The sequence below is a fragment of the Lepisosteus platostomus genome, chromosome 2 (genome assembly GCF_059453375.1).
Source record: "Lepisosteus platostomus isolate fLepPlt1 chromosome 2, fLepPlt1.hap1, whole genome shotgun sequence".
Lineage (NCBI taxonomy): Eukaryota > Metazoa > Chordata > Actinopteri > Semionotiformes > Lepisosteidae > Lepisosteus > Lepisosteus platostomus.
The window spans coordinates 60,246,060-60,390,238 of NC_142612.1; the positions used below are offsets into that span (position 1 = coordinate 60,246,060).

At 37.9% G+C, this 144,179-nt stretch overlaps 1 protein-coding gene and 1 long non-coding RNA gene across 3 annotated transcripts; both read left to right on the forward strand.

Moving 5' to 3' along the window:
* Positions 1-1,101: 1,101 nt before the first annotated feature.
* On the forward strand, positions 1,102-54,679 carry nyap2a (neuronal tyrosine-phosphorylated phosphoinositide-3-kinase adaptor 2a). Of its 2 annotated transcripts, none has more exons than XM_088610851.1 (7): positions 1,102-2,265; positions 3,857-4,089; positions 22,630-22,931; positions 31,934-33,028; positions 42,510-42,713; positions 43,238-43,341; positions 51,404-54,679. In XM_088610851.1, the coding sequence occupies exons 2-7, from the start codon at positions 3,887-3,889 to the stop codon at positions 51,629-51,631; spliced, it is 2,136 nt and encodes a 711-aa protein (XP_088466977.1). In that variant the 5' UTR covers positions 1,102-2,265; positions 3,857-3,886; the 3' UTR covers positions 51,632-54,679. The 2 variants fall into 2 exon arrangements, with proteins under 2 accessions (XP_088466977.1, XP_088466984.1); XM_088610858.1 differs by having other exon boundaries at positions 1,102-1,469.
* A 25,391-nt stretch (positions 54,680-80,070) lies between these two features.
* LOC148676665 (uncharacterized) lies at positions 80,071-92,362 on the forward strand. The gene is made up of 4 exons (XR_015940915.1): positions 80,071-80,206; positions 82,341-82,405; positions 83,947-84,071; positions 92,093-92,362. It is a non-coding gene; the product is annotated as an uncharacterized LOC148676665 (long non-coding RNA).
* Positions 92,363-144,179: the final 51,817 nt, after the last annotated feature.

The window sequence follows — 144,179 nt, forward strand, 5'->3', positions numbered from 1 at the left end:
ACTCAATTAAGCCGACATGTGAAGCAGCAGATACCGGGGATGGACCCTCCAAAAGTTTTTAGCGTCCATAATCCCTGAACTGTTTCCAACAAGTCCACTGTCATTTTCCATATATTCCTGGCTTTCAATTCCCTGTGTGTTGCATGAGAGCCCTTGCTTTGGGTAATGGGATTTGTCTTCCTTATAAGCTGTGATAAAGAGGAACAGGGACAGTAATTGAAGAGAGCATGAGGCCTACTGCTAGATCATCCTGCTGCTCATAAACCAGGTCAGTTATCTGTGGTGTCAGTCTTGGTACTGTCAATTAGAAGAAATCAGAGAACACAGACAGGTGTGTAGAATGAGCCTAATATAGTATTTAGTGTACTGCTGTTGCATCTGCATAGTAACGACATCGATATATTTTACTTTTATTACTTTCTCTACTGTTTCCATTTTGCTATTTCTTGCTGGGCTTGATAGTGTTTTTAGCTTTTTAAGAGTTTTGTGTGGCACGTGGTGAAGCTGTTGCCTTCAATGTCACAAAGTGTTAAGATGCAGTCTCAAAGGCTTTGGCTGTAGAACACAAAAGCCTCTTCTTCGAAAGTCCATTTACAGGGCCTCCATTCAGAGGCATTCATTTCAAGCACCCTTTTTAGCAGAGACTGAGTATGCTGGGCTCCCAGGGACTGGGATAAAATCAGGGTGGAGAGAATCGTGCACAGCATGCATCAGGGTGCACTTCAAAGGTACTCCATCATTCTGCATGCACTCAGTATGATTAGGCAACAAGCTCTTGCATCTGGCCCCCCATTTTAGCAACTCAACAAAACAGCTCTTGTGGCTGAGAGGTGTCAGTGACCTGAAAACAGGTGGCAGGGCCAGGTTGATTTGATAAGGTCAAAGAAAAGAGCTCCTCCTTCAACTCAGTAACAACTGCCTAACTTGCTCCAGCAACAATTGAAGAATGCCACACTGTTTGGGCGCACATTAGTGAGGGATGTCACACGCACAAGAATTGCTCAGTTGAGGCTTTAAGAGATATTTTCTGTATATACATCAATATTTTATTTATTTGCAATCGGGGTGGTGGTGGCTCATACACATCAGCGACTTGCTAGATCCACACTGCTGTAAAAATGACACGCACACGGCAAGCAATCTGTGCTCCCTGCCGTCTTGTTTGCTAGTCAGAATTTTTTGGCTGTACAGATAAAGGCAGGAGAAGGGCTGTTGCCAAGGCAGGAGGCTGTAACGCTGTCCTCCACCCCTGGGAGCTGGAAACTGAAGTGGAATGAGATTGCCTTCCTCCTGCTTGTGTGGTGGTTGCGGCTTCATTTGCTTTCCTCCCTCTCTCCCCCATATCACAGACTGGCCTAGTCGGGAGCTGTCCGTGGTCCTGGAATGCTGTCTGAGTGGGCTGGTAAATGCTGACAGCTTGCAACACGGAGAAAGGGAGAGTAAAAAGGATGAGATTTGCTTCGTTGAAGGTAGGCTTGCTCTTTGTCTCGCGATTTACAATTCAGAATCCCTGATTAATCTGCTGCTGCAGCTCTGACAGACTGAGGCAGCTGAAGATCGCAAGCCTGTCTGTAGTGGTCACGGGGGAGGGATGATACCACAAAACAGACGGCTCCCAACCTTCTGCACCTAAGGGGGAATGCTTTAAGGAGGTCTACGTTAAAAACAAACACGAAAACAGAAGCAGCAGAGGAAGAAGGTGAAAAGCAAGATGTGTGGCAAGAATGCACATTTGTTTTGCAAAGGCGATGGTTTGTGCTTTTAAAAAGACCATGTGCAAATGACGCTTGAAAGTGAGCCTGCATTTGATCATGTTGTTCTCTGCTGTGTGGTAAAGTGGAAAGGAAGCATCCAGCTGCCTATTCACTGGACATCCAGGCTGGGCACAGTTTGCAGCTGCTCCATGGTTTCTGCAACGGCAGATTAAAGAAACCCAGTTTTTGCAGCGTTACATTGTTGAGATCAGCAGCCCATTGGGTTGGAATTACATTGCGGACTCAAAGACATGAAGGTGGCGATCATCCAGTTTACACCAACATGGGATTCAAAGGAGCGCCTCAAAGCTTTCTGTGCCCGAAAACATGCACTTTCAAGTGAAGTATTTTAATTATTAACACAATAGCCAAGGATTGGCCAGTTTCTTATGGTGCTGAAACATTTCTTTTCTACCTGTGCTATCGTAAAACTGCAGCAAGGGCTTTGCCAAGAAGAAATTAACCAATTTTCAATTGCACTTCAAGGGTCTCCATAGAGTCATCTAATTTGGTAAGTACGCCTGTTTAATCCTGCACTTACTGATGTTTGTAAGTAACTTCACAATAATGAAATCACTGCTTCCAAGGATACCCAGCAGTGGGGCTTTCTAAAGCTTGTTGAGATGCCCAGAAAATTAAGCTCACACTTCTTGTGGCATCCTGTATTTCAGGGACTGTTGCCTAGATACTGTGGCTTACCTGTTATTAATTACATCTTTCAATTCAACAAATATAAATATAACCGCTATCAGAAATATCTGGGATAGACGTGGAGGTGTTTAAATTGCAGAAAAGCTCAGAGGGACTGAAGTGTTTGGGTGGAACTCTGCTCGAAAACAAGATAAACAAAATTATTTCCACTCCAGAAAGCACCAGCAGACTACTAGGGGAAATGCCTCCAGGCCAGGCACAAACAAGGGGATGGGTTTAGGGATTAAAAGGAGAATTTCTGATTTTCTTAAGTCGTTTGACATCAACAAGAATAAATCCTTTTCTCAGACCAAGAACATCTTGAGAATGAAACAACATCTCTGTGGAGATAATGTCGACACATAGTCACAGATGTCATGCAGCACCAGGAAGTACTTGATTGTGCATGGAGCTGGGTTAAAAACAATTCTGTAGCACAGACAGACAAGCGCAGAGAACACTGTTTGTAGCAGACAATAGGCTGTTCTTGAACAAGCCCCTTGTATCGAAGTTTGGCACTGCTCCAAACACCGTGCCAATATCTACAAAAGAAAAAGCTGCAAATAGTATACAAATGCATAAACCAGTTCATGCATAGAAAAATCTACTTTTTAGCATTAAAACTAAGACACTGGCTTGGTCAGATACAGAAATGCATGTGATAGCCCGTATCAACTTAGGGTTTGACCTGAATTGAAAAGAAGTAATGAAAAATGTCAGCATTCTTAACTATAACTATAGATTAGCACATTTTTTATTGAACCTAAAAACTTAAAAGTTGTTTAAACAGATTATTTCAAATGACTCTAAACAGACAACAGTGATTTTATAAATATATTTAGCATATGTATATACTGTATAGTGTATGTACTAAACTATTTTTTTTAATTTAATTATATATATATTTAATTTCTTAGTTTAAACCCAAATTATATTTAGCATTAATATGTAATTTACTGGAACAACAAAGGAGATCCGATCTGCTCTTAGCATGATGAAATGTTCTCTGGCATGATGCAACTATTACACTCAGAGAGATTCTTCATTTGAAACAAGCACACTTCAGACAACAGGATAAATAAATCCTCTCTTAACACAGTATGTCTTTTCAAACATGTTTCCACATTCCAAAACGCTGCAATGTTTTTGAATATGAATGAGACTCACTATGTAGTTTTTCTATGATTGTGTTACTTGGCATGGAATGCAACAGGAGGAAACTCAAGTAATACAATGCATGAAAAACAGGCCATAATGCATGCACACCAAGGTAAATTTTTTATCTATAATCTTTGTCTTTAAATGTGTTTCCTAACAGATGTGCTGTTAACAATTTGTTTTATGTGATTAATTATACTGTTGGTGTTGCTACTGTCATCATCTTGTTCATCATTATTCCTCTTTGCTTCCAGGAAGATCTGTTTGCCTGCCTTTGAAGAACGATGAATTCAAAAGAAGAGGAAGCCACTTTCACAAGGTTTTTCCAATATGTTGAAGACAGTGGGCTGAAAGCCTACGATGGTTTGGTCATACAGAACGCCTCTGACATTGCCAGGGAGAATGACCGTGTGCGAAACGAAACAAACTTGGCTTATCTGCAGGAGAAAAGTGAGAAAAAGCGAAGACAGGAAGAAGCAATAAAAAGGTAACAATAATCTGTAATTCACAGGAACTCCAGATTAAGGAAGCAAGTAATTGACTCATCAGATTGTTCTTCTAGATTAATAATAATATAGTAACTGTTCTCACAAATGCAGAGTTCATTCTCTCAATGGGTTGGGTCGAACATGTTTGAATTCAAAATGAGTTCACAAAACGAGAGATTCCTATGATGGTCTTCAGTAAGGTTACTGAAGTTTCATTTTTTTTCAGAATAAAAAGAAATAATGCTTTTCAGACTGAAGCTCTCAAATATGTTTGCCAAGAAATTATTTCATTCTTATATTACTTACTAGCTGATGATGATCATGATCATGATCATGATCATGATCATGATCATGATGATGATGAGGATGATGATGATGATTATTTGGAACAGCTCAGGACAAGTACACTGAAATAGATTATTGTTTTTGTCAACATCCCTTCCTGCGTCATATATTAAGGTGACAGGCCTTTACTTTCAAAATTAAATGTAAATTAAAATGTGTGGTGTAGAACATAAATTGGTTTCATTTGTCATCCAGCACAAGGGCACATTTTGACATTGAGAACTTAAGTATTCACAGAGCATTTACAGTATGTATGGATTTACGCATCATTAATTTTGTGTTTTCGGTTGAATTCTGATGGTCTACTTGCTGGTACAGAGAGATGTTAGTGCTGTTAGTGCTGAATTTCGCTCAGCAGAAATCTGTAGCAGTTGCTTACCAATGTCTTTATCAGCACTTTTCAGGGCCCACTTACTTCCATGCAGAATGTAATAGCTTTTAATGTCCAGCATCGAATAGCATCTCCAGATTATCACTGAACAAAAGGAAAGGAAGCCCAACTCTAAGGGCTGCACACTAGGCAGAAGGTATTGCAATTTGTAAACAAAAAACATCCTTTTCTGCAAAGAGCAACTTCAGACCTATTTATTGTCAACCTGTTAAGAAATCATACTGTATATATTCATTCAAGATTTCATTGCATGGTTATAATAGAAAGCTGTATTTCTTTTATAGTGAAATATATAATATTTTGAAATGAGCTGTGAATATTATGTTCACAGAACACATTAGACTTAAGCCACTGGTTTATGCTCATTCGAAATATTCCTCAGAATATGCAGCTATAATGAACACTGCACTGATTGCATATTTTCTGTCATCTTGGTTTACTTTCATGACATTCCTTTCTTCTCTCCTGCTAATGCTGTTTGAACAGGAGCAAAGGAATTCTGAGTACCAGTTCAAACTAAAAATTCAAAGAATGCCTTCAGCTGTTTCAAACATTAAATATTAAAGCATACATTTAGAGAAGCCAAATAAGTGAGGGGGAAAAAAGCTAGATTTTTCATGAAGATCATAAGTAGGTCAATGGGATGACCTATTTTTTTTTTACAGTAACTGATGAAAAAATTGTTACAAAGCTGAGATTAAGTGCGAAAGCCTTGGATGCTGAATAAAATGATACGGCTAGCAGGCAGTGTCGGTTTTCTGCCTAGTGACAGATGAACTGGCTAGGAGCAAATGAAATCCTACTTCTGCCTCGAAAAGAGGAGGGCTTTTACAGCAAAGCACCATCCCAAAGGAAAGGAAGTTTAATTGTGTCAAACACAAATGAATGAATAATTTTAATTCTTATTCCACTGTCGGTAGTGACACATTTACGGAAGAGAAAGGGTTGTAAAAGAGAGGAAATTTCTACCTCATTTGCTCATTTGTCAAGGGATCTGCGATAATTTGCTTTTTGGCATAAATTAGCATTTGTTTTGTTTTTGCTTCTGAGAGTAGAGAGGCCTGCAATTCATTGAGAGAGACTGAAATTCACACATTTATAAAAGGATCTTTCTGTGCTGGGGATTGTTCTCTTTGTTTGGATTCTGTTTACAATAGAATATCATCCACCTTTGTTCATCTGCAGTTATAGAGCAGAGGATTCGCTTTGCTATTCCACAGCTTATAGGATCTCTGTGAAAGTGGCAGGGAATCACAAGACGGTCCCTGCAGGCACAGCCTGTTTCTGGTTCACCATGTCAAGGCTAATAAGACCGCAGCAAATCCCGTACACATGACTTCCATTCCATCATGTTTTTCCAGTGGTTTGCTGAGACCTCAACACATGGAAAAATTTTGCCAGTGAGCTTCATGCTTATTTATTGATTCGTCTAATACAAAAGCTCCATTAAGATTATGATCTTTTACATTAAGTTATATGCACAGGCCAGGCTGCTCATTGCAAATACAATCAGTTACAATCAGTAGATTCCATCAGACTAACTGTATCCCAAAGTGGATGTTGAGCCTAAATACACTTATTGATTTATTACCATGTGTGAGAAACCATGTCGTTATTAAACTGAATGGAGCCTTAGCTAAGATGAGTGAGCAATTGTCTGCTTCTTCTTAGTGGTCTTCTCCCCATTTCTGGTTTTTAGAATGGCGAAACGTTTTCACACACCCTCTCAATTTGCCAGCCACCAATTTGTAATCAACTTACTGTATTTCTTCTCAACATCCTTTCCATCCTCCTTCCTCTCCCTGGATGTGTACCATCTGACTTTCTGCATAAGAAGCTGAGCAGAAGATGGATGGAGTTTTCAGTGATGATAATGCACACCATGAGACCATACGGGTCTGCCACTGAACACAAGCCAAGGAAGTCCTAGTAGTGTGTGACCAGTTGTTGTCGCCCTTTTTGGAAACAGTACCACAGCTGGCAAATAACACAAATTCAGATTCGAGCCAATAAACCCAGAACTATAGAGCTCAATATGCACTCGACCACTTTAGAGGCTGTTTTGTTCTTTCTACCTCTTTCCACTACTGTGTCCTTTATCAGAGCACACAACATGTTGTGGTGATTTATTTATTTATTTATTTTTAAATGAAGCCCAATGGCTTTATAAGATGGTTTCCTGGCAGTGGTACCCTTTGGGACTTTGGTACCCACTTAGGTGACAAAGAGACATGAAATGTCTCTTAGTAAAGATATAATATAATAGTATGTCCTCCACTGTGCTGCACTCACTTGCAGATCTATTTGTTATTTGACTGGATCCTCCATGGTATCTGACAGGAGAGTTATTATTGAGTAGAAGATGAGTGTGTCTCTCACTGATGTCATCACCACAAGCCTGCAGGTCCCCAGTGTCACGCCCTCTGCAGCCAGAGGGTGCTCCTACTCTGTCCTGTCCCTAGTTTCCTGTGCTTTCCTGTCCTTCCGGTGGGGCTATATATTTCCGGGTCACTCATTCACCTTCGCTCAGCATTGATGTTCGGATGTCCTGAGACCCGCCTCGTACCAGGTCACCCCACGTCCGCTGCCTGAGGGCATAGGCTTCTATATGACTCCTGAACTGCTGATCCCGGGCTAATCCCCTGTTCCGCCACTACGCATATGGGTCTTTTCTGCTCTCCTGCCTCTCCACGGTTTGTCCCTTCCGACATCCGTGACAAAATGCTGAGCCTTCTACTGACCCCGCGAGCGGCGCTTTTTTGTTTTTCCGCAGTTTGTTTTCTCTGGGTTTTTTTCTTTCTCTCAGCTCTCCTATTCTAATCTCGGGATGCTTTTTCTGACTCCTGTGCCTGTGAGCGGGCTGCGGCCTGGCTTTCCCTGGGTTGTCATTCCGGCGTCCGTGATTGAATGTTGAGCTGGCCCTTCTATCCTCATTGCTGGATATCACTCTGGTCATCCGTGCCTGTGAGAGGGCCGTATGCCTGGTCTTTCTCGGGTTGTCCACTCCGATATTAGTGATAAGGTGGTGAGTTGTTTTTCCTCTCCCATTCTAATTGCTGGATATCACTCCAGACATCCGTGCCTGTGAGCGGGCTATGGTCTGGCTTTCCTCGGGTTGTCCACTCTGATATCAGTGATAGAATGTGAACGTGCCTATTGCCCAGTCTGTGGTATTTTTCCCTGTTTTTTTGTGTTCTTATTCTTGTTTTTTGCTTTATGTTTTGATTTTTTACTTCCTGGGTTCCCCTTTTCTCTGGTCCCCCTGTCCTGTGTGGTTTGTTTCCCTGGTCTCCCAGGTTTATCTTTGTTGTGGTTTGTGCTTGTGTACTTGTCTTTTTTGTTTTAAGTCTCCGGAGCTCTACCTGACCCTCCCTTCCTCTACCCAATAAAGGTTTATACCCTGGAGAAGGAGGTAGCTCTCAGCTGTGGACTCATCGAGGTTTCCTTTCAGTTAAATTAGGTTTTTCTTCCCCCCAGTGCTGTGCAGCTCACTTATTTGTATGGGCGTCAGGAGCCACCAATGAAGTGGGGGGGGGGGGGGTACTGTCATGCCCTCTGCAGCCAGAGGGCGCTCCTACTCTATCCCGTCCCTAGTTTCCTGTGCTTTCCTGTCCTTCCGGTGTCTCTCTCTCTGGGGCAATATATTTCCAGTTCACTCATTCACCATTGACGTTTGGATGTCCTGAGACACATCTAGCATCCAGGTCGCCCCACGTCCGCTGCCTGAGGGCATTAGTTTCATTTATATGACTCCTGAACTGCTGATCCCGGGCTAACCCCTGTTCTGCCGCTACGCATATGGGTTTTTTTCCGCTCTCCTGCCTCTCCACGGTTCGTCCCTTCCGACATCCGTGACACCCAGAAAGTCACAGGGTCTATGGAAAGTCAGGAGAGTCCTTGCAGAGTAATCTCATTTACACCAATTCTCTGTCACGTATACACCATGCTTTGGAGAATCCTGGCCGCTGTCATCTAGTGACAAGACTCATGCTTGCACTAACATCTGGATTATACAGCTTAGTCTTAGATCTAAGGAGTGCCTTTTACTTCTTCCGTCATTCAGGAGCACCATTGACTGTCTGTTGGATGTGGTATTGATGTTTTTATATCAGTATGGGTACAGTCCCAGTCATACTGTATACAATAGCTAAGAACTCTCGAGAATGATCTCTCACACCATTTCTGGAATATTTTCTGTCACTGTGGCAGGTTTCAGGGGAGACTGTTAAGGTGACAACAGAGGTTTGAACTGGGACCTGACCACAACGCTGGGTGTGTCAGTAGGTGAATATCTGGATTCACTACAAGATGAATATACCAGTCTCTTATACTGTATCTATTTTCTTATCTCTTTGCAGTCCAACCATATTATTGTACATTGATTGCATTATTTAACATGTAATGTTTGTACATGTGCGGACATGCTTTCATTGATTTCAGTGAACTATAGTATTTTTGTTTTATCTAAGCCTTACTGTGTAAGTGCTCAGTTTCGAAATTGGGCATTGGGAAATTTTCTGCTCCTTTTTTTACAGTTGGCAGTCATTTAATTTGTAGTGTTTGTCATAGCTGCAGTTTTGCATTTGCATGGTTTATGACTGAATCACACAATTCATAGTAATAAAAATAATATATTAAAAACCATTGCATTGCCTTTGATCCAGATGGTTTAAATTAGAGATGGTTTAAAGTTGCTGTGGGATGATTTGGCCTAAGTGATTTAGGAACATGTAAAAAGAAGTATGCAAGAAACCCTTGACTTGTGATGCACTGTTCACTTCTCTTCCTTTTTCACCTTTTTTAATCAATAAAAAGGTGAGTGGTCTGCTTAATTCCCATTTTCTGCAAATTGATTTACCTATGTCATTCTGGCAGTTTTAATCTTCTTGCTGATATAATGTATTGATTTCCTTCACACAAAACCTGGAAATATGAGACTTTGAGTTCTATCTAGCCCTCTATATCTTTTTCCATTGAAGCAACATAAACCAAGCAGTTATCACAGCTGCCATGCTAATATTCTCTGAAAATGACTTGCTTTTTCAAGTAGATCTGATGCTGTATTACCGAACACAAAATACCGGCAATACAATAAATTACTTTGGCAGCAGTGGACTTTTATTTGCATATAACCATACAGACTTATGCATTATGCAATGGGATAAACAGTTCAAATTCATTTTAAACGGAAAAAAAAAACAATCTGCTTAAAAAATTAACTGTTTAACACAAAGTTTTTTTTTTCTTTTGTGTATGTTCTGCGAATGTGGCAAACTTATGGTAACATTTGGAATTGCCAATAGGTGCTATTTTATACCCACTCAATGGGGAGTCACCTGCTACTGCTTCCTCTTTACCACACAGGGAGGTAGAAGAGCATGTAAGGGCATTGCTCTGACATGGCCACCAGGACCATTCGTGTTCTGACAGGTAGCAGGCTCCACAGTGCCTCTCAGGAGAGTTAGTGCTAATCACAGGAGTGGCGTGTCTCTTGCTGATGTCACTGCGAGCTCAAGCACTCAACAAGTCCAGTTTTCATTCTTTTTAGCTAGGAGCAAGAAGACTGCCACCCAGTCAGTCTGTAAAGGTGTTTGTAATTTTCAACTGGAAGGTGAGTGGAATGTGATTTAATTCCAGACACAGAGAAGTGCTGTAATTTACCAAAAATCCCAGGGGATGGGTTGTTTTGCTGACAAGCGATGGTTAATTCCAGCGGTATGGTTGTACTTGTCACTAAGAAGCTTATCAGGACTGAACCTGTGTTTTCAAAGTCTGTCAAAGGCTATTTCAAAGGTTCCTTTCCCACAATTCAGTTATGTCACTAGGCTAGGGCATTGAGATGGCCAGTCTTGAGGCTCAAACAATGAAACACTTATGCCTTCACTTTTGATTCCACATTAGAAGTATACCAATGTCTTGTGATAGTTTCTGAATTTGCATTAGTATTCTTCTTCCTGTGCCGTTCTTCTTGAACACTTGTGAAACCAAGCTCCAGAGGTGTCGCTGGTAGACACTGAAGTCCAAAGAGAATGCTGCATTGATCATTGCTATGTCAAGTTCGATTTCTTCTGCTTTTTGTCCAGAATCAGAGTAGGATGTACAACTCATACTCCAGAGGCCTGACAAAGTAATACAATTTTGCTTCAGATTGCTTTATATGGAAAGGATGTGGCATCACAAAAAAAGAAGCTTTGCTTATACTGCGTGTTTCTAGGAAATCATTTCAAATGAAAGGTTATAACAATACCCTTTAAAACATACAGAATACACAGAAAAATATTTTAAAAACCTGTTTTTCCTGTCTGTGGATGGTTTCCCTTCTGTTGAAGGTCATTTGACCTTCATTATGAAATAGGCAGGATGGAGAAATTGTGACTGGTTGGTATTGCTCTAGTCATAAGCCTTGATGAATCTGAATTAAGGTGTGTACCAAAGTCCCATATTTACTGTATCTGAAAAACTTTTTTGTTTTTTGTTAGGATTAGGATGTCCACCACACTATATAGTGCTCCACTCTGCATGTTGTATGGTTCTCAAAGTATGTGTGAAATATTGTGGGATACAGATTTTTCATTAGTCTTCAAAGAAAACCAAACAACATAATACAACAATGACAATATAATGAAAAAGAGGGATGGTACAATGGTTAGCATTGATGCTTTGCAGCATTCCTGGGGTGCTCTGTGCATGGAGTTTGCATGTTCTCCCTGTGTTCCATGGGTTTCTTCTGGCTACTGTGGTGTATGTCAGAGACATACTGGTAGAATAATTGGGTTCTGTAAAAATTGACCATGTTGTGTGTGTGCATGGCTGTGCTTATGTCTGTCTACGTGCTGCAATGAATTAGGTGCGTCTTGTCTTGTGCCCAGTGATTCTTAGGATAAACTCTGGGCCACTGTGACCTTGAATTGGACGAACAGTTAGTGAAAGTGGAGGAAGAACAGAAAAGACACACCTGTGTGCAAAACATTATTGTTCGAAAAAAAACAATAGGAGGACAATTATTCAAATGTGCTTAAGGACTTCCTAAGTCAATATATACCCGTTAACATGCCTCAGTAACAATTTTGGATGAGGTCAGGAACTTTCATTTGCATTTTTCAACCAGAGTACTTGCTGAGAGTCATTGCTGTCAAGAAGAATAAAGGTTCAGTGTGTTTTGAACACTTTCATTCGCCTGTACTCCAATTTCTGAATTCCTCAGGATTTCATTTGTAATATACTGTATGAATACTTCAGCCTGAAAGTTCGTTTTTAGTGACACTAAAGTTATATGAAACAGGATAAATTTATGACAAAACAAATTAATGGGACAAGCACTGTTTGTGAACAGAAAGAACTGGCTACAGTCTAAGTATCCCTTTAGTGAAAAAGAGAACAACTGCCAGTTTTGATGCCAGCATAATTAATGAATTATGATAGGATGACAGTTACAAGGAAATGTAAGAAATCTTAAGCAAATGACAAGTTGTCAGAAGTTCAGTTTTTAGTGGAGGATCTGACAGGCTGTGTAAATGTCAGATTCACGGACTAAACCAAGTACCAGATCAGAGAGAAGAAAGCAATACTCTTATGAGAATGTGATGTGGTCTGTGATTGGATTATGGCTTCTAAGGCATATTGGATTAAAGCTGGTGTTCTGTACAAATACTCAAGCTAATGCACATAAAATCACTATGCGTCAGAGGCATACTGAAACAGCTTATTTGACTTTGATGGAGAATCTCTGCTTCGGATAATGATTATGATAAGAGGGTTCTTCTCAAGTGAATAATTTCTGCATTACTGGTGACACCCAGAAAATAATGAGTGAAGTTCTTAAAGCCTTAAGAAGAATTTCATGTATTAACATGCTCCATCCTTAACCTGTCATTTTTTACTCAAAAGTTTTTATTACCAAAGTCTGCATGATGTATCCTTAATGTATATGTGCTATATCCTGACACATCCAATACATCCTTCAGCATCAGCTGCAGAGAAGTTAAAAACATCAAGAAGTGTAACCTGAAACAACAGTATGGTGAAAATAAGAAAGACAAGAAGACAAGTCATTTAACGCTAGTCACATTTAACAGTTTAACAATTTAACACTTAACTACTGAGTAAGTCCAGCTAATGTAGGCAAATGTTGCTGTAGTCTTAAGGGTAAACTAGTAAAGTGTGAATTATGGCATTGAAGACTGTATTATATTACATTTTGATATAATTTGGAGTTTTTAATTCCTTGGGAGGAATGATGGTGACTGAGTTCCTTAGTGTTTCTCTCTGCTACTCTAACTTATTATCCTCCACAATGTCAATTCTTGAACAGCTAGAAGTCCCCCAGTACGTCCTGTATCTCTCTTTTTCTCGGATGAGTATTTTTGCAGCTGCCCCTTAGTTAACTCCTCACGCTGCACAGGAGTCTGGTTCTATGTCAGCCAAGCAATTTGAATCAGAGCTTCTTAAGCTTGTATTCTCTGTAAAAACAAAATCCTAAATGCACCTTCATATTGGGTGTTTTTGCTCCTTGTAAAGTGGTTTTAAGATTTGTCCTTCACATAATGTATTTTCTGATGGGAACAATAAGAGCAGCTGCCAGATTTCACTTTAAATTTCAACACATACCAGTATGTTTGGGATGTTGATTTGCATAGCTTCAGGTCTGTCTTATAAGTCCGAAGACCTGACATTTATTCTTATGTTGTCAGTGAAGTCTTCAGTGTTCTTTGGATCCGGCTAAGAAAAAAACGATGGGGATTGAAGTCTTGGTTTATCTTAATCACTTTCTCCCGATATGTTGTGTGTGTACTAACCTTCTGCCTGTGGCTTATTAACTCCCCCACGCCAAACAGCAGAGTCAGTTTTAATTTCAGAATTGCTATTTCTTCATGACTCCCATCAACCACCTGCAGTGTGGAGGCTTTAGTGCAGAAGATTAACATTTGTGGGCTCTATGGGCAAATTCCTACTACATCATGATGTAACAGTAGGAGGTAACCACATGGGCAGATAATAATTTGAATTTGAGTAACATTCATAGGAATGTATTGTCACTTACAAGGGGGTCCCTTAATGTCTGACAAAAGCTCATCCCACTGAAATATTTTTAGAACCGTAACTATGGAAATGGGAGAGTGCAAAATAATATCCCCCAAAATCAACACTGAATGTGTTGCTAAAAGTGCAAACAAAACTAAACAAAACTAGATTGCCGAAACATAATGTAGTCAAGATTTGAAACAGCAGTCGTAGTAAATTAACAGTTATGCTTTGAATAAACAATTAATTAAAGTCTTCTTGCATGTCTATAAATGTTCCTTTTATGCAGACACAATGCCATTATGGTCAGTGTTATCATATGCTTTTGTGAGGTAGATGCTTTCAGTATGATGAACTTTTGCCGTAATGCAGGAGAAATGTTTTATGGCTCCTCTGTCAGCTTGTATGATTATTGCACTGAGCTGAGTCAGCCCAATATTGATCAAGTCTTGAGAGAGAAGTCATATTATACACCATGGAAGGGGGATGTTTTAACATAAACACGTTTTTACAACCACAGTTAAAATCTCTTTTCTTTAGTTATTTGCATTTAGAATCAATTTAATTGCTCTGCACTTAGTAAATCATTTTTATTATTAACCATTTCCCTTTAATAAAGCACAAATCCACCTAATACAAAATCCCCAGGGAAAGATTACATCCCAAACACATTTCAATACAATTACTTTCCCCTATGCATGGATGCTGCACAGGCAGGTCATTATCTCTAAGTAGTCTCTAAATTTAGATTGTTAAAAAGCCCACATGCAAAGGAGGCTCCTTATGTTCTGGATGCACTCTCTTCCCAGTGGTGAAGCTACCAGAATGTATCCCTTTCATCGTTAGAAAAATCTGAAAATACTGTATATTTCTATTTTTGCTACTCTTCCTCAACACCGTTGAGCATTTCACTGGCATTTATTTAAAAATATCTAAGATTTACTGAAAAAAATTAAAGACTTAGATGAATTGTACTGCTTATATTTGCTCATTTAAATTAACATTTCATTTAAATAAATGAGCCTTTGAATGACACATGTAACATCATTTTTGCATCTTTTTTTTCAAAGCCAGGATCTTTTTCTGCTGTGAAAACTAGTTGTATGGGACAAGATGATTGCTAGAAAGAAATGACAGAAACAGGTCTTTCTATACCAGGCTAAATTATGTGATATTTTTACTTTGCGATGTATGTTAAAATATCCACTAGAGTCTCAGAATGAAATGGATTGACAAGTGTATCATCTACTGCGATGTTGTAAATAATCTTTAATAGTAATCAGCTACAGAGCTTAATGGGCCTGTGATAATAGGTAACTGAGCAACTTTCTGCAAATCCTTGTCAAATACAGGGAACTGCCCCAGACTTCTCTTCTCATGGGTAATGAAAAACTCAAATGCAACAATATATAGTGTTTAGACAGTCCTCCCTCCATCAAAGTGAATCCTCAAGTAAGATTCCTTGGAAAATTGTGCAAAACCTTTATATAAGAAAACTTCACAATATATGAGAAAGGAAATAGGTAAGGGAAGGAATATGAAAAAGGACAATGTTTACTTTATGGTCATAATAAAACATTGGAACAGGTAATGAAGTGCAGATTTGGTAATGATCATTTACACTGATCTTAAAGACAAACATTGCAAAAAACCTGCACTTTAACTGATGACTGCGAATACCCTTCTTAATGTTACTCAGCTACTCTGGTATATAAATCACCATTGCATTAATATTTTTTCTTGTCCATGAAAGCCCTACAAAAGCCTCCTATATTTGAAAAATCCAATTTTATAGTGCCCTGGTGTGCTGAGTAAATACAGTCTGCCATACAGAACATCAGTATGGGCTTATCATAATAGTTAATAAATAAAGATATTTAATCTTTGAAAGGGTTCTTATATACCTATCCATATTCTCAGAAATTGTAAGTGCATGTTTACTTTTAGAAATCATGCAGAATTGGACTCTAGAATTAAAATGTTTGGAAATAAATAAAAATACCTTAAATTGTTTCGGGATCATGACATCTAAGTAAATTAAAACATGCAGGATTTCTAATTAGCAGTGTCAGTGACAGATTAGTAGTGTCAAGTAGCAAGAAAAGCAGAACTGTGTTTTTTTAGTTTGGCCATTGTGTCTGATATACAGAAGGTCATGTTGCTAGGCAGAATTAAGCTCCTAACCAATGATTTGTTCCTGTGATTCTCATGTTGAGAGGGAAGCTAGGATACTTCAAAGCAATTTATCAGAATTCTCTTATAAACTAGCAGACCTCTTGTTAATGCAAGGACAGCAGAGAAAATGCATGCCCTTTGTTTGTATACATTGTCCTTGTTATGATGCAGTGGCTGCAGCACGTTTGCCTTTGTAAAAATAAAGGTAAAGACAAGTCATGTGACTGTAAAGTAATTGACCTGCATATTGAGAGGAAAGTCTGTGCGATAGCAACGGAGCGCTTCTTGAGTGAATTGTAGATGTGTTCATACTACAATACGTTAAATGACATAGAACAAAAAAAACTTCAGTTTTTTATTACAGTACATGAAGGAAGTATGAAATATCATTACTTCGGTTTGCAAAGCACTTTAGAAGGAAACTTTAACCACACATTGCTTTTCTTAAATTGCTTACAAAATACTCTCTCTTTAATCTTGTTCTGTTTTAATATGTTCCATGTATACTGAATCTTCTAGCTTCTAATATTATTTTATTTAAAAAAGTACTATTTTATTCACTGTTATCTGTGAAAATACAGACTCATATTGTTCCTTACATACACTGTGCTTCATTGAGAGTGACAGTGAGAAGGGAGAGTAATATATTTTAATTTCTTTACAACAAATGGTTTAGTTAATGCTTACACTAGGAGATTTGACAATTGTTCAGTAAATAACTCTGCTTGCAATATAACACACCCATAAACAACCATAAAATGCAATAGAAACACAACCTGCCATCAGTCTTCCTGCCAGAATAAACTTTTGTTTCTGAAAGTTTTTAATGAGAGAATCAGTCTACCACCTGCATACAGCCTGAGAGGGCCACAGCTGGGGTCTCCTCTGACCCTGGTAGACAAACAACATGAATAGCCAGTGATGATTCACTTGCTTGCTGAGTTGACATTTGATGTCAGTAGGTATTAGATGAAATTCAAAGCTGTTTGTTAGACTGCTGATTGCAAAGTCCAGACTTCCGACACTCAAAAAATGTGATGGAATATAATCAAGTCATTTTATTGTCAGCCATTATTTTTATTTTTTTTACTGTGATTATACTGTATTCATAAACAGAAAATACATACATTTATTTATTTTCTAACCTCTTTATCCAATAGATGGTGATGGGGGAGCCAGAGTCTATCCTAGCAAGCAACAGGCACAAGACAGAATGCCAGTCTATTGCTGGGCACACGCAGACAGGCACACACCAGTGCCAAGTTTCCCGGAAACCAATTAATCTAATGTAGTTATCTAGAAGCAGAATGGAGGTCCTTGCCTTCCTACCACCCTTCTACATATAGTTCCACTCTTGAGGGAGTCCCTTTGCCGAGCAAACACTGGCCATTCCAAGGGCACTAAAAAGGACAAAATGAGTGGGGTGGCACGATGCAAGAGGGCACACCCCTCTTGCATCACGCAAGCATGACTTTCCAGGTTTGGTGTTTATCTCTGAAATGAAGGGTGGCAACTATGCCCTCTTTCCGCAGGGGGACTCTGTCCTGGCCAGTGGTTCTGGAGCTGGAGAGACAATTACTGCTACTCCCTCTTCAGCTGTCTAAATGGCCTGGTGCTGCCTCAGGGTTACCAGTGGCAGCCATGCTGTTCTCCCTGGACAAGGGGCTTCAGAGTCATCCCTCCTGTTGATTGATGGGAATAGAGACAGTGGTCCTTCTTTTCTCCCTGTTTCAGAGGTGGCTTCTCTTTTCCCTTCCTCTTATTCTGTGCTGGGGACCTCTGGCAACTCTGCATTTTTATGCTCTTCTGATAACCAGACTTCCAAAGCAATGATGGGTGGTCTACCCCATGACTTTACCTTCAGCCTCACACCATGGTATCGCCAGTCTACCCACTCCTTCTCGCGATCTTGGGGCCTGGGTGACAGGCACTTGTCATCAAGCCTCTTCACAGGGGACTCTTGGGATACAGATAGGTCCTTCTACATCTCTGGGAAATCAGGCAGCCCCTCCCTTACCTCTGGCAATGTTATGTATGCCAACCCCTCCTTCTCTGAGGAGGTCACCGGGGATGTTAGATACTCCCTCTCTGACATCACCAGTCATGTGATGGGAATGGCTGCTCATTCCAGTCTGTTAGTCTATTGGAATGTTAGCTCTTGTCCACACTTGTGGCAGAAAGGCCTATCTTCTTCTGCTTTTCATGCTGTAGACTGGAGAGGCGATTTGTTCTTTCAGTAAATCTGTGGACGGTCTGCCTCAGTGACACAGTGACTCCTGCGGTGCTTCCAGGATTGCTGTTAGTGAGGGATGCGCCTCTCCTCCAGTTGGTGTTGTACCTCTGGTATGGGGTTGTTGTCTGTGACATGTTAACATATTTGTGGCTTGAGAGTACAGTAGGAGGGTAAGAGGAGTCTACCTACACTTCTTCATTCTCCTTTCTGTGCAGTCGCTGCAATTAGAGCTGAGAGCTGACATGTGAAGAACACACAATTGGCAGTAGCAAATTGGCAGGGTATCAGAAATAGTTTCCATTCCACCTAACAAAAATACACTTAGAGAGATTTAGAATAAAATGAAAACAATGTGGTAAGGACTTAGGCATTGTCAGGCACGTCTATGTTGTGGAAAAGAAAAGAGCACACCCATCTTCAGCAAAGTATACATCTGACCACAAGGATCATGTAAGGTCAATTTTTCAGTTTTAGTTGCAGTTTTTTCACCATTATTGTTATTGTTTTTGTCCATTCCATTAGAAACCGAGATGGATGGAATGCACTGGTTCAAAAATTTGGGGTGCATATGCTTTTGAAGTGTCAGGATTTATACAGTGTGAGTGCACATTAAAATAATTTTGAGCAAAATAAAAAAGTATTTTCTTATGCTTTTTTTAAGTGAACTGATATTCTCTTTTAGGTTGAAGTGGCTTATTACCCTAACTTAACCTCTGTCATTTTCAGAGAGTAGCCAAATCCAGAAATTGACTGGAACCATAAAGGCTGTTCCAGAACAGTCCAGAACAAAGGAATGTGATTGATTCTCAGTACCAACCATGAAACGCAAGCCTGGGAATATTTCCAATTTAATTGTTGTTTTGACATCAGAGATGCAGAGTTGCAGATGCTGTGCTTGTGGAGCAATAGACAGCTACAGATTTTCAGATGGTGTCACTGCTGAGAAGGTCTTTAATGAGGTTACTGCAGCAAAGCAATACAGTGCCTACTTTTCTTAATGACTGCCATAATGTTTGCTGTCTTAAGACTGGCAACAGTGACTGAAAACCAAATAACCTCGACACTGGTTATTGTGCAACACTGTGCTTCAGGATTTTCATACGATTTTTTCAGCTTTCTAAGATAGTAGGGTATTTGTATCATTATTGTACCATGATTGCATATTTTACATTGGAATTAATACATAAAAGTAAGGTAAAGTCTATACCTGATCCACAGAGCTCATTCTCAAGCCAAAGCTTACTATGACTAAGCTCTCAATAAACATTTTCACTACCTTTAATTCTTATGTCTGCATGCATGTGAGTGTGCAAGACCCCTGCTGTGACATTAATGTGTTTATTAATGTCCTCTATCCATTTTTTTCCAAATACATTCACTGTTTAAAATTTTAATGTGGATAAATGTACAGACATCATCCCCGATATTGCTATGGACTAATTCTTCCTGACAAGTTAAAAAGATGGTGGGCAGGCAGGGGGGGGGGGGGGGGGGGTTGTGGGGGTGCACTGTCATTTCAACAACTTGAAATTATTTTATTTCATGATGCTATAGATTATTTGACACACTCATGTTAGGTAATGTTTCGGGATGGATTTGGCCATCCATTCATTTGCTTTTCTAACTGCTTTTTCCAATACATGGGCACAAACACAGACACACACAAACCAATTTGCCTAAAGGCAATTAACCCACCAGTATATCTTTTTTACTGTGACAGGACACTGGAGCCCCTGGTGGAAACCCTTGCGAACTCAGGGAGAACATACAAACTCCATACCACCACCACTTCAGAAGTTTAAACAGAGCCTCAAGTGATGCAAGGCAGCAATGTTAACCTCTGCTCCATCATTCTGCCCAGCATGCATATATCATAGATATGTTATATATACAGATTTTTGCATCCCAGTAGTCTGAATAATATGTTTAAGAATCAGAGCAACATTTCAGAGATGTTGCCCTTTTATTTTGGTGGCTGACATTTGAGTGTCAAGGACTCTGTAGGTCAGTGACGCAATAGATGTGAAATACTCTTTAGAAAAGAAGACTAACTGCTGCACTTGAGTTTTGGAGTGACTGTGTATTTCTGAAAGGACAGAAATGTGACTCATGTGCATTTTTAAAACCATGATAAAAATGGATAAATAAATGAGTTGCTCCAAGAATTTCTTTTGACTGAACAATAGTAAGGGCTCGCTGACTGTTATCTGATACTGTTTGTTTTAGTACCATTACTGCCTGCATGGACTTTGCTGAATTAAGCTAGCACAGAATGATACATTGGAAACAAAATTGCCACACTGGGATAGAAACAAGAATATAAATTATGATTGCATGTGGGGATGATTCAGAAAAATGTATTTTATTAGAGGGAGTTCTATTTTTACTGCCATCATCTCCCATCAAACACAGACAGCATTAAGGACAAACAAACAATGCGGCCCACTTAATTAAGGTTTCCAATTATGGTGAACAGTTCGGAGCAGAAAAGAGCTTTTCTTTCGATTTTCAATTCAGGCCATTATTATTTCAATGCTATGTCTTAAGCTATCGCTTACAAAATCTTTATTTATGGCCACATCTTGGTACTGAAATGATGACAAATTATGCTTGGGCAGCTGCTCTCAGAAGCACTTGCATGAGTTGTTCCTCAGTCTTTTCTTTCTTCAGTACATGTCATCATAGAGGCAACCCTGCTCTGTTTATAGTAAGATATCTTTTTGTCTTTCCTTTTCCATGATGAACAGTGAAGAAAAAATACATAATATGGTATATTTGTATCTGCAAAAATAGCAAAACAAACTGGCATTTAAAATTTTGAGAAAATATCCATTGGGAAAATACTATTTTTTCTTTTTCTTTTTTTTTAATTTAAACCAAATTTTTGACTCAGCAGCCATAAATAAGTTTGCTTTCACAGCGTAGAGCATTTTGTGAAATCAATATCTTTTTAATTTCTAGACCTTTGTAAATATTTTTTATCATATAAGAAATATTCTATAGGCCATAAAAAGTAAACAATGAAACACAATTAAATTACATCCTTCAGTGTGTAGATTTCAACTGAACTATTTAGCCTTTTTTTTTTTAATTGTACTTAGTACTGTATATGACCTGTAATTTTCTCCTGCTTTATATTCCTTCATCTATTTAATTATTTTAAGATCAAATATACTATTGTTGATGTTGAATAATTAAATTGGAGAAAAAAACAGCTACACCTCAGTAAACACCACATATCGTAGAATAATTCAAAATGGCAAGAAAGAGCATCCCTTACAGATGTTCTGCTTTTTTGAAATCCTTAAGGCATTTCTGAAGCACACCTTCAAAATATTGTGAAAATGAGCTGTGACATTTTGTGCTCTACCTTGGTGTTGCTGGAAGGGCAACAGTAACACCCCAATGTCCCTGTTGAAAACAAGGAACAGTCTAACATGATGATGTTCCTCTGTGCTGGTCCAGTCTTTTGTGTATAGGAAAACAAGGTGTAAAGTGTTATCCTCAGTAGCATACTCACTGGAGAAAGTATTTAGTCAAATGAAAAGACTTTCTCAGTGGCAAACAGTGCATGAGACAAACGTCATATTCCTTGTCCAGAACAATGCACGGAGGTTATTCCTTTTGAAAATCAGAGAGAATGATGGACACAAAGATCAGTTCTGAACATCATTACCCTTCATCACAACTTCGAGTGCAGGTGATAGAGGTATAAGAATGGGATGGGTCTGATATGGACTACAGATATTGGCAAACCTTGTGAAACATGTCTCATCATGGTCAATATGCTCTAGCTACTTGTTTCCTATAATGCACTCGCTGTAGATTATGAGGCTATGTTCTTCACATTGCTTCTAAAATCTCAAGAGCCAAAAATAGCTCAACCTTAGGGGTCATGTCTTCAGTAAATACAGTGTGATCAGTTCTCCAGGGAGATATGTTCAATATCCGGGACTGCGTGTTTCTGGGTCTGGAACATTTGATTGCAGTCTACTGATATGCTTAAAATCAGTAAAAAATCTTACAATGATAGAACAGGCACCGCATCTGAATCTCTGAAAGTAACATTTAATTATTTTTGGGAAAATTGTTGAGTGTGAACACGTTTGTCTTTTAAAAAAAACATTAAAACACCAAAATAATTAAAAATGTTGCATCATGAGATAGGACAGGAGAGAATTCAAACAAAAATTCATTTTCACTTTATTGAAAATGAATTGTGTCTGAATTGGCTATATTAAGGGGACTGTAATTTTCCTGGATTAGTCCCCACACTGTTGTAAAAATGTCTTAAATAGTGGACCCCTGGGTCATTACAGCTGTCTGCTGGATGCTTAAGAAGTATCTAAACATTCGCCTTTGCTCCATTTACAGGATCGGTGAGGATGTCGCAAGAGCAACGGACAGTGGCTACGTGGGAAAGCATTTCCGTATGGGATTCATGACCATGCCAGTCCCTCAGGATCGCCTGCCCCATCCCTGCGGGGCTGGGTTTTCTGTGAGGTCGCAATCATTGCACTCGGTCGGGGGTGGGGATGAAGACAGCAATGTCAACTCACGCAAGCAGCCCCCTCCCAAACCGAAACGGGACCCCAGCACAAAGCTGAGCACCTCCTCCGAAACTGTTAATACAGGGACAACATGCAAAGCAGGGAAAGACCTGGACAGAAGTGATGGTAAGCAAGTGACCCATTTTTCAGGTGGAAGGTGCTTCTGGACTCCATGTTTGCATTGCTTTAAGTCTGTTCCTGAGCTGAATACTTTTATACACTTGTCTACATGTCTTAGACTGTGTGCACAAGTGGCACGCACTCATCTGTTGGTGACCCGGTTATTGACAGAATACCTCTGGGAAAGGAATGAAAGGCTGATTAGGAACATATGGGTTCCACAAACCGAGTGTTTTGAGGCTATCAGCTTCATTATACTGCAGGAACACAGTTATCTCGTGAGCAACAAAAGAAGGCTTTAATTAGCATAACATCTTGAATGCTGTTCAACTTCCACAGGTTTTGTTTTCAGAAAGGATCATACAACAGTCTAAATTAAAATGACAATGTGAAGTTTTTTGTGTAATACTGAAGTATGAAGACATTGGCAGAGGCAGGAGTTAAAACATGGTACTGTATATGATGATTTTGATTGAAGGATTTTAATGCCTGCACTGATCTTCCCTTTACCTCCCTCAATTTAACACTAATAATGATTATAATAGTTCCTTTCAGCCTTCACCCGAAGGATTCCAAGGTGCTTTACTATTCACAGCAGGGAACCCATTTCATCCACCACTGAAGTGTAGCCCCCACGTGGGAGACACGCAGGAGCCATTATATATCAGCTGCTCCATTGTCCAAGATCAGGTGAACAAGTGAGAAATGACTTTACTAATTGAATGAAAGGGGAAATTTAGGAAGGCCAGATTGTGGAAGCCCAAAGTGGAATTTAATATGGATGCTGAGATTTACTGAGGGACATGTCATGGGATCATCAATGCTTAAATAGTCAGGAACATGATTTATCCTCATCTGAATGACAACACCTCCTACAGCACCGTCTTCCCTGTTAGTAAACTGAGGCTTTGGCTATGCATTCTTGTACAGCCAAAGCAGAGTATCACCTACTTATAGCAGACAAGGTTTCACCTGGAGGTCTTCCATCCCAGTAACTACAAGGTTCTGCTTTGCGTAGCTTCCGTGATCTGTGATCTGTTGCGATTGGGCTACAAGATGGTAAAGGTCCCATCAGGTGATTATAGGGCTATAAAGTGGTAATCCTGACTCATTATAAATATCCCAACTTAATGAGACAGCATACTTATAATATACTGTGCATGCATCTCCCATTTTGCAGAAAAAAACATCTAGCAACAGTGTCTTCTGTTATTTTAAATGATAAAATTCAATATGCACATAGTGTTAATGCAGATTAAGTGCATGTGGTTAAACCCCAGGTTCAGACTGTCACTACTGATGTACCTCCAGGTGTCCAAGCAGCAGAACACAAACATGTGCTATACCTGCTGTGTTGAAAGAGCAGTGCCCTGGTATGATGGATTGAAATACTCTTAACAAAGAAGGGGAATGATGCCAAAAGCCTTGCTTTGCTCTATGAGCCCTGTTGCACTGATCCCCTCTTAATTCCACAGGGACCATTGTGTTCTGCAGGCTGTTAAGCACTTATGTAGATCATGCCGTCAAACACTGGATATGAACTAACATGACAGGCATACTTCTGAGCACTAAATAACAATCCAGCAATCAGTCTCCTGGAAAGGGAAATCTGAACACTCTCTACAACAAAGGGGAGTGGTGTCGCCCACCAGGCTCATTGGACACCATGATGTTTCGAACTAGTGCTAGCTTTAATTGCTGGGTCGTGTCAGTATGGCGTGTTGGGAGAAACAAGTAGTCCCAGATCTCTCTAGTGGCCTCTCTTGTTGATTGAAGGTTTGGAGATCACCCTGAAGCTTTCCCATTGATTGTCTGGTCTCTGGCAGGGTGGTGGGCTGTGGGGTCCTGATTTCAAAAGGAGAGGCTATGTATGGAGAGCATGACCTCTATCATATTATACAAAAATATGATTGGTTTCCCTTTTGTTTTTGTTGTGGGTAGGGACACCAATATATCCTTGGAGGACCAATGTCACCTCAGAGGAATCCTGGTTCCCCCAGTCCTACTACAAGCACCAGGCATGATGAGGCCTGTTGCCGGGGTTAGAATTATAAAGTAACGCTGAACATCTTTTCCTATAAGAATGACATCAAGGTTAATGAGACACACTAGCATCATCGTCTGTCTTGACACCTTAGTCAAAGTTTTAAAGATTCTTTTGGCTTGAATGTCCTTTGGTGCTTTTGTTCTGGTGCTTATTTGAATTTCAAGTTAGTTCATTATCATGTTAACTGATTCAGTTTCACCCTTGTAGCATCAAGGTGAATTTTATGGAAACTAATATTAATAAGCATTTAATTTTACATGAACATACTTTACTGCACTAATGTACTGTATTGTTTTGGAAAAACATATCAACTTGTCAATTCTTAAAGTATAGAATTCTGTGCATCCCTTTTTAGAATTTGAAGTACAGGCTTTGGTAGAAAATGGGAATGAAAATCCATCTTAAATATTCAGCCAGTATTTGCTCATATCTGTTCACAGATCCACTTTTGTGATGCTGGGAAAACTATATCATTTTAGAGGCACAGATGACATTTGAGTAAAGCACTGAGACTGAAAAAAACACATACTGGTAATGTCTCCCATTCCCAGCTTCAAGAGATTCAACCATTTAAATTATTTTGAGTTAATAGAACAATAGTGCCAATATGTGCTATTGTATGTCCATTTCTGTTTAAAACACAGATATCTATATTAATAAGATATATAGTACTCATATAGTCTAAACTGCATTACAGATAGAAGTCAATGATACTTGGGTTGAACCTTATCATCCACCATTTTAGTAGCTTAACAGTGTTTTTCTGCTTCAGGCTCCTGCTGATTTAAAATATACATATATAATATACATCAATACTGCACATATACATATAAAGTAATCTCATTATTGCTGTAATTGTGTTTTTAGCAATAAAGAATGATTCTACAAACTTACATTTATCATCATGGTTTTGGCAAGCTCGTGGCTAAGCGCTGATATGTAAGAAGTACAAATCATATCTTTTATAGACAAGTGGCTCTTAATGTGCAGATTTCAAATGGCAGACTTTTGAGCATACCAATGTTTTGTGTTATCAAAAATAAGAAATATGTCTTATTTATAAGTAAAACCTGTAACATTTCATGGTATATGAAGCCATGAAGCCATAATTGGTAACGTAGAGTATGGATTTGGACCAGAAAGCTCACCTGACACTTAGTCACAGCAGCTTAAAAGAAGCTGCCTTCCCATATTTTCTTTGATTTATTGGATGGCTGCTGCTTTTAATTTATGTCACAGTTATCACCAAGGGTCAGTGCACATTGCCTTTAAGTGAAACTGACATATATTATTTTGTTCTAAATCCTTCAAGTGAAGGGTAATGCAGGACTGTATGGCTTCCATGGCTGGATGAAGACCTCATGCATCCTTCTCACTCTTGTTTATTTTTGCTGTTGCCTCGTCATTATTAACCTTGTAATGGAAATTTCAAACAGACGTAAATTAAGGTTTTGTATTGTATGTTTTCATCATGACAATAACATCACAAAGACAGTTAACAATTTAACTTGGAAAATATTTTTTATATTTTATGAAATATGGATCTTTGTAGTTACCAAGTTAAAGATTTTAGATACTGTGAAAACATTTCAAAATTACCAACTGACTCGTAAGCAAAGAGACAGGATTACCCCCACATGCTTGCTGACTCGTCTTCCCCAGTCTTGTTAAAGTACAGCATCAGAATAGAACATTAAGTGACACATTTTAAAGAGAAGGACTTAGAATGTAACTTGAAGAGGATAATCACATGAGGTTCAATGTTGAACATTCCACTTAACCCTAACATTAATCCCAACCCACCTAATTGAGCAGATGTTTGTAAGGGTAAAATTCATTTGTCCTAAAACCTTCAGAGTCTGGACCAACACATACTGTAGAATTGCCTGGGTTTGACATAAAATGCATTGTTTTATGACATGTTTTCAAATGTTGAAAAAGAGTTTGACCGCAGTATTGTTATATACAGTAGTTTCTTTCCCATCTTTTATCATGAAGGGACAAAGTCATGTTCTGTGTGCAAAGATTATGCTTTGCTTTTACACATTTTGTTGTTCTGTAAGTATTACGTCTGATCTTTGGTACTATATATATTTGAATGTTTTGGAGAGGTGAAGCATTTGGCTTTGATATAAAAAAGTTCCAAGCCATTTTTCTTTTACTATGATGACTTAAAATAGTGTGCACTAAAGACACTAAAGCTGTGATGGGAATTAGTTCATTTTGCTAGAAGTCAGATCGTATGACACTTTCTCTGTCAGATACATATATTAATCCTATGACATTTTAATTATTATGTTCATTTTAATGCAATGCTTGGAGGCAGTCTTAGCTCTCATCTATTCATCTCTCAGAGTAATGGTGCTTAACTTCAGGAACAAAATTACTGAGACAGTGGTCAACAATGCTTTTATAACAAGTGTGCTGAGGAGTATTGTTCCAGCTTTCCAAATTCTACTGAAGATTCAGTCTTCTTTATATGAACCTTGAGTGCATTCTATAGGACTTGGTGTTGCTTGAAAGGGTTTATTGTTTGTATCTGCTTATTAAACATGGAAAAACATTGAATCTAAACATGTGAATACTTTTGTGTATCTGTTTTTGAATTTACTAAATGATGCATTTTACTTGATAATGATTTTACTCCATAATCTTTACTTTAAATTGTTTATGTGGGAGGGTGAGTACTTCTATCCTTGCATGCAAACTCCAGCATTTCAGATTTTATGTTTCAATCCTCAGATTAAACCACACCGTACAATTTTCTTACAGCTATGTATAGTAGTTTGTACATTGTGAACACTGACTCTTATTTATCTACCCCACAAAAAAATCAGTCTTTTTCACTTGAGCTCAGTGACAAAAGATGTCAGTTTGACACACACACTATGAAATGAGACTAAAAACTGCAAAGAATTTCACCTGCAGTGGAAGTGTCCTCAAATAGTCCAGTTTCTGCATTTGCACAGTCTGATTATCTCAAACTTAACTGCCTAACTGTCTATTTCTGAGGTGTACGCCAAGTATGAGGCAGAACTATGCCTTTTGCTCGAAAAATGAGTTCAAATTCTTTACAATTCACTTCATGGAAATCCAGAACTTACGTATTGTCAATTTCTGAAGTGCCACCATGTGAATGGGGAGCTAAAACATTTCTCCAGTAGCAAGGGGGACTTAGCCTTTTGGCAAGAAATTTCAAGAACAGGAGAGGTGACTTCACCCATTCAAGGTTTCCAGATGTCTCAATGCTTTTATTTAATGAGCTATTTGCATCTGTTGAATAATTCAAATTAGGCTACAGCCACTTTAATGCCACCATAGTTTAAGGCTAATAGATATGGGAGAAAGTGAGCCATCTGAATTTGGAAAAGGTCATGAAAAGTGCTTAGTTTTTAAAACAACAATAAGGCATATGACATTTTTGCTACAGAAATCATAATAGAATATGTCTTGCATGTTGATAGATATATTCGTATATTTTATAAATTACTTATACAATTTTACTTATCATATGTAATAGTTAAGTAGTGCAAGCATTTATCAGGGATTAAATACAATTGAACAGACACATTTCTTATTCAAAAAAAACATCTACTGTATATTCAATACTTAATTAGAAAACAGTATCTGATAGTTCCCAAAGCTGTGCTATCATTAACTCTAGTCACTATCATAGACAGCAAAAGTTTACAGTCTATGTAAAGTTATCAGATGTGGTAAAAGTAACATATTTGAAACAGTGTAAAACAAGAAAAATCACAGTGGAAAATTTCATCAAAGTAGTAAAAATACATCTGAGAGAAGCATAAAAAAATCTGCATTGATGAGCACATTTCAAACCACAATAAGTGTAAAATATACACAGTAACTTGTAAAACCACCAATTTACCTGACAAAACAGACTAAATTTCCAGATATGTGTGGTGCCATGTTCTATGATTCAGAACAAGGCAACAAAACTTCTGGTGATGTGAAGCAACCCTATTACATTGTAAAAAAAGCAGGCTTGTGAATACTGTACATCTCTTTTAATTCAATAAAATATATTGCTCTTGAGTTCAAGACAGTTTTGCCGATTAAAGAACTTAAAGATCACATTGGAAACTTTCTGCTGTAAAATATCTTGCAAAACCTGTGCTCAATTCACGTCGCATTAAATTAGTCATTACAGTGACTAATGAGCGGGAAGGGCAGCATCACATCACAATTCGTGGGAACTCTTGCTCTCGCCCTTGGTGAGACCAGGGGTTTGAGATGAAAGGAAACTTCCAGTACTTTCACAAACATTCGCGATATTGTGCTTAATTCGTAATTTGTCATTTTTTTCTATTCCGTCAATGAATTTAGTTTGTTTCCGAAATTTAATAACTGCCCTGTAAAATTGGGACTGCAGTTTCCCTTTAATGCTCCAACCATTCTAAACAAACTTAAGCAGCTAAAATAGCAATACAGTGGGTACCGTTAGTGTTTACTCTAGGGCACAGTTCTTGGTTCTCTTTTCTAATAATTTTGTGTTTTCGTCTCTATCACTGTCTGTCCTCTGTCCTCACCTTGACTGCTTCTGACGTAATTTGATTGCCAGCAGGACCAAACCCTGCTAAAACACAGTCAAACTGGCTGTTTTCCTGCAGTTGGGATATGTGGTGTGTAATTAGCTTTAAATCTGCTTTTAAAAAAGATTCATAAAGAGGGTTGATGTGAATTGTATAGATTGTATAGGAGAATACTTTGGGGTTTTAGCATCAGATGAGTCATTTTGGTTTTCTGTGTGCAAAAGCTACCAAATTTCACCCACTATAGCCTGACTGTCACAAATGAAAAACACTCTTGCACAATAAATTAACCAGCCACATACAGAATCATTGCTTTGAAATTTGAGATATAAATGTGTCATCCCGCATTAGAACTGACACCTCTGTACAGGAGGGTTAGAAAACATGTCCAGAAAGGAAAACAGCATAAATATGGAGTACAAGGTTCATTTTAAATGCAAAATTGATGTTCTGTTTGTAGTAAATCCGGTGTGGGAGTTGAAACCAATCACTGCAAGAACAACATTTTTTTGTGTTATGTACAGTATGTCTGTGCATAATGTTTTTTAAGGTTTATTAATGAATTGTTCCCCGGACATTTCCTTGCAGTGTCAGTATTTTCTGCGAGAACGAGAAGCTAAAGCAGGCTGTTGCACCAGATATTTTCACCCCTGACTGAGCAGCAACTCCCATCTGGACAGACGGGATGACAGAAAACTAAAGCTTAATGAAAACATTTGCCTTTCGTGCTCTTGCAGTGGAAAAATGAAGAAGTAATCCTATGACCATGAGTTGCTGCATTAAAGATACTTTTGCTGTTTGAACAAAAGCAGAGTTTGTAGACTTGAGGTGCAACCTAGCTTTAAATGATTTTATTAAAAACACAAGTATTAGGATACCCAGTGCCATCATGTTAGAAACTAAGAAAAAAAAAGAGTTTGATCTGTTTTCAAGACTGTAAAAGGATCAAATACAAAATCACCTTTAATTCTTGGATTACATTTGTGGTAATTGTTTAGTATAGCAAAATATTACTTATTGCAGCCAAAATTTAAATGTACCATCTCAGCAACTCTGAATCTCTTGAGATGGAAGCTTCAACAGCCCGACCAATCAGATGTGAAATAGTGCAAAAAATGTTTGTTGCTTTGCTCTTCATTGAGAGGATGTAGCATATATTCATGTGGCAAATGTGTGCTAAAAATTTTATTCAATCACAGCTTTTCTGAGCACAGAGGCTCGATTAGTCAAAGCAAATTCATTCATAAGTGAGAGTGACCTAGTTTCCAGTCCCCTCAAGAAACAGTGTGTAGGCATGCCTACAACACATTTAATCACAGTGAAATCGATCCTGAGAAATAGATAGATATGCCATGTGGCATTTTTAACTATCCCCATGCTAACAGTGTTGTGGTTCTCCACTGTATTGTGAAAGAGGACTTGTCCTTGAGATGTATATTTGAAGTGTTTTGGGTAAACAATTGCGACAGTTTTATCAGCAATTTTTTGTGTCATGCTTTTCTGAGAAGTGGAAAGCTTCTGCAGCAACAAAGATTATAGCACTAAGTGTGAAAAGAGGGAAAATGGAAAAGAGGCCCCAGTGAGTCATGCCAGATATTTTGGAATTTAAACAGACAGCAGGTGAAAAGTGGTGTTATGAAGCAAGCAGTATGAAGTGGGATTTCCATACGGGTGCAAAACTGCTTAAGAGGAAAAGTAGTAAGTTGCATGGGTGATGGTATAAAAGGGCAGGGGGTAACATATTTAAAGCAGCAAAATATTTTGATTAATAGCTTCAGATTTAACATTTGTATATGACTGGGACTCAATTACATTTTATCCATCCTGTCTATGATTACCTTATTTGGTTGTTCCCTTGCTTCCACTGATTAAATTTGTTTAGAATGTAATTGGTTTAACTGAAGAAATGGATTCAGAGAAGAGCACTTTCACAATGTCCCTTTGGTATCTGTTCAGTTCCTATAGTCATCCCACAAGCCAGCCAAGGAGTCACTGGATGCCATCACTGGTCCTGGAGAGCCCTTACCTTTTTCGGTTTCATAGGTGTCTTCAGCAGGCTGAAGGTCAAATGAAGTTTGACTAAATAAACTAGCCATTATTTTAATTACATAATTCAGAATATGGTTAGAATGACAACACGAAAACTCTTTGACTCTATAGAAATGAAGAGGAAAATTGCTACCCTATGCAGTTTAATGCCAAACAACAGACACATAAAGACTAGGATGAGGATATTTATAAGCATTTATTTGATTTGTTTTCTACTTCATTGAGTAATAACTGTGTAAATAGATCATTTATACCATTATCAGTTAGAAAATATTTTCTTTAATTCAAAATTAAGCTTTCATAAACCAATAAAAACTCAGTCTTACTTTATTTTCATCTTTCTTCTCTTCATTCTGCAGTGTCATCAAAACCAAGGCCATACAGTGAGGAATACAAAAAAATACCACCTCCCAAACCTAAACGGAACCCGAACACTCAGTTAAGCACGTCTTTCGACGAGTCCTACATCAGGAATCATGGTACCAGAAAGTCGGCGAAGAAGGAAACCTCTTCCTCCCAGACACACAGCCCAGCCAGAGACACGGATGAGGATGAGCCTGTTTACATCGAAATGGTGGGAAATATATTACGGGACTTCAGGAGAGATGACGAGGACCAAAGCGAAGCAGTCTACGAGGAAATGAAGTATCCGATATTTGACGATCTTGGCCAGGACTCCAAGTGGTCCAGTATTTATAACTCTGATCACATTAGCTGCTCTTCTCAGTGTGCTACTCCCACAGTGCCTGACTTGGAACTCGCCAAGCCCCCCGTGCCATCCACTCCAAAGGGCACGCTGTGCGATATCCCAGCTCCGTTTCCGAATCTTCTCTCGCACAGGCCACCACTCCTGGTGTTTCCGCCTGCCCCGGCGCAGTGCTCCCCCAATTCCGATGAGTCGCCCCTCACCCCCCTCGAAGTCACCAAACTGCCCGTTTTAGAAAACGTGTCATACATCAAGCAGTCAGGAGCTTCTCCGTCTGCTGCCTCTTCTCAGACCTCCATACACCAGAAAATAGAGAAAGAGCTGCCTCCTACGCAAACTATTACAGCCTCTGGGCGGTCTTCAGCCCCCCCACTTCCCTCCACATTGTACAAGTCGTCGGCCTCTGCCCACGGATACCCCAGGAGCCACTCTGCCTGCCCTTCGCCGGTCAGCATGGGGAGGTCTCTGACTCCCTTAAGCCTCAAGAGACCTCCACCCTATGACTCGTTAATTTCAGGGAGTATCCCAAGAAGCTCATCTTCAGTGCCTCACTCACTAATCAAGAACAATTCTCAAGAAGGGGCTAAGCTGGCAAATTCCTCCTCCAGTACCCATGGCTCCATGCAAAATGTCTCCCGTTCACGGACGCCCACAAGCCCCTTAGATGAACTAACAAGCCTTTTTACCTCAGGACGGAGTCTCCTGAGGAAATCTTCCAGTGGCAGGAAATCCAAGGAGCCAGCAGAAAGTGAGTTTCCAGTATGCAGTGTGATCACAATTGTCTGGTATTTTAAACTAAATACCCAGTGACATTAATGCTGCTTTCCACAACAGCAAGGAGAGTTTGCCTTTGAAATTGACCTTCACTCCTAAGTAGATTTCATTGGCAAAGCAGGTAGTAAAGCCATTGAAATGCACTGTAGTGTTTTATAGGACTCATAACTTTTTCAATTCTGTGTCTCTGCAAGGACCCTTTAGTATATGCTGTTGGCAGTCTTCAGGTACCATTCATCAAACACACTACAAATAAATTCACCTGTAAAAGCTGGATGATATATACAACACATAAAAACCTAAAAATTAATTTGATCCTATAGCTTGCCTATAATTATTAATAATCATTTCAGGTACAACCTGAAATTTATTAATAAATATTAATAGGATGTTTGTTTAATCCTTGAATGTTGTGATAGTTCAAGACTATTTTGCTAGTCCAATCAAGCCTATTACCTCTATAGGAAAGTAATGGGGCTGAAAAATGACACTTGATTATTGATGGAAATTTTACTTAAATATAATGTACAAACACAGGTGGCACAGTGGTCAGAACTGCTGTCTTTTGAGTTTGTGTGTTCTTCATGTGTTCCCGTGGGTATCTTTTGAGTGCTTCAGGTTCCTCCAAAAGTCCAAAAACATACTGGAAGTTTAATAGGCTTCTGGGAAAATTGACTGGAGTTCCATCCAGGGTGTATCCTGCTTTGTGCCCATTACTTGCTGGAATAAACGTTGACTCCCTTGCGAACCAGTATTGGATAAAGTGGTTAGAAAATGGTTGGATGGATAAAGTCGAAACACATTCAAGTGTGTATGGGTCTGGCAGAGTTAAACCTAAGATTTATCCATTTATCTGAAGTGAACTAGATTCATAGAGTAAAAAGGAGATAAAGCAGTGCTTACAGAGCAAGCAAGTGCTGTTTAAAATGGCATGTGTAACAAGAAGGTTCTTTCCATATTCCTGTTGGAAATCAGCCTTTTATGAATTAATTCACAATACAGATCTTCTCTAACACATTGGCTTTCAGGAATAAATCATTCCAAAGTATATTATCCAATTAAATATGCCTGTGGAGAAAGCAATTTTGAAATACGTTTTCTTACTGTGATTGTGTTTCATAGTGCATCTGCACTATGATGCAAAGAATATCCGCTTAATGTAATTGCCATATTTAAACAAGGTTTAGAATGAAAGCTCAAAGACATGAATACATGCACTCTTCCTTTGCACACCGAATGTGACAAGATCTGCAGTCCCAGAACACTGAGCAAGTGGTTCTATGAGTACTGCTATAATCTCATACAACAGGTTTAATTTTAACTTAATTTGGGGTTTAGATACTTCAGTGGAGGCCTTCACCAAACTGACAGGACTGTAAAAATAGTCCTGTTTGAATAGAAAGCGAACACAGATCGGGATGTGTACAACACTTGAACTGAAAGAAAAATTGCTCATGCACCAGCAGCAATTAAGTAACAGCGGAACAGATCTTTATTTTATGCATGATAGTGAGACACTTAGCACTGCCTTCATTTCTTTAATTTAAGTAGGCTTTAAAATTGCCAGAATGAAAGTGGTGTTTTAATGAAAATGTAGTTGAGGAAAACCCTTTGCTGGCGACATCAGTAGAGAGATCCAGCACTTAACCAGATTACTTGATGAACATGTAAAACAGGCTGACCTTCGCTTCAGGGGAAAATACCTTCAATCTCAATCAAATGGCAGGATTAGCTGATGCTTCATCATCCTACTTATACAGAAACTGCATTGCAAACACTGGCTATGGTATTGTAGTATGTTAATTCTGTATGTCAATGCACTGCATACAGACTGTGTGCAATGGAAATAATGTATTACACAGGACAAATAACAAGAAAATAGTAAAAAAATATAGTATTGCCACCCAGAACACAATAATGTATGAAATCATGAGTGCTGTTACAAATGTGTTAATAGAACTTTTAAAGACCGCAGGATTGAATGATGCCATAACCTTAATGGGTGACTGCCCTAAATGCAATGCATACTATCCTGTGCAGTACACCAAGCACAGTGCCTTGCATTCTTGAAGTGGGCTCTGAAAGAGGTGAAGTACACTGTTTTAAATTGAGACCTGCCACTGATGCATTAGCCTTGCGTTTTGTGGGTCCCTCTTGACATATACTCCCATAAGAAACAATCGACCTTATAATTACACAGCCACACTATGTTGCCCTCAGAATTCATTGAAGATAAAATGCTCCCTTGTTCTCTACTTATCTGCTGTACAATCGTATAATGTACTGTACGTGACCTGTTCTTAAAATGCATTTTCTAGTAGAACAATTAAACTGAAATGTACCTTGTTGTCCTTTCAGCCTGCCCTCTGTACATTATTCAGCTTAACCTCTACTGGTCACACATGACAGCACATAAATTAACTGGGACTGGATGAGAGCTGTGCAGTGTTTATGAGCTGTGTAAAGACCTCCAGGACCATAAGACTAGAGCTAGCCAAGTAAATGGTAATCTGTACCTGCCGGTCTTGCAAACTACCAACCTATATTGTCTGCTTGAAGGATTTTATAAAGGGACATTCACTAATGATAGACTTTACTGCAGCATCCTAGTGTTATGGTACATACTAATGGAATCATTGATCCATCCATTTTCTAACAGTTTTCTTCCAATTCAGGGTGGTGGAGTTGGTGCCTATCCTAGCAGGCAACAGATGCGAGGCAGGGTACACCCTGGATGAGACGCCAGTCCATCACAGAGCAGAGAGGCACAAACACAGACACATATGAACCAGGGTTCTCAGAAGCCAATCAATCTACCATTATAACTTTGCATTGTGGGAGGAAACTGGAGCCCCTGGGAAAAACCCACATGAACACAGAGAGAACATACAGACTCCACACAGATAGCACCTGCAATGCTAACCACTGCACCACCATGCTGCCCCTAAGGGAAACATCTAATCTACTATTTAATTGGACCAAATGAATCAACAATGGTTTGGTTCTCACTGGTTTCAGAGTCAATACTGAATACTGTGACTTAAAGTGGAATGTTTATTTTTAATCCTTCAAAACAAATTCTGACAACAGAGCATAATTTTAGAGCTATTTATGAACAGTGTGGCCTACAAAACACAAATAAATCTCATGGTTGCTGTGCAGATCTTTCTCATTTGCTGTTTGTTCACCATTTACAAGTCCAAAGCACATCAGACATCGCAAGATCCTGTTTTATCTCCCTTTGTTTTTCTTATCTTATATGTTTCTTTGAGCTTTTGGTCATTCTGTCTGAGTCTCAAGACAATTGTGATTAGATTGTCCTGAGTGATGACATCACCCATGTTCCTCTCAGGTATCCTGCCCAACCCACACCCCCATCTGTCAGACTGCATTAACGTACAAACCCATCAGGAAGCAGAATTAATGTGCACTCAAGCTTGCTGTGACAGAATGTCTTCCATGCCTGTTACTCAGAATGATTGCTTTGGTCATGGCAAAATTACATAGAAGCCAGCTGCTTCATGCAAGTAGGCAAAATTGATTCATCTAGCATGTTCCACTTGATTTATGTCCATGATGGCATATCTCACCTTCTATAGATTATGTTTATGTGACAATATAAAACTGTTTAACCACCCAGGGACATCAATATATAAATACCCCAGATCATTGATAATACTGTTCAGGGACAAACTGATCAATATCACATAGAAGATACACCAGCAGGATACTTTATTGCAAGCATAATTGGGTAGACCTATAGTTGTTCTAAAATTTATATCCCCTTTAGAAGAGTGTTCAGATTCTACACATGAATCACTGAGAGAAAGAAGACCCAGAGACAAAAATAAAACAGGTGATATCCTCAAACAAGACAAAGGAAAAAAAAGCTTCTCCTCCAGTTTCTACAGAGGCAAGATATGCAGGATGCTTGGCATATTACACAAACTGCTTTAAATAATTATGGGTTGTATTTGATATGGATCGCAGTTTTAAGTAGCTTTATCAAACACAAAAAAAACCTCAATCTCCCTATAAATGATGTAATGAATAATAAATGTGTTAGTTCTGAGTCCTTAACTGGTTTTGAGAACATATAAATATTACAAAAATAATTATTTGATGAGGTTCTTCAACGGGAAATCAAGTCTATCCTAGGGCTTATCTTTTGTTTCTTGTTATTTACCTGCTGTACATCTTACCTAGTCAACAATTCAACAGTCTTCTTCTGCAACCCTAACCATACACAAATCTCCACAGCAGACACTGATATTAAAACTAAAACATTAGTAACCATCCGCTTGTGACAATGACAAAAAGGGAGGTGGCTTACCTTTTTAAAAAAGCAATGATCTGAATCTGGTAAATAGTGTTTTGTGCTCTTGCAATGTATTTTATAATGTATTGGTGAACTGGCTAATGTTCCTCTGGTACTACTGAATGCCTTTTTACAGCAAAATAGATTTCTGTTTCAGCAGTAGTGTTGTTAGGCGGATTCCTGATCCTGACCAATAAGGTTTTGCTTCTCCTTGGCGTGTCTTTCTGATTGGGTGTTGTCTTGGCTCTTGTACTTCTGGGTATCTTTGGCTGTGCTCTTTGATTGGCCTGGATACAGCACCTTGTGCACACTTTCATCTGCAATAAAAAAGCAAACTGCTTTCACCTACAGATTAAAGAGCATAGGACCCGAGAGATAAGGGTAGTATGCTTGACCTATTTATAATGCACAACCTTAGTGATCGCTGGTCTTGCCACAAAACATTAGAAAATGAAACATAAGACTATACAACACTGCACAGTAAATGCAACACAATCAGCAGTATAAGCATGCAGTGTATCTTCAGGGATGCTAGCAGCTTATTTATAATTTGTCTAGTGCTATTATTCTCCTGATAAATCACTGTCATTTAGAATAGATACAACTGGATTGTGTTCTGTTGTCTTTCATTAATGATATAAAAGCATTTTAATTAAATTGAGAGCAAGGTAAACAGAATTCAAAAGTTTATTTTATTACCCTTAAGATTATAACAAGAGCGTACATTATCAGGGAATCTGTATGTTCAACAAAACAAATACCAATAATGACAATTAAAAATAAAACATGAAAAAAGTATACTCAGCTACACCAAACACAGCTTGTATATGTCATGGTATACCTTGAGGACTTTTACATTTTTAAAGGCTCAGTTTATCTTTTGTGTTAACCACCATTATCAGGTTATCTCATTTGTAACATCTGAAGGAGAACCAGTTTTTTTTATTTTTGAAACATTTCCTTTCTTCAACCGCATGTGGTAAGCCTCTTGTAAGATGCAGAGTAAAATATAATTCCCTGTCCTGACAGTTATATAGATCTGGAATCAATCTTCATTCACTCATTATTTTTAGAACTCAAAGCAAAACTAAATAACCGAAGCTGTGATATTCAAGATGCAAAGGCTGTTTAATTTTAAAAAAAATCTGGCTCTTTTTAAAGAAGCAACCTGCTGACCAAGGGGAAAAAAAGCACAATTCAGCAGAATGCTTTTCCTGCTTGAGACATTTAAAACAAAACTAACCTCGAGATGATATAGGAAGAGTACAATTAGTTGTCTATTTTTAAATGCCAAAGTGCTTAGAATGGATAAGATATTGTCTTTTAAGTGGCAGCACATGGATTCTTCATGAACATGATTGGTTACGCATGAAGCTGAAAGGTTATTATGACTGATATATTTGACTGAAAAAAATAATTGAAAAGCATGTGGTAGTTAGCAAACCAATTGACTTAATGCCTATCAATCCCATAAAGACGTAATGAATACAATATTTAATGTAGCCCAAGTGTTAAATACTAAGAGCAATTTAAAAAAGCCTAGCAACGTAGCAGTCTATGATACATGGGCTCATGCTCAGTGTAATTTGGTCATAATAAACCATGCATAGATACTTTCTATGGAATATACAGTTGAACAGTGTGATATTTAGATATCATAAAGTCATTGATATCTACAGTATACTATAAACTGATAGTGCAGCCATAGAAATGTGAATACTACCAAACATTTAATCTTTATTTCAACTAAATGTGCAAAGGCAAGGTACTGTAAAAGCACCAATTGGAATTCTATCGTGAAAGTCTTCCAACCCAGATAAGCCTCTGCAACATGATTTCTGTGTGTTTCCTGGAGCAATTAGATCTCAACAAGAATGGTAGCAAAAGTGTCTTTTTATTAATAGTTTCTCAATGATTTAAAATCACTTAATTAAGAAAAGTAATTAACCCTCTATTAAGAGGGAACACTACTGAAACGAATGTATAATAAATGAGATGGTTTTTGTGCTTTTTTTCCTCACACTTAAGTGGTGCTAAGAGTTTCCAGTGCATTTATTTATTTTCTTTAGAGTGGAGTACTTTAGTGAAGTACTGGCAGAATTAAATTAATGACAGAATACCTTGCCATCAAGCAAAATGTTTTTTAAACAGTTTAATACAATAAAATGCTGTCAGGTTGTCTTCCCAGCTAGAGATTTAAGGAATACCTTTCCTTTAAGATAAGGTGTTTATTGCCTGTGGCATCTTGCCAAATTTCCATTTCAATGCTCAGTGTCAGCCTGTTTGCTTCATGTTGAGATTGACCTTGATGTTTGCAATTCTAATGGACTCAGACATTCATTGAGACTGAACCAGTTAGATGAAGAAGGGCTTTAAAGTATACTAGAGATGTTAATTTACTTTTTTTAAACCTACAAATAACACAGTATTTCTAATTTATTTCTTTCTACCCCTTAAAGTGGAATTAACCTCTACTTGTTTCTTGGCGGCCTGCACACTGACACAGATCTCCACTTACAACTACACAGTATTGTGTTACATTTTTTTCACTGGGCTTAGCTATTGTGTTGTACTCTTTCCCCATTGGTATGGAAATCTCAAAACTCAGTGTTTACACCAGAACATAAAAAATGTTTCAAAAGAGAATAGAGTATGTTATTTGGTCCATCGTCCTCATTTGGTGGCTGGTAGCTTCTTGATCCCAAGATCCCATTCAGTGTTTCTCGAAGGATCTCAGGATATCGAGATTTCATGATCTCTGGATATTAGCAGCCATATCACCCTGCAACTCACAACTGGCAACCCACTAAAGCTAAGCAAGTGTGAGCCTGCTCAGTACCTGGATGGGAGACCTCCTGGGAAAAACTAAGGTTGCTGCTGGAAGAGGTGTTAGTGGGGCCAGCAGGGGGCGCTCACCCTGCTGTCCATGTGGGTCCTAATGCCCCAGTATAGTGACGGGGACACTATACTGTAAACAGGCGCCGTCCTTCGGATGAGACGTAAAACAGAGGTCCTGACTCTCTGTGGTAATTAAAAATCCCAGGGCGTTTCTCGAAAAGAGTAGGGGTGTAACCCCGGCGTCCTGGCCAAATTTCCCCCTGGCCCTTACCACTCATGGCCTCCTAATAATCCCCCTCTATGAATTGGCTTCATTACTCTGCTCTCCTCCCCACTGATATCTGATGTTGTGAGTTTTCTGGTGCACTATGGCTGCTGTCGCATCATCCAGGTGGGTGCTGCACATTGGTGGTGGTGGAGGAGAGTCCCCATTACTTGTAAAGTGCTTTGAGTGGAGTGTCCAGAAAAGCGCTATATGTAAGCAATTATTATTATCGACAACATTACTGTGCAATTTAATCCTCCCTCCAACAAGATTCTAAGAAAAAAAGGAGCAGAAAAGAGATTTTAGAATAGCCTAGGACACAAAAATATGTTCCAAATACAAGCAGAATTGTTAAAATAATAATAGAAGATAATAAATAGTAAACACGACAACTTCTGAAATCTGAAGTTAAAAGCTTTAGGAATGCAAGGTAATGTGTACTCATGGGTTGAGACTTGCTTAGCAAACAGGAAGTAGTACATTGCATCTTAAGGGACAGCACCTCTGTTAGGACAAGTGGAAGCACTGGCTCACCCTTCTGGGTATGTTTTAGGCCCATTGCTTTTCCTGGTGTGTATCATTGATTCAGGTTCTCATCTAAATTTGCAGGTGATACAAAAATAGACAGAGTGGAAAACATGGAAACAGTAGTAAGGGGATTACAAATGGGAGCTTGGCAATAGAAATCTATTTACACTAACCATGGTGGGTGTCTGCAAGAGGCGTACCAGCCAGGTGGTTCAGATCTCCACTCTCTGGGCTCTGTCTAGTGACAGCAGCACTAAGACGCAGATCAATTTAGCTATTAAACTAATAAACAAACAAGGTGGGCTGACATCCCACTTGCAGCCTTTCTTATGTGCTTTAGTACAAACCTTTATATAAACATGTCCTTCCTTTTTGCAGTCATAAGTGATCTCTCTCTGTGGTCCCATGTTTTAGAAGAAAACAAGTTTATGAAAAGGTGGTTATGAGGATATGCACATTATGCACAAGTCTTCTTTTAAATAAACTTACTGTAAACTTGCCAATATCATTACAGAAAACATAGCGTACTAATATAATGCTAAATACCTTTATTAACAGCTTTATTATTTATTTCACTTGTGCTGGTCCTGAAGTACAGCTCAAGGTGGAATTTATCCCTTTAGGATTTCAGACTCTTGTAAAAATGCCCCTCATAGTCCCTTTGGTTCATACTGTATGCTTTCCTAGCAATAGCAATTGTAGCAATATTAATTTTTTAACATGGTGATCTAGGCTGTATACAGATACAATGTAAATTGTGTAACATTATCCATCCATTATCAGAAAGTTCCTCATCCCACTACTAAGGGCCACTACAACTGGAGTCTGACTGCAGATAGCCTGGATTGGACATCAGTCCATTGCAGGGCACACATGTACACACAGTGACAAGGGAGAAGTATGTACTGGGAAAAATCAGAAAAAAACTAAAGAACCATGTGAAAACCCATATGAATGCTGGGAGAACATGCAAAATCAACACAGAAGTCCAGAACTGAACCTGGGATATCAGAGCTGTGAGTCAGAGGAACACCAACCACGATACCACTCATGTTGAGCTTTAATCTTAAGAAGGACTCTGTTACTTTTTGGGGGTGCAAAACGCCTAACATTCATTTTGAAAAAAAGTAAACTGTAAACTGTTTTGAAAAAAGTAAAAAGTAAACTGTAAGTAATACATCTATCACTCCCACACACATGTCAGTGAGTAAGAGTGTAGAGTGCAATACAGTACAGCCCTGCAAAAGAGCCTGGCAGTGTAGGCTCAAGGGTAGCATCTAGTGGCAATCCTGGGGATTTGCCTTCTCTAATTGTTAATGGTCTCAAATGGTATGTTCTTAACATTTGCATGTTAATAAAAAAGCTATCACGTTGTTTTTTAAGACAAAAATTTGCTTTGGACACGAATCTGTGCAATTAATATAGTATTGTTGTTTTTAATGTGAAATGGTTAGGATTGGAAAAATGAAACAGGAAGGGAACGTGCTAATGTTGTGCTTCTTGCAGGTGAAGCTAAAAGCAGAAGCCACAGCACTGAGCCTCTTCCCAGACATGAGAGCAAGGAAAGAGGGGGTCACCAGCCACCCCCTAAAGAGCAACCGAAGGCTCATGAGTGGGACGGTGTGTCCGGTCAGTCAGCAGCAGCACAGTCCAACAGACTGGGGCGCACATCTGTCAGCCCGACTCTGATGCTGGGGAGTGGCGTCTCAGGTAAGGACCCCTGAGGTCCAAGTAAACACTTAAGTGAAAAACACTTATTGTAATCCACCTTAAAGACATGCCCAGGCAAGTCCATACAATTACCTAGCATCTGTTGCGATGTGACCCAAAATGTCTTCAGCCTTACCAATACTCTGTTACCAACTTGAAGTTTTTAGAAGTCCCAAATGAAATTCATGTGAAACTGAGGAATTTAGTCTGTACTCAACATCCTGTCTCTTTCAAAGGTTGCAGCAGCATGCTGTACAGAGATAACATCCCCCACCTAACTCCACTGTCATTATATCAGAAAAGCTGTAGCGTATTTTGAATTGCTTATAGTAAGTTAGAGGATTTATTAATATTATGCAGCAGATGTCACCAATACTTAAAAGTAAAATAAGTGTTTGTTAAAGTAATTAGAAATTATTTAACGGCTCTTCTTATCATTATTTAAAGTGTCTCAATTTCATGATGATGCTTAAATTGGTGCTGCCGTGATGCTGGTTGCGCTAAACCTGTGCTTCTTCTTACAGAATCGAAAGCAGTATGCAAGCTAGGTCGGTCTGCATCCACGTCAGGGGTACCTCCTGCCTCTGTCAACCCTCTTAGGCAAGGTGGAGAAGTGCAACAGAGCCAGGTACCATCGTTAGACAGTCATGAATGAACTTGTGTGGTGAAACATGCCAGTGTCTTTCACTTGTCTGTCTGCCATCTGTCCCAGTGAGGTCCGCGTACTCTGTTATTTTCTTTGTGTGTCCTGATCTGTAAGTCTGTCTCTGTACGGCAATCCTTTTTTGTTGTTTTTCAATTGCACTTTGCCTGTTTTTTTTCTTTTTTGTCAGTATCTTCCCCATTGTGTAACATTTGACAAACAAAACCTTTTGGGAAAAAAGTAAGGATACAGAGAAAGTTCCCTCTACAAAGGGAACGAAAAGCAGTTGATGACATAACAAAACATCATGGTTATCAAATGTGCCAACAGGAGGCACCACGTCTAAAAACAATGCCGTAACGGACAAGACAGTGTGCTTCACGGAGTCATGCCTTGTCAACAAAACAATAAACATCAGGCACACAAGAAATGCCTATAAATGTATTGTGACCATGGGACTCCTTGTTCACTGGGACACATTGAGATGGGACATGATTGTAAAGATGCCCTTAGATTGGAAGACGTTAATGTGAATTTTTAGCATTACCAGTTTGCTGAGATGAAAATAAGTGCTTAATGCCTGTGTATTATGTAATATTTTACAATGTAAACAAAGCCAAAACACTGTGAAGCTGTTCACTGCTGATCGCCAGCAGGAATAGTTTCACCTATTTCCATCTTGGCAAAGGCACAGAAAATGTATACATTAATAAATCATCATCTTTCAATTTAAGGGACGTCTTTCAATTTAACCCAAAAGCCCTGTGTTCACCATACCCAAATGTACACTTCTTTATCAGATCCTATATTCTCTTTCATCATTTTCAAAGAAAGTTCGATATCCTTCTAAACCTTTCATTTTCTGGGTGGGGGCTTGTGAATATAAAAATGAAAAGATTTAATTTAAATATACATTAAAACATTAATTTGCTCCTTTATCTAATTTATTAGTGAGCAAATCACTTTTTCTCTATTACGTCCTGAAATATTTATGTACCTGCACATTCTTTCCTCTTTTCTTGATGTGTATATATCTTTCAAAGTGTAAACTGTACATTACGTTGTAAACATAGACATTATGCTTATATAATCAGCCCAGTTATTTGAGCCAGTTGGCGCATGGTTGTGCTAAGCTGTGACTTTCTGTATGGTGTCACAAACATGGCCAACATTCTGTAATTTTCACATCTCTAAAGTAGAGAATATTGCATTATTCTTCACCCCATCATACATAGTGAAAGGACACTTTGGCCTTGACTATTAAATAGTCTGAACAAAAAGAAAAACACCTTACAGTATTTTTCACTTAAATGATGCAAATACCATTTCTTTTAAACTGTAACTGTTCACAATAAAAACAGTTTACTTACAAAAGCCGAAAATAAAACTTTGTTCAAACCATGATGTTTTTACCCTTTCCTGGTGATGTCGTTCTTGTCTGTGTCTGGTGTCTGTGTTTTCAGTTCAGTTATGGTATTGTTGTTTAAATGTGTTACAACGGTCTTGTTCTGGGGCCAGCCAACAATTTAACTACAAAGACAAATGAATGTTATTCCTGAACACACCTTGAAACAAAGTTAGTAATCCCCTACTCAATCAGGAAAAACTCAAATGTATTTACTTTTCATTGATCAATATAGAGACTATATGCAGTACATAATTATTCAATGTTCAAAAGGCTACTTGAATTCACCCCACTTAATATCCACCTAGTATCTGCATCCAGTGTACAGCATCTACAGGATATTTCTTTATATCAAACACTTCATACAGATTTGCAAAACAGGAGACTACTGAACAAACATCAATATGATGTTCATTGATAGTAGAAATCATCCATTTTTGGTGCTTTGAACTTTATCACGCACAAACTACAGTACTTTTAGAATTTTCTGTCGCTAAGTAGAACATATTTGATTAACTTTCGAAGAAAGCGAAATCTGAAATTGAGCATTTCAGAAAGAAAGAATGTGTTTCTTTGTTGTTGGCGGTGGCATTTGACAATCTTTTTAAAGGTTTCTTCATTCTACTACAAAGAAATATTGGGCTACAATGGGTTTTAAAGGGGTTTGACATCTGCTCCAATATGTGTCTTTTGAAAAGTACATGGATTCACCACTAGAGGGGAATCTTCTCCCAGCTTTGACAATTTGATTCAAACTTGCTGTGAAAAGAGAATTCATCCAGCAGCTCATTCACATATGCATGACTAGCTTCGTTAACTAGAGCTGGATCTTTATGATCCAAACAAACAAGTGATGGCTAGTAAAGGTTTCTTAAGGGGTCTAATATGACATAAAATATTGATGATGACAACATTCACTTCGGAACCTAAAATGTAAGAGCACCTTCAAGAACATCTTAACAGATCAGTTTTAAAGTCCATATTTACTGGATTTTAATGCATTGTAGAAGCTCCTGTGAACTATTTAATTATAGATGTCTCCAGGTTGAGGTTCTCAGTTATTCTTATAAACTGTATAGTTATAAGCAAACACTAGTTGTGTTTGACAGGAAAGTCAGCTTTACTGAAATAGACAGCACTGTATCAAGCAGATACATTACAAACACAGCAAAGCAAGTTTCTCTTCTGGCTATGATTCTGTTTTTTTTTAGACAGCCAATGGCTTTTCATTTCAGGATTCCTCCTCTTTCAATCCATTTTTTGAGACCTAGCCATAGTCTTCCCTGGTCCAATCACAGTCAATTGTTAGAATCTCTGACATCTCAGTGAGAACATTCATCACGTTATTGGTAAATGTAATCTAATTGTGCTTGGAAGAACTGTACTCACAATGTTCTTTTTTTGTCTGTGCCTATTAATTAGGTTTTATTTTATGAATGCTTGCTAAACAACAATCCTGGCACAATTCCCACTGAAAGTACAAAAGAAGCACAGATTAAAAAGAGATTGTTTCTTAGACAAACAATATGGAACATTGTGTAATAGTGTTTATGAAAATGGAAAAACAAAAAGATTCAAAAATCACTTCTTACAACAACAGATACAACCATAAAAAAACAGAGGAGCCTTATTAGGAAAATTATTATTAGAAAACAATTCCTTACCACATGTGTTTAAAACCTGTTTGATTATTGACAAATGAAAACTAACTGTGCCTCTAAAACACAGCCCAAATTAAATGATAAACTCTGTAACTTCAAACTATACAATTTTAATATACTAAACTATATTCAAAAGTATCTGCATGTCCCAAATTCCCAGATGAGCCAGTTGTTTTCAACTTTTATGGTTATAGAAGATTTCTTGTATTTATCCAAGGGGAATCCGCTGATGACAAAGTAAGTATCATAAGCCTTTAGATACAAACCTTAACCACAACGTTACTTTCAGGACAATATCTTAGCCCCAGCCCTCAGAAACAACCATTTCATTCTGGTGCTGTTCAAAACACATACAGTAAAAATGGAGAACTGAAAAAAATAATAATTATAATAGTTTACTTTTATTATGTATTATTAACATTCTTATTTATTGTCTTTATTAATCTCAAGGCAGAGATCACACTGATTTATCCTGCATTGTGGGAGACAGGTTTGTTTCTGTGCATGGTGTCACAAGACTGGTGTCACTTGGAGACAAGGCATCAGCAAGCTAAGGGCTACACATTCATATTCTTTAACAATCAAATGTGATCTACAGAATGTGGCATGGCAATCAAATGGTAGTAGAGATCAATTAAAAAAGGCAATAGGGTGGATTAAATGGAGTATTAAATAGTATAAACAATTAAAGTTTAATAGTACAGTGCTTCAGGGCTTAATTGAGCAGACAGCTCAAAGTTTATACTTAATCAATTTCTATGTTAAGAAATAGTGTAGCTACTTTCATCTCTTTTTTTTACTTCTTATCTTTTATTAAAATGCCAATATGATTTTCATGACGTTTCCCCCAAATCAAAAACAGCTACTGCAAACTTGTAAAAAGCTTATGTTTCATTTAATGAAAAGGTAAAACAACTTGAAAGTAAAACATCTTGAAAAATACTACTGCTTGGTGAAGCTCATATTCTAATTCCAATAGTGCGTGGATTTTTATCCACCAATGTGTACCCATATTCGAATGTAGGACTTTTAGATGTCTACTGATTTAATATGCTGATGCAGAACATACTGTATTTATGGTTGAAACTGTGGGCTCCAGAAATTCTCAGAAAAGGAAAAACCCCTGCAAAACAAGAGAGGAACCACCAATTTGTTGGTACTATTCGAATGTCTGCTATTCAGGAAATTTAAATCTCCCTAATAAGACTTGTGATTTTGTGGTGTCTTTTTCTCTATTAACCATTTTCCAAGAAAACATTTCTAAGCCATCGCTATGGTATGGAAAACTACTAAGTTAATTTTTCATGGAAAAGTTTTGGTTGGAAAAGAACAATGCCAATAATGTGCATAATACAGTGTATGTGTAAATCTAAAAAAGCATAGAATGCGTTTCACACTTCAAAATGAGCAGCTTTATGTTTTAATGGCCATGTAGTCTTACACTCTTTTACTGGTTCATAAGTCCGTAGTGAACATGACTAACTGTATTTAAAGATGGTATATTACACTGTTCTCTGCAGGACAGTACAACATGAATACAGTATATCCCCTCTGGCACTGAATCATGACTCTCTTTCATATTGAGCCTCTGCAGCTCTTTCTCTGTTATTGTAGCAAAGGATCAAAAAGCTTTTTTTTCACTCTATCTCTTGTGTGTCTGGTCATTTACTATCTCTATCTTTTTTTCTCCCTGCAAATATAACTAACTCTACACAACTCCCTTGTGGGAAAGGAAGGCAACTTCAAGAGTGGTTAAAACTGGCTTCCTGTTCCAATGCACAGGACTGCCTGAGCTTACATGAACCAAATATGTCAAAGCTATCTCTGCCCCCAGTGCTCAGGCGTCATGTTAAAGGTCTATATGTGTTAAGGAGTGAGGTGTGAGGTGACAGGAAACATTTGAGAAGAGTATGGTATTTTATGGGCATTTTAAGCAGATGTTTCCCTAACTGTTGTAGTTGTGGAATGTAGATGATGTGTCCTGTAAGGTCACTGGAGTAAATCCTACACTAAATACAAAAGCTTTTCAGTCCCATATCCGGAGTGTTTCACTTCAGTTCATAATATACTGTACCCTTTGTAGTTATATACAGTATTATACAGTATAATAGATAGGTGGAGCTGACCTATTTAAAGATATAGTATAAAATGGAATTCAGAAAATCTTTATTATACAGAGCTACAAATAATCTTACGTGAAATACTCGTACCATTTTAGCATATTTGATTACCTCTATTTTAACACAGGAAAAAATATTTATGCCAACAAAACAAATTGCCAAACAGAGACCAGAATCAAATAAAAAGGTAGCATGATTCCTAACAATTGTGTGGCAAGTGTACTGTTACAGCTATTACGCAGGTGCAGAATCTACAGTATGTGAAAGTTTTGATGCTTATGGCATAGTTTCTGAAGGGTCTGATTTACAATAGCACTGAAATTACCTTAACGTAAATTAGGTAGTCGGGTAGTAATAGAAATTAAGATCTGTGAAGGTAAAGTACTACTTCATATTTTCTCACAACAGCTTTTAACAATAACGTTATAATACTAATAATATAATTTAAGTTTTTTATCCTCATAACCTACATTTTTAAATCTAAACAATACAACTAAGAAATGGTCTTCAGAAGAAGGGTTTTTAAAGCCTACACAGATGACAGGTTTTTAAGGAAAAGATCAAAATACAGATAAGTCTCATGCATTTCCAGTGACATCTGCAGTAGTTTAATTGATATGATTATCGGTGCAATTCAGTAGAATGAACTTTGACCTCCTTCTGACCAACTCTTGACCTTTATTAAGTACTATCTCTAGTTCCAGCTGATACTTTATCTAGGCTTATATGAGCATCCAACCTTCCGTTTTTAATTCCCCAGGTTACAGTCACATTTTACTTTAGAAAGAAAAGCTAGAAAGAGAAAAAGAGAAAGAGCCTTTTATGTAAAACAAAAAAATAATCATTTGCACTTCTGGAAGCATACAAATCAGTCAATTGTCATTAGTCTTTCTTTGATACAATATCCCCTCTCTTTGAAGTGAATCACTAAAGAAAACTATTGATCTGGTGGGTACCACATGTAACAAATGTTCTTTTTAAGACAGATGGGGTGGTTTTTTAAAGCATTTGATTGACAGTAAACCAGGCTACGCTAGCCAAGGTTCATGTTGTGAAAGGGAGGTTTTATGATGGCAGAAGGCCTTTCTCATTTTATTTTCCTTTTAAAAGGTTTGTACATTTTGAAACCCATTTCAATGTAAAGAGCTCTTGTTTAAACAACTTGTTTAAAGAACATTAAAAGAAATAAATATACACAAACACAAGTACATTCCACATACACATCTAATGTATCCCTTCTTCATATTTAGCAAATAATATATTCCCACACATTGCGCAACACCAAAGTATTACAAGGAAAATTATTGTATTTCCAATACTTCATTCCATTCCCAATTGTTAACAATTTCCCATCTCTGGAATTTAAACATTATGCTGAATGACAATAGGATATAGGCAATGCTGCAAGAGCTGCAGTCAACATAATATAAGATTGTTTAATATAACCACCATCATCTGATACAGAGGAATTGAAGTTGTAAATGTATGTCTACTCCCAGAAGATTTTTGTGATGAGTAACTGCACAAGAAACATTCGGTGCAGTTCAGTTGCTATATGCATTACTAAACAAATATGACACAAAACTAAAATCCTAGCTGTGTGCATTACCATGCAAAATGGAAACAAATAATTCAGCTAATTTAACAAAAAAATAAATTTGGCTAATGTCTAAGGAAGCTAAATTTACCAGTAGGCTGCATCTGAGAAATAAAAACACAAAGCTCTATCTCACAAGATCATTGTACTATAGTTTTCCTCTGTTCTACAGGATTTGTTGACTGCAAACCTCTTGAGTTTAGCCAGCATAAAAATGAGCATTGCCCCGAGGCAAAATAACTTAGCCTGTCTGTGCTTTGATGAACTGCTGAGATATATATATATCTTAAAATGTGTTTCTAAGAACAAATAATGTATTTGGTATAGCCTAATTTAAAAAGTCATTTGCAGTTCATGAAATTGTTTATCACAATAAATAGAATGGGCGCAGGGTTTCTAAATACATTTAATCATAAATACTGTGAATTAGTTCAGGTGGGTAGCTGCATCAGCATGCTCCTGGATACTCGTGTGGCACCCGAAGAAGGCACCACAGTAGAATATTGTGTTTGCTTTCTTCTCTTTTCAGCATGGATTTAAACCTACAGTATTATTTGTTCCAATACTGTGAATTGTTTTGTGCCACCTGACTCTTAACATATAACTAACTTATAGATTCTTTCTAACTTTCTAACTTATAGATTCTGAATATAATAATAAATTCAATTAGTCGTTTGTTTCTCATAGATCACTACTTTTCTCAGCACAGCCTTTTTAGAGTGATCCATGTTTCCATTCTGCTCAAGATATCAAATAAAATGCTCCAGTCATTTTACAAAATGTACAGATAACTTATATTCTTTGTGGAATTTGGTGAATTGACTGTATGAAGTATTTTAGTTTAACCAAGGTAAAAATTGTTACCAGCGAACCATTCTTCCAGTCTTCCAGATGTCTATGATATTATGATGTAAGCCTTTCCAAATGTAACGGGCTGAGTGACCCTGACCATATTAAAGAAGCGATTGCAGCCTCTTGAATCTTAGATTTTGTCGAAGTCTCAAACGCAGCAGAGTCCGCTACTGTCTGGGCAGTGGAGCTACAGTATGGGGCTCTGAGCCTGTGATCCATTCTCAATAGGCACAGAGCAAAGCTGCATCAGTCACACAAAGAGCCCTGACTTCACACTCCTGTTCACACCCAGAATTTGAATACAAATTGTAGGTTAGTGTGGACTGCTGAAGCAGCGTGACTCTTTGTGGTCATTCACAGTCTACAGCATTTTTTTGTGCTTTGGTGATTCTACAAACTTTTTCCCTACTAGGTAACACAAATGCAATGGGTTTATGGCGACAACACCATGATGGACATGATTGAGAAGAAGCGTTGTCTCTGCAAGGAGATTAAAGCCAGACAGAAAACAGATAAGGGGCTGTGCAAGCAGGACAGCATGCCCATTCTGCCAAGCTGGAGGAAGAACAACGGGACAAAGAAAGACAGCCCTCCTCCTTACTCCACACAAACCACTGTGTTCTGGGACACGGCCATTTGACAAGGCCCCAGAGAGGAACAGTCCCCTCCTTTTGACATGGCTTAGCCTGCGCAGTGATGTGAACAGGGTGACAGAGTCATAACCAAGATTAACCAACTACTCCTGGATTGTCTGCTGAGGCCACATGGAAGACAGCTGGACTTGTCCAAATGTAGCAAATGCATATCTGAGGGTTCAGATTATCATCTTTTCTTATTACTGTTTATATTGCTTATTTTTCTATCTAAATAATATCTTAATATTAAATCAGCTTAGTCTTAATTAGATATTTTCTAAACAAAGATTAAAACCAACAAAAAACAATGTAGATGTAGAGTGGCCCAATGGTTTTGTTTATCAGCCTTGTTTTAGCTGTATTTATGTTGTAAGATGCCCATATGTATCAATACGGTCATGAACATTTTATTAATACTCTGAGCCACTTAAGTGAGCACTTCATTTTGTCTTTTGTACAAGAATCTCAAAATTAATTTTCCTACAATGATGTTTAAAAATAATAATAATATTTTAAATGGAATATATTTTGGCATCTTGGATGAAGATGTTATTTTAACATTTTAAATCTGTGAGACAGCTTGTATTTTACGGAGACAAATCAACTGATGGAGTTACAAGGTGATGTTTTAGTATGCAAGTGAAAACTCTTCGCTGTCTGGTTCCATTGTTCCAAGTTCTTTTGTGGCTTGCAAGGAAGTGTGTGGAATATGGGATAAAAGTTCACTTGATTCACTACCTGTTATAGATAGCAGGTAGTTTTATTATCCTTGTTGTCCTATACAAATGAAAAGCATAAATATTATTGCTTTCCAATGGCCTTGCTTCTATTACAACGTTTAAGAGATGTGCACATGTTAAATGCTGAAGAGTTAAAGCACTGTATTGCTGGGTAAAATTACATTTACAGGGTTAAGGTTAAACAAAAACAAGTTTCAGGTGGCTTATGAACATCATTCAAACATCATAGAAATGGAACACTTTACACATACTGTATATATATATGCAGAAGCAATGCAGTGTAACACTGTATTGGTTCCATTGTTAACACTGCTTTCATGTAAAAGCCAACTGAATCTCGTTTCACCAGTTTCCTTCTTTGAATTATATACAATTTTCCATGATTCTCAAAACTGTGGCTACCACAAGGAACAGCCAAGGTAGAGTTCATGCTCTTTGCTTTGTGTACTGTATAAACCCAATGATGAGGAACTCTTGTCACATGGTAGAAACAAAACATGGTTTTGCTTGGGCTAGGTTAAATTTAAGTTACAGCGTTACTAAGAACGTGGATAAGGCAAAGGGAAAATATTTAACAATTCCATCGGTCAAACTCTGTATTCAAAAATCAGTGGAAAACTGTATACACTAAAGTGTATGTTGTAGTGAACTGGTTTGATGGCAGTATAAACACAGTTGAATCTTCCCTGTTTTTGAATGTTCCATAAATGAGAGAGGACAAAAGCAAATGACTGCAGAAAGTGGAGAAATGTTATGATCCTAGCCTTTAAGTTATTAGAGATAAACCTAAGCAAAACAAGACATTATCTAGAGCGTAAGTGCATTCATCAGAAATTTGCGAACTAACTTAAATTTTAGGTGTATTTTGCATGACAAAACAAATATTATTACACTTCATGCTCCGTCAATTTGTTTAAATCGTTACTCCAAACAAAACATTAATGTTCTCCATATTAATATCTTTCATTATTTGTTATACTTTGGCTTTTCTAATTTCTTTCTTAATGATAACCAAGTAAACTGTTTGGGTTTCTTTAAGCTGTAACATTTAATCACTGAAAATGTCTAATGTCTAAAAAAGTTGTCTAGAAAAGAGATTTTAAGGCAGACATTTGGTGTTATGACATATTTTATCCTTAATAAGGACATTAGCTGTTTACTGCTGAAGCCTAGATATACATTGGATAGGTAAACCTCAAAGGAGATTCCATCTGTTGTTTCTCAAATTCATGTGAAAAATAGTTATCACATTACCCCCTCTGCAAAGATACACAGCTCTTATACTTTCAGTACTTTCAGTTCAAAGAACTGAAATCCTAATCCATGTCTAGGCTACAGACTTTAATTGAAAGTCCGATCTTTCAGCTTTCAGCTACAAAAATAAATGTGAAATACATGTAAAAAACAGCTATTCATAAGAATTTGTGCAAAAGAAGTACAAATAGAGTTTGTTGTCTAAAGAATCAAATAAGTCCTTTTGACTTTGTTATGCACATTAAGAGTAAGCAGGTTGTAGCAAGCAAATTAATATATACAAGCTATGGTTTGTTTCTTACTTGTGATTTTTTACTAATGTTTCTGTGAGGAATAAAGTAAAACAACTATGGTTGTGCAATTATCAGGATTTGGGATTTGGAAAGCATTTTGTCCCATTTAACCTCTTCCTTTTCATCCTGAAATACATAAACCATTCCATGTATCATTAGATCTTGCATTGCATGTATGACTCCCAGCTGTCAGAGGTCAAAGGGGAGTGTGAGAAAGGAAAGCTGATTATGTAATTGGTGCATTTGAAAATCTGGGGATTACAAATGCACATGTATCACATTCAATGGTGTCACATTGGTCCACCAGTGGGCACAGTTTCACTGAGCAAGAAGCCAAATTAATGAGGACAGGAACGCACTTGTGCATCTTACCCATAACGATTCAAAACTCTTGGTTAGAAATTGAAAAGCCTTAAAAGCCCCAGCTGGAGACAGGTTCAGTCTCTTATAATTTTTTCAGGAAGCTTCAGCTCTCTCTTCTTCAAGAGAATGGGTTACCTTTTTTTATCCTTCTGAACTTTCAATGTAGGAACTTACTGGAGGTGCCTTCAGTATCGGTACCCTTACAGTTGCTGGTGCACGCTAAATATATGCAATTAAGTCCCCGTCTCGACAGTGAAAGCATTAATAAATAGAGGTTGTGCCCTCCTTAATGGGGTGACATTTTATTTATTGAAAAGAATAACTACACTAAAAGAGAATCATAGTTTTAAGCAATACCCTAATTACACAAAGGACATTTTAATGAACTAAACACAAATGGCAATTAGATATGCAAACTGACAAGAAATAAAAGGACAAATATTCTCAGAAGCACTTCACTGAGAGGAGAGAACATGCAGTAGGTGTAACTAACAAGCTGGTAGGAAAACAGCTTGAAAACCATGCGTATCTCCTCTGCCTGTGCATTCTATTACATTCTAAATAGTAGGACAATGCTCACACAGATTTGATAAAGAATAGGTTACACTGAATACCGTTACTAGAAATATCTAGTTGCCTTGTGGAGACCATGGTTCACTGTGACTAAAACTTGTGGGTCACTTTGGGGTTAAAAGACAAAATAACATTGAGGCTGGCTGCCTAGAAATCATTCTATGGTTATATTTATTATTAGGGATACAAGTGAAAAATAACAGCTGTGCTGTTGAAATTGCAGTTGTCTATAGTTTGTTGTTAAATCATGTTGAGCTTGTAAAAAGAAAAATGAAAAAAAAAATGCTTGTAAAATCAGAAATAACAGCCAAGTCACGCTGTTATTGGGGTACCAAAAATCTGTTTAATGAAGCTCAAATTCAATAGTAAATATACAATAAAACTGTGCAATCAACACAGGAAAACTGTTAAAATGCAGATTAAGTTATCAATTATTACTACCTAATGTGTGTCTTGAGCTATGATACAGTATCTGCAGATTAATTTATAAAATGATTGTTTAGCATTCATTTTTCTGCTTCTTGGAGTGCAGATTATAAATATTATAGTGTACAATATATTTTGTGTAAGGTGCACTGTGATCTATAAGGAAAGCACAGTAATGTCACGGTTTTTGTCTTTATTGCACTAAAAGTGTTATTTTTTATTTTTTAAATATGTTGAAAAGTATGCTTACTGTACCACTGTTTTCTTTTAAGAATTTACAGATTATAAGAGAAAATAAATATGTTTTTTTGCATTTCATTGACAAGAAATGCAGAATTATCCAAAAGGCCCATGCGTCTGATTTCACAGCAGTGAAAGGAGCAGGTACTGTAATTGTTTTCTATTATCACAATATCATCACTTAATAGGGTTTCACAACTGGATTCTCCTAGTGTCCATTGTAACCATTCCCCATATAAACTCCTGTCTGTATCACAAACAATCAGCTTTAGTGGGTTTTCTTCCTTGATCTCTTCACTGTGCATATTACTGTAGCAGATAGCGATTTTTACATTACTAATATTAATTTCTTAATGTAAATTTACATTATTTTACCCACTTTTTGCTTTGTTTCTTTGTTTCCATAATTGCTTTCAACACTGTATATCACAACAAGGCCAAGAAGTATAAAAAAAATCTAAGAAAACTGTTCAATGTCAGCAAAGGTCCTTGGTTGTTAATGGCAGCAGCTTTGAGAATTACACTTTCTGTATCATTTCACATTTCACTTTCAAATTACAATGCCAAAATCTCAAATGTGATAAATATGGAAAATAGTTACAAAATGTTATAATAAGATTAAATCATAAGGAAAGTGAGGGCAAAGCTGAAAAAACCCTCTTCTCTTCTTCTATTCCTCTTTTCTTCTGTCTTCTCTCACATCTCTTAATGAGGATTGCTGCAAGGCCGAAGGATGGAGAAAGGGGTGGGAGACCGAAGGGAAAAGGCAATTCAATTTCACATGGTACATCTTACGAGTACGGAAGACGGTGGACAAAAACCTGCTGTGAAACATGTCTTTCCTGTGGAGGAATTTAACTTTTTAAAAAGTTTCACCATGAGGCTAATCTCTAACCAAATGGACTGATCTGATCTAACCATGTGACTTGATACCTTCTGTATAGTGAAAATTAGCTGAAACCAGCTGTTTTATATTTCTCTTACATCCTTGTGTGAATGCCTGTGCTGATTCTCTTGCTACAGTTTCCCAAAGTTGTCCTTTAACAGCTTAAACCAACATGGACATCTCTGAGAGACAACTATGTTACAGTTTGCCCCACCCAGCTGAATACCCAGGATGCAGCTACAGCCACAGCAAGGCAATAAGGCAAGGTGACCTAGACAGCAGCACTACTATACTGAGACCCTGCTTGGTGTTTGACTGTAGACTGGAGCAGCTGCTCATCCAGAAACCATATAGTTGCTCAAACATACATTTCTTTATTTAACTTCATCCAGGTCAGAGGGGAATGATCTGTAATTAAATGAACTCACAACTAAGTAAGTAATATTTTAGGGCCTTCAGAGTCCTTTGGAATGATAAGCTCTCTCTCTCTTTCAACCATGGGGTAGATATCCTCTTGTTATTCGTTAATTACAGTAAGTTTAGGCTCACAAATGGCACTGCTTTTTCTTCTGCTTAACACAGACACCTGTCTTGGATAAATTCACGTACAACAGGAACCATTTGGAAAAATCTGACACTTTTGATTTGGAGTCTTGACACAGCATGTCAAACCAACAAAATCCACCTCACCCTCTAGGTTTCACTGTACTACATTATGTGTAGTATTTGAATGAGCCTGATTTTTAATATCAAAGTACCATATATCCCAGATATTTGATATTTGATATATGCTATGCAATTGAGCCTGTTGCCCACAACTCTGTCCAATAAAGCCAGGCAGTGTTGCATCTGTGTTTCCCAGTCTTCACTAAAGATTTGACATCATACAGGTAAGCGGAGGCACAAGCGTCTCAGAATTTTATCTGTAAGTCTCTGGAACTAAGCAGGTGCTCCATGCAAACTGAAAGGGAAGCCTGTGTAATGATAGAGCCCTGTGGGAATTATAAACATTGTTTTCTCCTTTGATTAATTTGTTAATGGAATTCACCAATACTCCTCAGTCCTGAGAGGTTAGATATAACATATTTGGGGCTGAGTGTCACGCCGTCTACAGCTAGAGGATAATCCTACTCTGTCCTGTTCTTAGTTTCCCTGTGCTTTGCTTGTCCTTCTGGTGTGTCTTTGTGTGGGGCTATATATTTCTGGGTCACCCTTTCCTTCTCGTTCAGCATTGAGGGATCGGATGTCTTGTCCCGCCTAGCACCAGGTTGTCTCCTCCGCGGCCTCCTGAGGGCATTGGTTTGTACCCACGGGCTCACATCATCTGACCTCCTGAGCCCGTGCTAACCCTCGTTTTGCTGCTACGCATAGGGTCTTTTTTGCTCTTCTGGCCATTCCACGGCACGCCCTTCCCGACATCTGTGACAGAATGCTAAGCCATACTTTGAACCCGCGAGCGGCGCTTTTTGTTTTCCCGCATCAATTTGGGCCTTTTTTTTTCAGTTCTCCTATTCTAATCACGGGATGCTACCTCCGACATCTGTGCCTGTGAGCGGGTCATTCAGCGGTATGCCTTCCTGACATCCGCATACAAATACCTGGCTTTCCATGGGAAGTCACTCCTGGCATCCGTGACGGAATGTTAAACTTATTTTTTGCCCTGTGTGCGGTGTTTTTCTAATTTTTTGTTGTTACTTTTTTTTACTCTTGGTGTTTGGTTTTCCCACTACCTGGTTTCCGTGTTCCCTGGTCTCCCTGAACCCTGTTTCCCTGGACTCTTGGTGCCTATCTGTTTTATTTTTTGTTCTGTATGCTTTTTTTACGTATTTTGTCTGTTTTTTTTGTCTCGCCTTGCCCGTCCCCCCATTCCTCTACTCAATAAAGGTTTTTACCCTGGAGAAGGGGGTAGCTCTCAGTGTGGACTCCAGGAGGTTTCCTTTCAGTTAAATGAGGTTTTTCCTCCCCCTAGTTCTGTGCAGCTCATTTGTTTTTTGGGCGTCAGCAGCCGCCCGTGAAGGGGGGTAGGGGGGGTGTTCTGTCAAGCTCTCTACAGCTAGAGGGCGCTCCTACTCTGTCCTTTCCTAGTTTCTCTGTGCCTTGCTTGACCTTCCGATGTGTCTTTGTATGGGGCTATATATTTCCGGGTCACCCTTTCCTCCTCGCTCAGCATTGAGGGTTCGGATGTCTTGAAACTCACCTAGCACCAGGTCATCTCCTCCGCAGCCTGAGGGCATTGGTTTCTACCCGACAACGTCTGACCTCCTGAGCCCGGGCAAACCCCCATTTTGCCGCTACGCATAGGCTCTTTTTTGCTCTCCTGGCCATTCCACGGCATGCCCTTCCCAACATCATTGATACAGAGGGTATTAAGTTGGCCCAGAATTCAGTTTTCATTTTAATTTTTTTTTGGTTTGTGTACTTTTTTTTGTTTTGTTTTTTGTGTTTTGCACTTCTGACTGTGTTTGTCACGGACGACCAAAGGGAACAGCCGTGGGGAGCAGGAGAGCGGAAAAAGACCCATATGCGTAGCGGCGGGACGGGAAAAAGGCCCGGGCTCATTAGTGCAAAGAGTTCAGGAATGCCGTATAGAAACCTATGCCCTCAGGGAGCAGACGTGGGGCGCCCTGGTGCTAGGCGGGTCTCAGGACATCCGAACGTCAATGCTGAGCGAGGACAGAGTGCAAGACCCGGAAATATATAGCTCAAGGGAAAGAGAGGGACAGGAAGGACAGCAGACTGGAAACTAGGGACAGGACAGAGAAGGAGCGCCCTCTGGCTGCAGAGGGCGTGACAGTGTTGGGTATGCATCAAACTTGAAAATGTTGTTTAGTTTTCTAAAATAATTGCAAAGCCCTCACGTCCCATTCAGCTTTTGTATCAACACAAATTAGACTAGATCAGGGACTTTTATAATTTACAGTGTGTGTAACCTTCTTGTCCACAGCTCTCTTAACCACCTACAGCTACAATCCAGGACACATCTTTTCCTGTAGAGGAGATTGCATTACCCGCACATACAGTACAGTATATATTTAGCATCTTGCACACATGGACCCTTAGTCCATTTTAAAATCACCCAGAGAACATTATCCAGATTATGCTTCCAGTAATCTCATTCACTGCTTTTTCTCTGTCACTTACATTGGTGAAACAGGAAGACCGTTTCAGGGAAAAGATCCGTGTGGTAAGGATCAAAAGCCTCTCCAAGCCAGTAGTTCCCTATTTTACCTCTGCTGGTCATGATTTCACTTACCTTTCTGTCTACTGCCTTTCACAGGGATTTCAAAACTTCTACTCCAAAAAAATATCAGAATCTAAGAATATCCTAAAACTTGGATCACACCTACCCCTTCTCTAAATGACAGTCTTATTTATATTTATATTCCCTCTCTTCAGCTAATGATTTTAACTATTCGTATCTCTTCCTATGACCCCCCACTACCAGCGGACACTCTTTCTCTCCCGTATGCCCAGTCTCACCTAAATTGAAATTGAAATTCAAACAGCTTCATTGGCATGATTGGTAAATAACAGTGTTGACAAAACAGACATAGTCAATACAACCCCTACAGACATTATAATATAAACACATCACAGGACATTTATTATACAAGTAATAGGTTTATTCCATGCTGAAAAACCTGAAGAAGGCTCCACAGCCGAAACGTTGTGTTCTCTTTCTTCTTTTTTTCAGCATGGAATAAACCTATTACTTGTTCCTTTGCAGCCTACGCATGCTGACGCAGCTACCCACCATTTATTATACATACAACATAGAATACATAGAGCATTATTGAGAGACAGGTTCACTGTTCCTCAGGCTGTGACAGGAGATCACCCACTGTGCTGCCAGATTAGTTAAATTCCCTCCCCCCTCTCCCAGTAGGATTGGGACCTACTCTATCCTTTTTCCTCCTGAGCTTTATATTCCCACCTCCTTAGTCTCTCTCACCCTCAGCAGGAAAAGCTCAAAAGCAGAAATATTATTTTTCTTCATTCTACTTTTCAGTGTGGAATTTAACTTTGCTTCTTCTTCTTCTATAACTCCCAGCTGGTGGTGTTGTCTTGTCTCCTGGCAGGAGACCATTTTCTGAAGGTATTCTGAGTAATTTTCCACCCTCAGGAGAGTCGAGGCATTCAGAGAGGAACTTCTTCTACTGAACTACCCAATGACCTACCTTATGTCTTTCAACCCCCCTTTTGCCTGTGTTTTGGTCTATTTAACCCATCAGCTAGGAGATACAATAAGTTAAGCAGAATAAAGGTGTACTGTTTTAATCTCTTTCTATATAATTTCTTCTCCATGGTGTCAGAAAATCTCCCCCTATGACCAGGAAGTGAGGCAGCATGGGCACCACTGCTGCTTGTACATCCAGTCCATGACGGTGAATGTGTACAGGTAAATATACTGTAGGTATGTTTTTCTATAATACAGTGTAGATGTATAGGCTATACCTAATTTTGGGATAGGTTTTATCAGTGCTTTGTTTACCAATGTGGATATGAGCAAAGTCACTGCACTGCTAAAATCTACAAGGGCTTGGACTATTTTGCCATTTGCTATGGCTTTCACCTTAAATAACCTTGTACTCTGCCCTGGGTACTCTGTGTTTAGGAGGTCTGTCAGAAACACTCGGGACTGACTGACACTGCAGTGCATAGGTTCTGTTGTGGCAACACACTGTGGACACCTTTTGGAAACATGCCCGTACTCTCCATACATATAACGCAGGTATTCCTAGTTGTTTCCTTGTGCCCTAATAAACCCTGCAGAGCAAGTGACCTGGGTAACCTTATTCCTGTTACAGAATGTAAAACTGTCTCCCTTTTTAAAACTCTTTTCCCTGTTTCCCACTCAAAGAGAGACTCTACCTTAATTATTTGTATATGGCTAAACTGAAGTCTTGGACTAGCTCTTTTGTGGCTATGTTGACTCTCTACAAGGGTCCTAAAATCTTTAAGTGTGTGGGGGGGTCACCTTGTTGAACAGCTGGAAGGTACACACCTGAGGTACCTGTCTAATACTAACAACTGAACCACCTTTGGTAATGAAATTAAGCAATTTCCTGTCACAATGGATCAATTTGTGACCCCCCAACAAAACATTTCAGATGTCCTCTTTGCTTGTCTAACTGCCAGACTATATACCTTCTCCTATTGTCACACCCTCTGCAGCCAGAGGGCGCTCCTACTCTGTCCTGTCTCTTGTTTCCGGTGCTTTGCTGTCCTTCCGGTGTCTCTCTCTCTCTGGGGAGCTTTTTGCTGTTCCTCCATTCTTTTCACTGGATATCTCTCCAGACATCCGTGCCTATGAGCGGACTACGGTCTGGCTTTCCTCGGGTTGTCCACTCCGATATCAGTGTTAGAATGTGAACGTGCCGATTGCCCAGTCTACGGTATTTTTCCCCGGATTTTTTATTTTTTGATTCTTGTTTTTGCCTGGTGTTTTGATTTTTCACTTCCTGCTTCCTCCTATTTGGTCCCCCCTTCTCCCTGTGTCTGGGAACTTTTAGTTCCTACCTGTTTTTTTGTTTGTCACCCTGGTCTCCCAGGTTTATATTTGTTGTGGTTTCTGCTTGTGTACTTGTCTTTTTTGTCTCCGGAGCTCTACTCGACCCCCCCTTCCTCTACCCAATAAAGGTTTATACCCTGGAGAAGGAGGCAGCTCTCAGCTGTGGACTCCCGGAGGCAACCTTTCAGTTAGATTAGGTTTTTCCTCCCCCCAGTGCTGTGCAGCTCATTTATTTGTTTGGGCGTCAGGAACCGCCCGTTAAGGGGGGGGTACTGTCATGCCCTCTGCAGCCAGAGGGTGCTCCTACTCTGTCCTGTCTCTTGTTTCCGGTGCTTTGCTGTCCTTCCGGTGTCTCTCTCTCTCTGGGGCTATACATGTCCAGGTCTTTCATTTGCCTTCGCTCAGCATTGACGTTCGGATGTCCTGAAACCCGCCTAGCACTAGGTTGCCCCATGTCCACTACCTGAGGGCATAGGTTTCTATATGGCATTTCCTGAACAGCTGAGCTCAGGCTAACCCCTGTCTCGCCGCTACGCATAGGGTCTTTTTCGCTCTCCTGCCATTCCACGGTTCGTCCCTTCCGAGATCCGTGACACCTATGTTCTTTACCTATTTATAGAAAAAAAAACAAATAGAAAACATCTGCCTTAGATTTATCTTGTACAAGCCTGTGTGAATGCCTGCATTCTCTCTCTAAAGTGTCCTAAGGGGTATTGACAGGTTTAACTCAGATTTCACATTCAGTAGTGAAACAAGGATATGGGGTCACCACTGAAAACCAATAAGGAATTCGTTTAGGATGGAGAATAAGAAACCATTTTTTCTCAAAGAAATGTGGAACAGGGTATTCAGCTAGTTGGTTGAGACACAAACTGAGGTCCCTTTTTAGAAACAACTGGATGAAGTCTTAATCTCCTTTAGCTCCTAAACTACTAAAAGAACAAACCTGGGAAATGGCCTTCTCTTATCTGCATACTTTATTAAATTCTTATGAATCTTCTTTCTTCACCCATCCTCTGAATAAAATAATTTGTGCAGGTGGAAAGATGCTCTTTTATTTCTGTTGTAATAACAGAATCATTATGAAAGTTTTCTTTGCTACAGCCAACTATTTCTTTATCTTGGAAATCATTGGCAGCACAATGATCTTGGATTAAAAATATGTCCTTGTTTTCATTACGCATTTCTTTGTAAAAAAATCTTTTAATGACACTTTTCTTTCAAACTTTAATGATGTACATAGTCTGAATATTTATCCATGATAGTAGATTTTGGTAGTGAAACTGTGGATAAAATATGAACAAAATAATATTTCTAATGTATCACTTTATACAAGCTCTAATCTAAAAACACAATTCACCTTATTTTGTGTGACTTGTGACTTCACTGAAAAATCGTTTAATTAATATAAACCTGCTGAAGGGCACCTCTTCCTGACAAAACATTTACTTAGGTGATGGGGGAAGGGTGGAAGGTTAATACACAAAATAAATATTGCTGATTTTTTCTATTTGAGGAAACACGGAGTAGACACTGCTTGTGTTGTTTGTAACTGTGAAATGTTCCTAAGCACTGTTACCCTTTGCAACAGTTTTAGAAATAATCACGTACACAGTTGCAATTAATCCACAATCAGTGTGACTAAATGAAATAATTTTTTCCTATTAATTCAGGACATTGCTCATGCCCTAATAAACAAACAGATAATAATGACACATAGAAATTCCAGTGGAAACTCAAGGAAACTCACATTTGCATGGTCATGTAAACTCAAGGACAGTTTTAGGTGTATAAGTCATGAACATCTAATCATGTTTCTGTACTCTGGGTGTGGTGACAGTCATCTGTCAGGGTTAAAAATGGATCTGTACAGCTGAATTTAGAGCTTGAGGAGAGCCTGTGCTTAATACTTCATTGTCTTGCATAGAGACATCCATCATCTGTTGGGTATGTTGGGTTTGGGCAGAGTGGAATTTGGAAGTGATTCTAAAGTGAAACAGACTATTCAATGGCATTGGTAGATTGGTGGGTCCAAACAATCTTGTTCCAATGCAGCAGTGTGTGTTGAGATGAAGGTATTATGCAGTATTATGCACTGCTGTTGGTGAAGGATGCGCATCTCCTCCAAACGGTGCTGAACCTCCAGAGCAGGGCTGTGGTGCCCGTGACGTGTTGGACATGTGTGGGTCTGTCCATTCCTCTTTGTCCACCCCTGCGTGTGATCACGAGTTCATAGCTGCATGTCAAGATGCAGGAAACACACAATTGAACCTTCCAAATACTTTGCTTATATAACACAAGTAAAAGATTTGACAATTCTATATTTAAAGAAATGTCCATTTTATGATCTTAATTCATCTTTTACTTTTGTTTTGCCATTCAAGAACTGAAAAGAAACTATTTTAGCCATCACTGAATATTCTTTGCTAGGTCACCCCTGTGCCCAATCCTTTACTACCCATTCAATTTACCGTACTCCATTTCTCTAATTTTTAGAAAGTGCTTTCTTTCTCCTTATATTTTTCTCTCAGTATTTTAAACCATTTTTGCTACAGTTTTCTAGCCTTTGATTAAATTAATGTTGTGATAATATTATACAGTAGTTTTCCAGCAGAGTATTTTTAAATGGTTGCCATTCATTTTCTACTTCATACCTATATTATCCCATTTTGTTTTTTTTTGCATTTGCAGACGTTTGTTTTGGACATTTGCTTTCACAGTTTTGCTTTGGTTATCTTCAAGTTTTAAAAAGTATGCCTTGTTGTTGAATATAATACAAAGACATTCCTTGGATAATAACCAGATTCTTATTCACTGCTCACAACTGAGTAATTGCTCAACTCCTGACTCCTGATGATGGTCAGATTTTCTCTGCTGATTTTCTGATTATCATATGGTAAAAAAGGAAGCCACCTTCAACTGGAATATCAGCAGATTCTTACATAAAACCCAATTCTACAATGTGTAAACAGAATAAACAAAATTATATAAAAGTACAATTGTAATATTGTTATTGTTATTTATTATATGAAAAATAAATTTCATTACACAGAAAAAAAACATATTTTGCTAATGCTGGAGGACATATCAATGTAAACAAATTTGACATCATATAATGAAAATGAACAGTTTTGGCCTAGAATTAAGATTGTTTTCAAATTAACTTCTTTTAAACATTTCTGTTCTATAGAAAAAATATGAATTATATATGGGAGACTTTGTACTGAGTTATTAAAAAGAACCTTTTAAAATTATAACTGGAATATAAATATTGCAATTACAGTGATGTAACATTCTATAGTCACAAAACAATTATGTCATAATTGCAAATTCCTTCATTAGAATACTCTTTTTTCACAATAATAACAGTCCTAGAATATCCAATTAAAGTACAGAATTTGTTAGCATATTCCCTGGCTAGGAAGATGCATTGATTTTTCACAAATGGTTTGCAATACTCACATTTCAAAATAGATAAGATCAGAACGTTCTCTTTTACTCCCCTATGTACTCTCTGGGTTATTACACATAACATTGGCTTGATGATATCAAATGCTGCTGCTACACCTGAGCAATTTTGCAAAAATACAAAAAAATCAACAGTGCGAAGAAACAGCTATAAAGACAGTCTCAAAAGTTTAAAACCAGTCCTAACAGAAAGAGAAGTCTTTCAAAATCCTTCTGACAAGTAACAGCCTCATTTTTTTGTGGTCCGGCATTAAATAACTACAAAATGAAACAGATTCCTTTAATCCTCCATTTAAGGATTGTGGGCACCTTCCCCAGGAGCAGAAAGAGCAACAGGAGTGAGACCATTTTCTCTATTTACAGATTGTTTGAAAGAAGGAATCATGTGGATAAAAAGAAATTGATAAGCTAATAAAAGCTATTAAACAATACACATATTAACAACAACTGCGAACCAGAGGAACTCCAGAAAGAATGCGTCAAGCAACCTCAATATATGTGGTTGGAGTTGACACATATGTTCCTTATGGTAAGGAAGGTATGCAGACATTTTCTGGAATCACTTTATCCTTAGAGGGGGTCACAATAAAACAGAGCTTTATCTGGGTGGCACATTGTCGCAGGGTGGACTACAGATTGGACACACACACACTTACACTGATAAAGGGGTAGTTTAGACAGTGGCATTGATATTAGTTCATGCCCCCATCACGTCTAGATTAGTTTGTTGTAGTGTTCAGTTTATTTAACCTTCCAATAGTCAATAGTCCATAGAATAGAATATTCCAGTGTGTTAAGAATACTGCTACTTGTACTTTAGCAAGAACTAACTCTAACTGATCAAATATATACATTTTCTGTTTCTATGTTTCCCTCTGAACAATTATTCATATACCTCAATCTGTCAGTTCAACATCTGCATTATATACTGTATATCTACTCATTGAAGATTTTTACTACCCTGCTGTTTTACTGCCCAGTACTGATGAGCAAAACGCAAGATATTCTCCCTTATTTGGCATGAACACATTTTATTCTCAAGGAATAATAAAAAGGGAAACAAATAAAGCAGTATCCGATCTAATACTGCTACCACAAACTTTAATTACAGTGTTGATTCATGCATTCTTCTTAGCAAAGTCAGGTATCATAAACCATATGAATCAAAACTCCTCACATAATGTGATTAACCTCCAAAGACATAACATAAGCACATAATGGCATTGGTTTTTTTTGTATTGAAAAGAGACAAAGAAAGACATTTGACAGACAAAAATACAATTAGCCTTACAAGTAATCATTTACTATACACAACTATGTATTTGAAGCATAAACATGACAAGGTGCAACTGTAAAAGGTTTGGCTCTAACATAACCTTTTTGTACAGTAGATATAATTCATAGCTAAGGTGATACTTTTTTGCATAGGGGTGGCACAGTGGCACAGTGGTTTGCATTGCTGCCTCATGGCACTGGAACTCTGGGTTCAATTCCTGACCTGGGCTGGAGTTTGTACTGTGTGTTGTCCTTGTGTTTGCATGGGCTTCCTCCAGGTGTTCTGGTTTCCTCCCACTCCCTCTCCAAAGCTTACTGGAAGGTTAATTGTCTTCTGGGAACATTGTCCCTGGTGTGAGTGTGAAGGCTGTGTGTGCCCTGTGATGGACTGGTATCCTGTCCAGGGTGTATTCTTCCTTTGTGCTTGTTGCGTGCCAGAGCAGGCTCCATCTCCCCCGTGACCCTGAATTAGATAAAGTGGTTAGAAAACAGATTAATGGATGGTTAATGATTGCCTCTTAATCCATCATGTAAGTGTACGAACTAGGGAAAATGTTTCTCATTGACTTAATCTTTTCAAACAACCAGGTTATAATTAAATGAATAGATGGGATGGAACCACTGGGAAACTGAGACCATATTATGGTATCTTTTCATGTGTACTTCTTTCAAATCTCTAAACCTTCTTGACTCTAAAATTAGGGTTTATAATTTTAGAAAAGCAAATGATGAAGGAATGAGGCAGATCTTACAGACAATGAACTGGGAAGAGACAGATACAGTCAATGGAGTAATGTGTTTAAACTTCAAAAGATTATATTCAATTATAATTTAAAGAGTAAATTAAATCAGTTGTCCACGATGACTTAATGGAGAAATTAAGAAAAAAAATCAAAAGGAAGAGAGCTCTTTAAAACTGCATAAAATGTCCTTAGACTCAAAGAGAGAAAAAGAGTATCAAGTATAAGGGTATAAATTGCATCTTAAAAAAGACATTAGAATTGTCCACAGGGAGAAAGTGTAACACAACAGCAGCAAAAAATAATGTAAAACATTCCTGTGCACTACAACAACAATGTAACAGTGGAAGTAAATAGTTAATGAGATAATGTGGGATTATTAAAAAAGGCAATGAAAATAAAATGCAAATAAAAATCCAAAATGAATATTTCACACAAGATTTGCCAATAGAATAAATCACTAATATGTCCCATGTTATAGAACACACTCCAGTGTTATTTGGTGTATTTAATACACCATGGGAGGCGCTGTGGTGCAGTGATTAGCATTACTGCCACACGACATTGAGGTTTATGGGTTCAATAGGGTGCTATCTGCATGGAATTTATATGTTCTTCCTGCATTCCCTGGGTGGGTTTCCTCTGGGTGCTCTGGTTTCCCCCCACAGTCCAAAGACGTACTGGTAGATTAATTGGCTTCTGGGAAAATTGACCGTGGTGTGAGTGTGTACATGGCTGTGTCTGTGTGTGTTCCGTGATAGACCCCACAGGATGATTAGGCTCAAGGCCCACAGAGAGCGCTGAGTTAACCAAGGGCTAACAGGTGGAGATGAGGTCGAGGAGGGATTCATGAGGCGAGTGTGAAAAGAGGTTTATTTTCATAATCTTTTTAAAAGATTAGAAGGAGCTGGGTTGTATTTACTTGTCGTTACAGCTCACAAACTTCAGTTAATTACTTCCACTTAAAAGGGACGGTCTTGTTGAGCTAAGAGAGTGCTGGAATTCTTAAGGAGACTTGTAAACTCTAGAGCAGGAGTCTCCGATCCTGGTCCTAGAGAGTTCCAATCCAGAGGTAATCTCTTTCTCAAGACTGGCAAAACATGTGAATTAGTGATGAAGCAAGCCTGAAGCCTGAAGCCTGATTCTTGAAGCCTGAAGAATATTTATATTTTACACATAAAGGTTTTCTTTTATGAATTTCTTTTACTAAATGGGGATAATAATATTAAAACTACTACAAATACTAATAAACTAATTTATCTGATATACCTCCTTTAAATGTGGCTTCTCAAATTGCTTTACAGAATGACAACAAAACCATACATACAATGTATACAGTATGTATACAATACATACAGTATATACAGAATATATATACAATGTATAAAGAATGACAATATATACACAATGAAGATACTCATTGAGAGGAGATATCAGATGGGGGTACAGAATATGGTAGGAGCAAAGGGGTACATAACAAACCGGTTAAGTAAAGGCCCTTCTAAACAAGAAGGTTTTGAGTCTGGCTTTGAAAAAGTTAAGGAAAGGTGAATCTCTGATATCCAGACAGATAGAGTTCCAGAGATTTGGGGCATAACAGGAGAAGGCCCTGTCACCCACAGAGTGTAGATGGACTTGGGAGACCGATAGGAGACCAGAATTAGAAGAGCAAAGGTTGTGAGGTGGGGAGTAGGACTATAGTAGTTCAGACAGTTACTGAGGTGCCAAGCCATCTAGAGCCTTTTAGGCTAGCATCAGGATTTTGAAGTCAACACGAAACCTGACAGGAAGCCAGTGCAAGGACTCACGTATAGGGGTAATGTGATCATTTGCGTTAGACCTGGCCAGGATTCTGCCAGTCAAATTTTGGACATACTGGAGTTGTGACCTACTGGGTTGTTCCATATTGGTGATTTAATGGCCTTAAAAATGACCTAAAAAACTGTTGGTGTAGGGATGTCCAAGTGCATGTTATACTGAAAGTAACTGGAGGATGACAAATAGTGGCAAGGTCATTACAAAAAGACTCAGACACAATCATAGAATGGGTAGACATATAGACAATGAGATTTAACATTCAAAAACGTAAAGTGATCCACAGTTAAAGGGAACATATAGTAGACATATAACATGTGATTGAGCTGCATTGATGTTTGATTTTGAGCTGCAGGAAACAAAAGGAAACCAAATGCTTTGTTATGTAGTAAAGGGTGTTAAAATATATTTCTAGGGAAGTTATAATTAAGATTTACAGTGCAATAGGACGACATCACTTAAAATATGGTGCTCAGTTTTGTTCACATATAGTTGAATAGATATAATGAAGAGCTCAAAGAATATTCCTGGCCTTAAGAATTGTTATAGAGAAAGCAGGGGGAGGGCTATCTGTCTTTTGTCTAGAGCAAATAAGGTTGAGAGAGGATTTGATATAAATATTTAAAACCCTTGGGGTATAGATAAGTACAACTTGTTCAGATTCACAGAAGCAAGGACACAGGGTCACAATTGCAAGCTAAAAGGCAATTAATTTAGACCAGAAACTGAGAAACCTTTACACAAGGAATGTGACAATACCAGCAAGTCCCTTATTTATACGGTATTTTAAGTGTTATGTCTTGGTCTTTAAGACTCTCTCTGAGATCCTAGATCTACCACGTTGGTCATCTCTTAGGGAAGTCTGCATGATCAATGTCTTGCTCCGGTTGCTTTTCACTTAGTTCCACTGACAACTCACAATGAACTCCAGCTTTTGTATATGTTCAGTTACAGTTTCGTATAGCTACACTTTAATAAGAGCCAGGTACTAAAGCACTTACTCTTCATCACATCATCACAGCTTGTTCATTGAATCGAGTTCTCCAAGGCCTGCTGAGAAATAGTTGACAGTTAATAGTTAATCAGTCTTTACACCAGTGGTTCGCAGTTCTGGTCCTGGTGACCCACACACTCGTTGGCTTTTTTTCCAGCCAAGCCCTCAGTTACACAATCAAACCCTTCATTGCCTTCATCATAAGATTAATCTCAAATGGTTGTTCCCACCTCTTAAACATGTTGATACTTTAACCATTGTATTTTGTAAGTGCAATAAAACCCCAAACTTGTGACTAGAAACAAAAATGCAAATATTAAATTGAAGCAACTCCTTAGTTCGAGTAAGGCTTCCAATGATCTAATTACTGTAAGTGGGATGGAATAAAAAAACATCAGGTTTGTGCATCATCAGGACCAGGATTGGGCAACACTGATTTACTGGAGCATTGAAATTGACTTAATCCTTAACAACCAGTTCCCCATCATCATATTAATACTACAATAGCTTCTTACCCTTCATCAAGCACCAGATCTCTGCTAGCACTCATGAACTTTTCTGGTTGATCCTGTCTGGCCAGAGATTATTTTTAATGGAGCCCTGGTTGAGCAGCAGCCAGTTTGTTATTTTCTCTCATCACATAATTCCGGACTATTGACCTATCTACAGATGTTAAAACATGGGAAGTGTTCAATATTCATCCTGTCTCTTCCACACTCCTCTCACACATAGTTGTAAAGTACTTCCTGGTCTCTGTCTCATCTTACAGCCTGGAATCTAAACACAGAGCAACGACTTTTTTACTTCCAGCCAGTCTTAAAACCCTCTTAATTACCAAAGAGGAATGGTTCATTCCATGCAGATTCTATCTTGAGAGCTAATTTCACTCACATTTAAAGCTGCTGTGTCGCATTTTGCAGGTTCTATCAATTAACAGTCACCGATTCGGACGAAGACCGTAGGCAAAGACTAGTGGGTATCTGGACCAGACTCCCTACATGTAACGAACAGTTCTTTCCGGACCCTATGCGGACGACACAATCTGAAGGAGTGGGGAAACACTGGGGAAACGTCATGCAGGAATACGGGGCTGAAGACAGGGGGGCGTGTCCAAGGTGCGCTGGTGAACGGGGGAGGTGTGGCCAAGGCGAACAATCCAAAAGAGTAGTCCTTAGGGAATATCCAAAACACAAGGGTAAGTCCAAAACCAGGAGATCCATCAGAACAAGGAATTAAAAACACGAAGGCCGGGTCGGAACCGGCAGACAGGGAACAGGAATGGGAACCGAGATTAAAACCTTAACGGGACCAGGCGCTTCCAGGTCCCGGACTCGCACGGTACGGAAACCAGATGCAGAGCCCGGATGAGCGTCAGCGCCTGGCTTTTAAGGTGGGCTGGGAATAGGGAGCAGGTGCACAGAATAAAGTCTCAAGTGAAAGGGCTGGAGCACCCTTAAGGAGGGGGGACTATAATCGTGACACTACACAGGTTCTTGAGACTCTGAACTTCAAACAGCTGGATGTAAAATAACCAAATGGCATCCTCGCATGTGCTGGCCTTCTTATCTTCTTATACTGTTACATTCCAGACATAAATGGTCTGAGCTTGAGCTGGATGACTATGACTGGGGTGAGCTACAGTAGGACAGTAGGACTTTATTACACAGGTTCCTTATTTTGCGTCATGTACGCAGGAAGACACCTATCGTTTGTCATTGAAGCTAGATGTCTCCTTCTTGTATTTATAGTGGGCTAGCTCAGAACATGACTCAGAACTGTGATTATCATATGAAAATCATGTAACCTCAACATGATTTGGTGGTTTCAGCAAGACCTTGCTATATTCTGATTCTTGTTTTCTTCTAATACCTTTCCATAAGATGTGCAGACTTACACTAGGATGTGAGAATGACATGCTGATATGCATAAAAGTAGAAAACTTTGATCCTGCTTCAAATTCTGTTTTAGCTGAAAGGTACAAGTTGTCTTGGTGAAATAACCCAGCCATTGTTAGTAAGAAACAGAAAGAAACAACAAGCACCTGTTCATACTTTTATTTGACAGCAAAACAACCTCAGAAAACCTCACTTACTTCAGGTGTTATGAGGATAATACATTTGCTAGTATTGTATTTTTATTTTCATATATTAAGAGGTATTTTAATTTCTTTTCTATTAGAGGTTTTTTATAATGTAATGTATAATGTTTCTTTATTAGCCCTATACAATTTCTTGCATTAGGAATTTGTCTTTTTGCATACCCCAGACAGGGAGAAGCTTGGGGTCAGAGCGCAGGGTCTGCCATTGTACGGCACCCCTGGAGCAGTTGGGGTTAAGGGCCTTGCTCAGGGGCCCAATGGAGTAGGATTCCTCTGCCGGCTGCGGGATTTGAACCAGCAACCTTCCAGTCACAGGTGCAGATCCTTAGCCACAGAGCCACCGCTCCGCCCCATTTTGTCTGACTGTTTAAAGAAAAAAAATGGATCTGAAAGGAAACAAATGTCATTAGTCATGATAAGACATGTCTACCTTACATTTATGACTAGGACTATAAATAAGTGCAATTGGCATTTAACATTTTTATTTAAATTTTGTTTTAATCTCAAACTAAATACATACAGTAGATTTGGCCTTTGGCCAGTAATTTGGTTCACATTCTCAATTCATACACCCGAAACCTTACTCTAATCCTAAATTTACAAGTAATACATAACATCCCATTCTTACCTTAATCTTTAACCCCAATCCTAATGTTTACAGTAACACATGATCTCGCCTGTAACTCTTACCTTAATCTTATCTTAATCTCATTCCTGCACCTAACACTACCTGTAATTCTAAAACCCTGACCTTAGTTTTATAATACACTTGATGCATACAGATTGATTGTATTATTCATGTTCATGTACAACCGGAGGATTTCTTGAAGAAGGCACAATGGAAAAGATACTTGGCACCTTTTGCAGAAAAAAAATCATTTTCCATTGTTTTCACATTCCATCTTAATTCCACCAGGTGGCAGTCTTTCAGAGCCATGACTAGGTGGCATTAAAACGTAAGAAAAGTGATTTAAGTGGAAATACAATATACTATACAATAATTCTGAGCAATATATTTAATTTTAGGAGATGGCATTTTCATCGTGTATTCCATGGATATTGTGGGTGGAGTTTTATAAGCTCCTTTCTCACTTTGATTGTTTTATTTTAAAATTTGAGTTAATGCTCAGTTTAAAACAAGGCAGATTTGAGAATGTACAGTATACATTATGTTGAAAACATGTTCTTAACACAATTTGAAGAAAATATCTATTAATTCTAATGGGAGTTTCAATTTTAACACAAGGTACATAGAAGGAAACACACGTACAATACACTGTATTGTGAAAGGTTATATGTTCTCCACTTACAATAACAAAACAATAACTTGGGGTGATATCTCCTTTCTTTTGTTTAAAAGTATTTAAGACACTTCAGTCTAGCCTGCTTTGAACCTATTATGAAAATCCTTTCTGTTGGATTCTGTCCAAAAGCAGTTCAGGCCATGATCTGTCTTAATCTTGTTACATGTAAACAGTAATTACCCACCTCATTTTACCTTCGACAGTAGCATCTTTGCCAATAAATTGTTACTGCTGATGGCATGGATGGTTAATGACTGCGTAAGAAACTGGCTGTTAATGTATCAGACATAATCTACAACTTCTTCATTTGGCAAATGCTCAGGACCAGATATTTTTAACTGCAACTTCTTCTTTTTTTCAAGGTGTGACCAGCTACTCCAAATCTCTGCTGTTCAAGGATGATACTCAATATTATGTTATTAATCATACAGTTTCCAACCTTTGAAGCTGCAGTCAACATTTTTTATCTATTTGTCTTTTGTTGACACCCTAGAGAGTCGGGATATTTCAAAGAGCAAATTTGGCAGGATCAAAGCTTAAATACCTTACACAAGTAACTTGGAACTGTAATGCATTACCTTTCAGGCTTAACATCCCCAGCACTGTATGCAGGCCAGGCTGTGAGTAATCTGCTCTGTTTGTTCTCTGTGCTGTGCAGCATGTTCTATTCAAACTGTTCCGGTTCTCTGTGTTCTCAATTTGTTAAAGGCTTGTTCTGAAGATGGGAGATTCGTCTTTAATTTGGGGAATTGTGGACTAGGTAGGGATGCAACTATCACCCAGAGATGGATGATATAGGACCAGATACAAGGGGACAAGAAAAAGGAAGGGAGCTGGAGAGGAAAGATCTCAGACTAGGGGACAAATGCAAGGAAAGGACCTGGAAAATAATGGTGGCAGCAGCAAGATACAGATGGTGGTGGTGTAGAGATAGGAGCAGATAGAGGCTTGGTAGCTCTTTGACCAGATTGAATTTTTCAATGACCTGCAACAGTCATTAAGAGAGTACAACTCACCACTGGTATTGGCAATGCTTTTTTGGTCTCTGATCAAGAAAAAGACACAAAGTGATGAGCCCTTCTCTGGTCTGGCCTGCAGATGACTTTGGGAAGGAATTGGGAAGCTGGCACCAGTAGGCTTGCCAGTGTCTCAGCCTGTGGAAACACAAACTGAAGTGGTAGGTGACCTGGAGCACTTTTTCAAAGTGACCTGACCTATGGAGTGGTATGAGCCCAAGGCTGCAGAAGAACAGATTGCTTTTCCAGTGGCTTGGCCTTTCTGAAATAGATAGAGTTGACTACTCTAAATAAAAAGTCTACTGTTCCTTTGTTTAAAAAACGCCCATTTGTATATAGATCATCATGAACGGACACTGAAATCAGCGTGGAATCTGTAGGGAATTTTAAACTAAGGTCAGGAGACACCTCTTTAAACAAAGAGTTGTTGTAACACTGTGGGAGTCTGAAACAAGCTTCACAGTCATGTTGTTAAAGCTGATAACATTGCTGTTTTTCAAGAAATGGATGGACAAGATCTTTGGATAAATTATCTGCTAAAACAAGCTACTAAAAACAGGCCAGTCTTTCATTTGTAAACATGTGTTACATCCCTGTAAATTATGGTTATTCTGCAGAGTTAAAGTGTTAGAGATCACTTACACATAGATGCCGTAATTTCTGAAGAATGCTCCACAACCACAATGTAGTGTTTATTCTTCTGATTTTTTTTAGAGTGGAATTAACTTTTACTTGGGAACAAGTAATAGGTTTATTCCAGGTTTATTCCATGCTGAAAACAAGAAAGAAAACACAATGTTTCGGCCATGGAGCATTCTTCAGGTGTGAGACCTACGAGTCCATTTCTTTCTTCTTTTCTGGATGGAATAAACCTATTACTTGTTCTTTTGCAGCCTACGCATGTTTACGCTGCTACCCACCTTAACTTTTACTTGTTGCTTTTCAGCCAACACACTCTGATGCATCTTCCCAATCGAGCCCCTGCATATACTGTACAGTACATGTCTCCTCAGTGTTGCGAAAGGGCAAGAGCTAATTAATATTAGTTCCTATAATATTCATATTCCCATGGCAACTGCATGGCAAACTCAATTGAATGTAACATTGACAGAGGGTCATAGGCCTCAGATACACAGATGTTCATAAAGCAAGTGACCTATTAGCAGGTATCATCATTCAGAGTTCACTTCACTTCTGACCTACAAGTCCATTTACAGTCATTTAAAATTATATAGGCAAAAGGTAAAATATCTTATTTTGTCAGACCCCCAAAATGTAAGCTGGGTGATTAACCTTGCAGAGAAACCAAAAGATAAAAACACATTTTTTATCCTGTTCAAGCATGGTGAGGTTATTTTTCTAGTCTCGGAAAGGCAAATTTGTCATGCAGTGTCATGGCAGGAACAGAGTAACAACTTTATAATTCCCTGTCAAAAAAAAGCTTTTCTTCTTTCTGCTTTGTTTCTTCAGTTTCCTTGTGCAGGGGAGTTTGATCTAGATATGAGTTGGGACTTTGAGAGGGACAGCGTGTTCCCTTTTTGATCAAAAGAGGATGAACTTAGTACTTTAATTACAGTATATTTATAGACTTTTCTTTATACTCAAGTAAGGAACTCTGCAAACGTTACAGCATATGTGCTTTATTTCCTACCCCCAATCAAATGTGCTGTATATATGACTCAATTTGTCAATAAGACTGCAAGGCCCCTGAAGGTGCAGGGGTAGCTCATGAATATACAGCAGAATAATTAACCTCAGTGTTATGAAAGCACCATCTATCATTAAAGCAAGTGACTTCAAATCTGTCATTCATTTTGTGGGCTTATGGTTAGATCTTTATGCCTTTAGGTCATGGTCTAACCATGTCTTTTTTGGTTTAAAAGTATTTTAATCAGAGATGCTAATGGAAACAAGAGAATGTTTCACAATCTTGTGTTCTAGGAAATTCCCAGAATCCCCAGGTGAAGTAGTTTTAAGACCTTCCATATCTGTTTATTGTTTTCTGCACATCTCTTCTTAACTCAAGGTTACCTGGCATTTATAGTGCCACCTTCCCACCTAAAAATGCACCCTGATACATCTTCAACCACTCTTGCATGTTATTCTTAATTACAGTACATTAATAATTTTGGAACCCCATTGTGGGAAGTGTGGGGATTCTGTTCTAGCAGATTATTAGAATGTTAATACATATCCAATCACCCTTGATTGAAGGATGTTAATTTTATTATATAGAAAGTGTTTAGAACATATTATGGTGTTTCTTAAACTAAAAAAACAATCAATTTGCAACATTTCTCCTGGCAGAAGAGAAGCAAGTGGCAGAAGCTGAAGTTGGTATTCTTGAGATCTTTTAAGAAACTGTTGGACAAGAGTCTTGGAACAGTAAGATAGTAAAAACAAGACAGGCGAACGTGTAGAGTAGCCATTTGTGTTTTACACTGTTTCTTTTGCACAGCTCAGCAGGACTGTACCAGGTCTTGTGCTTATTCTTTATCTTGTTATCACAAAAGAAATAAGAATGACAAACAGGATCAATGTCTGGCAATGTCTTTACTGTGATTCTGATATTCCTATTGTCAGCTAGTTTGATCTTGATAACCTTTTACCTGAAGAATATGAGAATTGTAGACTTCATTTCTCTGCAATAACAAGAACATTCTGCACTTCACTTAATGCTGTGTTGTGTGACTTCTCCATTTTGCTTCTGTACAGTTGTAGTCCTGTTTACTTACATGTATATTAAACACACTGTATGTTTGCAATTCACAATGCATTGGTTAATATTATTTACTAAGATTGCCTCTTTACACACCATGACAGCTAAGACAGAGCACCAGTGAACTACAGTATGTTAACCACATTAATGACAATTTAATTAGCTACTAGCAAAGAAATGAGGAAGATGGACCACATAGTCTTGTTTGCAAGCTTTTTGATGTTCTTTGTAGATAGATAGATACTTTATTGATCCCGTGAGGGAAATTGCAGTGCAACAGCAGCTTAACACACACAACACAGCCACAGTGTAACGAATTATATACTAATAGTACAATACATACAATACAATACAAGAGTTACTCACAGTCCGGACACACAAGAGGAAACTAGAACAGAACAGTACACAGAAAATCGTATCACACGTATGAATATAAATATAGATGTAACCATAGATATAAATATAAATATAAATGTATTGCACAGGTCCCTGGCATATATTGCACAAAAGTGGTTGTAAACGGGAAAAAGAAAAAGAAAAAGAAAGAGAACAGATGTAGCAGTATATGTGTATATGCGTTTAGTCCAGAAACAGGTCACTGTCGCTGTTGCCTCTGCCAAGACGCAAGGTGGATGCGTTGTACAGTCTTATGGCAGACGGCAAGAATGACCTCCTGTAGCGCTCCCTGTCGCACCGTGGGTGAATCAGTCTATTGCTGAACGTGCTCTTCATTCCTGCAAGCCTGTCATAGAGGGGATGGGAGAAGTTGTCCATGATGGCCTCCAGTTTGGACATCATTCTCCTCTCAGCCACTACCTCCAAGGGGTCCAGGTCAGACCCAATGACAGAGCTCGCTCTCCTGATGAGCTTGTTCAGCCTTTTGGAATCTACTGCTCTAATCCCAGAGCCCCAGCACACCACTGCGTAGAAAATGGCACTCGCTACCACCGACTGATAAAACATGTGTAGCATCTTACTACACACATTGAAGGACCTGAGCCTCCTCAAGAAGTAAAGTCGGCTCTGTCCGTTCTTATAGATGGCCTCGATGTTCTTAGACCATTCCAGTCTATCGTCGATGTGCACTCCCAGGTACTTGTACGAGTCCACCATCTCCACGCCACTCCCATGGATGTAGACAGGAGTAGGTTTGACCTTTTTCCTCCTGAAATCTACCACCAGTTCCTTTGTCTTTGTAACATTCAGTTCCAAGTGGTTCACCCCACACCACTCCACAAAGCTGCTGACCAGTCCTCTGTACTCCTCCTCCTGCTCACCCTTGATACATCCCACAATCGCAGAGTCATCTGAGAACTTTTGCAGGTGGCATGACTTTGAGTTGTACTTAAAGTCCGAAGTATAGAGGGTGAAGAGGAATGGAGAAAGAACTGTCCCTTGAGGTGCCCCTGTGTTACTCACTACCAGTTCAGACACGCAGTTCTGAAGTCTCACAGACTGTGGTCTGCCCGTCAGGTAGTCAGGTAGATTTAGAAGGGGAGCATCTTGTACTCATACATACTTAGAGTCTTGCAGTTTTGCAAACCATCACTTATCTCAGTAATTTCTTTAAGAGAATTGCCACTCCACCTCCAAAGCACATTTCTTTATCCAGAGCAACCAGTTTGGGAGCAATAACCTCGTGAATTCATAACAGGATCTGTAACTTCCATGCGCCAGACCTGGCACTCATTAGGGGCAAAGTCGCCTTGTTATACCCTTTTGTATCAGAGCAGACTAAATGCAAGTAGTACCAGAAAATGAAAGACAGTGAACAAACCAGCTGGCTGCCTGGCCTGGTAATTCAGCTGGTTCACCATCTGCTGATCACCCCAGGAGTTAAAAGATCAGAGTTGGGGGAGGGTAAGGGTCTTTATTTTTTGTTTACATTTCCGTCTCACAATAAGGGACCATTATCACTTGTAAACATGCTTTGAAAATTAATCAAAAAGCAAAAAATAAGTATTAGAGTACATTTAAAGTGATTCTAATTAGCTGGAATAGGGGACGTTTCAACTCAGAATTGATATAAAGTGGTATGTTCTGATAAATATGTGCTGTCAAGAATGAAGAAATCAGCACACTCAAAACAGTGATATTTTGTTTAATATATTGCCCAGTCTCATTTTACTTGAATAAAAGCAAATTATTTTTACTATTGTTTGAATGTCCACATTTTACTGCTGGTTCTATGGTTCTGGTTTCAAAAGAATGAAACTCCCTAACTACAGGAGTACTCCCATGAAAAATGCGTTTTTCTCATTTTCTCTTGATTTTTTCTTACTTTCAAAACATCAGTTATCATAGATTTCTCCTTCAATCTCTGCAAATAAAAATTATATGAATTGAAAATGAATATGACGCAAGCAATGTCCTTTACAATATTAAATTCACATTGAAATATTGTGTTTGGGCTGGCACACTGACACCTTCATTTTATCTGCAAAAATAAAAAAGAGAGGCCAACCATTATGACTCTCCTGCTACATCACAGGGTCCTTTGTTTTCCATTTCATGCTAGCTATTGATCAGTAAACTGAAGTAAACCCGATTAGTTAGACTCAGTGAATTTGAGACTGGCTTATGTGAGCTGGATTCCCTAAGCCATAGTGCAAAACTGACAGAGCTCCACTGAGCGCAGGGCTCGAATTAGCTAGCCAGGGCTCTCCCTGCTCTTCAGAAAACAAAGCTTTGTCTGCTTGTTCTCTTACTTCCTGTACAGCACAGGAGCTGCTGCTGTTAGCCGATATATAAAAAAACAATTGCGGCTTCCAAATTGGCGTAAAAAAATGAACTACTGCAGCTGTTAACAAGGATTGATTCTATCTTTAGCCATCGGTGGAAGACTACCAAAATACGACTGTACAGTAAGTGTTCACCTATGCATTTTACAAAAAACATATTTTGGATCAGTTATATGACATAGATGAGTGCAATCTAGTGAAAATAGTTTTTAGGAAACAGACCAGTTTTGCGCAGTTCAACTTCAGAACTCTTCATACCATGTACAGTACGTAGCTGAAACATTGATCCTTACTGTCCTCCAGTCACTGTAATGTAAAGCTTGTAAGCACTTGTACCACTAATTATCACTGCAAACAGCCTTGAAGGGTCACCATTCAGGTGTTTTTACAGTAAAGAGCAACAGCACCCATTGCCCTGCATGACAAAGAGTGTAATAGCGTCCATCTTCTAGATATTTTTTTTCACTTTAACACAGTGCTGTGCCAGAATCATGGAAAAAATATAATTATTTAACACATTTCGTACTCTTCATCTTCTTTTACTTTATTGAAATTACCCATTATATACAAAATATATGACTACTCAGTATTAAAAATCAAATTGCCACTATTGCTTACCAATCAGATCTAAATGGTGAAAATCACTCTGCTTTTCTAAAATACAACTAAGAACCCAAATATTTTTTTTTATTGTGCAAAATGTGAGTCACCACAGATTTACATTTCTTGAGCCACACATGACATAAAAAATTTATTACTCAACACAAATCATTTTTTACCACAAGATTTCAGCAATTTAACCAGAGGGTACTTTTTAAACTTGCCTTAAATAAACACATCTTGGATATTAGTTTCTACGGCATGGGAACATCAACTCCAAAGTCAGCTGTAATGAACAAAATTGAAGAACGTCTTTTAAACATGCAGAAACTTGAAGGGCTAACAGAATAACCCAAAAGAGTGCCAAGAACACCACACCCTAACATAATGCACTTTAAAACACAAAACATTGTTTATAAACTGAAGTAGTTCAGGTGGGTAGCTGCATCAGCATGCGTGGCTGCAAAAGAACGAGTAATAGGTTTATTCCATGCTGAAAAGAAAACACAACGTTTCGGCCATGGAGCCTTCTTCAAATGAAGGCTCCACGGCCGAAACGTTTTCTTTCTTTTCTTTTCAGCATGGAATAAACCTATTACTTGTTTGTAAACTGACCTCTTACACATTTAAAAGTCAGCACATCTTTCGTTAAAATATAACAACAGCTTGAAGCAATATAGGAGGCTGGCCTTCAATTTAAATTATTGATTTTGAGTCTCCTCCAAGGCCTGTCTGAAACTATTGCTGTAGTTTAGAAAATGCAGTGAAAGTAAAAAAAACAGCAACAGACTTTTGTGCTGCTAGCCAGTGTATTGAATTCGTTTCACTCACCTGCAATACTGTAAGCATGGATCCAAACCATTATTGTTTTGGTTCAAATAAAAAAAAAAATGTTTTAAATTATGTATAATATTTTGTAACTCATAAAAGTTCTGGATTAAATCAAATACTTAAAGCACTCAAACTGCAAACCCAGGACTAATGTTAGAAACCATTCCATTTAGTAGAAATGAGGAGGTTGTGATGGACAGAAAACCACCATCATCTAATTTCTATAAGAACATGTGCAATTTTGTAGTCAAATTCCCAGGGCATCAAGGGTGTGCACTTGCATTAATCTTTTTCAAATAAAAAGGCCTCTGTCCTCCATGTACCTGTTGATGCTTGGCAGGCACATCTCTTGGAAAGGGACAGTATACTGACTCTCTTTAATATGAAGCCATGAAGCAGAGGCTGGAATTGAGGAGGTGGAATTCAGTCCTTATCAAGGGTGATCACTTTGGGTTTCTTTAAAAACCTCTTCTTAATTGTTCGTTTGATGAACCTGTTTATTAATTGCTGAATGAGTGAATTATAGCAAGCTGTAAGCAAAAGTTAAATATATCACAAATATATAATGAATTATATATACCCCTGCAGCGGTTCCCTAACTCATTGTGAAAGTGAAGGGGTTTGGTCAAACTTATCCTTACAGTTAGGTTGTTGTTCCCAGAGCTAGGTTAGTTATATCAAATAAACAAGTTATCTCTATCGCATTCTTACTGAATTGTTGGAATACAAGATAGGAATACCAATACCTGTTTTTCAAGGATATGCACATAATCTTCACTTTTGCTTCTTTAGCCTGGCGCTCAGTTTTATTTCAATTGTTTTGCAGGAAAGTTTTTCCCACTCTTAATCCTCCAAGAACTGTCTGGACCAGTAAGACCTAAACATGTCAAGGTTAGCTTCTCTTTTCATTTTTATTTAAAGATTAATAAAGGAAAATGTCAAGAGCCATTTTTTATTTCATGCCCACAGCTGTCCTTGCTTCTTTGTCAAAATTGTGCTGCAAAATGAGAAGTAAGGATAACAACCCACCATAGTCCACCAAGCCTAATGTTACATTATTAAAATAGAGCTTTACTTGTAAAATTTAGAGAGGAAAACAGTACTGTATTTCTGAAGTTATTTTTTGTGAGTCTAGAGCAAAGATGTGGTAATTATAAATGGAGGTTATATGATCTACAGAGGATTAATTAAATTTAATTGGGAAAATATTAAAGAACATATATTGATCTATCACTACATAACATAAACATTTCTCAATTCATTGTCACCAATGGCAACAGAAGAACCAGTGTTTCTAATCACAGTAAACAATGGGAGATGTATTTTTTTATAAACAAAAGGAAGGGACAGGATGTCACTGGGTTTGGAACAACAAATTAATCTTAATTCCTTGTTTTGACAATTTCCAAACTGATGCTTTCTAGTCAAGTTTCTGGAGCCAGTTTTGAAAACTATCTTTAGGAGTTCATAGACATGAGGGCAAGAGAGGGCAAATATAAAGGGATAGTTTGCTTAATTTTCCTCTTTTTTGAATATTAAAGGAATTATTACCTGATTTCATTTAATTTACATATAATAAAGATACACAAAATCCTAAATTAATTTAAAAGGAAAAAGGCATATCAATTAATTCCTAGCTAGTTTATATACTTAATTATCAAAGAAGGAAACATTTCTTTTTAATAAATGTTACAACATAAATGCTTTGGATTAAGATAATATTAGATGATCTTAGTTTGGCGATATCCACATTCAAAATGGAAGGCAAACTAGATTTTCAGATACTTTCAACTAATTCTAAAAATGCTATAGCAAAAGTACCCAGTTTCAAATAAACAAAGTGTATGATATATTCCAGCATTTGATGTAAACTTGCCTGACTAAAGAAATGTCAGCCCTGAACATAAGATCAAGGCTACCTTAGCACCCTTCACCTGTGAGGAATGAACCAGGGAAACAGGTGCCAGTGTGAAGATGGGGTAGAGGGTGGTGTTCTATATGAGGGGTGCTATAAGATGCACATAAAGTCATGCACAACAGGTGATTGAATTTCTACATTCTTTAGGGAGTGGAAGGGAGAGATTACAATCCAACCTTCTCCCAAACTCCAGTTGAACAATACTGTATGTCAGACTACCCTCTGAACTTCAACATAGAGAAGGTTCTTTCGTACTATATACTGAAAAGACATTCCCAAAGTCAATGTAGAAAAATTAGACACACCTACTGGGCCCCACATTAAAAAATTAATGAGAGAACAATTTTGGATTCATCTTCTTAGTGACCTGGTCCAGGATTGCCAGATAAAGGCCAACAAGAACTGATCGAAAAGAATCTTGTCTTGAGGCATTCACTACAGGTGATTTCTTACTGTCCAAACTGTCAGTTTTTCTTTTCCAATCTGCATTTTAATTTTCTCCTTTCTGTTCAAGTCCTTTGACCCTTATAGGTGCAGACAACTAGACTTGAGCTACACGTGACATCTCCACACATGGGACAAGACAATACACGTCAAAATGCTTAATAGGAAAACTGGTGTCGAAGCAAGTCCACACAGGTAAGCAAAATAGATCATTGTGACAAGAGTGAGTAATACATGTGTAATTACGTCTTACCTTTTAATGCCAGGTGTGAGATATAACTCATTCCTTGTGAATTTAAGCAATCACAAAATATTAGCTGTCAGTTAAGAACACCCTTTAAAAACTGCTTAGGAGTTTTATCTGTTCACAGTATTGTCATAAGTACCTTGGAATCTTCACAGTACTGAAAACCTTTGAAGGGGTCAGATTGTTATCTAAGAATTCATGCTTCTTTGAGCAAGCCAGAAGGAATTCTTAGACCTTGTTATGTTGTCAATTATTTTGCTGGGATGTTTCCTTATGAAGACATATATGCAGTATACTGGCGGCTGTGAGATGAACTTCACCCTGAAGAGTGGAAAATTTGAGATTTTCAGTTAAGAGGTGTTGTGTGCTGAAATGCAGCCTTTACTGTAGGATCATTTGGAGAATTCTGTATCAAACCAAAGCTGCCAGAATGAATTACAATAGTCCTGCACTTCTATGAAATTGTGATATCAAGAGGTCTTTAAAATGAAAATTGAAGGGTTACTAATGTTACTCCCAGAAAGAGATTTGTATCCCCTCAGTGACCAATGGAATATTTTTACCTGCAGGGGCTCAGGGGACTGAGTTTCTATATGGACATTGGCAATAGGCCAGTGTGGAGTTTGTTACACTATTTTGCCCCCTCTCCTAAGGACACATAAGACAGACGTGTTTCCTATCCTTCCTTTTTATTTGACAAATTCTATTTAGAACTGAATCTTCATAGAGCTTGGTGGTTACTCTTCTCTTTCAATAAATCAAGGTTACAAGAGTAACTTATAATTTTCTGTAACTTCTATAAGTGCCCTCCGACCATCAGGCATCACGTCTGGAATAAACATAGACTGACTGAGGGGCCACCACATCCAGGAGGTAGAACTTCAAATAAGTATTCTGAGTAGCCCAACTAGCTGGATATCAGACTGAGAAGCACTCTAAGATAACACCCTGACAGGGCTGTGCCTCTGCTGGAGTGTGTTATTATCTCATCTGTATAATAATAATCTGCAGTCTCATAGGCTACAGAAAGTGCATTCACAATCCAGAACAACATTTATGTAAGGAATCCCCAGTGAAGAGGTATGCAGATCCTATGCAGACGCAGGAGCTAGTAGATATCGAGACAGGCATACAATCCAAAACGTCAGGCAAGATCGTGGTCGAAAGGCGAAAGGTAGTTCAAAATCCAGGAAATACTAAGAGAGGCGAACAATCCAATTCAGAAGGCAAGGTACAAGGTCGAGAGGTAAAATTGAAGTTCAGAATCCAGGAGTAGTATAGTAAGCAAGGTTGAAATAACTGTGAGGTAGAGCTCTCTACGAGAAGACTCAATACCGAGCAGCGGGAACCGGGTTTGGATGGTATAAATAGTGCTGCTTGCCGCACGGTAGAGCATGTGCTGATGGATTAACACGTGCGGCAGCACTTGTTATTATTAACCCGCTGCTGGTACTGGTTAGTTCTCTTATGAGCTGATCTCTGCTGGCTGGTGGTCATGACAATTTGATTCAAAAGGGCCTGATCCCAAGCCCTAAACCCCTGATAGACTAGTCCCCATCCAAAGGTGACATGCCACCAACTCCAAGACCTGGTTTGTGTGACAGAAAACCAGACAGATCCTATGACCTGCAGAGGCTCAAATCATCAAGAACATCATCAAGAATTAAAGTGCCAATGATGTGGCTAGGGCAGTGATGTAAGTCACAAATGAGTGGAGCAGCAACTAGAAAAGGTGATGCCTCTGCTGCAGGAATAGGGAGGGTGTACTGCCTTCTAGGATATTTAATCATAGGTGGCCTAAAAGAAGGATCGGGAGATGGGAAGCCTCCTTCAATTCCTGACACTGTCAAAGCATATTGTTCATTACCAGCCACGAAAAGGTGTGGGATTTCTGTTTGTGTCACTCAAAATTGGTGTTGTTCCACTATAACAGTCACAAGTCTTTTTCTGATGGTATCGGCAGAGACTTTGGTCAGCTTCAATAATGGTAAGGTGTAGTCCCATTATTTTTTGGCAAGATGAAGACAACCTGGTGCACATTACACAGCAATCAGCAGGGTGTTGATACAAGGTGACTGCAGATGTCTGTTTTACCATATTTCACTGGACAGATAAAAGGTGTTGATATGCCTCTAGTTTTCTCTGTATTAAATCTTGAAAGAAAACAAGTAGGAAGGAAAATGGCAGCTTAAGCACAGAGAGTAAACAACATTGAAAAAGATCACTGAGAAGAAAGTAGAACAGAAAGGAAAACAAAGCCTCTATTTTATAGATAGGCCAATGGCTCCAGAAACATCTCCTGTTTCTCTTGTTTGACAACAGCAAAGTGAAAGAGCCCTTTCAAACTCACCTAAGAATAATAGACAAATATGAGGGTTTTATATGGGGTTTTTATCTCCCCTTGTGAAAGACATCCAGGAAAGGGAGCAAGAAAGCAAACGGTTCAACACACACTCGAAATATAGAGACATGACAGACCTCAGTCAGTTATCTGAATAAGGAAAAACAATAACCCTATATCCCCACAGGAGAGGGTGTCATGCTCCTGACCAGCCTGGTGGCCATGTTGGTATAAATGTTCCCATTGGCTACTCTTCAAAAAGAAAGAGAAGCGTTTCTCTTTTTTAAAACTTGTTTTTTTTTCTCCTCCAGATCAAAGAGAGTTGTGGAGTTTGGAAGAACTTTGTAGAGCACAGTATGCTTCCTTCTATCAAGAAGAATTATGATCTTGGCATCAGACAGTTTCTGGAGCATTGATAGCAGTCATATCCCTCAGCTAATAGCCTCTGTTCCCCATTTCTGCAGTACACACTGTTCTTAGAAGAACAGGAAAGTACTTTCATTCACTTTTTTATTTATTTTTAAACTGTTTTGCTCCAGCTCACTCAGGTGGATTGGGGACTCCATCTTCTATAGTATGCATGGCTGAAATGCTGCAGTAAATACCCATGGACTGTCTTCTTGGTTAGTGAAGGCAAAGACTTTTAAACTGAAATAAAGAACTGGAGTGGCTCTATTAATTTGTTAAAATGAAATGAAAATATATCTTCCTAAAAGCAGTCATTACAGGTTTAAAATCTTCATATCCTTTAGTTAAAATAGGTCCAGTAAATTATCATTTCTTATACTAGTTCAACCTTAGCTTAATGATTTTTTAAAAATATGTATGCTTATTTTCAAACAATCTTACTTTACTATCTGTGATAAAACAACACTTCTTTCCCTATGAAAGAAGCAGAAACTATGATGTGTCAGAAATAAGCCATAGTTTTATAATGCTTTCCCTTGGATCCTTAAAGAAAATGGATAAGATTCAAACATTAATGAGATACCAGCAAACAAAATAGCAGATTTACAGAGAAAAGAAGATGCCACATATTTTGAAAGCAGCTTCTAGCCTGATCTTACCAAATCTTAAAAGCTAAGTATTGGGATTGCAGACCTCCAAGTAAAATAACATTGCTGCCGTAAGTGGTGATGATGGATCAGTGGGTGATACCTCTCCCTCTTTGGATACATTTTCAAACCTGTGCCACAATAAGACTGTACTTTGGCTGAGATACTAAACAAATGTCCGGACTACATGGTTGTTACAGAATCATTTGCAAGACTTAGGAGTGTTATACCTAGTGTCCTGGCTAAATTACACTTTGAGCTTGCACAGTCTGGGCTCCCTAAAGTGTCCTCTTAATTTGTGTTGTAGGTTCTCACTTCATAACCCTATCTGCTGTGTAGAGGGAATTCTGCTGCATAATGGTGGCCATTCCTAAGGTGTCCCCTTGTTATGTTATGCCAAATATAAAATTGTAAAAAAATGCAATTATTTTATTATTATATGATATGATTTATAAAATTGAAGACTGTAGAATAAAACAGCCACAAAAAATTCATATGATTTTCTTAGGACTGTGTGTGAGAGGAAGTGACCTTTTGTGACTTTGTTTATGATGTAGGTTCAGTCCATGGTGGTACGTGATGCTGCACAGGGACTGCCAAGCACAGTTGGTTTTTTCCTGAGAACATGAATTATTTAGTAAATAAAGAAGAATGTCCCCTGCCATGCGTGAAGTTTGCTGAAGTTAAGTGAAAAGACACATAATGGTTCAGTGACCCGGACAACTGTGCAAAGGAACTCAGGGTATCCTTAGATCATTTTCATGGCCTAAACAACCTCGCAGTGCAAGGGAGAGTCGGCAGAGTGAAAGTACTTAAACATTGCCAAAAAGGCTTGTCCCCAGAGACCCCCTCTGTCCCTAGGTGTATCTCAGGCTTTTAGGCCAACTGGAAGGCAAGGGATCCTTTTTAAATTAAGTGTCTCTAACTCAAGTGTGCAATAGTCTGATTAGTTAGGGAGCTGGGTGAACATCTTTTTTGTGAAGCATAACAACGGATCATTATCAGGGCACTTATAGTCAAACAAGCCAGATGTGATGAACATTTATTTGCTTCTAAGACTGGACAGAAGTAAGATTTCCCCACTAGTTTTCATTGTGCTCCAAAAGGTTGGAATGCTATGGAAGTGCATTGCATCTACGGAAAAAAACAATCTTGAGTTATCTCATAATTATGAGATAGCAACAATCATATCAGTGTATGAACAACCTGTTACACTTGCAATGACAGTACCTACAAGCTATTGATAGGTTTTCTGGCACCATTGGTTTAGTGCAACACAGAAAAAAGTTTTACTACATGGTAATATTGTAGTGTGATAGGCACAGCATAGTAGATGGCTGCATTTGGTGGTCTGTTCATGTCTGAAGCAGTCCAGGTTCAGGACCCTAGCAGTGATCCTTGTACATCGGGAGGAGCTGTTCATGCCTCCTGACCAGCTACAGAGAAGCCAGCGACATAAATGAAACAAAAATGTACAGGCAGATGTAACCGCTTGCTCTTTCCTCCCTCGTTGTAACCTCAAAGAAATGAAATCTGGGTTGTGCCATACCAAGGTCCTCCTTACTTTGGGTTAGGAAACTGTCTCCTGCCTCCTGTTTCTAATATTAAACTCTGCAACGCCCAAATAGAGAGGACAGAAGGAATTATGTTACTGCCTTGTGTACTTCTGCAGTCAGAAGAGGAATAATAATCATCTATATGAGTAGGACTTAAAATATGTAAGGCAGAGGTTTACAGGAGGAAAAAGAACACCAAATCTGTCCTTTTAATCATTGCATTTTTGGGGTGTTTTAATTTGCTACCATTTACGGTACTTCCATCCCTTCTAAAAAGATACCACAGATAATGCTACCTGCTAAAGAACATTGTCTGAATATATACAGTATATATTATATGACCACTGTCCTCTAGCTTACAATATTATTAACCTAATGGTTTATCTACAGTATATATTTCATTTTACATGAGATAAAAAGGTGTTACCCATAATGCTCTGAATGTGCTCTGTTATTATTTTTTTTAAATTTGTTTATTCTTGCTGTTCAACAAAAAAGCTCCATCATTCTATATGAAAAAACCCTCTCGGTGATTTACAGTTTTGTTATTCTTCTTTTAAAACTTTACTTCTTTGAGGCTGAAATGTCAAATTCCAACTGTGAATCATCAGATAAACTAACAAGAAGATTAACATACTTCTGTGATGGTAATGAAACTCAATAGATGGCAAAGCCCACCCTCAGGCAATGAGCTTTTACTGACGGAAATGCTGTAAAACCTTTCTGACTAACATATGGAACATTAGCAGAACTTTAAACAAGGACAGAACAGAACACAGCTTGAAAGACAGAAATAAATAGGCTGCTTGTTACTTAAGAAGTACAAGAGTATGATAATAATGATGACAAGATTGTCAGGGACACTGCTCCAAAATTATGATATGAAAACGCTAATGTTAGATTCAGGTAAGTGTTTCTGAAAGGAATGGTGCTTGTGGAATAAAAAGAAGGTTACTTGTGTGGCATTCCTTCTTTCTTTTAAGTCTAGTAAAGATCTTTTCGCAGAAATAGGTCTGTCTTGTAATTATTGCTTAATACATTTGATTGACGTCACAGCTATGAACAAGATACAACAAGAAGTATTCAAACCTTCAAAAGAGTGGCTAAATACTCCATAATCTGTTGCATTAAGTTCTGTTTAATTGTATGAAAATTGTACACATCAAGATAATGTTGCCATATTTCTTTTTAGGAAACCAAAACAAAGCCGGGAATCAGTAATCAGAATATTATACTTAATGGATTAGTAAATTCCATTCATTGTGATACATACATTTTTTTTTAAGTTTACTCAACACTCTTTGAAAAGATATATCTAAAATAGGCTGTTGAAAGGCATACAACGGAAAATGCTCTACACAAAAAATCCATTCAAATAAAACATCAACCATTGTTGTTATTCTGCTCTTGGCAGAATGTTTATTTTCACAGCCAATTCCAATAATTAAGATAAACCTGTCACTGTCATGGCAGGAATACACTTTTACACCTTCGCACCATTATCATTTTGTTTTTAAATATTTAACAACTACTTATAAAACAATTACATTAAATCAAGGCAGCAGCCCATGCCAGTATAATGCTGACACTGTTTTCTTCCACACTTGACATCTTTAGAAGTCACCTTTGAAATAATTTCAGGCCAAAGGGATTTATTCCCTCATTAGATGTTTGTAAAATGTGGCCCAGACAGTTAGACAAAAGGAATGTATTACACAACTGGTTCATGAAGCTTTGAAAGGCAGAGTATGTATGAAGGGGGACGTTTTTCAGTGGTGTGTATAAAGGAGCTGAATATTGTTGTGTTGTGGTGCTTCCAAACTGCGGCTCCCCCGGTCTTAGAATGTGTTAGAATTGTATTTCCTGAATGAAACACTATAATTTTATAGTCATTTTTTACTGTCATTACTTTAGCAATATTCTCATTCGTATTAATGTTGTAAAATAAATATTATGCCTAGAATACTGCATATACAGTATTTATGGATGTTTTATGTATTATATATTTCAGATATGGATGTCTCATCTGTTTTTTATATATTTCTTGTCTATGTATTTATTTTACAGCCAATTTATTCTTGTTGAGAACATAAACAGTATCCTACTGATGGTACCCTTCCAAACAGTACAATTTTATGTGCCATAGGAATAACCCATCCCGTTCAAAGCAGTGTGATTGGCCAAGCACAAGAAATGTCCCATGATTCCTGATGTCTATAAAGTACAAGTAGACTAGGCCCTTTCTTCTGTGTGCTGTGCATTGTGGGAAAGAAAGCTGACTGTACAAAAAAGCTTGACTGATGGTGCTCATGCCTCCAGTGCATTGTTGATGGCAACAGCAGACCTGGCTATTTTGTCAATTCTGACACCCTCAAGGGTTTACAGGAAGTGGCTAACAGTTGAAAACAGAAAAGCAGAAAGCACAAGTCATGCTGTGAGAAGTCCCTGATCCAAAGGAACAGATAGCACATTTTACAGCTTGTGAGAAGACCACTGTACAGTCTCAGTTTTCTATGGACAGCTGTGATGAGTTCCTGGAAGCAGCCCATCCTAGGATAAAGTGTATTTTGTATTTCAAATTAGCAGTACAAAAGGAGTAAGGCTAAATGTATAATATACTATAGATTGGTTTCTTAAATTTATTGTTTTCCAAACTGTTCCTCTTCATTTCAATAGCTCCTGCTGGACAAAGGGAAGGTGCTATGTTGGACAGAGTTTCTGCTTGAGTGATTGTACAGAGGCAGCAGAGGCGAAATTCAGTCACAAAAGCTTTTGCAGTTTGCTTCTTTTTGCAGACAAACTGGCATCCCGATTTATTTGAGCACTGGGAACAAGGACATGTCCAGACGCAAATGAAAAAAACCATGTGTGTGCAGGTTGTGTCAAGAGCTTTCACACTATTAAACATGACATAAGAGTGCTCTATTAAACTGGCACCACTTCTTGTGCAGTAAATGCTTCCAAAATTCAGAAACGTTAAATTCACAAAAACATCATGTATATTTATATTCTTCCAGATGCTCCAATTTCCTCCCGCAGTCCAAGGACATACTGACAATTGGTCTCGGAGAAAACCGGCCCTGATGTGAGTGTGTGAGTATTTGTGTCTGTGTGTGCCCTGTGATGGACTGCCTGTAGGATGATTTGGCTCAGACCCCACTCAGAGAGAGAGGAGTTAACCAAGGGTTAGCTACAAGGGGTGGAGGAGGGATGTTTGAGGCGAGTGTGAAAAGAAGTTTATTTTCATAATCTTTTTAAAAGATTATGATTAGGAAGAGCTGTCTGAAATTCTGTTATCCCTCACAAACGTCAGTTAATAACTATCACTTAAAAGGGAAGGTCTTGTTAAATTAACAGAGTGCTGGAATTCTTCAAAGAGGCTTGTAAACATTAAAGCAGGTGTCTCCATCTCTCTAGTATGTCCTAGAGAACAAGGACATACTGGTAGTTTTAAATGACTTCTGGGAAAATCGTTCCTGGTGTTTGTGCATTTCTATGTCTTCCCTGCCCCTGTGGACTGGCAGGGTCTAGGGTGTATTCTGCCTTGTGCCTGTTGCTTGCTGGTATTGACTCCGGCTCTTCTGTAACCTTGTTTTGGATAAAGCAGTTTAGAAAATGGCTGGATATAGGGATATAAATAGTTTAGATCAATTATTCTATAACTGAATCCCTTTTACATAATTTTAAGATATAAAATTATGCCTGACCTGCCTGACATTTCACTTGAACAGGTTATATTGCATTTCTCTTTTCTACCTCTAGATGTCTCACCAGGAATATTACTGTTCTGTAAATTGCAGAATGTGCAGTCATTAAATATGAAAGAAAGTACATAGTCAATAATTATGTAAAATATTTACATTATTTTTTAATTCCCAACTGGCATTTTATGTTAATAAATATAATGTGCATAATGTGCATAAAAACAGTGTGATGCTGTTATATCCTGTTATTAGGTATGAAGAACTGTGCACAGGTTTAATTAACACATTCTCAAATTTAATAATCAAACAAACATCTTATATCACAATTATACTGTTCTATCACAGTTCTGATTATAAAACACCTTGAATAAAAAGAAAGCTGGGACTGTTTTCACAGCACACAATTTAAAAATAATAATCCTTTAACACATGACTCAGACAATATAATTTGTGTAAATGTTAAATCAAAATCTATTTTGCCCCCATCTATTAATCACAATATCAAAATTTATAACAAACTATGTGAGATCTTTTTTTCTCACACGATTTCCTTTAAAGAATAATTCAATGAAACAGCAATGTCTTGGTTAGGGCTTGTTAGAGTCAATATTTTCGCTATAATGGGCTTTTATGCTCCTTTGCTGAGGAACCAATGCCTCCTTTAAGTACAACAAAAAAGTTCAAATGTAACTCCTTTTTTTAGAAAAATATGCCTTTAAACACTGCCATAATAGCAGTATTTAGGAGTTATTTCCCCAGTGGATAAATCTTCACAAGATTTTCCTCATGAAAATAAATAAAACATAACACTTCAAAACACCTGTTGGTGTTCAAATAAATATATATACTCCTTGGCTGCAGTATGCAGTGTGCATATTGTAATTAATGTGTGTATTTTCACTTCACAAAGGTATCCATTACATTTAATAAAAAAATATGTTTTTTGTTGGTTCCGAAATTGAAATGATACACGTAAGGAGGCTCATAACTGGAGCAATTTGTGTTTTATACGCTTATTTGTACTGAGGACCACATAAAAACGTCTAAATCCATAAAAAAATATCCTCAGGGTATGGGGAGACCACAACAGACAAAGCCACCATTAAACTGAGTTATAGACAAATACTTAAATAAATACGTTTTCATGAGGTCTGCAAGCTTAAGGCTTCTTCGCTGTAAGAACTATGGATTCTTCACAAAGCTGTGAAAATTCTAGATTCATGTGCTATGGATATGAATTACAAGTGTGCTCAATACATTGCTAGCTGATTGTTAAAAGTCTGTCTTTTGTAACATAACACAACCTAATTGGTAATATGAATACACAGAATATAATTTTGGGGAATACATTTATAACCAAGAGCATAACTTCAAAGAAAAAAAAGTCGCATGCATACATGTTTATGAATGTTCTAAAGATTAAAATCACATAAATATGTTAGATCTATAAAGATAACGTAGCAAAACAAAACTATATAAGAATCTTTGCTTAGAAATTAGATGATCAAGTCTGGATTCTAGACAAAGTTAGCAAACATATTCAGTTTTGGAAAAAATACAATTAATAAAAGGAAATATCTTTTAACACAGTAGGACGAATTGTCTTGCTGGCTAAACGTTAATGACCAATAAGGTGTGAATAAGCTGGCAGAATCTGGGGTTCAGAAACCTGATATCTGAGAAAACAAGCAGTCCATATAGGTAGAAGATCGGCAAGAAAAAGCACTAGTGTAAAATGCAGAATGTCCCAGAATACAGTATATCCTAACCTGATATTAAAAATGATCAGAAGTTTGCAAAGAAATGGAAAACGCCAACAATGAAATGCTGAAAGGCTGCCAAATACGGTGTCAACCCCACCATAGTGTGCATCTTCAGAGAGCACGAACTCTCCACCTTAAAAGAAAATTAAATAACAAGACAGATCTATCACAATTCTTTCGCTGCATTAATATACAAAACCGTTATGGTGTCCAGCCCTCTAGGTTGGAGCTGGAACTGGAGAATGGCCAGAAATCCTGCTGGGTTACCTGACAGGAGCTTTGGCTCAGGGGATTAAAAGGCTTGCCTGGACTACGTGACTCCAGCTGGGAGAGTCTGCAACCTGCAGGAGCAACACACTACGGAATGGAATGATGGATAGGTGCTGTACTCTTAGAATAGATTCACATCTCAGCACAACAACAAAAAACACAAAGCTAGTCAATAGCAGAATTTCTAAACAGAGAAGCTTTAGAAAATGTAGTGTAACTGTCTAATAAGATGAGCCTTTTGGCAATACTGCACTCTAAGGTGGCACGTGCAAGTGTGTTATTTCATCTTCTGTGCAGGTGGAGCACCCAGATGTGCTTAACACACAGCCCTTCAAGCCCTGGGTCCGAATACACACATCAACCTAGATGGGTGGCCACAGTCACTGCACCTGTGCAGGAAACTCACCCTCTAAAAAATGAAGGAAGGTTCATAGGATGGATGTCTGCATATCATCATTATTATTATACTTTATTATACTTAACCTTTGACTTTGCATCTGCTGAAATCACACCTTCTATAAAGTCATTGGAGAAGCCCTGCAGCAACTCTCTGATACCTACAGTACATCTATGTTAAGAACGTTGCAAAACAGTGTAAATCCCATTTTTAGTGATGCCATCTTAAAACATTTATTATGAACCTCAATCCACTGAATTTGTCCTCACTTTTAACTGTTTTTCTTTGAATTAATGTTTTTACCCTCTGTGTAGTATGAGAAGTCATAGCACAGGGCCAGCATATGTCTGGCTTTTTGCAGGCTCTGTTGAAACATGTTTTTTTACAGCGATACAATAGTACCACACCTAAGCCTGTACTTTAGATATATGGATGACATCTTTGGCATTTCTACAAACACTTGAAAACCTGAAGCATTTCAATTAATAGCCAACTTTAACCCAGCTTTACAATATATGTGAAGCATTTCAGAAACAGACATGTATGTCCTTCTCAGACATTCAAGTTCCACAGTTGATATTATTCACTTTTCATTCTCATCAGTACAATTACTCACACCCAAAAGCTAACAGACTCAATTCTTTATTCAAACTTTTGAGATAGACATATTTCCAGTGATTATCATGATTTTCTAAACAAAAGAGGGGAGTTTTTCTTGCTTTTTAAGACAGTTGTGGTTTTCCATTTTTTACACCTAAATCCAGAGTATCTGCTATCTACGGCCCATCTACAGAAACGCACAGGAAATGAAGAATAATTTTAAATGTAAATAGACTGCCCATTCACAGCACCAATTTATAACCACTTATTATGTATACATAGGATGGAACATAAAAGAATACTCAGTCTAAACCGAGATTCCTCATGCTGGGAATTTTTTAAAAGACATCTTTTTTGTGCCGTAGACCAAGATGTACCACCTGCAAAAACAACTATCCCTGCCTAGAAATCAGAGATCCAAAATCAACAGTGTCCATTTATCTAACATTTACAGTTATTTACTGCATCACATATAAAAGATGCACCAAACTGTACACTGGGCATGGCAAAGACAAATATCTGTTTGGACGATATATGAAGAATTGGAATTTAAACTGCATTATTTCCAGTTGTCCCACACAATAGCAATAGTCTCCATCTGTGGAGTAGATCAGTGTTATTGAAGAAGTGCATAATGCAAATGAAAAGCTCACAACAGCATCATTCACAGAGGCTTAGACCAACAGCAATTAGTTCAGTTTCTTCATAAACAGCTGAAGCAGGACTTGTCTCGGACATTCTGAAACACAAGACTTTTTAATCACTTAAACCTTCCGTACAACATAAAGCTGTCCTTTTTCTTTTTTTTCCATCTAATCACCCTGTTTCTTTTCACCCATCACCCATGCTGTGAAGTATGAAGTACCAACTCAAAGAAGCAGCAGAACAGAAAACCTTGAACTACCAAAGAAGCACACTGCCTAGACCCTGTCTCATGTAAACAGGCTACACAGCAAAATGGCTGCAGATGTGGGAGGGGCCAGAACAAAAGCAGGGAAGCCTGCCTCTTCCCTTGGTGAATGGCACCTGAAGGTGTATGCTCAGAAGGGTGTCAGGGTCATGGGAAAGGCCAGTGGCCTGTTTGTACAGCACAAATGAGTTAGCTTGCATGTGTGTTATTGAAGAGAGAAGGAATCCCAAGTGGAAATGAGGGTGAGATACAGATACTGTCAGTGTGAATAATCATTATTCCATACCTGTCTCTGACTGGGCATTGCATTTTATGTGCTGTCATGCAGAGAACCTGGAATAGGGATAAATGAGCAAATAGAGAAACATGCTTTCCCAAAGAGATAATTAAATTTTCCAGATAAATGTAGGTGGATGGATAGCTATATTACATGAAGCGCCTTTCAGGGTTAGCGAGTCTTTAAAGAGTAAACAGTTACTAGGAACTACAGGCTCACTAGGAATAACTACAACCCTGAATTAAGTGTATTGAAAATGTTAATTGAGTGGAGTAACCTGCATGGCTTTCCTTAACCTCCTGGCAGCAGGGTGAGGAGGCTGTGTCCCTCATGCAGAGTGAGGAGTGACAAAGAGGCAGCTGCTCAGGTGGAGACAGGTTGAAGGAGTGATGCAAAAGATGAATGTGAAGAGAGAAGGGGCTAATCTATAGTACGCATAGTTCTTTTGACCTGAAGAAATGACATCTGGAATCCAATTTAGGACTGCTGAGGCCGATTGAACCTGGCTGCTTTGTCCCTCCTGAACTTTGTTGTAATCTTTAAAATGTGAATATTAATTGGTTCTGGTTGTTTCCTAATGCTAGAAAGCAGAAGTGTCTTTAAGACCTGTTTTGCCTGTATTAGGGCTCATCAGAGTGATACAGCCAACTTTGATCAGTAAAACAGTTAAATCAGTCCCCAACAGTTGGTTACAAGCTCGTAGCCTATTTCCACAGACGTTAAGAAAGACTGGCTCTGTTCACTTCTAAAGAAAACAGCTGAATGTGGCCTTGGTGGATCAGGAGGTTATTTTTTTAATTTCAAAACCCATTCTGATGACACGGGGCATTGTACTGTAGGCAGTACTGTGCTTTGGATGGTCCTGGCTTCTTGGTTATTAAAGTTCCCAAGACAGTGTTAATAAGAATATAGGTGATAAACTCGAGTGTACTTGCTGAAAAATGAGATTCAGGGTTTGCACAATCTGACTTAGTTAAGAGTCTCCCCTTATTTCAGCTCATGATGTCTCTCTTCCCTACATGATCTGCTGTGTAGTCAAGCCTCTGACACATAATGGTTGTAGTGTACCATCCAGGTACAGATGCATTTCAGTACAAATGTATAAAATCCTTTTCAGTCTTTGATGAAGTGGGGCCCCTATCATATTAAATAAAGTTACCATTCTGATGAGCATAGTGAGAGTGAAAGACTGATAACTTTGACTTTGGACAAAGAAGAATTAGAAGTGTGTTTAGACTTCTGTTTTGCTTTCTATTGCTGAGAAACACCTCGGGCAAATAGATGGATAGATATTTTTACTATTGAAATTATTTTAATTAAAAGCATAATCAGTCATGGTAAGAAAACATTCTCCAAACATTTTCATTTTTTCAAATTTCAGACTTTTTAAGGTGCATCTTGTTCTTAAAATCATTCAATTTTACATTATTTAATAAGGATCTGATTTAATTGTGAAAGGCACAGATCATCCATAACAACTTCCTGTTTAGAAGGACCGATGCATATATAAAGAATAGATCTGAAAAAATGCAGACAGAAATATACGGCAGCCTGATCACATCCTTCATTATGGGCAGCACTTGGAGAACACAACCACTGAATAAACACACTACATTTTATTAAGGTTTTATATGAACAGAGATTACTTAAGAGTGACATTTCTTCCTTGTTGCTTAAAAAAATCTAGAGGAAGGTATAATTAGTAAAATACTGCCACTTAATGGTACGTTGCACATGCTCTTCTTGCAATATCTAATTACATGCACTGGTGATTTTTATTTCTTAGAGTCGAGTCACCCTTGTGATAGGAAACCCAAAACAGCCTTCAGGAAGATGTTCATTATTAAGCATCTCTCAAGCACCCTTTAATATAATTTTTAGAATTTCTCGGCACATCTGCCGGAAAAGTTTAGCCTTCCCTGTGGTTAATCAGCCTTGAAATTTTACAAAGATCTATAAAATTTCCACATACCGATAATCATGATGCAGATTATTAATTGGCGCTCTTGTAAAGTGAAAAGGTTTCTGATGCAAAACCATGTTAGAAAAATTCCATGTTATGTGTACGATGTGTGCATAGACTGAAGCAAGCAAATATAATCATTACCCCCTTACTCCCTGTATTAAAACCAATTATTCAGTTTACAAGTGCATTCCATAACCTTAACTTCCAACCAGGAGAAATCAAAGTTTAAAACATTCCATATGTTCAAAATAGCAGTATATAGATCTTTCCTACATTAAGCTAATTTTGCCTTAAGAACAAAAAGAATATCCTGCTGCTTCTTATTTAGTGGGAATGCCTTTAAAAATCTCCAGTTTTTGGCAGTGGTATTGAAGCACACAGGTAGAGATTATAAATGTCTCTCTCATGCTGTTTAGATATAGAAGACATATAGGAGAAATACAGAGATTAAAATGAGAACTGAGGTTCGAATGTCTAAGTTTTATAAGAAGGCAAGCATTAGAGGAAGACAAGTTATAATAGTACCTGTAAAATCTGTAAGACACTGGTACTCAAGAATTAGAATTACACATCATAGACATTTTTAAACATACACATTTTATACTGTCCTTAATTTTAATTTGTACATTAGAATGAACGTTCACATTTAATTAAATGGACAATAAAAAGAGCCAGCATCTTCTGGAAACTGCAAGGAGAAGAATACTGTTTACCTAATGTTCGGTCACATTTCAGTTTCAGTTCCTGCAAATGCTTTCGATTTACTGAACTCTCAATATTTATTGATTTACTGATATTTACTGATTAAATACACTAAAGATATACACTTTATAGATACACTCTCTATATACACTTTATTACATTCTATAATACAGTCTCTATATACACTTTGTTACGTTTCTTACATTCATTTTCTAAAAGCCCCTCAACTTGAAAGAGTTTTATCTGGACCGTGCTTGAAAAAAAGCTGAGCTGGCTATGACCACTTTCATGCAGAACTCTCCCTGTGTACTAATCCCACAATGCCCTTAGCAGAAACTGCTTTTACAGTACATTCCTATGTATGCATTGCCACTACACACACTAACAAACTGCAGCTCACACTCCCTCTCTCAGGGGAACTAGGACTGAGGTACCCTATTTTTTTGACTGTATAATTGAACCCTAAACTTACTTAACTTACTATTTACTTAATTGGCTATTTCTAATCAGGCGGCATGGTGGCATATTGGTTAGCTTGCTTTCTCACAGTGCTGTGGCCCTGGATTCAATTCCTGGGGTGCTATCTGTTTAGAGTTTGTTCTCCCCATGTTTGCATGGGTTTCCCCTAGGTCTCCACAGACCAGAGACAAGCTGGCAGGTTAATTGACTGCTGGGAAAATTGGCCTTGGTGTGAGTGTGTGCATGTCTGTGTTTGTGTTGATGTGTTTCCTGTGATGGACTTGTCTCCTGTCCAGGATGTACCCCAACTCCAGGTTCTCTCCAAATCCCTACTCCCCTGTGACCCCGAATTGGAAGAAGAAAATAGATGAATATTTCAAAAGGTTTTCAGCACCCAGGAAGCTGCAGAATTCAGATTACATGTTTTTTTCAGGTAATCTAAATTCCTCGGTTGTTTTAGAGATGGAAACAATTAAAAGTTTTTTATTTGGCCAATTATGATTTCAATTAAGGGAGCAATCATTATATTCCTTAGCCAGTCTGTCAGCAGGTGTGCCTGTTAGTTCTTTCAGCAGACATTCCATCTTAAAGTTTGGAGAATGAATATCTGAGTTACATCCTTCTTTTTCGTCACCACGTCAAAGGAGCGATGCAGAGATAACTCATGCCAGAATTCAGGAAAGGAGGGAGAAGAGCAAAACAATATGGGGGTATTGAAGTTAAGGATTCGCTCTGCTCACCAGCTTTGGGAATAATAGAATGAAGATGCTTATCAAGGTTGAGCAACACTAAAAGACACACAACAAGCATTACATCTGTCTTCATTAGCAATAGGGGTACAGGTGAATCAGTAACCTTATACTGGTTATGTTAGCTAGAGAAGGGCAGCTCTTTCTCTCATCACCCCATTGATAAAATATTTTTCTAAATAAACTCTACAACTGGCCCATGAAGCTTTGCTAAACTGCTGCATTACCCAACCCACAAACAGTCTTAAGCTCTCTTTCATAATATGAAAATACCAGCAGCAGGGAGGAACATGCAGAGACTTAGATGAGTACTTTGTTTTTACCAGGAAGAAGTTGATGATTTGCTATAGAGAGTGTGGCCAGCCGAAGCATCAAATGTGGCAAAGAGTAAGTGAGCCAGTCAATGCTTAATAAAGGCATAAAAGAGGCTAAAATACATATGTGACCTTTACTCAGTGTACTTTCATTTAATCCCTGAAATAAAAATAAATAAAAAATAATGCATAGCTGCACAGCTGAGATGCATGATTTATGACTTAGGGGACATAACATTAATCTATCTTGCTCTCCAAAACAGAACTCTGTGCTCCAGGCCTTCAGGACAGCTGCCTTTATAAAGTACATAGATTTGTTTGCCAATAAAATCTGATAATCACCTGTGGACAAGAGCTTCGCAGCTGATTACAGCAAGCACAGTCCGCCCAGGAGCTCAAGTGTTTGCAAAACGGACATTCATTGGAAGGCACTCGTATGAAAATAGAATAAGGTATTATTTCTAAGTGGCACAAGTTCAACGAAAAATAAATCTATAAGTGTATTAACTTTTAAAGTGTATATAAGTTTTCAACATGCATGTTATCTGATCCTGTGACATATTCACTGTAGATCCGTTCTCTCTTTAAAAGGAACTGCAACAGTATGGCTTTGAATAAGAATTCCAAAGTACGCGTACATATGGCAATAGACTCTTCTACTCTACTCTGCTCTGGTGCTAAAAAAGTAAGGCTTCATTCTTGATTCTCAGTAAGAGAGGAACAAAGTGCCGATAAGAGAAAAAACAAGGTGTGAAACAGAATATACTGTATAGCACCTGGGTTTCGGTTACACCTATTCTACTCAACCTCAAAAACACAACCTTACTTCAAAAAGATCACGCTTCCAACTGAAAGTGAATGGTACATTTGTGAGTTTGGAAACTTACATTAAGAACATTAAACAATAGAATTAAGTTCCACAGAATTTACCTGCAAAGACAATTTATTAAATATCCAACAAAATGAGTTAATGGGGCTCCAGGTTTGAGAAACTACTAAACACTCTATGTATCAAATGTGCAAATAAAATAAATCAAGAACCTTTTTTTTTATTTGATTTGTCTTTCAGTAAATCCTTTGCCTGAAAGTATCTTATCTTACTGTAAAGAGCATCCAGCTGTAAAGTAAAATATCGTTTAAAACATTAATTTTAATTCAATCTCATTAAGAGTAAGAGATGATGATAGAAAAAAGTCATATAACAGGTATATTACTCTTACTTTTAATTAAATAGGTTTTCATTTTGTTTTACATGTTGAACTTTATTAAAGATGACAAACTGGGGTTATCTCAGGTTGTGGGGCTTGTTTTTTTCAGTTCATGGCTTCTTGCTTGGAAGAAACGTACTGCTCCCACACAATGAATGATAAGTAAGAAAATATATTTTAAATTAGCAGTAAAATCCAGAGCAGAGGTGTGCATACCAACTTAGAAGTCATTAAAATTATTCAGTCCATTGGTATTCATTTAAACACTGCCTTGTCAAAGCAAGTTGGTGATGGAAAAGCTGAAAATATGCTAGAAATCTTCATTCAGAATTGATTCAGCCTCCCAGAAATAATTCTGGGTCGCAGAAAAGATAGGCCCCTTAATCCTTCCATTTACTTCCATAAACAGCACTGCGGATAATCATTCTAATGGCATGAGATCACCTGCATTAGTAAAACTCTGTGTGTCAATGCATCACCCCTCTGCAGTACAGAGAAACCAAGATTGTAAAGAAGCCCCAGCAGTGCATTTAAACTTTATTTCCTGGGTTAATAAGGATAAAGATGGTTAACTAAGTTCTCTCTCGTTGGGGGTTTCTGTACTTGAGAAAAGGTACCGATGGCACAATTCATCACGACAAATGTCAACCAGTTAAAAAACAGGGTCGGCAACATTAAAAACAGTCTCTGCTCTCCTTTGTTGTGTAGCGGCGAGTGCACCCTTAAAAGACATTTTGTCAAACAAAGCAGGTTGATCCATTCCCTTTTTTAATTCTAATCCCCCTCTCTCTGCGTTCTCGAATAGCGATCGGGCCCCCTTCTCTTTCTTAATAAATAGGCGTAGAGGCAGACCATTCACCGCAATGACTCTTTGATCAGCCTGGAGCTGTCAGCTCCTGCTGATGCGAAGCGCAAGGATTTCTCGTCCTGCTCTTGTCCCTGGCTAAAAGTGGAAGTAATGCCCCTAGAAAGAATTACCCTAGGAGTCCGGCAAATCATCGATCTTTTTTTTAGGGCTACCGCCCCCTACCCTGTGTATTATTTGTGTACACAATTCGACGTGCATGACTGACCTGTCGGGTCCCCTCTGAGATTCTACCACTGTGTGCAGACAGGGGAAGTTGCCTTTTCTCATCAGTAAACAAAACTTTAGTTCCTTGAAAGATCTGTTCGTTTTTTTGGTCATTAAGGTAAACAACTCTGGGTTTGAACTGAAACCAGCCTTTTTCATTATTTTATACATATGAAACAAATGCGCACACGACTTATTATCAGGTTGCTACTGTTTCTAATATATCATGCTTGGGACAACAAATTACATAAGACTTAAACATTTGCAGACTTGTCTGTTTATTTGGGTCACTGAATTTGCAGCCAATGCAGTTTCATACGACAAGCTTCATAACGAGCACTTATGGTTTTTTGTTTTTGTTGTATTCATTTCATTTTCACTTGCGTATCTCAGTAGCTGTACAGTTGGATGGATAGAAATGTCTCATGAATGAACAATGTCACCAGAATAATGTACCTCATAAAGAGGGCTTTGAGTTAAACTTCTCAAATTTCTGTAAGCTTTTTAGAATTAAAAAAAAAAACATCTCTTCTGTGAAAATGGGTTCAGTTTGTGAGCATCTATAAACAAATTTTTTTTTAAAAAAATTAAAAGCTGCTTCTTCTTCTGGCTGTGAAATGTCAAACTGTGGTGGAAAGAAATATAGCAAACAGTGGCGACACATTGAGGCCCCTGCTAGGAAAACAAGACCTATTAAGTGGAAAATTCCTGCAGAGGATGTGTTTCCATTCCTTATGCGAAGAAAGGGGGTGTTGTTTCAGTCTGGCAGGTCTGTAGAAAACACACACACTCACAAAACATTGGGAAGATGAGAAAACGACCTCACTGAACCCAGAGTACTGAACTAAACAAGAAATGTTGCGACAAAGTGTCAAGTTTTTTGTTTGTGTTTTGTTCAGTTTAAAAAAAGAACAGCTGCCACTCACTTTTGCAGCAACTTGTTACCTGATTGAAAAATTGATCAGTATATATATAAAAAAATCTTCTGCAAATTAAAAATTACACACATTAATAGAGCCACATATGCTCTTATTGAGTTGTGTCATGCCCCACTGAAGATATTAGGACAATGTCAAAATCCCTGTATTTCAGGGTGGTGGGAATGTTACCCAGGGTGACCGACAGGCATTTGATCTAAGCAGGCCCCATAAGCCCCACCGCATAGCAGCTAATTGCAAGGATTGGAGCACACCCAGAAGCGCAGGCTACACACTCTGGTAGGTTTGGGGAGGAACAACAGGTCTCAACATTCCATTTCGGTTTCCAGGGCAACATCCATAACAACAGATCGGTGAGACTATGGGTTTCTGTTTTCTTAACCCTTGAGGACACCGACTACATAAATACGTCCTCTCCGAATGTTTTGGCAAGATTTATTTAAGGACTCTTTAGTCTGACAATCTCAAGTTTAACAACAATAATAAAAAAAGAGAGACATCATAAAACATGTTAAGTTAATTCTGTTTGTTGGTGGTACTTTTGAAGGCATTCATTGTTTTATTTATGTTCATTCTTATTATTAACAGATCTGAACAGAAAATTTTAAGACGTGATGGCTATTTCAAAACCAAAAATGTGTTTTGTTATTGTAAAAAAGAACCTTTGCCTATTTTTGAAGTCTGTTAATTAATTAGATGTTGAGTGCTGTGGGATACATTTCTTTCATGCTCTGGTCCCATAGGCTTAAGATTAGATTACTTGAAATGTTATTAAATTACACACTTGCTTCATATAGATTTTACTGTATATATGTCTAACCAGATATTCAGAAATTTGACAAAGAGACTGACTTACAAACTAGACATTTCAAAGTTTTTTGTCCTCCAGAGCTCTATACAAAAAGTATATGAAAAGTAGGAAGATAATTTTATGGTTTATATAGTTGTTTTTAATGTTAATTTCAAGCTTCCTCCTGGTGAGTCTCCTGTTTGTTTAAAATAAAATTATAGGAATCCCCGTTTTTTACTTTTTCATGTAAAATTAGAACCAACAAAATTGTATGCATCACAGGTAGGATAAGCTACTGCAGTAAATTAATCTTATTGCTTATGCTTTCAAAAACCTGCTTATTTATTTGGAAACCAATCTCTTACATTTAAGCCAGGCAAATACTTTTTACATATCATTTTTTGCCAGAGCTGCAGAGAAATTCCTAAGGTACGATTACCAGAAATTCTACAGATGAAACTTTTAGATTTCTGAAATTTCTATTAATCTCAAATTCTCCCTTTAAAATTAAATAAAAATACTAAACTTGGTATTTTAAAAACTGTATAAAAACTGTAGGCATTGTCTTACAGCTCCTCAATATTTTACAATGCTTTTTGATTATACGGTTTTCAATCATTTCTGATTAAATGAAGTTAAAGCAACATATTGTCTCTTCCCCTCCATTCAGTGAATTAATCCTACAATACCTGATTGTTAGTACATTAAAACACCCATGTGCTAAATTAGAATGTAATGTCGTGCAGCTTTCATTCACTCACAATTGCCAGTCTTGTGATTTTGTTCTCTCAAATTTCAGATCTCAGATTTTTTTTCTTAGTCCGGTGTCTCACAGTGGAAGTTACAGTTGTGGTGTGGAAATACAAACAAGTGTTTTTTTTTTTTTAATGGACCTTGTTACTACTTCCTTTAGAGAGGAAAAAAAACACGTTTGAAAGCTCTCCTTCTTTTCTGAATCTATGCTTTAAATTTCTCAAACTTCCGAAACCTCTTTATTCCCTGGGTGATTTAAATGCTAAGCTCTACCACCCAAGACGCCCTGTCATGGGTTTTCTGGACTTTGACACTATGCCTACTGTTCTGGCTCCCTGCTCCTCAGCAGTGACAGCCAGGCATGTGGAATTTCCTCAAGTCGCAGTTGCTGAAAGGTTGCATGTGCTTCTGGCGTCCTGTTGCACCAACAGAAACAAGCCCGTTAACAAGATATTTGAAACTTGGTAAAGCCATCTAAAACTGTTTGAGACAGCGGAGGTTTAGCTTCAACAAAAACAGAAGGGGGATTCAACTGAAATGAAAAGCACAGTAGAGTAAGTCGGAGAGTGGACATGCTGAGAGGTCACAGCAATATCTGATCATAGTAACCTTAATGCTGATCTTTACAAATGCTCAAGAGATGACTGAGCTTTCCTGACGGTGTAACTGAATCCTGAGGATGAGCAAATGTTCATTAACTATGACATACTGAGGCAGCATATTACTATAAATGCAGGGTCACAGGAATATGGTATGGATTTTTAAACACAACATTATTATCACTAAAGGCCTCTGCCTAAACTGCTAGTTGGATATCATTCTCCAGAGACGACTGTTTCAGACCTGATCTACCTTTAAATGACTGTGGCCACGTTTCACAGTGGGTGGAAGCACAATTAGTCAAATGGTTCCAGGATTTGGTGTTTGAAGTTGATTATGTTTTGCTTAGCTTGCCATGCAGCACTGATCCTTGTGGCTTGCTGTGCACTTTTGAGACTGTGTGCTGAATGGCCTTCTCTCATGTGTAACCTTTCTTCTGTGCTTATGTGCCATAGTGTTTTGCTGATTACACACCGTCAGACGGTTTTGCTGTGTCTTGCAGTGTGTGGCACCCAGTGATGGTTCTCCTCTTGTCAGGAAACCTCAGATGTTTAGAAATCCCTGACAGGGTGAAATAGTTCTCCAGCTGTCTGTATTATTTTTTAAAGCTTGTAAAAAAAAAAATAATGTGTAGAGATGCCATTTTCATCCTTTGTGCATGACGTTTTTAAAGTCATTTTAAAGGATCATGAAAACTGATGTCTCTGAAGCGGCATAGCTGTGAAGGTCTAACAGGTTTCCATTCCAAAATGGTGTCTTTTGGAGCAGGATTTTTATAATGATAGACCAGAGAAGCTGTTAAATTGAACTTGAGCACTTTGACTGCATCTTTACCTACCTGTCATAAGACAACTATGACAATGGAAAAGAAAATGCTATAATGAACAGTGACTCTAAGGAAGAAAAATCCTCCAAGAAAAATAACTTGAATCTTTCAGCACAAAAACTGCATTGTTTAAATTAAGGTATTGTGTCTCGCCTGTTAACCAGAGAGAGGACATTCCAGGGCAGCTGAACAATTGTACCGAAACAGATTGTGCTGCTGCTGTCTTGCCGAAGACTCCCATCAAATACCCTGTTTCAAAAGAAGTTGTTTCCAAGAGTGTTAATGGCACCATTTCAGGTACTGGGATTTTAAAAGTAGTCAACAGTCTTTCTGTTTGTTTTATTGATGTTGAGAAACAAATTAAACAAACAGCTGCATTGATTTTTCTAATGGAGAAGGCTTTGGGTTTGAAAGTTAAGGAGCCCACTGAGACAGTACCTGGAATGTGGAGGCCAGTAACAGAATGCTGCAGAAATATGATGATCTGGAATGCTACAGAAGAAAACAGGACCAGTGATGATCTGATAGCAGAGGTGGTTGCCTTACCTGGTTAAAGCTTACCTGATGACAGAAGTGTCACTCTCTCTGCAGCCAGAGGGCACTCCCACTCTGTTCTGTCCCTAGTTTTGTGCTTTGCTGTCCTTCTAGTGTCTCTCTGTCTGGGGCTATATTTGTCTGGGACACTCATTTCCCTTCGCTCAGCATTGACGTTAGGATGTCCTGAGCCCACCTAGCACCAGGTCGCCCCACGTCCACTGCCCAAGGGCATTGATTTCTATACGACTTCTGAACTGCTGAGCCTGGGCTAGCCGTCCCACCGCTACGCATTGGGTCTTTTTCCGCTCTCCTGCCATTTCATTGTTCGTCCCTTCTGACATCCGTGACAAGACGTGTATTGGATTTGGACACTGTTCACAAGAGAGGAAAACCTCGTGATGATTGCCATCCCCAGAATTCATTATCTCATTTCCAACTGTAACAGACACGAAACATACAATGATATTGCCCAAGGAACTCTTAATGTGTTTTCAGTAGGCCTTTACTGAGCCAAGCTGTGGCACATAGTACAAAAGATATGTGGTGAAAGCAAAAGGATCAGTTTAGAGGTCCTGTTGCTTCCCATTTTACTCTTAATACCAGGGGGTTAAGAAATATTAACAAAAGGAAGGTATTTATGTTTTGTAGTTTTTTAAATCCGTACACTGCATTTTACAAAACACAAACAGAGACAGATCTTAAATTGTGGAATTGTTATTATAACCAAGAAGTAATTCTTGCCCATGGATCCAACCATTCCTCAGAGGAAACAATACTGTTTCCAACTTTTAAAGGTACAGTTATTTCTGAATATTGTTGATCTTCAGAATAACAGCACTGTTTTGGAAGACATATACTCTATGATTAAATTGGCTGTAGACTTAATGCAGTTATTCAGGTGGATAGCTGCGTCTGCATAGGTAGGCTGCAAAGGAACAAGTAATAGGCTTATTCCATGCTGAAAAGAGAAGAAAGAAAACCCAACGTTTTGGCTTTGGAACCTTCTTCAGGTGTGCTCACCCAGGAGTGCCCCCAGGTGGTACGCCAGATGACATTGTGCATTTGTGTGCACTGAAAAATTGGGAATTAAAATTTGAATAATTAAAAAGTATGTAAATTTTTCATGTGTATTTTACTTAGTCAGTTTCAGAAAGCTTGAGACAGGTTTTCATATTTTCTATTTTAATAAAATTAGTTTGTGTCCAATACACAACCTATGTACTTAGCTACGTTGATATAACGCACGTTACTACTTGAGTGTTCAAACTCCTCTCGAGCTTTCGGAGACACAGCTTAGCGCCACATTAGCCAACAGAACAAGTGATCGAAAATGAATACCTCGCAAAAATCAAGTATTATGTCATGGCTGAAAGGAATAGACGCCGAGAGTACTTCCACTAAATCACGCACAACTGTTGAGAACGAGGAGGATTATACATCAGCCACTAGGGTTGCCATATTTGAACATCAAAAAAGAGGACACCCTGAGAAACTTTCCTATTGCCTTATCTGGGAATGCGGTTGGGATGGAGAGGGTTTTCAAAATATCCCACGTTTTATGTTCATTGGTAAAGTAATTGTGATGATGTTTAATTGTGTGAAATGCTTAAGTTCCCTCTGCTGCAATAACAGTATCCTCTGATTTTACAAAAGAATCTGTTAATTTGGTTTATGAACTTGCTCTTCAAATTGCCTTTTTGTGTTTGTCTGAGTGTCAACACGAGTTAGCAAGTTTATTTGACACAAGGACAAAAGTACTGTCACGCCCTCTATAGCTAGAGGGCACTCCTATTCTGCCCTGTTCCTAGTTTCCCTGTGCTTTGCTTGTCCTTCTGGTTTCTCTTTGTATGGGGCTATTTATTTCCACGTCATCCTTTCGTCCTCTCTCAGCAGTCGGGGTTCGGATGTCCCGAGACCCGCCTAGCTCCATGTCATCTCTTCTGCGGCCTGAGGGCATAGGTTTCTACCTAACATCGTCTGACCTCCTGAGCCCGGGCTAACCCCCGTTTTGCCGCTACGCATAGGGTCTTTTTTGCTCTCCTGGCCATTCCACGGCATGCCCTTTCTGACATCCGTGACAGAATGCTGAGCCCTACTTTGACCCCGCGAGCAGCGCTTTTTGCTTTTCCTGCATCGTTTTGGGCTTTTTTTTCAGCTTTCCTATTCTTATTGCAGGATTTCACCTCCTGACATCCGTGCCTGCGAGCGGGTCATTTAGCGATATGCCTTCCCAACATCCGCATTTGAATACCTGGCTTTCCTCGGGTTGTCACTCCCGGCATCCTTGATTAAATGTTGAGCTTGCTCTTCTATTCTTATCGCGGGATGCCACCTCCCAACATCCGTGTCTGTGAGGGGGTCATTCAACGGTATGCCTTCCTGACATCCACGTATGAATACCTGGCTTTCCACGGAAGGTCACTCCCGGCATCTGTGACAGAATGTTGAACATATTTTGTGGTGTTTTTCTATTTTTTTGTTCCTTTTCTCTGTTTTTTTGTTGTTACTTTTTTTCTTGGTGTTTTGGTTTCTCACATCCTGGTTTCTGTGTTCCCTGGTCCCTCTGACCCCTGTTTCCCTGGACACTTGGTTCCTATCTGTTGTGTCTGGTTTGTTGCCCTGGTCTCCCAGGTTTATTTTTGTTGTGTGTGCTTTTGTACATTTTTTTTTGTCTCGCTCCTCGGAGCCCCCCCCGCCCCCCCCCCTTGTTCTACCCAATAAAGGTTTATACCCTGGAGGAGGGGGTAGCTCTCAGCCGTGGACTCCAGGAGGTTTCCTTTCAGTTAAATGAGGTATTTCCTCCCCTCAGTGCTGTTCAGCTCACTTGTTTTTTTGGTCATAAGGAGCCGCCCATGAGGTGGGGGATACTGTCACACCCTCTATAGCTAGAGGGCACTCCTACTCTGTCCTGTTCCTAGTTTCCATGTGATTTGCTTGTCCTTCTGGTTCATCTTTGGGGCTATTTATTTCCGGTTCACCCTTTCCTACTCGCTCAGCATTGAGGGCTCGGATGTTCTAAGACCCACCTAGCTCCAGGTCGTCTCTTCAATGGCCTGAGGGCGTAGGTTTCTACCCGACATCGTCTGACCTGCTAAGCCACTATGCATAGGTTCTTTTTTGCTCTCCTGGCCATTCCACGGCATGCACTTTCCGACATCCGTGACAAGTACCAGGCTTACACACCAAATATTCAGCTTCCCAGTCTTTTCTACCACTTTGAAAACACAGAAATTTACTTTTTAGTTCTGCTGTGAATTTACACTGTCGCTTTGGCATTGTGTTTGAGGGTAGGAAACGAAAAACAAAATAGGGAGCCTTTCGGGAGAATGCTTCTGCACTGCACAGACTGAGTAAAGACACTGATATTGATGCATGATTTCGCTTTTTCATGACATAATCATACATGTACAGGACAAAAACTGAATGACAAAGTAGGTCGCAAAGCGAACTAGAGAAGTTAAGAAATTATCTGTCTTTCTAACTATCTTTTTAACTTTTGTTAATTATTCTTCATGATGAAAATAATGGGATCCTGGACAATTCTGAATATTTGAAAATTCCCCCTGGACAGAGATGTAAGGATCAAAACAGAGGGCATGTCCGGGAAAATCCGGATGTATGGTAACCCTATATGCTACCAAAACTAGCTCTGCTGCTGAACCTGACACAAACAGCACTGCTAGTGTTAGCAAGCATCGGAAAACGGATACAAGGCAGTACGATCCAAATTATCTAAGTGCTCAGTGCTATTTTTATTATATATGTGTGCGTGATGTGTCCGCGCATGCTCATGTTGGTCATTGAGATTTTCTGTGGTTCATATGAGAAGATGACTTGTAGGTGGTACTTCAATTATTTGGTTTGATCAGGGGTGGTACTTGGACCATAAAGTTTGAGAACCACTGACTTAAATCAATTCATGTTATATAGGTACTTACAATCTGAATCTGAATCTACAAGCAATTTAACTGGATATTTCTGACCCAGAAAGGTGTGTCTCACAGGACGTGCCGGTCGCCCTAACATCTTACTAGTATAATACTATGACCTTCTGTAGACTCAATTTGGTATTGTGGATTTCCTTAACTCAGTAGGTAGGTCCATTTTCAGGCCATAAAGGCCCATGGGGAATGGGGGGCAAGGGCCACCATTTTTATTTGACCATCCAACACTGGAGGAGTAGGCGATGTGGTCAGCATCACACTCCGGCTGGCCTATTACTCCTGGAAGGATTAACACCTGGTACTCATTTGGAAAGCAGGCTGAGTGGACCTGGGCGCAATCTGGAAGGAAGTAGAGCAAGCTACATCACTTGCCCCAACTTGGGATTGAACCCAGGACCTTCCAGTCAGGAGCCAGATGTCCTTGTTGTCTGAGCTACTACGGCTCCCCTTATCTCAGTACTCAGTGCATAACAGGGAACTCAGCCACCAGGGCTGGGGGAGGTCTCCTTAAGCTTGGCCGGCTGGTTCTCTTTTGTGATGCCGCAGACCCGGGTTCGCGCCCAGGTAGTGAGGGATGAACTGGCAGGGCAGAGTAGCAAGGGCAAAAGCCCGCGCAGAACCGTGACAGTCACACTCTTCATAATGAGACACAAATCACTGATACTCTAGCACCTACTGAATCTCTTTTCTTTTTGCATGTACTTTCCCCTGGTGCACAATTGAGCTGCACTCTATGAAGGCTGCAGTACAGTGTCTTGCACATTTATGGAATAAAACAGGGCTGATTGTTCACTTACAGACTTATCTGTGAAGTAAGAATGTCTTTAAAGCTGCCAGATCTCCCTCTGTTCTTCTTATTGAGAGCAGTTGCAGAACTTCTATAGTCTTTTTCTCCAACAATAATATGTTTTAGTTAACTAGATAATAAGTTCTCTCTCAACTCCCCACCCTGATGAACAGAGTGAAAAAATAAAATACATACATTTTTGCACAACAAAATATTAATAACTAGCTCACTTCACCCTCTGCAATCATATTAAATATGCCCACTCTCTTTAGTTTGAGATTCTTTCATTCTACTGCAGTGGATGCTATTTATGAGATTTAGGTGGTATTTAGATAAGATCCACTACCTGTGCTTTCCATTCTATTTCTTTCATCCCTATTAAAATATATTTTCCCTGTTCTTTGTCCAGCTGTTCACAACTTTGTCAATGAGTCCTTCAAGTCTGGTCTTGTAGTTACAGGCTTAAAGAATGGTTCTATCAAACCTGTGTTAAGAAATTTGATTAAACCTGATGAAAACCTGGACCCTTACATGCTTAATGACTGCTCTCCTGTTTTCAAATTGACATTTCTTCAAAAAAAATCTGAAACAGGTGCTTACAATTCAATTGCAATCTCATCTTGCATCTAATGAGCTGTTTGAACCTTTCCATTTGGGCTTTTGACTGAAACAGTGCCTTAATGTAGTTAACCATTTACCAATGTCTTCTAACTCTGAATCACTTAATATTCTTTGCAATCAGGATTTAAATTCAGCTTTTGATGCTGTCAACTATGGATTTTTACTGGATTGTAAGCAAAATCATTAAGAGATCATAGCTATGTCCCTTGACTGCTCTGGCTCCTATTTCATTAACGAGAGCCAATTAGTAAATTTTAGCATTTTGACATTAATAATATCTAATGATAGTAATTAACCAGGGTGTTCCACAGGGTTCTGAATTAGGACCTTAATATTTTTATTATACCTATGTTGCCTTTCAGTCAGATTATTCACTATGATCGACTTAAGTTTCACTTCTGTGCTGATAACACTTAGATTTACTTTCTAACTAAATCAGATACTACTGCTGTGGATGCACTTTACAGATGTCTGTCTGATATTAAGGTATGAAAGCAACAGAACTTTGTTAGGCTAAACTGTGATAAAACTATGACTATGTTTATTGGCGATTTCAGTGTCATAGTTGACGGTGGTGAAATTAAACCCTTGACTGGAGTGTTATTTTTGACACTGTGTTGTCATTTGAAACTCATATTAGAAATCTCATCCGTGTAACATTGTCAAGTAATGGTACATGCTCTCTCTATCTGATGCTGAAAACTTGATACATGCCTCTATCAAGATTAGATGACTGTAAAGACTTACCAAAGTATTTACTAAGGTACAAAAAGCCTTCAATATATGCTGAATGCAGCTCATGTGCAAACTAAAAGTACTCTGCCTCTGTATATAACATCTCATGTAAAATAGAGAGAGTATACTCCAATCATTTAATTTAAGAACTGCTGATTCAGGTCTTCTTATTCTACCTAAGCCTACACAATGGGTGATAGAACTAACTCATTAGCCGTATTATAGACAGAGTCTGCAAGTGGACATTTTTTAAACTCACTTAAAGACCTGCTTTTTTCAGTTTAAGCCCAAATTTTTTGTTTTACTCTTAGATTTATTTGGTCAATTTACTGTGTGAATTTCCTTCTATTGTCTGTATTTTATACTTGTACTGTAACAGCACTTCATTTTTATGTTAAAAGCACATACGCATACAGAACATGTATTGAACATGTATGGTTCAGAATAGTTAGGTACTTAAATATCACTTGCTTCCCATGGGAATACAAGCACCTAAGTGTTTTGAATATAGGGTCCAAGATGAATAAATATTATTTACTCAATTGGATGTGAGCTGCTTTAACCACTAGAAAGCTATATTAAACAAAAGGGACAGAAAACACGGATTGTTTGGTAAGTAAAAATATCATAGCCAGTGTGTTATAACCCCTAATCCCTGTGACAAAATGAATCTGACAGAAACTGTGCCATCTTTACAGGTTCCATTAAGACATAGTTGTGTGCATTTTCTAGTGAGAGCTGAGGCAGTACTCTGTCTGAGGCCTCAGCTCTTTCTTAATGTGGGTTTGCAGTGTGGAAGAAATCAATGGCCACATCCTGTGTTTGCATCTCTCTTTGCTGATGCAAAGTTCATATAGGATCAAGCTAATTTGATTACAAATGAATGATTCCACCTCCAGGAGATTACGAAAGAAAATATATATGTTTTTATTCTCAATTTCACATACAAAAAAGTAAACTGTTCTTTTGCCCGTGGAAGGCAAAAAGATATACTGCAGCACATATCATTATCATCATTTTCATTTTTTCTCCTTGATGTATTAATTGTTTAAGCCCAACAGCATGCTAACATAACACATGCATGTAACTAAAACATGTTTTGTTAGCGCCTAATTACAAACTGAGTGATACTGCTTTATTCTTGACCATTTTAGTATAGTACAGCATGGATGCATGTTTTAAAATAGTCGGACAGTAAATGTTCTTTATGTACATGAATAGAATCGTATAAATTGTGGCACATTATTGTAAACTTTGGTGGCAACTTGGATGCCTTTGCTTTCTCCCCCCTTACATTCACATATAAGAATTTTAATTGGTAAAAGCATCATAATGGCTTTGTTAACTTAGGCAAGGCCTGTCATGTGCATTCACAGTCTCTTCTCATGTCAGATCCTCATGTCACTTGGTGCAGCAATCATCAGCTTAATGAGCTGGGTACATGTAGTCTTGCTCTGTCAATGTCCTATGTCTTCCTTGAAAGGCCTATTCACTGGGTTTTATCTCCCTTTCTCTTTATAGAGATATCATATCATTTCTTACACCGGCAAGGTGACCTGGGCAGGTAAGCAGCTTTTGAAACTGGACTTGGGTTCATTATGAAACATGATGGTAAAGCATTGTACTGGCATATTGAAAAGAGGCAAGGAGATGCTGGGGAACAGGGATAAACTCTGGCTTGATGAGACACAGACGCTGAAATAGCTGAAACTAAAACAATCCATTTTGTAGCAGGTGCTCTGTTGTATTGCAGTTACAAAGAGACATCATGCAGGTAAAAGTAGTTCAGGCTGCAAAGGAACAAGTAATAGGTTTATTCAATGCTTTAAAGAGAAGAAAGAAAACACAACGTTTCAGCTGTGGAGCCTCTTTCGGGTGTGAGAAAGACAGGGCAGACACCAAAGATTAAATAGCATAGGATAACAAACGCTCGGAGAGTGGAGCAGGCAGAAGCAGGGAAGAGGCAGAGAGGCCACTCAGGTGGTGTGAAGTGGAGAGAGGTGTGAAGTTGAAACCTGCATGTGAATAGAAAAGATTACACGAAAACAAGTCTGTCATTGAGAGAAGGGGGAAGCTGTGAACCAAGTTTCAGGATAATTTTTGTTTCTGATGTCTTTCTGCTATGGGAGTTAAGAAACCCTTCTTTGAGAACGCAGATGGAGCGATCAGTGTGAACATGGCCGTCTGAGGTGAAATGAAAAACTATGGGCTTGGAGAAATCTTTAATCTTCCCAGCCCTAACATGTTCCCTGAAGCGGTCTCCTAGTCTTCTTCCAGTTTCCCCAACGTAGATAGCTGGGCATTTCCTGCAAGAGATACAGTAAATGAGGTTGCTGGAGGTACAAGAGGTTGCCTGGGTGATCCAAATCAGGAGAACACTTTAGAGATTTATAACAGGGCAAACACCTTGCAGATTACATTTAATTAATTAACTGTAGAATTTTTCACACAGCTAGCATAAACAAACTACAGATACAAATGGGAAACACTGAGCTTGAAGAAGTATGTATGAAAAAGCCTTAAGTGTTTATGCTGATACACCATTCAAATCTTAAAAGACACTGAGGTGAAACAATAATAAGGCAGTGAGAATGTTAGTATGTATATATATTGCATAACTGTAGAATTGAAATCAAGGAATGTCATAATGCAAGAAAAGACCTCATTACAATAAAGTAATTATTCAAAATAATATTAATAATAATAATATTAGTTCTATGTGGTTTAAAAAAACTCTCCAGATTTTGAGATTTCATTCTTTGTGCTGCAGTAACAAAAAACAAAGACTACTTATGAAAATGATCTATTGCCCGAGCTTTGAGGCATTAGAACAACTAATGATGGTGTGGAAGCCAAGGAAATGTAATGACTTTTGCAGCCAAAAATAGGTTATTTCAAGACAAGCACAGGGGATCCTCAAATGAGCAAAGCTTTACTGCAGCTTACAACAGCATGCTACCTGGTCTCTGGGTGAGCAACTGCCTTTGAAATCTATTGCTTGTCAGCCTGGTACATTCTAAGAACATCAAATCCTACAGTATGCAATAAAAAGGGGGTTTCTTATTAAGCAGGTCAACTCAATGAGAAAAAAAAAAGCTTCAAAGCTGTAGTGATAGAGAAAAGACAGTGATTCTTTTTTTAAAAAAAAAAGATCCTTCAACTGTAATGGAGATAAATATTTAAATTGAATTATGTTATGGGTGAGCACTTCTGATACTTATGCATGGATATTTTGAACAATTACTACTACAACAGCCTATGCATGTACTACTTCCAGGAAATATACTGTAAACACACACAATGCATTATTTTGCAATTGTTATGGCATTCATTCTAGCTTAAGCAAAGATTTCTTGAATTTCACAGCAACTGTTAATTTTATATAAATCCTTTGGGAGCCAGGAAGGCATTTCCGTTTTCTTCTGTTAAAGACTTTTAATGCCAGTGAGAACAGCAAATGAAAAAAAACACTCTTTCTTTTTATATGAAGCTTAACATCATGGTTAGCAAATGAGTTAAAAATGAGCACCACCCATCTGTTAGGTAAGAACGCAAGCACAAAATAAGATTCATAAGAGTTCATTTTTGCAAGATTTGTTTGGAATTAAAATCTCCCTGGTGTAAAAAATATATGTAATAATCACAAAGTAATATTTTACATATTTGTATTGATAAGGTTTAGTGCAGAATTTGCTATATGTGATTATGGCAGGATTGCAGCAGGCTCACAAGCAGAGTAATGTTTAGTGCTCATGTTTGTAAGCCACTGAGTGCAGATGACTGGAGAGCTCTAACTGATAACCTAGATTCTTTTTTCCAATTCACTTAACACAAGCAAAACAATTCCACGCACTGCGTTGAGGGACTTTGTGCAAACTGAACAGCCCTGTGCCTTCAAAGGCATTATCACATAGTCCATGCTTCAGGAGCTCAAGTGCTCAGGCTAAGTTAAAACAAATTCTTAGCTGCTTAAAGGCTGCCTGCAAGCCCAACTAATCTGTTCCCAAATTCCTTTAGATTATAAATATTTCCTTTTATAACCTTTGTTGACAGCATATAAAAGCAAAGAAAAAATAATGTAACAGGCACACTAATTATTTTCAGTATTCAGGCACTGCTACTGTACATCACCACAGCCACAATTTAAATGTGCCTGCTTTATTTTACATTATTTTACAAAAAGGCCAAAAAAAGCATATAACAGATCCTAAAACTAATTTCACATGCTTTAATTGAACATGAAACATGCCCCATGTTTTGTTTTTTTATATTCTTCATATATACTGTCAAATGTATGAATAATTATGAATAATTTACATAGATGTAAGTGCACTGTGCTAAATGTAATTGTGAGTTTGAGCGTGAACCTTTCTTGCCAAATGCACATCACTCTTGAGAAATGTGGAAGGTTTTAGTTAAGATCTGTCATTAATCTCATCTGCCAGACTTGGAAACCAGCAAGAATATTTCTTTGGGTCCTTAAAGAGAAACAGTGGAACTTTAAATTAAAGGGTGCAATTGCAAACCATAACAGCCGAGATATAAATAAAACAAAGGCACAGAAATAAAATACAAACATTGTGATGCAATATGTATTAAGAAACCATTTTCTTCCCCTCAGAGAACCATTATTTAGTACGCACTCATGTTTAGGAAAAGGTTTTCTTATGCAAGAATTAAGTGACTTAAAAAAGCCAAAGCTGAAAACAAAAATGCTTCAATGTGGAAAACTCTCACACAGCTGCTGAAAAATCAGCATTGTTAGCTGAGAACGGAAGGCAATTGGTGGGAACTTAACTCTGCTGTTCCTGTCCAGTGACAGAACTGCTGTTAGAGGAGCTAAAGCATCCAAGCAAGACACATCATTCAACAGTCACTTCATGTACTGCCACTAAGGACTTTGTTACAATTTTGCAGTTGCTACACCACAATTATAATAACGTCCATTGCTAAAGACAATAAGAACAAAGGGCTTCACAAAAAATAATAACAGTTTCTAAATCATTCTATACATCATGGAGATTTTACACATTAATGTAGGAACAACGGACTGGCATTCCGAGGATTATTTCATCTCTCATCACATTAGTGTGGTTTAGTTGCTTGACTGTTATGGATACTAAAGATCATAAACCATTATATAGATATCTGTTTTCAGCAAAGCCAATTGCCTCAGACTGTCGCCAGTATGATATCTAATACATCACAGAAATCTTGGTTAGTGCTGTTATTTAATAACTTACTCTGGAGCAGAGAGTGTGCATCCTACTCATCTAATTTTTTTCCCCCACTGCTGTGATTGTCACAGAAATGTATAGCTGCAGAAAAGTAATTTTTTCACACCTGCGGCACTAAGGAAAGAGATCACACAACTCTTTCAAGATGTGACCTCCTGGCTAGCTTTTGTTGTCACTCACAATTTCAACCACAGTTTTTTGCTACCGGATTCATTGTAGATCTGCGTTAGTGAATGAAGTGAATGTGAGGCATGGAATTCCAATAGAGAGCTGACAAGCTGTAAAAGACAATGAGTGCTAACATGTTTCATGGAACCAGTAGAGCTGACGCGGGTGTTGACGTGACATTTGAGAGTGAAATGAAGGATGCAGTTCTATCTCTGCCATGCCAACATTGTGGGAACCAACTATTATAATTCACAATATGGTTATCTTTGTCTCAAAAGTCAAACCACATATTTGTGCTTAAAAGTCCGTGAAAGAGACCTTTATGTGAAGAGATCTTTACACAATGGGTAAATATAGGTATTTTGAAGACACTCCCTGGTAAAGAGAGTTACATAATTTTTTTTTCTCCAGTTTTCATCTGCTGCTCACGGCATCAATGCAGATAGGCCAGTGCTGCCCATTTGAGGGCTCAAGTCCTTATACTGTCACTTTCAGCTTTTAAAATGTCAGCTGTACCCAGCTACACTCTCTGACAGCACTGGTGCAAGTGACAAACATCATCTCCTCTCTATTCCAACGTTTGTGTTGAGGACAAGGCCCACTTTGTGATGTTTATCTATATTGAAAATGTGTAAATTTTCCGAATCAAAATGATGTAAAATCAGATTATGCATTAGCTGACGGCCATGGGGTCTTTTGGTCCTTTGCAATTAGCTTCTTCTGCCTACAGACACATCTTAGTAGCTGCTGAAGTAGGAAGTCTCAGAGTTCAAATTCTACAGCCTGTGAACATGGTTCAGAGTTGCTATTAAGCTCTTAAAATGTAAGACTCCTGGCATAGAGAAGCATATGACATTAGATCAGGTTTGTTATTATAAATATTATTTTGAAGTACTGCATTAATTGATGAGCCTCAAATCTCCTGGAAGTATTATGAGTTTGGTAAAATAATTCCTCTTTCAATGTGAAATATTGATCCAGAGGAGAGATGTTCTTAGACTGAAATTGGAATTTCAGTCAATAAGTAAAACCTTTCCAGTCTCAAAGCTTTCTTTAGTACCTTACCTTAACCCAAAGCGTTATTTAGTATAGCTCATACTATACCTTGATTAACCATTCCCAAATATGCCTAACATAAATGATGATAGCTGTGTCCTACTGTAGGTACTAATAAATTAACTTCCATTAGCTTAAAATGTTTATGAATAAAAGACCTACCTAAAAGGAAAATGCCTTGAGGTGTTTATTTAGACAAGTGGGAATAACATTTTTGTTTTGTATTTTTGTTGTGGTGGAGGGGAGGCTTTTGGCCTTTTACCAAGGTGGATATAGTAGAGCTCATTCATTTTACTTACTGGAAATCTAACATTTACATAGTTAAAAGTCTTTGTGAGGCACACTAACAGCTTTCCCCAGGCTAATTTTGAAAGCATGTTATTTCTTACGACGTGCAGTGATGGCAGTCTCACAGGAGCCAAGCCGTGACCTGTGTTCAGGCTACAGTAATGATCAGTAGGCGTGTGCCTCTATGATTCCCATCTGACAGTCTTTTAGTCTGAGCAAAATTAAGTGCAACATTAGTATTGCATTCCATGGAGCTTCATTTACTTTAAATTTTTGCAAGCATTGGGGTTCATGCTGTAGGCTTGCATTGCTTATAGCTGCTTTAAGGTTACAAACAAGAAGAGGCCATTAACCATTTAGCTCACATGGCAGTTCCAAGTTAAGTGTTTGGAAGATCTTGTCCTGGAATTTCTTGAAAAAAAAATGTCTTCAGCAACCCCTTGAATAAAGTAATGCCTCCTTTTCCCAGTTTAAAATGAACTCTGAACTCTGCAACCACTCATCACCAGGGTAGTCACCGCAGCAATGCAATGCAGCCAGGGACTCACAATTTTAAAGCTACCTGAATTTTTGTGGGTTTTTTAGCTGACTTGTGGGCTGGGTTTCCTTCCATGGTCCTGTTATTACACGGCTCTGGGGAGACTGTAACCTGTCTCAAACCGACACCTAGAGAAGGCTCAGTCCAGGACCAGACACCCAACTTTCAGTGACACCTTAAGCATCCTACAGGGAGAAGTCTTCTTACTATGGCTGACTATCCTTAAACTCGGGTATCCCAGCACCGAGGACAGAGAACTTGTTTACCTAAACCATGGCTCTTTATGTGCTTACACACCAACCCAGACCATGAACACACTCAGCAACCACAACTGTCTAACCAGATCTGTAACTAATAGCACAAACCATGTAACCCAGACCTTATACCTACACACTCACACCATTCTTCCACCACCAAAAGTCCTCTCTAGATGTAACCAGTTGTATTTAGAGTGTAACTCCAACTGGGATTATTTATTAGCCATAACTTGCTGAGGTCAGGACTTCTCTTCCCTCAGGAACCAAATAAATGTGTACAATTTGAGACCCCTGAATCATTAAATTTATGTTCTTGTGCCCGAATGATTTCCTTCTTTCTTCTTCTTCTAATTTCTGTGTCCACTAAAGTTGTATTCATCAAGAGAGCTCACTGATAGACGCACTACTTCAATTACATTATATTTGCACAACAATGCAGTTGTTTCTATTTCTTGCATTTTCTTCCTAAAAGTCCAGGCATATAAAACCATTGAAGTACTTTGGCATTTTATTTGTCTCTGTGGTTCTCCACTTTGACCCTTCTCTAATTTGGTCTCCATTTCTCCTTTTCTGAAGTTCTTTAAAATGGCATTGGAGGGTGTAAAATACGTTTATGGCAACATTACTTTCCTGATACTTCAAAGAGTGTTCAGATCCCAAATAGCATTCTTGTGGCAGAGGGTTTGGTACCATTCTGGATTATGTGGACAGGATACTTAAAGCTGTGTCTGTGATTGTGGTTTTAAGTTGGACCCTAACTGAATGTAATTTATTTTGAAAAAGAATGAAACTAAAGAGGCTCTGTTGAACAACTGGCAAACAGGAGGATGGAATGAATAAGGTAAGGTTTGCACCTTTAGTTTTTTTCATAGATATCTCCTCAATCATAATTTGTTTTATTCTTAAGACTCAGTATTACCCACATTTAAAAGTGTTGTACCCACAAGACGTTTATTCCTGTGTGTTTATAAAAAATACTATCCTCCAATAAAGTATGGAAGCAATTCACTTTTGTCTTTTGCTTATAATTAAGCCCATAACTCAAATTGGACAAATGCCATATTGATGTTATAATGCTATATTCTATATTGACCGAAGCTCTGAAGATAAATCTTTGGTGAAATGTAGAGTTGTGTTATGTCAAAAATATAATCAATTTAACATACAAAAGGTTACAAATAAGATGAAGGAATTTAGACCATTTTATAGTAGCTGAATAGCTTGAGGATTTCATCCAGTAGACAGGGTATTATATTCAAAAACATGATTAGGTAGCTTGTTCCACACTCCTAGAACATTTTAGGTAAACAAGTGCCCCACATCCCTGGTTTTCAATGCACTTTAATGTAAATGAGATCCAAAACTGAATAAATGTACAGGAAATCAAAGGATAAGCCAAAGACAATTTTTTTAATGGTTTGAAGGAATAAAGCCAACAAGCAACAACATGAACCAAAATAATTCAAGCCTGTGAAAAAATTGAAAAAATCCTGTTCTTGAACTGCTAGGCTTTATTATGTAACATTTTCTTATGTAACATTCAGTTTTATTTTTAAACGTATTTTATGTAGTCATCGTACTTAAAGTGTTACAATTTGACGTCACAGTTTTATCTCAAGTTTTTGAAACTTTTTTTCTGATATTCCAATGTAATGTTTTGATCAAATTCATTGTATCTACTTTTAACTCTACCCAGAGTGACCAGCCCACTGGGGAGTCTTGCCTGTCTGGCTAACAGGAAACAATACCAGCAATAAATAAAACAATTCCCCTGGATTTACCCTGCTGACAGTGAATCTAATCTTTTCAAATGCCAATGTTGTAGCCATCTGTGCCAAAAAAAACCCAACATGTCATGAATAGTTTTGCATGTACCAATAGTTTTTATTGCACGGGTTTACAAAGATAAGTAATTTTTGGAATTATATGCACAAAAGGAGTAATGACAAAGTAAACAGAGGTGTAAACCTGAAATGTCTCTGAACTGGTGAGTTGAGTAATAAAGATGTCAGGAGAAAAATATTTATTTTTCCACATTAAAGGAAAACAGGTTCTATCCACAGGCTAAATGTCCTCTTTATATAAACTGTACATGTACTGTACATATCTACTGTGGATGTCTGTATACATTTGCAAGAGGAAAATAACTTGGCAATAATCACAAGATGTTAATTGAGATATTTCGCACAAAATCCACTATCTGTATTTTCCATATAAAGGATATTATTTAAGGGAGTTAAAATGAAGGATCTCTAGAGAAAAGGGAGGCTGAAAACAGCATTGAAGACACATATTTTTTTAAAGCAATGTCACCTAAATGTGAACACCTTAGGACCTGGCCTTAATTTTACTCAAATCTGTGCACTGGGCTCTAACGAGATTAGGCACATGCGCTTACAGGAACAAAATGTACATAAAGACCAATAAAATAATGCTCTAGTCAGAAAAAAATTGTGTGTAAATTGCCAATCTCCAGAATGCATTTGTAATCTCAGTGACTGCTGACTTCAGCAGCGCAGGGTTTCTGCAACACCCGAGAAACTGGCAGATTATGCTAATCAGGGAAGTGAGGGTATTGATTAGCAATGCTCCAGACGATCTGGACTGTTGGGTTTGTAATTAATGATGATTGTAGATATTTGACATTGCTGGTTTACTGAATACAGAGTTTCATGCATTGAATGAAAATGTTACATCCATCTCATGACATTGAGCTCTACTGTTGAAAAATGGCTTGGTTATACTGCTACACAGCTACAAACAATACATGCATTTCTGGTTATGGCCCAAGTGCATTCTGTCTGACAGTCCAATTACAGTACAAAAGGACAAGTCTTCATAGATTAATCACATTTAGATATCGGTCACTGAAACCCATTATTCAGCCAAAAGATAGGCCAAGATCTCACTGATTCTAATAATCACAAACTTCCAGAAAGAAAGGTCTCCAGTTCTGATGCTGACCTGGTTTTGATTAAGCTCAGCTGGCTGTCTTACTTATTCGACACTTATTCACCTTTAACATTATCATTAACCAACCATTGAAGACACCAAGATCCCTAATACACTGATAAATTAATACCCTTCATGATCAAGGTTCAAGACTCCTCCCAGAATCTTTCTCTTGCATGTCTGGCAGTTTTGGATGCTGTCAAACAGGGTGGTGTGTTGTGTTCATGCAGGAAGCTTTCTAAATACCTCTCAGATGTAATTACTATTAATTGAAACACTAATGAAAGACTTGAGAGAAGGCCATTTGGTCCACTTCAATTCATTTGGTTACTATTATGGTAGCTTAGACCATTCAGTCATTCGTGGAAGCAGCTTGTTCCAGAACCCCACAACCCATTGTGTAAAGTCATGCTTCCTGGCTGCCATCCCAAACACATTAACTCAGAGTTTCATTGTGGGACCAAGACTGAAGAAGTTCAGTTCTCTTACCCAGTCTGTGTAAGACTTTCCTGTAAGGCCTTTAATTAACCCTGCTTTCTGTCTTTTAACTGGTTCTATCGCAGTAGTTTCCTTTTGAGTTGTAGGTGGCCAACCTATCGTCCATTTCTTGTGAAAGCACTGTTCCCAGTCAGTTGGGAGCATTTGAATTCTTCTCTTTAAATGAATTAGCTGCAGGAAATTATGATTATCTATTTCCCTTGATGATAAAAAATGTATTTGAACACTGAGACATGTGACTCCACTATGGGTAGCCTTTAATTTACACTGAACAAGAAGAAAGAACAATGATGGGCAAAGCACCTTTCGCATGTTCTGAAGTACTGTTGCTGTTTGACTCTAACGTAGGCAGTCACAGTGAAGGGATAACCCCAGGTGTTCCTTCTAGTGCTTCTGTTCCTTTAAAATGTCCTTCACCACTTCACACGAGTGTGACTACAGCTGCGGAAATATTCTTTTACACTTGGCATGAGCAGCAGGTGACTCACACAAGTTTTGTTGCTATTCATATTCTTATGCATTTTTATAAAAGATACTTTTTTTTAATGAAGACCATCACAGTACTTGCTAATATGAAAGTAGACAGTGTTCCTTCTCAGATGTAACGAGCGAGTCTAATCATAAATATTAAATTTTCCCTATAGGCCTGCCCAGACAACTTTCATTTGACTTTCTTTGTCAATTTTTTTTTCCAAACCACTGGTATAACACACCTTTGATTAAGATGTACAGTACAATGTCAAAATTAAATTAAAATTAAAAATAAATAAATAATTGAAATAGATATCTGACCATCAGTTTTTTTTGTTACTGGGGAACTGTTATGAATAGTTGTTAATGCAACATTTTAATCATAAGAGCACTTACTATGTTGAAACCTTTAATTCTTTGGCCTATACTGTCAATGTATCTGGCATTCAAACATATAATCCTTGTACGTTTCCAATATAGTTGTTACAGATGTCCTGTGATTTATCTGCTTCTTAGATTCTGCACAGCTTTTAAAACATTTAAGACTTACAGGACACATTCGTAAAACATGCATTACCATGATTAATGTTAAAATGCTTTGTTACCAAATGCCGATGTGTGGAAACCTCATCTTACATTCTATGTCTTGAAAATGTTAAAAGTGGAGCAAACGTCAAATGAGAAAATACTGCAGCTATGTCGAATGAAGTGCTTTAAAAAATACTGTAAGCAGCAAGTCATTTTAAGATTGATGTGTTGCAGTGATTAACAGTTCAAGCAGCCATACATAAAAGTAGTATATTTATTGTTCAATAAGAAGGCAATGTTTTTATATGAGTCATTCCATTAGTCATTCTTACATGCACAGGCATAGGTGTTCTTTTTGAAAGTAATCATCTTTTGGTATAGTAATTGTTTTATTATTGTGATCTTTCTTTGAAGTAGGGGTAATGTGCTCCAGAATTCCTGTAATAAAGGCATCACTTCATATCAGGTGAAAACAAAAATGTCGCAAGGTGAGTAATATTTTTCTGTTGCACCAGTACTTAAATAGACAGCATTTGGGTGTGTGGTCTTTGAGTGTGTGTTGGTGTGGAGGTCTATAGTTCTTGCTTTTGTGCTGTATGTGTTGTTATACAAAGTCATGTCTGTTACCTAACGCAAAGAGAGGATCTCTGAGCAGATGGTCTGGCTGAATGAGAGACACTGTCTGGGAGACAGTGGTGATTCTTGGGAGCTGAGCAAGAAGACAGAGTCAAGCCACTGCTGCATGACAAAATGTGAGAGCAAAAAAAAAAGGATGTTGATGATGAAGGTCACTTCTTTCAAAACCCCCTTCTCCACATGGGCCTTTGCAAGACTGTCACTCGCCTGGTTTATAGGAACTTAATAGGTAGCCTAAACAAAAAAAATGAATCATAAATCTGTGTCTTAAGGTTCAAATACAAACATATTCTCCGTACTTAAAAACACACCCAAATGAAAATCTTCTACTTTGCTCTACTGTGCTTTCACATAATGACATGGATGTTCCAGGTGTGAATTCTGGAAACAGTTGCTGAAAGGGTACTGAAATGTGTTTGGCTGGGGTAGCCCTTAAGCACCAGGGCCATGAACCTAAAATTGTCATGCTACCCGTTGTGAGACAAGCTGCATAGTGGCAGCAACAGGTGAAGTAGCAGGGAACTTGCAACCACAAACCAACCCATTAGGGATGGAAATTGGAAAGTCACCAAGTATCATACGGGCACACAGGAACGCAAAGAATTACTGTGCAGATTCTGTTTCCAAAGCAAGGTTCTGGCGATGTGATCATGTGCATAGCACTTTTAAATGACAGGAGGCTCTCATAAGAAGTGGCCATAGTAACTGACCCTGGACATCTCTCTGGCAAACAGTTGTTCTCAAGTCAGCTATTATGCTTCATTATCTTGTCTGCATTTTGCTGCTCTCATAAAGTCAAAGAGTAAGGTGGTGGGCCACTGGTCTCCCTCTTCTCCCGAGCTAATTTGTGTGACATTAAAGAAGCAGTATATCACATGGCAGGGAGATGTTGTAATGGGAGACTGTGACCTTGGGTCACTCCTGGCCCTCAGTGTCATTGCAATGAGCAGTTTGAGGATATATTTGTCTGGGAACTCCAAAACAAGCCATGAAGCAAAACGTAGCACATTGCCAGGCTCACTTACAACACATACAGCATTAGATTTCCTACTATTTGACTATTGACCATGCCAAAAATTAAGCGCTGCTGCAAAGAAATGCAGACAGTTGCCACACAGGTTTCAGTCTCGGATTCAGAGGTGAAATCTAACTCTTAAAGGCTGCTTGAAACTATAGAGCAGCATTTTTTCCCACTGCCGTTCTGGACATGATTAAGACATATCAATGGTTGTGAACGGTTTTAGATAAATATTAAAATCTGATTTAAAATATGGTCAGTTTGACAGCATGTATGTATAACTTCCAGGCATGCTGTTTTGTTGTGTTCCTTGTACAGTACATGCAAAGATAATGCAGAAAACATTTGCTTCTTCAGACCTGTTTTTTAAGCAGTTGCTCATTATTAACAGCCTCGATAGTACAGCACATGTGGGACACTTGCTTTAAAAAATACTTTAAAATCACATTTCATTCACTAATGGTGTCAGTAGCTCATTGTGTTCACAGATCCCATCCTTGCTGTTTACAGCACCCATAAGATCATAAGTGGAAGTGAGATGGTTCTAGAGTGAATTATTTGTACGTAAAGCAGTAATCCTGAACTGACAAGTGATTCAAATTAGTGTTGACACTGATTTACTCTGTGTAAGCCTATTTAGGATTAAACTCCCGTTTTCACCTCAGCCTTGTGACCCTCCCAACCAATTGCTCAATAACTCGGAACAACCAGGAGTGAGGGTGAGAGAACCAATCATGTTTGCATAACAGCTGCTTCACCGCTAGACAAAAACAGACAGACCTCCAGCACACTGTCTGTATGAAGAGAAAGAGCTCTCGAGTTTCACAGAGCATTCATCAGACACAATGGACTTTGCAGAAAGGAATCCCAGAGCAGAAAGATGTAAGGCCTGGGTTCTGGCCAAAACAAAGGAATGCTGCTGAAGACAAGACACTCCATAGATTAGCAAAAGTGGTATAAGTTACCCGGAAAGGTACACCTCTGTTTTTGTCGAGCACATCCAGCACATAGGATAAAGCTATTATTAAAGACTGTTTGCAATTGTTTCCTCTTTACTTCTCTAGTCTAGAAGAGAAATGTATTAGGAAATGAAAAGACACCAATAATAAAAAAGGTACTACAAAAATTCAATTAATAAAATATTTGTTCTTAAAACCACAAGCAGTTTGGGATAACAATAATAATAAAAATGGAATTAAGTTGATGAACTTTTGATGTTGATTTGAGAATGTTATTCTTCAACATCCATTCATTCATTTGCTCTAATTCATGGTAGTCAACTGTCAAACCACTTAACTGCACATTATTCCTGTTATAGGTCATTAAAAGTGACTTATTTTCTAAACTTTTTAAAAGTTTATTCTTCTGCCCACCACACCTTGACTCCAAGAAAAATAATGAGGACATAAATAAACTGTATATTGAACCCGCATTATTTCACCTGTCAAGCATTACTAAACAATTTTGTCTTTAAAATCATTCTTGGCTTTCAGCTGAGATTATCTTTCTCAAAACATGACTGTATATTACTAATAAAATGCAGAACTGAAAGGGATTCAACTTAATCTACTGGTGCAGGCAGGGGCTTGTATCTCCAAGCACACATACTGAAAATAATCTTCAGTAACACACATTTTTTCAAGTGTGTGCTGGGGGCTCACAAGTCCAATCAAATGTGCATCTGAAAAGTGTCTGAGGTGCCATGGAAATTGCAGCAAATATACCACCTTAAGAGTGTAAAGAAAAGTGTGGTTGCTGTGTAACAAAGGTAGCAGCGAGGTACACGCAATATGAACAGCAGCTAACCAGATGCATTGAGAAATCCAGACTCTTTGATGTTAAGGACAGAGTGTACCATCCCTCAGATTTTAGAAGCTCTCCTCTACCCCTCCCTAGAGCACCTGGTTAAAACAAGCCTTGTAGCATTAACTTTAACATCAGTTTTTTTCTACATCACTGCACACTGTGGGTTCATACTGTACTGTACGTCTGTGGGCAGAAGTTTCTTTTTTTCTTTGTGGTTAACCCCAATGACTTTTGTAATCTTCAATCGAGTTGAATATTTCATAAAATTCTCCTCATTTTTAGTTTTAGTAAGATTTTTGGGGGTTTAATAAGATTTAGTAAGAATGTTTTAGGTTTACTTATCTTGCAAGTGGCTGGATCCTGGCTATAAGGCTTAACAAGTTTCCCATGACCATAGATAAGAACAGTCTTAGAAGCGACTGATTGCATTATTCAGTCTGTGCATCCTAGTTATGTTTATCTCACTTTCCTAACCCATCTTGTTTTCACCTTTGAGAAAAAATACAACATTGCAGCATTGTTTTGAGACATTGAGAGGGCCAAAAAGTTTCAAGATCAAACTTATGAAAGTTTATAAAGTTGGAAAAGTTACTTCTCTCATCACGCACTTCACAGAAACAGCCACCCAAGTAAATTTGCTTCACAGGTCTAAACACTTTTTTATTGCATTCTCACACTTCTCAGGAATTACTGACAATCTTAACACCTACTTTCCTAACTGTGAATGACATGGTCTGTGATTCCTAACACTTCTGGTTCTGTTAGTAGGGAATCCCATTTGCAATGCATTAATTAATTCTTTTTCTGATAATTAAAGGATCTTCCCTGGCTGTTATCTGTGCGTATTGTTAATTTTAGTCAAAATACAGTTCTTAATTATTTTTGCAAGTGCTTTGCCAAGCCTAATTTTATCTTTCTTCACTCACAGACACAATGGGTTCACTTTGCTTTAGACCACTAGTTACTCCCTGCTGTGCAACACTTGAACCAAATCAGGGAAGCCACATGCCTGTCAAAATGCTGGGCTTCAAAAGCAGAAAGTCTTAACGAGAGATCAAGGATTCTCTGATGGTTTACAAAACCACTTTCTCCAGCCGTGGAATTTCTCATACTGACTCAAACCCCTCACCCAGAAAGCTGGACTATTCATATTGCGTAAAAGGTTTTTTTTTTTTGATGAAGTTTTTAAGAGAGTACCTATTTATTATTTAAGCTTTCCTGATGGAAGATAAAAAAAAATGGCCACAAAGCAATTCAACATTCAGTCATCCATCAATGTCAAAGCATTTCTTTTGACTTATTTCAAAATCTAAAGAATGTGAAGGCAAAGATCCCACCAGCAAAAGTACAACACATTCTCACTCTAGATCATGTTAATTTCATTATATGGTGAACTGCATGTTCAGGGGTGTGTGCGTGTGTTTGTATGAAGGAGTGTAAGAAGGTAAGAAATGTCTGTGCAAACCTTTATTTATAAAAGCTTACAGTATATAATTTGTCCTGCCCTGCTAATGGAAAGAGAATGAGAATGAAATAAGAGCAAAGAAAACCATTTACACTTTACCCCTCTATAAGACCCTATTTCAGGGAAAATGTGTTTTCATTGTATTTGTTATTTATCTAATCCTTTTCCACTGAGTAGGCATCTAATTTGTCTGTGGTTAATTGTTTGATAGATATATTTGGCAAACTGTCCTGTCTTCCTCTTTTAGTTCAGCTGTAAAATGCCATTTCTGGCCAATAATTTTAAAGGAGAGATTATATATTTGAGGGATTTTGCTGGTGGAATGTCAGTGGATTGAGTGGGTCTTTGATGTTAATGGGTTAACAGCTAGCTTACTTTGATCACAGTTTTCCTATGGCTGTTCTCAGCCTTCCCCGTTTTTGTAGTAAACAAATGGACATTTTACTGTCAGCTTTTTCTAACCATTCCCAGTTGGCATTAGTCCTGGAAATATGTTTGTTAAGCAATTACACAGTAGGACAGAGACCCGTTCAAGAATACAGATTCTCATATAATTATATATTCAAGGGTTTCTGCTTTGTTAAATTACGTGACATGTTCTAAATTAATAGCTCCTTATGTTATCATGGACTGAACATTCCTGTCAGGGACTGACTTGTATTTCACTGGGCTCTTCAGCTCATGTGGTAGGTCTGTGAAGCTCAAATTAAATAAAAGGCTGAAACATGCTGAGCCACTGTTATAACTCATTGTCCTGCCATCCAGAATGACTGTCTGTAATGGACACTAAAATAGCATAACAAGATGTGCATTTTATAAATGTTTAGACACTTTTCTTTGTACAATAGTGAAGAACATCAGGACCTATACTTGCTTCAACTTCATTGGGTTCAAATAAAATTAATCATTCTATAGTTTTTGTCTCGTTTCATTTATATTGTGTGGGCTGCAGGTTTTCACCACAACCAAAAATCTACAACCTTAACTCCTTTTCCATATCTAATTATTCAGTTTTCCCAGTGTTACAAGGAAACAGTCTCAGTTGCTTTGTTCGTTTAAAAGTTACCTTAAGTAGCGGTTAAAGAGGTTTTGCTTAATGAGGTGTTGCTGAAAGCATTTGTGAAGGATCAAAAATATTTTGGAATAATGTTTTCAAGTATTGTTATGTGCAAAATACTATACTATAAACTTGCAATTGTTTTTTTTTATTATGGACACACCCAATTTGCAAATGCTAGTAGTTTTAAGACTGCTTTCTAGCAGTTTCTCTAGAAAAAAATGAATATTGCAATGATACTGTAGCTTAAATAGCATTTGCATTGATTAGGCCACATGTGCAATGGCTTGAAAAAGTATTCAGCTCCCATCCCTTTTTTCACACTAAAGAATCTCACAGCCTGGAATCTAATTTATTTAGAATGGGTATTTGTATTTGTGAGTCACACATAGTCCCCCTAATAAAGAAAGACAACAATAAACCATATATTAAAAAAACTGAAATAGCATTACTGTTAAGTATTCATCCCACTTGGTCAATACTCAGTTGAACCACCTATTACAGCTATTACAGCCGGTAGTCATTTTGGATAAGTCTCTATTAACATTGCACAGTGAGATGGATAATAATTTGCCCATTCCTCCTTGAAAAACTATTGAAGCCTGTTCAGGTTAGGTTGGGAGTGGCGATGGACAACATGTTTGAGATCTTGCTACAGATTATCGATGGGACTAATGTTAGGACTGTGACTGTGCCATTCAAATACATCTATTGTCTTCATTTTAAGCGGCTCCAGTGTGTTTGATGTGCACCTTACATACAATTATGGAAGGGTTTGGAACATTTAATTTGTTTTGACATGGTACTCAATACTTTGTGGATCAGGGCCAAAAAATCCTACTTCAATCTTCAAATTCAGAATCCCATTTCAATCTTCAAAACAAAATGTGAAAAATGATAAGGGTGCTGAATACTTTTTCAAGGCACTGCAATACAGATATGAGAAGCACTTACAAATCCATCGGGCCTAATGGTAGCTTACCAATTGTGCTTAAGGAAATTCTTCCAACAGTTTAATTTCTGGAAAGGTTATGCCATATGGCTACAAAACTGAAACCGAGCATCGCCATTGTTGCAAGAGGATTCCAGAGGATAGTCAACAAAGATTTAGAAAGATTGTTCTGTATTAACTTACACACTAGATCTTTGAACTAGCAATAACTAATATGGTTATGAACATGATATGGTATATTTAGGAGGCTTTTGATAAAGTTCAACGTAAATGGTTATTTGTTAAAATGAAGGTGATTGACATCCAAGATAATTCCTGCATTTGGACTGAGGACTGGTTTGCATAGAAAACACAGAGAACACAGATATGAGGTGAATTCTCAAAATCGGGCAACGTAATTAGTGAAGTACTACAGAGGCATCATATATCGGGATCACAGCTCCTCCTAATTTATATAGATGATTCTAATATAGTCAGTAAACCAGTGAAGTCTGTGGACGATACAGTAAATGCTGTAGAAGCAACAAAGGAACACATTCAAGACTGGGCAAATATCTGATAAATGACTTTGAAGACATTTTACAACCAAAAGATAAGATGTCCAGTCTCTTGAGGATTTGTTCTAAGATAGTGGGGCAGCAGTCTGAGCAGGGCGTGAAACATACATTAAGAGTATGTTGAAACTAGCTGTTAGTATCTCCTCTGAACTCTAGTATGTTCTGCATGAAGACTATCAACTCATGCCTTCAAAAAACATTGCCTTAATTTAGAATGAAAAAATACTCAGTCAAACTACTTAGTCACTTTGTTCACATGAGTTCACAAAGAAGAACTAATGGTTTGAAGGCAAATGCTATCAGTGGATATATGTGGAAAAATGTAATGTGTAATTATATGAGCTTAATTTAATTGTGGGGACTGGAAACAAAAAGGCTACTTATGAATAAAGACTTAGGTCAGACAAAGTAAGGATGCAATAAAAAATAATCAATGTTAGGATATAAGGTTACGATTGTAGAACTGAAATCAAAAGGTGTTATGTTATAACTGGACAATACACTAATAAAACCTCATTTGGAATACCGTGTACTGTATAATTTGGTCAGTGAGATACAAGAAAGGTATATTAGCTCAAAGACTAGGTGCATTCATTGGCTGAAAGGACTGCCCTGCACAGACAGAATAAAATAATTAAATAGTTTTATTCATGACCAGAGAAAACTAAGAGAAGGCCCAGTTGAAGTGTTCAAAATCCTCAAAGGCACCGAAAAAGTCAAACCAGTGGACCTTCAGAATAAACAGTGAAACAATGCGGAAGAACAGTGTCAAAGCAGATTCAGCTTTCATCTTAGGTGACTTGTAGTTTGTAATTGTGTATGTATGTTTGACTCTGTAAATGAAATACCACACAACAGTGTTAATTATTACTATACATATAGTGTGAATGTTATTAATAGAAATCGAAAAACAAAGAAGAAAACTCATTACAGTTCCTCTCTCCTGGAAATCACTCTCTCATTGTGGTAAAAGTAGAAGAAAGAGACTCAAAAACATATTATAGCGCAAAATACAGTGGCAATATTTTTTCACCTTAACTACTTCATAAAACGCAATGCAAACTCTTTGTTTTCTACCGAACCCACAAATCAGTCACACCAGACCGAGTTTCAGTATTGTTTATACCCTTACAAAACCGTTGACATGGTGTTTTGTTTCACAAAATATATGTGACACACACTGAACCTCTCGAAGAGTGGAGGTTGTACTTCCCTGTGAGTGATCCTTCCTCTTTGCTGCAGTAGTGTAACAGATCCTTTAAATGAGAAGACCCTTCACTAGAGAAGCAACCAACCCAACCAACCTGGACAAATAGGTGACTGAATGGACAAAAGCATGGCTAGTTTACAATTGGAAGGCAAAATAAATATACATAGCAGGTTTACGTATTCCATGACCTTCACTTAGCGACTTTGAAATCGTCTCATTAATACAAACATCTTTCAGAAAGAGGTGGACAAAGTTTGCAACCCCCTTTTCCACCTTGACTTATGCACTTCGAATAGGAGTCTGTGTGATCCTAGACTGGCTGTTTCTGGTATGACAAAAACACAAGGATAATTTCTGTTCCTTATCTATCCCTCAACTGTGCAACCATGTACACGATTTTACAAAAAAAACAAAAACAAACAAAAAGCTTGTTACCTTTCTAATTATAATCATCTTAAAATACAAAAAAGGACAAAGAATGTACATTTTTCCTCAATTGTATGTAAAGCATTTGTCAAAGACTTGGAATACTGAAAGGATATCCCAGGTTAGTACATATTAAAAAGGCACCCTTGTAGCTCTAATCAAAATTCTATATTTAAAATAAAAGGTATATGCAAATTGAAGAGAAGTGAACATAAAAATCTTTTGATTGTGTATAACAATGTATAAAAGGGTGAGTCTTTCAGCAATGATTTTAAGTAAATTACATTTTAGTACCAAATATTTCATATTTATTCTTTATCATATTATTTATCATGTTATTTTTCATATGGATAATAGCACCAAAATGCAACAATTAAAAAAAGTATTGTAGCTTACTGTTCACCTTTTGCAGTTTTTTCAAATCTTAATAAGTAACAGGAGGGGTCTTTTGGACTCACAACAATCCATTTATAATTTTTCCTTTTTGGAATTTCAGTTTCCTTAAGTTCACCAGACATAACCTAATTCATAATGTTTTGTTGAAAAATGTTCTTTTAAATATTTTAAGTGACCTGTTGAAAGTGTTTACCCTTGGAAATGAATAAAGAAGCTATCACTGCTTAATGCAAGATATTTATAATGTATTAAGAATTTTACTGTGTTTTCAAGACAACCCATTTGAAAGTGTTTAATGTTCCTAGTATTTCATAAAAAGAGGAAAAAGAACTTGAGTCTTTTTTATTTCTTTCTTTGATCTCACCAAAGGAAAAAAATACTGAAAGAAAGTCTTGTTTTCAACCCATTATGCACACGAAGAGCTGCAGGACAGCACCTCAGATAATCTCCTCTCAATTTTAACATGCTCTGTATTTATACTGAAGCATCATGCTGGTCCATTTTATCCTCCTGAGTGTTCCATCATGAAATATTCATCACCTTCCAGGAAAAGATATGCGTCAGTCGTGATTCACCTCACTCTGAAGACCCAAACAAAGCAGCTCAGATGTGTCAGAGGACAATGTTACAAGGGAGCACCCTCATCCCAGATTCCTGGATGCTGGATGTTCAAGCGGTAGCATGTGGTTTCATGAGTCAGCTCTGAGGGAATCAAACAGCAGCTTAGACTGGATCAGGTGTTGTGTTATTCCCTTGTCCATCAGGTATAGATACTAGCAATGTTGCTTTTAGTTGTGTGATATTTTGCAAGAAAGAAAATCAGAGGCTGTATATGATTCAAAGACTAAAGAACTTTAATGTTCAACAAGGCTTTTATATGCCACCTCTAGGATATTTTAATGTTAGTCAAAATGTCCTAGAGATGGCATATAAAAGCCTCGTTGATAGCATCCTGGCATTTAACATGACAGTTTGGTATGGAAACCTGGGATTGACAAGCTACTGTATACCACATTGTCCAGGACTGTGAAAATGGCAGGAAAAATAATTGGGAAACAGCTCTCAGAATGGCAAGAAACATCACAGCTGATTCCACACACCCACTCCATTCTCAATTCATAATACTCCTATCAGGGAGACGGTAAAGAGTACAAAAATTTAATAAAAACATTTATATGAAGTCCTTTGTCCCCTGTGCAATAAAACTGCTCATTGAATGCATGTAAATGTAGTCCTCCCACTAGATATTTATTTATTTATGTATTACATACTGTTGTTGTGATTTAATGTACTTTATGTGACTTTTATATTTTGCTTGTATGTTTTGTCCTTTTATGGGAGAAGCCAAAGATAAAATTTTCACAGTAGTGGATAATAAAATATCTATCTAAAGTATCTAAGATTCTTAAACACTAAAATAAAGTCTTCAGGGCAGTTTAACTATCATGTCAAAGGACCCATTTCTGCTACCAAGTCAAGACACTGGTCCCTCAAGAAGACTTTAAATCAATGTTTTTCAACCATGGACTGCTAATTAAGTCAGTTTACTGAGACTTAATGAGGTGCAGCGCCAACGTTCTTTATTTGTACATTGCTGTTCCTCTCAAGGGAAATGGCTGTTGACTGCATTTCAGTTCAGCAAAGACAATATGTAATGAGACTCTACCTATGGTACCACAGAGGGCTTGGTTTGTTCCCTTTCAGAAAAAAAAGGGATCCTTTGCTGTTTGGAAGTGTGACCCCTCCAGGGGTGTAGCTTTTCAAGAACAATAGAGCAAATTCACAAACTGATACCATGATAAAGTGTCCTTTAACCTTTTGATTTTTCCAAAACTGGTTTCTTTGATCTCAGTTAATAGAACATTCCACACCCAAATCCAAAGTTCCAGATCTCATCCATGGCCCTAAAGATTAGATCAAGACTTCCTCATAAACACCTACAATTTGCGAGATGGCTAACTGTTAAAAATATTGGATAACCACAGTTATCCAGGCAATATGTTTTATATTACAATGACCAAGCCATCTGTTTAAGGTAGATCAGAGATCTATGTTTACTAGTATATACTGGAGGTATATACTGTGTGTTTGAAAAGTATTATTTCATTTCATGTTGATTTTATAATATATTTATATATTTTAGCCAAGATTCAAGATAAATATTAGCTTACTAGCTATAACCAAAACCTTTTGGCAAAGTTTTGGCAAAAAAAGGCACTTTCCAAAAGGTTTCTGCCAGAAGTGGAGACATCAGATACTGTTGCCAGTTAACAATTATTGTTATGGACTTGACTCTTTTCCCTTTTAAAATTTTGTCTAGCTGCTTGTGAGCCAAGTTTACCCTAACTGTTTCTTGTAACTTAGCAACCATTTCTGATATCTCAGAAAGTCTGAGGAATGTTTATAAATTGGCCATTGTTTTGTATATTCACAGTTTTTTGTTATATATATATTTATCACATTTATACTTTAATATTGTATTAAACTGATATGTTATTAAGAATAATTGATTACATTTTACTTTGTGCTCCTTTGGTGGTCATTTCATACACTACACTGGAAACACTCCACACACAAAATACCATTTAAAATAATTTGTAAATCATAATTCTTAAGGGGGTTCAATTACATTCAATTTAATCAATTAATTTAAGTTTTCGGTAACCCAAATTGCATTAAAAATGAAATCTCCAATCCTAAATTCAAATGATTAGTTTCAGAGATATGACAAGATAAGCTACAAAGTGTTGTTGCTGCCAGGACAACAAGAAAATAATCTGCAAACATTCCACAAAGACTGTATAGCCAGCTTTGCTTGAGATATCACTGTAATAACACATGTATTTCCAGGTGATCCTTACTATTATGTGAAGCTGTATGGTAATAATTAACATTTTAACAAAAGGTAGTGAGATTCATACCCAGGAGGTCTGGCACGTGAATTTGCATGTCTATCATCTGCTGCTCCACAAATTCCTTAGAACTGCTACACAGTTAACATGTGAGTAAACAGATATGTGTAAATAATAATAATAATCATATGTTACTCTAAATTAAAAGATTTAAGCAGTCTTCTGAAATGACTATGGGAAACATATTTATAACATGTTCAGGATTTCTTGCACCCTGTTTATGTTCTCTGTTCTGTCCTTCTGCGGACAATGTCTTGAATAAAATTCAATCACACTTGTGTAAAATGGACTTGCCTACTTTATTGCACTAAAACATAATGTCTGAATTTCTTAGGATGGCGTTTGTGCGACAGATTCACTTCAACCTTTAAAAATAATCTTTTGCATCTGCTTTTTAAAATGTGAATACCATCACATTTTATACATATAATAAATGTATAATTTTAGAGCATGATAGGACTTAAACAACTTTGTTTATAACAAACAAATAACCTATTTTCTTTCTTTTATTGAACCTGTCCTAACATTCATTGTGGTGGCCTGGTTTGGTAACTTGAATACGAGCAGTAAAGACAGACTGAGCAGGATAGCAAAGGGAGCCGGCAAAGTTATTCGTGCACAACAGCTACAGCTGGCAGACATCTATGTAATAACAAGTATTGTGGAAGGCCAGTATAATCATTGACTGTTGTAACCACCCCTTGCATGGTAATTTCAAGCTCCTTCCACCAGGATGCCAATTTAGACTAATTGTTTTAAGTTTTAAGTGCAATGGAAATAAGTTAGATTTATTCATATGGTTATTAATGTACACAATATCCACACATAATTGATTGGTGTATTTAATTTTCATCATGTATCTTATTTATTTCACTCACTGACAACCCATCTTTTGTATTTTTTACATTGGACTGTGAGGATTATATAAAGCTTCAGACTCATTTTGGAATCTTATGCATGTAGGTTTTTCATTTGTAAATGGATTTTTATTGTGTTAAATGAATTATATATTCTGTACATTTTATCTGCCTGCAAAGTAACTTTTTATCTGAGATAACTAAGAAACTAAGTTTAAAGCTCAGTTATGATAATGAAAGCTATTCTTACAGAAGAAACAGCTTTCCCTGCGGTCAAAACACTTTGCGTACTCTTATATCTTTGAAATTGCCCAGGTTCACATTGCTTCAACTACTAACGTTTTACAAAACAGGAAGTATTGGGTCTGACTACTTGAAAGATTACTGAAGAACTGATGCTATTAGAAGAGCTTTGGTGGTCAGCTTTTTCTCACAATATTTTTACTGTTTTATTTTTATATATATATACATATCAACATTTGTATTGAATTTTTTTAATCATTTATCTTCCTTAACACAAGATGTGTTTGCTGACCCACTTAATGCTAGAATTAGCAGGCTGTGACTTATTCCATTATATCTTCATCAGCTTGACATCATTTTACTTAAATTTGTTGTTGGGCCATTCAGATGATGAAAATTGAGAGAAGACTGAGAAAAAAATGCTGCAATGTCTGGAAAAGTAGGAATTTACATCAGAAACTGATTATATCTGTAAAAACCAACATCCCTTGAACATATCCAGTAGCTCAAGATGAGCTAGGTGCTGATTAATCACAGGTGCTGAAAATATGTAAGATTTTAGGTTTTAAGAAAAGGATATTTTCATATTTGTGTGAAGGAACAATTCAAAACAATCTGCTGAAAATAATTCATATGAATATCAGATCACTTGCATTGTTTTTAAAATCCTTGCTAAAAGAGACAATGTACATTATTGAAAGAACAATATAGTGACTAGAGAAAAAGAGAAGAAGTACAAAATTGCTTAATGTGGCAACATGTTGCTCTTCCTTCTGTATAACAACTGATTTAGTTTAGCCACAACGAAAGTGAAAACCTAACCATTTCCTTTGCCTTTTGTAATTTGGCAAAAGGACTACCATCACTTAATAAATTGTGTCTATGATATTATGCGCAAACCAAGTTCTGAGAAGTATATTTGAGACATCAGCTATGAGATAAGTCACATGGTGCAGGGTAATTCCACAGGGTTTTATAATGTGTGCAGCTCACTCTCATCTCAACCTTGCTGCATGTTCAGCTGTAAGAAGAGTCATAGAGTATGGGGTTGAACTCCACTTTAAATTGGTTCTACCTGTTTGCAATTGGATGATAATCAATTGTTTGCTCTGACCAGGAAGGTGATGGAAGTCTTTAGCCTAACCACAAATTGCCAGCAACTGAGAGTGTCTCTTCACTTGCCTGGGGGATCCTGATGTTTCATTTATTAAAATGAATAACATAATCCATTACAGGTGAATAGCCTTAAAACCATCACCTATCTGACTTTCCTTTTGCTTTGTTTGATATCAAGCAGAAGTAGATATGCTCTAAAGACAGAGACATTAAGCAGGGATTAATTTCTTCAATAAATTTATTTCCAAGTCAGGTACTCTAAAGAAGACAGAATTGCTTGACAACATTGCCTGATGGAGTGGCAGTCTCGTAATAATAACACTAAGGCTTGAATGTTCAGCTAATCTGCACATGGCAGACCAATTTATCAGTGAACTAAGGTGTTTGACCTTCATTGTGCTTACACCCTCATGCTAAGAAATTCCTGTCTGACTGTTTGTAGGTTTAAAGGACGACACAAAGAGGATGTGCTGAAGCATGTAGTCACACCTTATTTGTAAGGCCACTCTTGAAGGCAATAAGAAGTGCTGTAGCAAAGATTAAGAGGAAAAACAAAGTTCAGTATCATAGTGATGTGATAAAACATGATAAATTGAGATATGTATGTGGTTGCCTACACACATTGATGATACACAAAAACTGTGCAGTACAACATTTGGAAGCATGAGGAACATGTCCATAGACAATGGCCAGATTCAGAGTGTTACCACCACTTGTAAGCACAACATCACAAAGGTGTGTAACATTCATTGTTATGTTCTCTATGTATTAATCACAGTTGTGTGTACAAAATTTTGATTGTTCCCTGATTTGTTTTTTTTTTGCCACAATTAGATCCTTTGAAAAAGTGGAGGAGAAACAATAAGGTTCTGTGTTTGGATTGCAAAAAAGATCCTTTTATACCTGATCATATATTCTAATTTTCCATCTCCTTAGGGAGGATCTGCAGTTTTTGGATAACCTGCTCTTATCTTGTAACCCTCAAAGTATTGACACTTTTTAAACAGTTTTGACTCCATTAAGGGTGACATCCATCTTCATTTTCTTCAAATCCTTTTCTTGTAGCCACCAGCCTTCTTAATCTGTGGCACAGCTGAGCAGGCTGATAGTGATGGGATATCCATGGAGAATTTTATGAACATCTAAGCTTTATCAGCATATCCCAGCTTCAGTTTCTGTAAAAGAAAAGCTCAGACAGCTTGGTACATACTGTAATACTCTGTAGTTCTTTCAGATTTGTTTCAGTTTCTTCGGGTGCTGTCTTAGAGAGATTAAACAAAGCCAGCTGAGAAAAAGAACATTCAGTACCTTCAGATGAACCTTACAGGTACATTCTGAATACACAGCCTTACATGCTCCACTGTGTAAAACTTTTACTCTGTCACACAAAGTCCTAAACTCCCGTATTTCAATTCTGCTGAACGCCACTGAGTGAAACATATCTGGAGCTATGATGGACCTTTGACATATTGGGTTTTGAAGAACTTAGTACAGAAAAGTTGCAATATGCAGACAACAGGGAATCCAAATACATGGTTCTTCAACAGAACAATTAATTTGGGTTTTAATCACTACATACTGTAATTACATGATCCTTTATTCCTTCTTTTTATTGTCTGGAGAGGTTTAACAATCATACTTTAAGGAAGGTAAAAAGCATAATAATTCACTGCTGAAATGACCAGGGATAAAAGAACAGGACTCAGTTTCTTACATACAGAAAATGGGGGAAACGTTATCCTGAAACCTGTTTCCTGCTCTTACAGGGTTGACTGCAAATTTAATGGACTTGGTGGTCAGGTCACTTACCTATCCTTCCAATGCTTTTTGCACCCTTCCTACCCTTAAAAACTATAATCTCCTTTCACAGCATTACTGTCAGTTTCTATCTGAGTCCATAATGTCAGACACTAATGTGTGCTAAAGCAGACTACAGCAGAAATATACCAGAAAAGCAAAGGTCAAGATAACATTTGCATCAGCAGGCCGGTTTGTACCGGGAATCATTTCATTTTTTTTTTCTTTTTGATTGCTTCAGAATTACTTAGCCTGCTTCCTCATTTGTGAATAACAACAGGTCATGGTTTCAAATTCATTTTAAAAACAATCACCGTCATATAGTCCTCTTGACTCATGGTTGCTTGTTTGATCATTAGATATTTCTAAAAGGTTTTATTCAGTATTTGAGTACGGAAAACATTGCTCATCTTTCAGAACTCAGTGTACTTGACCTTTCTCAGGGATTCTGGGTTTGCACCCTGAAGAGCTTGTTTTACAGTTTGTTTTTAAAAGGTGACACAGTTGAATCTGCTGGAACACGTACTTACACCCGCTTTCTTTTCCAGACAATCTGGAAGGGAAACAGCACCTCAAAAAACAAAGGAATCATAGAAGCCCTACAAAAATACATACTAACATTGAAAACTCAGAAGAGCTGCAGCCCAGTATGTGATCTCCTGCAATAGCCTGAGGAACAGACAGTGATTCCTGCCTCACAATGATGTTTTCATGCAATGTCCATAAGTGTCCAATAATATGTTTTGACTGTAAATGGTCCGTTAATGGTTTCTGCTTTGGCAACTAATTCTTCAGTCATGCCAATAAAGCTCTTTAAATCTGAATTTGTCAAAACTAGCTCAATGAAGTACACTGTTCACTGCCTGAATGGAAGGTTCAAGTAAAAACAACTGTTTTAGGTTGGATTTTGATGTACTTTGGATCTATAGTGGTGTCCAGCCCAGCTAAACAGAATGCAGTGACTGTGAAAACAAGGGAGTACTACATTGCTACCGTCTCTTGGTACTGTATATATAGTACCAAATTCTTCACTAATGAGAATAAGGATCTTCAGATATTGGGACATAGCTGCACACAGAAGACTATATTGTAAGGCAGCCTTTCCTTAAACAAGAGGACTTATTTACAAAATACCATCTTCAAAAGTAACATTGTGCAAAATCAAACAAAAAAAACAAAACAAATCCATGAAAGAATGACATTCTACTGAGTTTCTAGAACAAAAAAAGCAGCCATCAAGTCAAGCTCTTATAAGATGTGTTGTTAGGCTCCAGGAGGTCAACAAGCAGATTGATTGGCCAATGAGAATGATGCATTCCTTACATTTGCAGGCTTCTCAAACAGTCAGTTAACCTAGGAAAGCACTTCAATGACCACTAATGAATTAAGTCCAAGCACCTGGCTCTCTGACACCATTATAATGGTGTCCCTATCAAACAATGCAGATGATTGTAGTAACTGGACTTGTCACATTTTTCTTTCTTTTTGTATTTATATTATATGCAATCCAAAACCAAGGAGTGAGAGATACCCTTTCAGTACAAAACTTCTTTCTTTATATACAGACAGGTAAATGTGATTAAAATTCTATAACAACATGTTTAATATTTCAGAGAAAATTTCACAGAAAACATTGGATTTTATTTCATTCAGTGTTATATTATTTGCATTTATTTATTACAGAGGGCCCTGCCAAAGTATTCACCTCAAAATAATGTCTCATTTAGTTGAATTACACATG

Coding starts and splice junctions, on each gene's coding strand:
- nyap2a (XM_088610851.1), top strand. CDS start 3,887: ATGAATTCAAAAGAAGAGGAAGCCACTTTCACAAGGTTTTTCCAATAT. Junction 33,029..42,509: donor ATCCAAGGAGCCAGCAGAAA/GTGAGTTTCCAG, acceptor TGCTTCTTGCAG/GTGAAGCTAAAAGCAGAAGC. Junction 43,342..51,403: donor GAGAAGTGCAACAGAGCCAG/GTACCATCGTTA, acceptor TTTCCCTACTAG/GTAACACAAATGCAATGGGT.